The sequence below is a fragment of the Dipteris shenzhenensis genome, chromosome 16, assembly GCF_047967505.1.
Source record: "Dipteris shenzhenensis isolate YYH24624 ecotype China chromosome 16, Dip_SZ_1.0, whole genome shotgun sequence".
NCBI classification, from domain to species: Eukaryota; Viridiplantae; Streptophyta; class Polypodiopsida; order Gleicheniales; family Dipteridaceae; genus Dipteris; species Dipteris shenzhenensis.
In genome coordinates, this window is record NC_141611.1 from 20652578 (window position 1) to 20796756 (window position 144179).

At 42.9% G+C, this 144179-nt stretch overlaps 2 protein-coding genes across 2 annotated transcripts; one reads left to right on the top strand and one right to left on the bottom strand.

The window, feature by feature from the left end:
* Positions 1-25109: 25109 nt before the first annotated feature.
* On the bottom strand, positions 25110-101811 carry LOC147892672 (RING/FYVE/PHD zinc finger superfamily protein). Its single transcript, XM_087387098.1, has 7 exons — positions 101603-101811; positions 57790-57875; positions 57478-57624; positions 43293-43401; positions 42996-43119; positions 26887-27160; positions 25110-25423 (listed from the first exon to the last, which is right to left on the bottom strand). Exons 1-7 carry the CDS (start codon positions 101772-101774, stop codon positions 25316-25318), a joined length of 1020 nt encoding a protein of 339 aa, XP_087243224.1. The 5' UTR covers positions 101775-101811; the 3' UTR covers positions 25110-25315.
* Positions 101812-128384: 26573 nt separating this feature from the next.
* Positions 128385-129499, top strand: EMB1793 (LYR family of Fe/S cluster biogenesis protein). Its single transcript, XM_087387500.1, has one exon. It carries the CDS (start codon positions 128433-128435, stop codon positions 128859-128861), a length of 429 nt encoding a protein of 142 aa, XP_087243626.1. The 5' UTR covers positions 128385-128432; the 3' UTR covers positions 128862-129499.
* Positions 129500-144179: the final 14680 nt, after the last annotated feature.

Here is a 144179-nt window from a genome sequence, read left to right on the forward strand (position 1 = left end):
GTTGAAACGGACTTGCATGCAAAGTGGATCCCCCATCCGATAAGTACTTGTTTGATTAACACACCTAGGACCGTGTTTTTTCATGGTTATGCATGACACTAAGGCAAAAACGGTGTTTTATGCTTGATCGACAATGCAAAGCATATTTGATGGGCACAATACTTTGCACACACCTTCAACTAGGTGGAATTGACTTACATGCAAAGTGGCACGCCCATCCCATAAGCGCTTGATCAGATAACATACCTAGCAGTGTATTCTTTTATGGAGGTGCATGACACTAGAGCAAAAATAGTATTTAATGCTCGATTAACCATGCAAAGGATATCCGATGGGCACAACACTTTTCCTACACCTCAAACTAGGTGGTATTGAAATGTTCTCAAAGAGGCACATGCATCCGATAAGTACTTGGTCGGATGACACACCTAAGGGCATGTTTTTTTGCGGATGTGCATATCACTAGGGAAAAAATGGTGTATAATGTGTAATCGACCATGCAAAGCATATCCGATGGTGACAATACTTTGCACCCACATCAACTTAGTTGAAACGGACTTGCGTGCAAAGTGGAGCCCCATCCGATAAGTACTTGTTTGAATAACACACCTAGGGCCGTGTTTTTATATGGTTGTGCATGACACTAAGGCAAAAATGGTGTTTTATGCTTGATCGACAATGCAAAGCATATTCGATGGGCACAATACTTTGCACACACCTTCAACTAGGTGCAAATTACATACATGCAAAGTGGCATTCCCATCGCATAAGTACTTGATCAGATACCACACCTAGCAGCGTCTTTTTTTATGGATCTGCATGACACTAAGCCAAAAATGGTATTTAATGCTCGATCGACCATGCAAATCACATCCGATGGGCACAATACTTTTCCTATGCCTTAACCTAGGTGGTATTGAAATGTTCGCAAAGAGGCACATCCATCCGATAAGTACTTGGTCAGATAACATAACTAAGGGCATGTTTTTTTGCGGATGTGCATATCACTACGGGAAAAACATTGTATAATGGGTAATCGACCATGCAGAGCATATCCGATGGTGACAATACTTTGCACGCATCTCAACCTTGTTGAAACAAACTTGTGTGCAAACTGGAGCCCCCATCCGATAAGTACTTGTTTGATTAACACATTTAGGACCGTGTGTTTTTCATGGTTGTGCATGACACTAAGGCTAAAACGGTGTTTTATGCTTGATCGACAATGCAAAGCATATCCGATGGGCACAATACTTTGCACACACCTTCAACTAGGTGGAATTGACTTACATGCAAAGTGGCACTCCCATCCCATAAGTGCTTGATCGGATAACATACCTAACAGCGTGTTTTTTTACGGATGTGCATGACACAAGCAAAAATAGTATTTAATGCTCGATCGACCATGCAAAGGATATCCGATGGGCACAACACTTTTCCTATGCCTCAACCTAGGTGGTATTGAAATGTTCTGGAAGAGGCACACCCATCGGATAAGTACTTGGTCAGATAACACACCTAAGGGCATGTTTTTTTACGGATGTGCATATTACTAGGGAAAAAATGGTGTATAATGCATGATCGACCATGCAAAGCATATCCAATGGTGACAGTACTTTGCACGCACCTCATCGTAGTTCAAATGGACTTGTGTGCAAAGTGGAGCCCCCATTCGATAAGTACTTGTTTGGATAACACACCTAGGGCCATGTTTTTATATGGTTAATCATGACACTAAGGCAAAAACGGCGTTTTATGCTTGATCAACAATCCAAAGCATATCCGATGGGCACAATACTTTGCATAAACCTTCAATGTGCAAAGTGGCATTCCCATCGCATAAGTACTTGCTCGGATAACACACCTAGTAGCGTGTTTTTTTACGGATGTGCATGACACTAAGGCAAAAATGGTATTTAATGCTCGATCGACCATGCAAAGCATATCCGATGGGCACAATAGTTTTCCTACATCTTAACCTAGGTGTTTTTGAAATGTTCCAAAGAGACACACCCATCCGATAAGTACTTGGTCTTATAACATACCTAAGGGCGTGATTTTTTTGCGGATGTGCATATCACTATGGGAAAAACGTTGTATAATGCGTAATCGACCATGGAGAGCATATCTGATGGTGACAATACTTTGCACGCATCTCAACCTAGTTGAAACGGACTTGCATGCAAACTGGAGCCCCCATCCCATAAGTACTTGTTTGAGTAACACACCTAGTACCGTGTTTTTTCATGGTTGTACATGACACTAATGCAAAAATGGTGTTTTATGCTTGTTCGACAATGCAAAGCATATCCGATACACACAATACTTTGCACACACCTTCAACTAGGTGGAATTGATGTACATGCAAATTGGCACGCCCATCCCATAAGTGCTTGATCGGATAACATACCTAGCAACGTGTTTTTTTATGGATGTGCATGACACTAGAGCAAAAATAGTATTTAATACTCGATCGACCATGCAAAGTATATCCGATGGGCACAACACTTTTCCTATGCCTCAACCTAGATGGTATTGAAATGTTCTCAAAGAGGCAGACCCAGCCGATAAGTGTGAAGATTGTGGGAGAGAGGGAAGGAGTCTCACTTGAGGCTTTCTCACAATCACAATGGGGGAATACACACAAAGATGGAGGCTGAAAACAGTTTTCCTCTTCTTAGTTGTGAAAGCCAAAAGAACTCTAGTACAAAGAAATAGAAGAACCCTATATGTGGGTCTCAAACCAAACTCAACTAACTAAGGTGGCATACTAACTGAGCCACAAACTAGAGTAGATAAGGATAGCTGTCATCCAGCTATTATTCGTGGGCGGTGTACCAACCGCATCTCCAGCTAACAGTCGGTGACATAAATGCACAACAGTCACCCTGGCATATCGCGAGTGGAGCTCGATATCTCAACACGCCCCCTTGAGCTCAATCCCAATTCCTGCACACCAAGCACGTCTCTGAACTTGCGCAGCTTCTCTGCGCCCAATGCTTTCATGAAGATGTCAGCTACCTGATCCTCTGTGCTGACATAAACTAGATCAATGAGACCTAGTAAAACCTTCTCCCGCACATAGTGATAATGCACCTCAATGTGCTTTGTTCTGGCATGAAAGACTGGGTTCTTTGCCAAATGTATACTACTCATGTTGTCACAATAAATGACAACTGGCCCATCTGTAGACTGATGCATATCATAGAGTAGCTTATGCAACCAAGCTACCTCACATGCAGCCATTGCTGCACCCCTGTACTCAGCCTCTGTGCTCGACAAGGCAACTGTAGGCTGTTTCTTGCTGCTCCAAGTGACTGCAGCACTCCCAAAAGAAAACACATATCCACTGGTAGATCGTCTATCAGAAATGCTACCAGCCCAATCAGCATCAGTGTATCCATGCAACTGTATCTGAACCCCAGCCTCATAAAATAGTCCATACTGCAATGTGGACTTCACATACCTGAGTATGCGTCTAGCCGCATCCAAATGCGGTTTCCTTGGAGCCTGCATAAACTGACTTACCAACCCAACAGCATAGCTCAAATCTGGCCTGGTAATAGTCATGTAAATCAAACTTCCTACTATGCGTCTGTACATAGTAGGGTCTTCCAGAAGCTCACCTGCATCTGTGCTCAGCTTCACATTCTGCTCCAAAGGAACTGAAATAGGCTTACAACCTGTCATCCCATATTTGGACAGCATGTCCAATCCATACTGCCGCTGCAAGAGCTGTATCCCACTTGGTGATCTAATCACCTCAATGCCCAAGAAATAACGCAGCTCTCCCAAATCCTTCATCTTAAACTTCTACCTCAATAGCATTTTCACATGAAGGATATCTTCATCACTATCACCTGTGATGATCAAATCATCAACATAAATGACCAGCAGCATAATCCCTTTCTCTATTTTTCTCACATAGAGTGAGAAATCTGCCTTGGAAATCTGAAAGCCAATAGTGACAAGATACTGTCCTATCTTGTCAGACCATGCTCTAGGTGCTTGCTTCAAGCCATACAAGGCTTTCTTCAACCTGCAAACAAACTCAGGATGAATAGCATGAACATAACCTGCTGGCTGCTCCATAAAGACCTCTTCTTGCAAATCACCATGCAAGAAGGCATTCTTTACATCCATCTGATGTAAAGACCATCCCTTTGATGCAGCCATAGCAATGGCTGCTCTTACGGTTGCCATCCTTGCAACTGGGCTGAAAGTTTCTTCATAATCAATGCCATATGTCTGTGCATACCCCTTGACAAATAATCTTGCCTTGTATCTATTCACAGAACCATCTGCATTGTGCTTGATCTTATAAACCCACTTACAGCCAATTGCATTCTTGCCTTTAGGCAAAGGCACCAATTCCCATGTAGCATTAGCATCCAAGGCATCCATTTCTTCATCCATGGCTTTCTCCCATTTTTCATTTCCCATGGCTTGCTCAAAAGAAGTGGGTTCTGGTTCCTGTATCACTTTGACCATATAGGCATAGTGAATGGCTGTAAATCCATCATATTTCAGCCTATCCACAGGATACCTAACCTAGGTAGACCTGCGCAAAATAGGCTCACTTCCAGGTGCTCTCAAAACATCCCTGGTCTTCCTTACTCCAGGTGTAACAATAGAAGGAATACCCAACTCATCATCAATGCTCTGTTCTGAGCCACTGGATTCACCATCCACATAAGAGTGACCTGCATTCACATCAAACATGGGCTGATCTACCTTCTCTTTTCCTTTTCGTGATACCTGCGTACCACTATCTGCATTGCTTTGAGGGGATTCTCCTGATCTCAATCTGCCTGTCCATGGCGAAGTATGTGAACCACTGGTAGAGGACACTCTAGGTCCACTGATATTTTGTGATTGCTGCTGTGCATTCTGTGCAGCATTACCATTTTGTGCATCTACATCAATCATCACATTTACTGGTTTATACCAGCTGCTCATCTCATCAAAAACAACATCTCTGCTCACTGTGAACTTACGTGTAGAAGGGTTATAGCATCTATACCCTTTCTGCTACAGAGAATAACCAATAAAGACGCACTTCTCAGCTTTTGGATCCAACTTGGACCTCAACTCATCTGGCACATGGACATAAGCAATGCAACCAAAAATCTTCAAATGAGAAATATCTGGTTTCCTACCAGTATACATCTCCTCTGGCGTCATGCCATGTATTGCTGCAGTGGGAGTCCTGTTCATTATATAGACTGCTGTAGCAACTGCTTCAGCCCAATAATAATCTGGTAGATCTTTTTCATTTAGCATAGCCCGAGACACCTCTCCAATATGCCTGTTTTTTCTTTCTGCGATTCCATTTTGCTGTGGGGTATGACTGCATGAATATTGCTGCTTTATACCATGCTCCTGCAAGAACCTTGCAAACTCATTTGAGAGGTACTATCCCCCTCCATCTGACCTTAGGCATTTTATTTGCAGGCCTGTTTCTTTTTCAACCATAGCTTTGAAAGCTTTGAAGTGCCCAAACACTTCACTTTTCTTTTTCATAAAATACACCCACAGTTTTCTACTGAAGTCATCAATAAATGTGACAAAATAGTGACAGCCTCCAATAGATGCAGCTTTTGTAGTCCACACATCAGAGTGGATTAATTCCAATGGTTTTTTACTCTCTTGAACATGCCTAGGAAAAGGTTTCCTTGCCTATTTCCCAAATTGACAGGCTTCACAAATCTTGTGCATTTCTGCAACCTTGAATTTTGGCAATCCTGCAACAATATTTTGGGCTTGCATTGATTTAAGTCGCTGTATATTAACATGACCAATGCATTTGTGCCAGATATCAATATCTGCAACTACACCGGTCCCATGTGCAAACATTGCTGCACTCAATTCAGGCATGTCTGCATTCAACGTAAACATCCTGCCCTTCTTCTTTCCTTTTGCTATCAAGCGACCATCATTTTTCATATCCTCAACAAAGCATCCATGAGGATTAAATCTGACCTGCAAGCCCTGCTCAACCATCTGACCAACAGAAACCAGGTTCTTGGTGATGTTCGGGACATGAAATACATCAGACAAGTATTTCTTTTTCCTATCCTGCATAGACAAAGGAATTTTGCCAATCTGCACAATAGGATGTGCAGTATCATCACCAGTCTCCACAAATCCTGGTTTTTCCATTTTTCTTGCATCCTGCATCCATTCAGCGTGACCTGTCATGTGGTTTGACGCACCCGAGTCAACATACCACACATCATTGCTTTCTTCTGCACTTGTTACAGAATTTGTCATATGCTGCACCATAAACAAATGCTCATTTCTGTCATCACCCTGTCTACTAGAGGATGCATAATTGCCTTGCTGCAATTTTCCATTCATAATGTCATTCTGCTTTTTATAGCAGTCCTTAGCCATATGACCCATTTTGCCACAATAGTAGCATTCAATATTGCTGTTTGCATTTTGGCCTCTCTGCCATCCACCACGGCCTCTTTGGCTCCCCCTGCCTCTAGAGTTCCCATGTCCTCCTGCATAGGACTGGTTTTCTTGCATTTGCTGCATATTCTGATTTCTACCACGGCCTACAGATCGGCCTCCTCTACCTCTGCCTCTACCTCTGCCAGCATTTGAGTAGAAGACAGTTTCTTTTGAAGTTCCTGCTGAAGAAGATGCACCCCCATTTCTCTGCTCTTCAGAAATTAGAAGAGCAATCAACTCCTCAAAATCAGGAAAGTTTTCACGGACGGCAATGGATGTCTGGAACTGTGCATAATCCTTTCCTAGACCATTCAAGGTCACAGAAACCAAATCGTCATCATCCACTGGCAACCCAATGGAAGCAAGTGCATCTGCAATTTTCTTCACTTTCATGTGGTAGTCATTTATGCTCAAATTTTCTCTCTTCACATTGTGCAACTCCTGTTTGAGTTGCATTTTCCTGGCTTGCGTATTTGTGCTATACATTTTTGCCAAAGTATCCCATGCCTCCTTTGGCGTATTTGCATCCTGAATATGCACAATCATGGAGTCCGAAATACTGATAGACAGCCAGTACATAACTTTCCTGGCTCTCTCATGCCATCCTTTGAATGCCTGCATTTCCTGTTGACTAGGAACATTAGGAAGAACATGTTCTTCTTCATTTCCTGTAATGAATTCCCAATACCTTTTCCCATCAAGAAATTCATCATTCTAAACTTCCATGCCTAGAAGTTGTTCTTGTCAAGCTTTTCAGTGACAATCTGTGAAAGAGAATCAGATGCCATTACAGAACACTGCAAAATATTCTGTCACTGCAAAAAACACAGCTTTTTTTGCCTCACACGGGCAGATCTGCAAAACTGACGAAAGTGGTATTTCACCACACAGTCACTTCCTAGTGACGATTTTGCATCAACAGGCAACAGGCATGAATCTGTAACTCCCAATATCTCTGCACACAGGCATACGATGCAATTTCTGCGGCACCTTTCCACCAACTAGCTGCGCAGTGGCCGCACAGCCAAAAACAGGGCCTTTTTCTGAGTGCCTGCGAAGAACTTCCGCCTTCAAAACGGGCCCCAAAGCATATACTGCACTCTCGCCACACCGCGAAGGGCGTCTCAATCTGAAACAATGCACTCCTGCACTTCTGGCTGTGCTACCTACAGAGATTTGCTCCCAAACTCGAAATAGGAAAGCAACACTGGTCCTCTTATCAGGACACCACGAACTTGGCTTGCTTTCTTGAGCTCCTTACCACGAACAAGGCTCTGATACCATGTGAAGATTGTGGGAGAGAGGGAAGGAGTCTCACTTGAGGCTTTCTCACAATCACAATGGGGGAACACACACAAAGGTGGAGGCTGAAAACAGTTTTCCTCTTCTTAGTTGTGAAAGCCAAAAGAACTCTAGTACAAAGAAATAGAAGAACCCTATATGTGGGTCTCAAACCAAACTCAACTAACTAAGGTGGCATACTAACTTAGCCACAAACTAGAGTAGATAAGGATAGCTGTCATCCAGCTATTATTCGTGGGCGGTGTACCAACCGCATCTCCAGCTAACAGGTCGGTGACATAAATGCACAACAGTCACCCTGGCATATCGCGAGTGGAGCTCGATATCTCAACAATAAGGACTTGGTCAGATAACACACCTAAGGGTGTGTTTTTTTGCGGATATGCATATCACTAGGAAAAAAACGGTGTATAATGCGTGATCGGCCATGCAAAGCATATCCGATGGTCACAATACTTTGCACGCACCTCAAACTAGTTGGAACGTCCAAAGTGGAGCCCCATCTGATAAGTACTTGTTTGAATAACACACCTAGGACCATGTTTTTATATGGTTGTGCATTACACTAAGGCAAAAACGGTGTTTTATGCTTGATCCACAATGCAAAACATAATCGATGGGCACAATACTTTGCACACACCTTCAACTAGGTGGAATTGAATTACATGCAAAGTGGCATTCCCATCGCACAAGTACTGGATTGGATAACACACCTAGAACCGTGTTTTTTTACGGATGTGTATGACACTAAGGCAAAAATGGTATTTAATGCTCGATCGACCATGCAAAGCATATCTGATGGGCACAATACTTTTCCTATGCCTTAACCTAGGTGGTATTGAAATGTTCTCAAAGAGACACACCCATTCGATAAGTAATTGGTCAAATAACATACTAAGGGCGTGTTTTTTTGCGGATGTCCATATCACTACCGGAAAAACGTTGTATAATGTGTAATCAACCAGGCAGAGCATATCCGATGGTGACAATACTTTGCATGCATCTCAACCTAGTTGAAATGGACTTGCGTGCAAAGTGGAGCCCCCATCCAATAAGTACTTGTTTGATTAACACACAGAGGACCATGTTTTTTTATGGTTGTGCATGACACTAAGGCAAAAACGGTGTTTTATGCTTGATCGACAATGCAAAGCATATCCTATGGGAACAATACATACATGCAAAGTGGCACGCCCATCCCATAAGTGCTTGGTCAGATAACAAACCTAGGATTTAATGCTCGATCGAACATGCAAAGCATATCCAATGGGCACAATACTTTTCCTATGCTTTAATCTAGGTGGTATTGAAGTGTTCTCAAAGAGGCACACCCATCCGATAAGTACTTGGTCAAATAACATGCCGAAGGGTGTGTTTTTTAATCGATGTGCATATCACTACCGGAAAAACATTGTATAATGTGTAATCGACCATGCAGAGCATATCCAATGGTGACAATACTTTGTATGCATCTCAATCTAATTGAAACGGACTTGCATGCAACGTGGAGCCCCCATCCGATAAGTACTTATTTGATTGACACACCTAGGACCGTGTTTTTTCATGGTTGTGCATGACACAAAGGCAAAAACGGTGTTTTATGCTTGATCGACAATGCAAAGCATATCCGATGGGCACAATACTTTGCACACACCTTCAAATAGGTGGAATTGACTTACATGCAATGTGGCACTCCCATCCCATAAGTGCTTGATCAGATTACATACCTAGCAACGTGTTTTTTCATGGATGTGCATGACACTAGAGCAAAAATAGTATTTAATGTTCGATCGACCATGCAAAGTATATCCGATGGACACAACACTTTTACTACACCTCAACCTAGGTGGTATTGAAATGTTCTCAAATATGCACACCCATCGGATAAGTACTTAGTTAGATAACACACCTAAGGGCATGTTTTTTTTACGGATGTGCATATCACTAGGGAAAAAACAGTGTATCATGTGTAATCGACCATGCAAAGCATATCCGATGGTGACAATACTTTGCACGCACCTCACTATAGTTGAAACGGACTTGTGTGCAAAGTGGAGCCCCCATCTGATAAGTACTTGTTTGAATAACACACCTAGGGCCGTGTTTTTATATGGTTGTGCATGATACTAAGGCAAAAACAGTGTCTTTTACTTGATTGACAATGCAAACCGATGGGCACAATACTTTGCACACACCTTCAACTAGGTAGAATTGACTTACATGCAAAGTGGCATTCCCATCGCATAAGTACTTGATCGGATAACACACCTAGCAGCGTGTTTTTTTACGAATGTGCATGACACTAAGGCAAAAATGGTATTTAATGCTCGATCGACCAAGCAAAGCATATCCAATGGGCACAATACTTTTCCTATACCTTAACCTAGGTGGTATTGAAATGTTCTCAAAGAGGCACACCCATCTGATAAGTACTTGGTCAGATAACATACCTAAGGGCGTGTTTTTTGCGGATGTCCATATCACTACAGGAAAAACGTTGTATAATGCATAATCGACCATGCAGAGCATATCTGATGGTGACAATACTTTGCACGCATCTCAACCTAGTTGAAACAGACTTGCGTGCAAAGTGGCGCCCCCGTGTCCGATAAGTACTTGTTTGATTAACACACCTAGGACCGTGTTTTTTCATGGTTGTGCATGACACTAAGGCAAAAACGGTGTTTTATGCTTGATCGACAATGCAAAGCATATCCGATGGGCACAATACTTTGCACACACCTTTAACTAGGTGGAATCGACTTACATGCAAAGTGGCACACCCATACCATATGTGCTTGATTGGATAACATACCTAGCAGAGTGTTTTTTTATGGATGTGCATGACACTAGAGCAAAAATAGTATTTAATGCTCAATGGACCAGGAAAAGGATATCCGATGGGCACAACACTTTTCCTACGCCTCAACCTAGGTGGTATTGAAATGTTCTCAAAGAGGCACACCCATCCGATAAGTTCTTGGTCAGATAACACACCTAACGGCGTGTTTTTTTGCGGATGTGCATATCACTAGGGGAACAACGGTGTATAATGCGTAATCAGCCATGCAAAGCATATCCGATGGTGACAATACTTTGCACGCACCTCAACCTAGTTGAAACGTAGTTGTGTGCAAAGTGGAGCCCCCATCTGATAAGTACTTGTTTGAATAACACACCTAGGACCGTGTTTTTATATGGTTGTGCATGACACTAAGGTAAAAACGGAGTTTTATGCTATATCCACAATGTAAAGCATATCCGATGGGCACAATACTTTGCACACACCTTCAACTAGGTGGAATTGACTTACATGCAAAGTGGCATTCCCATCGCATAAGTACTTGATTAGATAACACACCTAGCAGCGTGTTTTTTTACGAATGTGCATGACACTAAGGCAAAAATGGTATTTAATGCTCAATCGACCATGCAAAGCATATCCGATGGTGACAATACTTTGCACGCATCTCAACCTAGGTTAAAGGGACTTGTGTGCAAAGTGGAGCCCCTATCGGATAAGTACTTGTTTGAATAACACACCTAGGACCGTGTTCTTTTATGATTGTGCATGACACTAAGGCAAAAACGGTGTTTTATGCTTGATCGACAATGCAAAGCATATCCGATGGGCACAATACTTTGCACTCACCTTTAACTAGGTGGAATGGACTTACATGCAAAGTGGCATTCCCATCGCATAAGTATTTGATCAGATAACACTCCTAGCAGCATGTTTTTTTACGGATGTGCATGACACTAAGGCAAAAATGGTATTTAATGCTCGATTGACCATGCAAAGCACCTTCATCTAGGTGGAATTGACTTACATGCAAAGTGGCATGCTCATCCCATAAGTACTTGATCGGATAACATACCTAGCATCGTGTTTTTTTATGGATGTGCATGACACTAGAGCAAAAATAGTATGTAATGCTTGATCGACCATGCAAAGGAGAACTTGGTGTGTCCATATGATGAGTACTTGATCGGATAACTTCTCCCACCAATAAATTAAGTACTAATTAAAAATTATAATAAATGAGTAGATTATCAAAAAGAGACTAATATTTATGTAATTGTTGCTACTACAGCTTGCTTGCAAAGGACTCTCACAAAGGAGATGGATATAGATTTTGTTCCAGGGATGGATGTGATTTTATGTAGCAAAAGAGTAGTTGCATTTGCTACAATCCATGATAGTGATCCCAATTCAGTTTGCGACTTTTGAAGACTTGGCAAAGATAAGGTGGCAGTTACTGTATCAAAGATTCTTAGTGCACATGTTGAGCTAAAGTATAAATGTGGAGATATGGAAACACTTGGAGATGTTATGCCCTACAATACATCCAACAAATCATTTATAGCATGGGACAAAGATGAGACTTATGCAACAGACATTATCAAGAATACAAAGTGCACCACCTTGGATTTTACTATAGGGGACATTTTACAAATGAGATCATTTGCAAATAAGACTGTAGCAGAAGGTGAAGTATTGGGATTTGAACAAGTGGAGCAATGGTCATTTGCACAGATGAGGATTCTAAAATTCACTGATGATGGTATGGTTGATAACATAACATGCTTATGTGATCCCTATTATGAGGTAGGCAAGAATATGAGATGGAGCATGCAATTTTTAAACATGAGAAAGAGGCACTTGGTTTTCAATGATAAAGACAAGGTATACTACAATATCAAAGGACCTAAAAAGCGTGCCCATGTGCCAGGCTCTATCATTTCAAATGTGGATGATTTCAATGTACTCAATTATAGAAGTGACATCTTATCTAGAGTGGATGAGTTCATTGGTTCCGAGAAACAAAATGATTTTAGAAGCAAAGCCTTATCTGGGGTGGATGAATTCTTGCACAGTGAGAAGGGCAAAGGTTTCAATAGCAATGTCTTGTCAAGTGTGGATGAGTTCATGCATATTAACAAACCTGGTGTCAATCAAGCTTGTGGATTTGTGAAAGCCATGCAAGATGTGATGTTCTCTCAAGAGTGGAAGAGTTTCAAGGTTCTCAATACTCTCGTAGAATATTGAATTCATTGAATGGTCCTAAGAGTATGTTAAAAACGAGGATGAGATCAATAGAGGATTATTCAATATTTAACTTTGATTGTGATATGGCCAAGGATGCAACGACCAATCATGGATGCTTGGTTACAAACAAATGTGAGGAGAAGAAGTGCATAAATACAGATAACAACATGCACGAGGAATGAAAACGGTCATACATATGCATGAAGAGAAAGCGAATCCAAGCAGATCCACAAAAGCAACCAAAGAGGAAGAGAGTAATGAAGGAGGAGAACATGTTAAATGCATTGGGATATCTATGTTGCAAGCGAAGATGTATGCGCTTCATTGATCTTGCAGACATCAGGGAATGTAGTGGACATGTGTCGCAAAGAAGAGGAAGTGAAAGAATTGAATACCTTCTCACAAATCTCTCTTGCTTTCTTCAGAATGGCAATAAAAGGCTAAGTTCAAGACAAAAGGTAAAACCTCTCGTAAATGGAAAAAAGATTTGCAATAAGGCATATCGCAATATTACTGGATTATCCCATGGTACATATTGGGATTTAGTCACCAAGGTAAAGGGCGGCAACAAATTTAGCATTCACGGTAATAGAGGAAGGTCCAAATTAAGAATCTCAATTGTCAGGGCAGCAGCAATTTTGCAAGACTTCATACATGAAAATGCTTTACCTCAACCCCATATATCTACCAAACTCCCTAACGGTGACGCGATCACTGAAGTGCACCTTCCAATGGGCTTGACAAAGCTCGAAGTATTTGATTCTATTGCAAAAAAGCAAAGGCAAAGAGGGGATGCCGTAGCTTCTTCTCATACTTTGTATACTCTTTGGAAGAAGAACTTTGGATATGTTAAAATCCCAAGGAGGAAAAAAATGTCAAAGTGCAATGTCTGTGATGATTTAAAGCGAGCGATTGAGAGTGCAACATGTCCAAATCAAAGGGAATTATACAAAAAAAACCAAAAATCTCATCATGACCTTATTCAACATTCCAGACAAAAATATGCATTTTGGAAGGAGCAAGCTATTTCGCATCCCGATGACTACATGTGCCTTATTATAGATGGCATGGATCAGAATACAACAACATTGCCGCGTTTTGTTGCCACTGCACCTAAATTACAAGGAAAGCACTTTCTAAAGACACATCTATGTGGAGTATTAGTGCATGGAATTAAGTTCTTTGCAGATATATGGATTGATTCCTTGCATCTACATGATAGCAATCAAGTTGTAACATCTATTATGAAGGCAATTCGCAATGTACATGCAGAAAAAGGTCACCTACCATTGACTTTGAGAATACAAGCTGATAATTAATGGCAAGAAAATAAGAATGTACTCATGTTTGCATTATGTTCCATGCTGGTTGCTCATTGAATCTTCTATGAGGTCGAATGTGGATTTTTGTATGTTGGGCATACACATGAGGATATCGATCAGGTTTTTAGCACAGTCTCAAGGGAGCTTAAATGCAAGGATGTGGAGACAATAGATGACTTGGTAAGAAGATGTGGCAGGCAAGTTAGTGGTCGTAAGGAAAGTACAGTATGTGAGAGGCTCGAAAGAATGTATGATTGGAAGAGCTTCATTCTAGCTTTCATACATTAACAGGTCATACCAATCCACACTACTTTCATTTTTTTTTTAAAGATGAAAAACCCGTGATGCAATGGCAACAATATTCTCATGATACAAAATGGGAACCTGAAGAACCTTACAGTCTCTTAACTTCAATTCCTAGCAAGGAAAGGTATCCGACATGGGCTCCTATACAAGAATTCAATGAGAGGTCTAACTGTGAAATAGAAGGATTAAAAGCATTTATTACATACAAAGAGGAAATGCTCCGGAGATATCCTGATTCGAAGCCTACTTGGAGAGAACACACTACCACTATAATTAGCAAGACACGAAATTTAATAAAGGACCTTGAGAGAATGCGAGGCTCAAAGGATGTCAAGGAAGAATGCAATATGTTTTGGCGAAATGTTCATAACGATTTGCGCCCAGCTCCAGTCTTTGAAAATGAATTTGTATCATTACTCCCACATCCATATTGTGGACCGAAGAAGAGAGAGTTTATGCTACAAGTAGATATAAAGGTCGATTGTTTTGTTGTGGTTCGGCCATCGGATGATGAATATGATAATGTGAAGTTTTGGGTTGTAAAAGTAGTTGATGTGCAAAGAGATGACCAAGGGAGAGCTACAACATTTACAACAGTATGGTATGAGCCAAAGGGCAAGAAGGAGAATATAGATAACAACACATTGTATACTAATTGTATAATGAAGGAGTGGGTCCCAAATGATGAAGCGGTCTCTCAAGTTTCGACAGAGACAATCATAGTGTCTTGGCATTCAAGGGCAAAGAAATCAAAGAAGTGCATGGGATATGAGGTAGAAGGAAAAATAAAAATACCACAGCAAAGTATTTTGCATATACACGAATTTTTAAGGATGCTCGCCATGGAGGAAGTAGGAGACAGCGCAAATAAAGAATGTCCATGATTAAAGCTTTGTATTGAAGTCCATGAAGAATTTTATTTGGGTACTAGGCAAGAAGCCAATTCAAGACAATTATAATCAGAGTCATCACCTCCTATGTCAAATGAGAGTCAAAATATGCACTGGATGTCACCCAAGGGTCAAGGCTTGGCAAGACAATAGGGAGTTAATGCAGATGGCACCTGGCAAGGGACTATCACATTGAGCAATAAGACAATGGGGAGTCAATGCACCCAAGGGGCAAGGCTTGGCAAGACGAGTGGGAGTTAATGCAGATGGCACCTGGCAAGGGAGTGTCGTGACATTGAGCAATAAGACAATGGGGAGTCAAATTATGCAGATGGCATGAATTGAGGCTATTTAAGTGCAACAATTTAAATTGTAAACATATGTTCAATCTATATCATTTTGGATATAAAGACTCTAGCTGAGAGCAACATCTCTCAATGTAATCATATAATAATAGCTATAATAGCTATTATAATTCTTTGATTCAATACAAAACTTGGGTCTTATGGCATCATGTCTTTTTTCTATTTATTAAAAGTTTTAAAAATTTTGTGCATATTGCGAGTGACAATGTTATTTTCACGAAATATTTAAGTCTCCTTTCATGGATTTATAAATTTATCACGTCAAGGAAAAATATTAAAAATAATTAAATTAACAAATAACTTAGGTATAGATCGAATTTCTAATATAGGATTATTTCAAATTCTTGCATGTTGGTGCAAAAGTATAGATTGAAAAAACAATATTTTTATGTGAATATGATAGTGCCACAAAGTGAACGTTTGATTTGGGAAGAATATTTTCAAAAAGTAAAATTTTGATTTGGGAAGGATATTTTCACAAAGTAAACTTTTCATTTGGGAAGGATTTTTGGGCTTCGTCCAAAAACAATAGAAAAAGTCCAAAATTAATGAAATAGGTGTCCTTGCCACCTCATCCTACTTTCCCCATTATTTAACTTGCACTCTTGGACTATCTATACCTCCCCCACATGGGCCTATCCTATATGGAGGGAATAATCCAATATAATATCCCTCTCCACCTATTTTATATTACTTCTCCCATGGACTTTGAGCCATATCTCACTAAACGCATCCTAGGTGGAGGGGTGGCACATGGAGGAGCCATGCCACCTTATATTTTATAATATTACTACCATGGATCACACCTTATGGATCCTCTTACATGGAAGGGTGGCACATGGTCATGCCCTGCCACCTCAACCCTGGGCCCTATGCACACCATATTTTATTATACTATTGCCACACATACAAACACACACACATATTAATGCCTTTTTCCTTAGATAAATTTATCCATAACAGTGCACACTCTCTCTCTCTCTCTCTCTATATATATATATATATATATATATTATATTATAATATATATGTAATGCATAATAGATTATATAGTTCCCTCTCGTTGTCTATCCTCCCCCTCGCGCTCTCTCTCACTCTGTTTTCTTTCTTCTTCTTTGTCTTCTTCCTCTCTCTCTCTCTCTCTCTCTCTCTCTATGTGTCTCTGCGTGTGAGATTGTGGGTCAGAATGTACAACAACGTTTAGAGTTCCAAATGGATGTTTTAAATCTTAATATATGCTTATATATTGAAATCTTAATATGTTTGACAATAAAAATCCCTACTTAATACTAAATAAATATATATCAATCTTAATTTATATGAAAGTTTTTTAAAAATTATAATATATATTTTGGATCTTAATATATTAAAATATTAATATATTTTAATTAAATATATTTAAAAATATATGTAAATCCTAACTTAAATACTTTTTAAATATATATATATTAACTAGATATATTATTTTAGTCTTTAGAGTTTAGAATTAGGATTTACATCTTAACCACTTTAATTATTTTAAAAGAAATTATATTATATTTTTTATTTTCATTACTAAATTAAACATTTGATCTTTGTTTCCGATGCAAGATTTCACTCTTGAAGAGGGTTTAGATGTGGTATTGTATAAGAAAAATGAAGTGGTGGCCTTTGGGAAAATACACAGTCTTGATCCCATGAGCTTGTGTCACTTTCAACGTTGTGGTGAGAAAAGGTGTGTGATAATAATCACTAAAGTTATTCGCCCCGAAGTGGATTTGAAGTATCTGCAAGGAGATTATGAAACACTCGGTGATTTATTAGAATTTCAAATTACTGACATACAAGCACAACGAATTCTTTGGAATCGAGATGAGATCATCCCAAAGGCTCTTCTTCATAAACATGATATTACATTTCAAACCTTTCTTGAGGGAGAAAAGGTTGATATTGTCTTGGTAAAGAGAAGTACTAGAAGTTGGCACATTTATGGGCTATGCTTACAATATAATTTGCATGATCAAGACTATTAAGTTGACAAGTGAAGGAATTATTCAAAGTGCAATGAATTATTATGAATCATAGATATAGGTGCTGAATACTATCAATTGGGGTGCAACATTCATATGTGCTTAAAAATGTATCTTTCAATGTGATGGTTGACACAAGTCTAATGTACTACCAAAATAATAGAAGATGACATTTAAAGGGCACCCAATTTGAAAGCAATGCACTAACAGAGAGCAATGATGCTGCTCATGAAAAGATTACTGGAATAGAGGATATTGATGTTGTTTGTGGGACAAGCAATGCAGTAACGGGGGTCAATGATAAAGTTAGTGAAACTAGTCATGAAGTGCTTACTGGAATAGAGGATATTGATGTTTTTTGTGGGACAAGCAATGCAGTAACAAGAGTCAATGATCAATTTAGTGATGGTGGTCATGAAGCACTTACACGAATAGATGATATCAATGCCATTTGTGGGATCGATATAAATCTCATGAATTATCAACAAAATAAAAACTAAGAACTTTTTCTACCATTTGAGTTCATTTAATTGTATCCATGCACTGGCTTCCCTTTGAGAGTTGCATCCCATATTGCATGCTCTTGTCTTGCCAATGACGATTTATAAGTTCTCCTTTGCTTAGCTCTTGAATCTCAAAGCACCAAGGATTCTTTGGATGCTATAGTTCCAACATCCTTTAATTCAATTCACCTATACTACCATTGTACTAACTATACCACCGGATCACTTTTAGTCCTACCATCTCCATCTTGGCTAGCTTAATTATATGACATCATTCTTACCAATGAGATCTCTCCATGCCTTAAAATGGACCAGACTCCAATGCTTCATAGAGTCATGCCATGTACGATGTGTAAGCATATAAAGTGTGTTAGCAATGTACAAACCAGATTAGAACATATGACAACTCACAATAGCAAGAAATGCTCAAAATTCTACATATAAGAGCTTATCATGTATTGTTGAAGCAGCCTTTTCCCTTTGCAATCTCCATACTGATGAAAAATTGATTCAAAATACCGACAAAAGTCTCAAACATAATCTTTCTTAAACAATTTCTTTCCCAATAGAGGTACCAAAGCATCAAGTGCTAATGACACTCGAGCCATTTCCAACCTTCTCTAACCTTTTCCCCCTTGTTTGCAATAGGAATTATGCAACTTTATCCATACATCAAACTCATTGGCAGACAGTTTGTCAATTTTTCTTTGCAAATAGAAATCTCAAAGCTTTTACACCATGAAAACTTGGTTTGCATGAAATATTGCATGATTTTCTTGATATTTTTTCCTCATTTCATCTTTACTTGTCTGAACTACAATCCCGTAATTGAAAGCACTTTCTCCATTCTTTCAATCATCTTTTGACTCTCTTCTTCTAGCTTTAAGTTATATGCATAAAAAATGTACAAATGAACAAGCTTGTCTTTTATCCTCACTTAGCATGAAGTGCACAAATATGCACTCACTCTAATGGACTATCGAAGAGTGGTTTTGAAAACATCCTTTTGTTCAATGTCTCCGAGTCTACCAACCCACGCTCTCTTTGCATCTGTACATTTCTTCCTTTTACTCTTTCTCCAATGCACAATGGACAAGGGTGTTTATATTCTCTCATGTGAATCACCATACATACGTTTAATAACTTCCATATTAGTAGCTAGATGCCATTTTAATTTGTAGGATTCATAGTCTTCAACATCAACTAGCTCACCACTATTATGTCTATTATCATATTAGGAATGTCTATTTTGTTAATAAAGTATTTCATGTGATTCCTTGGGGACATGAAAAAAATACAATAGATTACTTTCCAAGTCATCTCAAAGATATGCAATTACATAGCTACAAAAACAAGATCCATGTTACTTTAAATGTAGCTACCTACCAAATTTGTGTTACCTTAAATGTATCTACTTACCAAATTTGTGTTACCTTAAATGTAGCTACCTACCAAATTTGTGTTACCTTAAATGTATCTACATTTCAAATCTCTTGTTTTGATTGAACATTGAACTCATCAAGGGCCAGCCTCATGTTCAATTCTACTATCTAATTTTGACATTTGAACACCTCACTTTCATCTAGTTTTAGGGCAATCTTCAATTTTCACAAAACTTGACCATGGCTTGCAACCCTCTTTAGACATTCATCACAAAGCTATTGCTCTCTATTAGCTCGAACTTCTCCATCTTTCCATCATGTGGTTTCACACTAATTATATTACAAACATACTGAGAGTCACCAACTAGTTCAAGTACTCCCAAATTGACAGAATGACGAGCCTTATCAACATCTATCAACTTTGGTGGTGGGACCTTTACTTTTGTCCCAATTAAAAGGCATCGTTCTTTTAACTTTTTAATATGAGCCGATATGCCTTCATACTTACACCTGCAGTATCAAACTCTTTTATAGTAGCAACATTGACTACTCTTTTATATGGTAGCTACATTGGCTTATTCCACGACTTTATGCATTGACTCAGAGGTTGCCTTTGATCAGAGTAAATCAAATTTGGGATGATGTATTGTAGAGTCTAGCAGTATTTTGTGAACACTTCTCCCACAACCTTCATCATGGATAGAGATGAGCTATGAAATTGTCCTACAAGCTCTTGAAGCTTTCAATGCCCACTTTTCTTATCCAAGTCATCCATTGGATAGTGTTATTCTTTGTATTTTTGAAATCTCCTCTACATTTTACATCAGAAGTTGAAGAGCTTCTACAAAACTTTCTTCCATGTGAGCATTTAGTATTCCAATGTTGCTTTGTAATTCCCAACAAGCTAAAGTTGACAATGATGATCAAATTATAGAACCTAAAATTTGTGCTACTTGAATGCTAGGGTTACAAAAATCATGTACCAACCCGCATATCAAAGTCCCAAACATGGCAAAGTTGCATTGAATCTGACACGAGTCTCTATATTGAATGATATGCCGCCCTTACTAGTTGGGCTAAAATATCCCATGTAACAAGAAAGTCAATGTAAAAACTCATGTATATTTTAGAAAGGCTAAAGATAAAATTGTGCCCTCTCTGACCCATGAGCCTCCCATAGATATTAATAGATTTCCTTCTTTCTTTCTCTCCCCTCTCTTCTTCTTGAAATGATATTGTTCAGATGGAAATGCTAGAATTAAAAACTTCATGTCCTAACCGACATTAAAACTTGGCAAATTTTAATGCAAACTAAATTCTCTCTCTCTCTCTGGCCCAAGCGACAACAGCATTCTATCATTGATTTTCTCTCTCGACACCAGCATGATGGGATATCTCAAGGTGTATGCCTCAAGCACACCTTGGTTTCTATGTGTGAGTGCTAGAGGCACAGTTAGGTGCCCACAAGCACAGTTAGGTGGTGGAGAGCCACATAGGATGATTGAGAGAATCTAGGAGCAGATTGAGGAGATAATTGAGGAGCTTTGAAGTCATCAGTGATGTCAGTGAGCATGTATGAGGTGCCTACTTAAGGACCTCACTCTTCTTCATTCCATAATGTAAGTATTCTGAGTTTGTGTCCACTCTACTCTTTCTTTTTAGTTTACCAATATGGTATCAGAGCCCTTTGATCCCCCTTGAGCCCATTTCTGCCACATCATCTTCTTCTTCTTCACCATCTCTTCCTCTTCTTCCCAAAGTTTGCTTAAGCTTGTTCTTCTCCGGTTCTCAATCATTTCCCACGCCCTTCCTGCTGGAGATCCACCTCGAAGGGGCGAACCCCTGACTGAAAGGAATCAAAGAAAGACGCCCTCATTTCGTCGCCATTACACGAAGATCGTCGACTTTTGCTTCTGCGTTTTCTCTCAGCATACTTCATCTTCCTCTAATTCCTTTCAGGGGTAGATTCTCCACGCTGGGCTATCTTGTGCTGAAATCTGAGCAGCAATGGCTGCATATTCAAGGAGAAATCAGTGAAAAACCAGTCGACTTTGAAGAGGCAAGCTATGGCGCCCTGACGCGTTTTTGCGCCTTCTCTTCCCAGAGGTAGAGGAGAAAGCATATGGTATCATTGCTCTTGCTTTAGGAGATGATTATATTCACCACATCTCTGACTTAGAGTCTCCTTCAGAAGCTTAGCAGAAGCTTGACATGATTTTTTGTGCTAGCTCTCACATCTCTAAATTATCACTTAAAATCACTTTCTTTGAATTGAAGATGGTTAGTGGCACTACTTTGGCAGCTCATGTCAACTACATGCGGAGTCTTATGACTCAACTAGCTTCTATCAACTCTCCTATTACTCCAGATGATGCTATGGCAGTGTTACTTAAGAGTATGCTTGAAGATTATGATCACATAGTTACCACTTTGAAAAATCTTCCTAATCCTAATCTTGAAGGTATTATCTCTGCTCTCCAAGAAGAAGAAAGACATATGGAGCTCAGGAAAGGCAATGACACTGTTTATGCTGTAAAAATCCAGAAGGGCAAGTTTACACCTTGCAATCACTGTGGAAAGACAAATCACCTTTCAAAGGACTGCTTCAAAATCAATCCATGCAAACACTGTGGCAAAAACAACCATCATGAGAAGTTTTGCAGAACCAAAGCAAAGACAGAAAATGCAAATCTACTTTCAGTTGATGAGCCTCCACAAGATGAGGCATCCTTTGAAGATTATGCATTTTAAATCATCTCTATGTATGCTCCAGATCTCTCTTTTTATGTCAAGGTACTCAGCCTGGATAGTCCTCCAAAATGAATGAAATAAACTATTGTGTTTTGTGTGTTTTAAACACCTCTGGTCACCTTATGATGTAGGCCATGTGTATGTTTTGCTCCCTGGTACCTCCTGCAAACATTGTGTGCATGTACATGCAGGGGAGATAACCATTGGAAGGTCTTTTTGTATCCCTTTTGTTTACCTTACACCCATGGGAACCCTTGTTAGCATGAGAACCTAGCCATAGATTTATCCTTGACCACCATGAGATGGCATGAGAAACTATGAGACTAGATGTATCCTTGACATAGCCTGAGGCATTCCCTTAAGGGGGGGTTTGATGGGATATCTCAAGGTGTATGCCTCAGGCACACCTTGGTTTCTATGTGTGAGTGCTAGAGGCACAGTTAGGTGCCCACAAGCACAGTTAGGTGGTGGAGAGCCACATAGGATGATTGAGAGAATCTAGGAGCAGATTGAGGAGATGATTGAGGAGCTCTGAAGTCATCAGTGATGTCAGTGAGCATGTATGAGGTGCCTACTTAAGGACCTCACTCTTCTTCATTCCATAATGTAAGTATTCTGAGTTTGTGTCCACTCTACTCTTTCTTTTCAGTTTACCAACACAGCCCTTTCCAGATCCAGAGCCACTATTCTTGTCTCTCCTCGGTCGTCCAATCGTGTTGGTCCCACTGACTGCATACGCAGGCCCAACCACCTAGGGACGGTTGACCAATTGATAGATGACGCGGGGATTCTACTTGGTGTTTGTTCCCACTTTGTGGATTTCCCTCACAGTGAGCGCGTGATATACTACGTTTATTTCTCGTCACAAGCATCAGCCTTGGGTAGGGGTACATTAACCTTACGTTTCATTATATCTGGTTTCTTTTCAGTCTCATAGATCCTTTGGTCTTTCGTAGACGTTAATAAACGTTCTTTGTTTCTCTCAACCGCCTAGTTCCCTCCCACGCTCAAGTCCCTCCAACCCTAGGCACAGCTTGCTGCCTAGGCACAAGTCGCGCCCACACAGCAGCAAGCCCCAAACCGACAGGGCAGTTTGAGTTTCACTTTCGCCTCTGCTCTAGGTCGCGTCGCGTCACCACTACAAGCTCTCCCCCTCTCAGTTCAGTTTGCAGCCACCGCCCCTTCTTCAAGTCACACTCCAAGAGCGTAGCCTCAGTCCGGTTGGCAGATCTTCGGTTCGCAAGTCAGCCAATTAGGTTCTGTTGGTCTCTGCTCGCAGCAGCAGGTTCAGTCTTTGAACCCCCACTTCGGATTGGACTAAACCCCCCATCAAATTAGGGGTCAGTTATAGTGGAGGGGGGTTCTTCCAGCTTATACATGCCCATATATGGAGTCCCCCAAGATGCAGTCTTTTGTTCTCTCGACCTCGGCTAGTAGGCTCTCCTATTCGACTGTTGCAGGTTTTGCCGCGACCCCTTCTCTGTACGCAAAGACATTTCGGAAGATGAAACCTATTTTAGATCCACAAGAGCGTGTTTATTATCTAGAGCTCGAAATCCGAGAACTCAAGCTCCGGCTTGCAGCTCTCAAGGAAAGTTCATGACATGGAAGGCAATGGAAGTCATCCGCAAGGTACTACACGACTCGGGTGAAATCAATGAAACAAGAGATGACTGCCGATGTAAATAATAAATTGAACAAAGCTGAATCCAGAAACTAACAAGCTGATCTTCGCATGGGGGGGTTACAAGATGGCTTCCTTATTCAAAAGAACACACAACTATCTCAAGGAGAAGATACCACAACTGGAATGGGATCCAGATATTATCCGTAATATCCAACAAAGGGGCACACAGATACAAATTTCTCTCTTTGGCAAGGCAACAAGGACCAAGATTCTTTGATAAACACACAAGTTGAAGGGCACAAAGATATGGATATCTGAGGAGCTCAGTCCGACTCAGCTCAAGCAAAGACCTATTGAACTTACTAACCTGAAAGAAACCAGGAAAGCAGGAAAATGGGCAGTCTACTATGAAGGACAAGCATTGATTAGAGAATTCAAATCTAAGGCCAAAGACGCTCAATCTTAAACTGATATAATGAAGGTCACACTATGATAGCATTAGAATCTAGGTATCCTCTATAATAATTCTGAATTGCTTTATACACTCTAGGAGTTGCAATGTGCACTCCCCCTCTTCGGAGATGTAGCAGTTTCTGTTTTATGTGTATCTTGTCTCATAGGCCCAAGAGGCCTTCTGTGACACAACTCACTCGACAGAGGGCAGACACACAAATCATGCTTGGGGACATCCCATCCTTGTAGCAGGAACGAAAGGGGTTACCGTGGTCCTTGTCAAACGAAGAGCCATTGCCAGGAGGCCACGACGGACCACATCCGCAGAGAGCTGCCAGCATTCTACCTCTGACATCATGCTAGTGCAGCCCCCACCCACCAGTGGGCCCATCATGATCTCCCCTTTTGGGGCCTCCACTTATGTATCTGATGTATATGACCAGACTTGGAAGTGGATCTGATTTGATATGATGATGATGTTATGACTATGTAGTACTTGTTATTTAGCATACAGCTTATTGTATCAGGTTTCTCAGAGTCTCATAGACCCATCGGTCTTCCAAAGACTCTAATAAACTCTCTCTCTCTCTCTCTCTCTCTCTCTCTCTCTCTCTCTCATATCAGATGCACACAATATGATCATATACGCACTCGCAAGGAAAATTTATTAAAAGCCACATACAACGTGCCTACTTTAAAGAGGGGATTCAACCAGCTGTCTCATTAAGCTGTACAGATGCCTTCTCGACTAATTGTTATCTATGCTTTGCCTCTACAATTTAATGAATTCATGTCCAAAAATGAGTAATGAACACATACTTCAAAGCTCAGCAGTGCAACCCATTTTGAGGACCTCCCTTCACTGTACACTGACCCTAAAGCTTTGAAAGGTACATTCAAAGAAGCCCAAGAGACTTCAGCTGTTGTATGTGTTCAGGAGGAAGCAGCGGAGGTGCCCAGTCTGAGCCAAACATTTCACCATCCAAATCCTCCACAACATACTCCTGCAGAAGCAGAAAAAAACCCTTGCTAAGTACCAATGTACAATCTGAAGATAACTGGGCGGGACATGCAGAAGCTCCTATATCTATATAAAAGCATTGCTGGTGGCTGGCATTATCAATAATGATAGATATAACAATGAGACTCTATTTGCAAAAAGTTGAGAGAAATCACAGCGATCTAATGGTGTCACACTGCAACGAAAACCATTGAGAAAGATAATAACCCAAGTTTCAGCCTCAGGGCTGATTCCTTATATTCTGTTATAACTGGGAATCAGAAATACCAACATATCTAACCAATGCTACCAGACATAATGAGTGGAATACAATTTCTCGGTGATGTTTTCAACAGCATACAAGCATTTATTGAGCATTTCAAGTATGATCATCTCTGCCCGTGGATTAGAAAACGCTTACTTCCAACATCATTTTGACTTTCATGATTGCTAGTAATACAGATTAGTTAAAACGGACAGTCCCTCCCCCCCACATGTACATTCCAATTGTGAGTCCTTTCCTCCATTCCTCAGGGCAGGCTGATAAGCAGCATCTTTCAGTGAATGAATGCAACCCACAATTAGATGACCCTCAATATAAGCAAAGGACACACACCCCTGCAAGGAACACTTCATTTCGGCAGCATAAGAAGTTGCACTTCATTTCAGCAGCTTAAGAAGTTGCCTAACCAATTTGCAACCACAATCATCCTGTTCGTACCTGTAAGGCACCCATAAATCAACCTCCGCAAAACCCACAAGGCAGATACCTCACCAAGACTCTTGCAGAGGGAGGGTGTCGTTTGCAAGCAGAGATTTTGCACAAGGACCTAGCTGGACACAGCAACTTGCCAGAGCTCAACTTCATGGACAGTCTAATACACAAAGAAGGATGTCTCTACATCACAAATAGAAATCATCTACAAGGCAGCGACCCCCGCACCACTCTAGCAGAGGGTGACGACCCTTTTGCAAGCAGAGATCTCACACACGGACCTGGCTGGACACAGCAACCTGCTGAACCTCAAGGACAGTCTCTAATACACAAAAAAGGATATTTCAACATCACTTGGAAACAATCCTATCATATTTGTTTTAGAAGGGGCTCAACCCAGACAGCTTTCAGTTAATCTAGCTCAAGAAATCCACAAACTACCAGCATAGGGCATTGTTACCATCACTTGCCAGACCTGTGCCTTGCCTTGCCAAAGGTGTCTTATTCCTCCCTCCCTCTCCCTCAACTAGCCACATACTTGCCTATCTACTTCTCTATGTATCCACATACATGTAACCAATCATGCATATGTAGATAGATGTGTGCGCATCCGCAATGTGCACACGTCGATTTGTGCATGCGCAGGGTGCGTAGTGCGACTAGATTTCAGAAAATACGTCAGCAAGGTATATCTACATGAACACACACATCAGAGAAACAAGAGATATATAGCAATCAAGCTGCGTGCATACCTTTGTGAGCATCCGCTTGGCGAGTATATGATAATGGCGTTGCCATATCCTCTGCCCAACCATAGTTGCTACAAGAACGCTGTAAAAGATGCCAATTATAGTAAAAAGAGCCAAGGCAATAAGCCCCATTATGAGAATCAGTGGAGCTCCAGCTTCACCTGCGCCTCCGAGACAAGTACTGCATTCACCTGCTGTCCCAGCACAACCTTCAAAGCAAGCTGGACAATCTGTCCACATACAGAATGTTCCTGACAGATGGCAATCAGCGCATACACTGTAACCAGGGAAAAAGTGTTTATTAGATTAAAGCAGACAAGGAATTAGATTTAAGAGAATCATGCAGAATCGTCTGGGTCTTTAGGTAAACGATAGTTGAAATAGAAGGGCACAGCACACAATAAGGAAGTCAGACGACAAATGAGGAAGCACAATGTTGACCTTAGTGCATAGTAGTGTCTTAAATACAGAGCCTGTCTCAATGAATATAGAGTACTTTGTGATATGTCACTGCATAGAAAGTTAAGCGAGCAGTTCTCATCTCTACTTTCAATGTTGATAGCTTAGCAAGCAAGGCAAAAAGGCAGCATACTTCTTCATTCAAACAATTACCTCTATCCCAACAAGACCAGCATCCACACCAGGTGTCCCATAAAACCTCACATGTAGTTGTACCGTATAGAGGCATGCAGTTCATTACAAAGATGGTGGCAATAGGTGTATACAAATGCCCCTGCCTTCCCACACCCAACCCAGCCCCACAATTTTCTTCTCCTAGCCATGAGTTTGGCTAGGCCATAAGAATCTCCAGTATCAGCAAGCATTTACATTGAAATATAAAGTGCACTGTGCATACATAACATTGTGTTACTACTGTTGGCAACACCGCACAATTTGGGGTTTTTCTGAAGTAGGGCACGTCCTTTAAATAATTTTCAGATGTATTGCAGCATAAAATGCATTATGTATTTGACAGATGTGCCATAGGATCTGTACAACCGAGCTTCCATAATTTTCGTTTCTCCTTAAGGTCCAAAAGATGGCACGCCTTCCATGTAGTTCTTTGAAAATCATTAACAAAAGTACAAGGATGCAAACACCATTTAAGAAATGTCTTCTAGCTTAAAATACACCCATATGCTTTTCTCAAAAAGCTTGAAAAGCACACAGTACTACAAGACTACCCTTGATTCACATGGATGAGGACCTCACACCCCTATAGGTAGAGGAGAGGCATACCCTAGCCGGAGACCCCTGCAGGAGATCGCCCACAAGGAGGGGAATTGAGCAGTGGTTTGAGATAGGCATCTCATGATAGACCCTCGACAGGCATCCAAAGGTCCCCCAGCATAGGGGGACCAGCTCTATGAGACTCAGAGCACTGGGACTTGCACTATGGGAACTGCAGTGGTACTTTATGGTCAGATCCAAGGATTTATCCGAGTCATACACAAGACAAGATATAGTTTTCTGCACTGACACCCATCAAAGCCGAGAACACCCTTTGCCCATAGTTTGAGGGTACACATGGGAGTCATTATACCATGACGAGACTCGAGAGAAGGTGAAGTTTGTGCATAGGGAGGAGTGGCGGTACTAAACAGGGATGATATTTGTCAAGAGGTGTGACACACATGCAGGAATTGGCTGGATTTGGATCTGACACAGCTCTCGACAAGACCTCTTCAATGCAGTGTGCTGCCTCCCTTCCAAGACCTCACGTTTTGCTAGAGTCTCCATGAGGAGGCTGAGACCTCACCATACGCAGCCCTACACCTAGACACCATGGATTTCTCGAGCCACACGGAACTTGTTGGGGACTTCAATGCAAGGATGGCTACACGACGGGTTTCACTTAATGATTTTCAAGATGATTCTATTCTATTACTTGATGTTGATTTATATGAGGAATGGATTTCCCAAGTATCCGTAGACAGGTGAACCCCGATCACCTCATACGAGCACTCTTTCTTGGACATGGGCAAGATACATGACCTTATCATTTACAATGGTCTAAACCAATACCCTCCTACAGTGGATTCATATGTTTTCCAAGGGGGGCAGGGGGTCCAACATAGTTGACTACCTCATGGGATCCCCTGCCTTCACTTCATGCATCATTGACTTCTTTGTTTCCCCACCCCCACCAGAGTTGATCATACTTATCTCTTCTTTAGTATATCTATCCCCCACCAGACGACACACACCACACATGATGATATCCACTTCAACTATCGTTTATCTCCCATGTACGCCATGCGCCTTGTTACCCTACTCACAGATCTCTAGGACATTTTGCACAAGGAATATTGAGATGCTCTCATCACCTGTTCACTCCATGAGGCGCCCTCCACACTTTCCTACACACCATACGTTCCACTAACCTGCGACCTATTGGCTCAATCCCTTGCAATAATTGGTATGATGATGAGGGAAAGGCATTTTGCTTGAAGAAAGAGGCGTTACCAAATGTCCTATTTAGGAGAAACTCCAAGAAATTCTGGCAGAAATTTCTCAAGTGACAAGCCCCTTCTCCTCTCACCGACACCAAACTTCGGCAATCCTATGCACACATGCTATATGACATTCCTCACCCGCCGCCACCTCACCTCTCACACTACCCTACCCCAACTCACGTGCATTGTTCACCATCAATGACATTAGACAAGTAACTCTGAAGCTACATAATGGCCAAGCCAAGAAGAGGACTACGCACTCAATAAGTACCCTGGCCCCAATCTTGGCATAGCTTTTTAAGGAAGCAGTCTGTACTAGCTTTTTCCCATACTTAAACCCTTAACAACATCATCCCTACTCACAAGGCAGGGGATCCCATGAGCCTTAAAAACTACAGGACTATCATGATTGTCATGCCCAAGATCAATGTCTCAATGCTCGATACATAAGAAAGCTAATTTGCAGACCGCCAGGGACTTAAAGCTACTAGATAGACTTCTATGTTGATCATGTGACTCTAGATCATATTCTTACACTCAAAGGTGTCATTAGGCAGCAAAAGGATGGAGACATAGGATTTATTACTGCTTTGTGGATTTCTGAAAGGCTTTTGACATAGTGCCAAGGGTCCGGCTCATCAAAGGCCTGCAGGATTTGGGGTACGGTTAGGAGATTATCGGGGCAATCATGGCACTTTACGAGAGGGTCATAGGCAAGGTTCGGATGGCTGTAGGATGGACGAAAGAGATCAGAAGTACGATCAGGGTCAAACAAGGTTGTCCATTGTCATCAACTTTGTTTGGTCTCTACATCGACGAGCTTGATACTTTCATCAAGACACTAGGAGGAGTAGGCTCATCTCGCGCCAACTCCTTGATTCAAATTCTCCTCTACAAACGACGTGGTTCGACATGGTCAACATTGGTGTTTAAATCATTGCCCATTTAAGTCGCGAGAAAGCTAAAGTATGTTGCTCGCCCCAAGTGAAAACACGAATCTTATGCAGGAGTTCGGTCTTACGCAAGAGAAAACATGAGTCTTATGTAGAAGTTTTGTCAACCGACGTGCCTTGTGCGAGAAGTTCTTGACGAACCTACACTAGAAACTACACAAACCTAGAAAAGATCGTAAACCGCGGATATCTTTAGGCTGCAGCCATTTCACTATCGTCTCTACCTTCTTGGATCTACTCGAATGCCTTCAGCTGAAACAATGTAACCAAGATATTTAATTTCGGATTGGAAAAATGAACTTTTCGCCGGGTTGGCATACAATTAGTTCTTGCATAAGAGAGTAAAAACGAGATCCAAGTATTTCTCGTATTTCTCTCGACTCATGCTATAAACCATGATGTCATCGAAGAAAACTACCACGATGTCCTGATGGGGTAGGAAGCACCAAGTACAATGAGATCCTTGAAAAGATGGTTTGACTTTATATGTCGTTTTGATGGATGCAAGCCCTAGTTTTTCAACTAAACGATGCGAAATGAAGTCATGAATGCTTCCATCATCAAACAAGACATTATGTTCTTTTCCATGCAATAGTGCAGTCATGCGTAAGAAAGAGGTACGGAAAAGATATGCAGTCAATGTAGTTGATCCGCAAGGGTTTGTTGCGCTGCCCAATGCCGTTGATATGGCCACTAGTTCGTCCTCCACTGCCTCTATTGTTATTGGTGGCATCCTTTTCTCGAGTACCTGGCTTGCGTGTAGCAAGTGGGTTTTGCGGGCATTCATAAGAGTAGTGCCCCTTCTTGTTGCAATTGTAACATTTGACAACTACATTAGTTCTTTGATTTACATGTGACTTAACATAGACTTTCCATCATAACTACCAACTCTACCACTTGCACCCTCCTTCTTGAAGAATGAAGTACATCTCCTAATGCTAAATCCATAGCATTAGAAGCTGTGGATGGTCGAAGCATGCGCACATCAGCACAAAGAGGAGGGTGTAAACCCTCAATAAAGATACGGCATTGCTCCTCCCGTGGCACGTTTTCAATGGTTTGCAATTGTAGTGCGGAAAGATATTTCTCAGTATATATATCCACACTTTTATTGTCCATCTACCTCATTCTTCGCCATTGCCTGCGAGTATCTCTTCGAATAGTGTAAGGTAGGAAGCGCTTCTTAATTTTGTCTTTGAATGCTTCCCATGTCTTCGAGATGTGCATGCTTTCCACAAGCACACTCCACCGTAATTGCGCACTGCTTGTCATGTGACTCGTAGCAAGTTTCACCTTCTCAATCTCTCGATGTCGTTCCCCCAAAAAGTATTGGTTTTGAAGGATCTTATCCAAGCAAGCAGAGCCTCTCTATTGGAAAAGTGAGAGTTTTGTGGTTAGTCTTACTTGACTTCTTTTTATCATGTGGCTGGAGTGCTTTCAGGATGGCCTTTCCCACATTGTCTTCGTCGTTGGAGTCATGTTTGCAAAAAGAGAGTGGCTTCTTCATTTGCAAGACCGTGAGGTTCCTGTGCTATGGACCGTCATAGTGAATTCTTGCTTACACCGTGCACATATTTAACTATGTCACGAAAGTGTCTTCTATCCAACATAAGTCATCCCTAAAGAGACAAGGATGTGGGAAACTATCACTATCAACCAGCGAGAAGTCCAACGCAAACGACAATTACCAAGGAAGAGTGACGAGCACGCTATTAGCATGAGAGGCAACAACGTAAAGAGACTAAAGATGCATTACGTCAAGTGACGTCAACTTGGAAGCCATCTACATCTATTGAGGAAGAGGACTCTATGCATACATTGAATTCATTGGATGCATGGAAACAACATGCACGCGACCTCAACGAAGAACTTGAGTATATGCAAAAGAGATGGGCAGGCTCTACTTGCTTGGATCATTTCATTCAACCAATACCTTTTTGGGGAACGATACCAAGAGATTGAGAAGGTGAAACTTATTATGAGTCACATGACAAGCAGTGCACAATTATGGTGGAGTGTGCTTGCAAAAAGCACGCACATTCTGAAGACATGGGAGCATTCAATGAAAGTGTGGATGTATACACCGAGAAATATCTTTCCGCACTATTCGATTGCAAACCATTAAAAAAGTGCTACGAAAGGAGCAAAGCCGTACCTTTATGGAGGCTTTACGTCCTACTACTCGCACTGATGTGCGCATGATTCGACCATCCATAGCTTCAGAGTCGGAAAGGAAACAGGGAAGAAGCTTGCTACTCGCACCCCCCTGAGCAACAAATGTACTCCATTCTTCAAGGAGGAGGATACAAGTGGTAAAATTGGTAGTTATGATCGCAAGTCTAATTGGAAACTTGTAAAGTCACGTGAAAAATCTCAGAACTAATGTACTTGTCACTTGTTATACTTGCAAAGAGAAGGAACAATACTCTTATAAATGCCCGAAAAACCCGCTTGCCAGTGGCCGTACCAATATAGACAAGCCTACCGAGAAGCAAGAGATTCAATCCCAAATAGAAGATCTTTTGTCCCAAGGCTTGATTCGACCTAGAAGTTCACTATTTGGGGCACCCAAACTTCTTTTCAAGAAGAAAAATGGGACTTCCGAATGTGCATCGATTATGGTCCTTTGAATAAAATCATGGTGAAGAATCGATACCCCCATTCCAAGAGTCAGTGACCTTCTCGACAAGTTGATGCATGATCAATCCTATGTCAAGGTATCATCAGATGAGAGTGACCGAGTCCGATATTTTCAAGACTACTTTTAGGACTCAAACCGGCAAATACACACTCATCGTTATGCCTTTTGGACTGACCAATACTATCTTTCCACCCTATTAAGGCATAGTGGTAGTTTTTTTTAATGATATCATGGTTTATAGCACGAGTCGAGAGGAACACAAGAAACACTTGGATCTCGTTTTCTCTCTCTTACACGAGAACCAACTGTATGCCAACCCAGAGAAAAGTTCATTTAGTCCGAAATTGAATATCTTTTCTTTTGAGGCGAGCAGCACACTTTAACTTTCGAGTGACATAACAAGGCAATGACCCAAAAACCAGTTTTCACCATGCCGGACCTCACGAGGCCTTTCTTTGTCATGGTCAGTGACACTAGTGAGTCACGTAAGTTACCAACAGAACTTAACTATTCCACATATGACAAAGAATTAGCCTTTAAACTCTGGAAGCACTATCTTATGGGTTCTGAGTTACTCATTAAGACCGATTACCAGAGTCTTAGACATCTCCTTATCTCAACCGGTGATCTCGGATCGACACATTAAATGGGCTACCTTTTTTGACAGCTTTAACAACAGTATCAACCACGCAAAGACAATGTCATTGCCAATGCACTGAGCCGACGACCTAGCATACATAATATCTCAATCATCAAGTGCAACCCTTTCGAGCCTATGAAGAAGGCCCATGCCACTGATCGAGACTTTTCATAAATCTGGCATAAAATTAAGCAAGCCAATAGTATCCATATGGCCTCGTACTCCATTCATGATGACTACCTATTCTACGAAAAACGCTTGTGCGTCACTGCACCGTTTCGTCACTTGGTCCTAGAAGAGGTGCATTAGCCACCCTACATGGGGCATAGCGGTGTTGCTGTGACGTATCAGATTGTAGTTCAAGATTTTTTCTAGCCCAAGCATAAAGTTGATGTTGCATCTTTTGTTGCACAATGCCTTATTTGACTCTTTAACAATCTTGGTACGAAGTTAGACTTCTCCAACGCTTTTCATCCCGAGTCCAATGGTCAAACTGAGGTCACACAAAATACTATTTGTGACATGTTACATGCTTACGTATCTGACCAACACGCAAATAGGACAAATATGTACACATTTTACAATTTGCGTACAACAACACTAAGCACTCTGCTACAAGCAAACCTCCATTTCAAATTGTCTATGGCAAGACCATCCCTACTCCGTTGACCCGTCTTAGGCATCAACTAGAGGCAGCTGACCGCTTCACTGAGGATTTCTATAGCATTTTGACTATTGTCCGTAAGAACATCGAGCACGCTCAGGCTGTCTACATGACACAAGCAAACAAGGATAGAAAAAGAGTTTTATTCGTTGAAGGTGACCTAGTCAGGCTACATATTGAGGAGCGCCTAGTTGAGTATTGAGACCCATCCTGTAATTAAGCTTGCCCCTAAATCCTATGGTCCCTTTAAGATTTAAGAGCGTATTAATGGCAATGCCTATCGGCTAGAATTACCCCACACTGAAGCATTCACAATTCTTTTCATGTGCACCTCTTGAGACCTTTCCATGGAGACCCACCGACTCGACCTATTGTAGAGGATGTACCTTTGCTCCAAGGAGAGACCAAGTTGTTAGAGACCGACCATATCATTGATATACAAATGACTCAGATGAGACATGGCAATTCCTATCCCATTTACCTAGCAACATAAGAATCACCGCGTTGAGGATGCTAAGTGGGTGACCGAAAGAATAATTGATCGGGCCATGGCATTTAGCACACATGATTCAACATATTTTTAGCGCATAGACGCAACTCCAGTGATGTGGGGATGAACAAGGCTAAGCTCATGTACATATTTAAATTTTTGAACATTAGAGGCTTAGCCTAAGCGTATTAACAAAAGTGGGAATAGCAAGCTTTATTTGAAGAAAAAAGCAAGGTATTTTTGTGTGAGATAATGGAGAGTGAGAGAGAGCAAGAGAGTGAGAGCTGGAGAGCTCAAAGCTTGAGAGCTGAGTTGCAAATAGAAGAGTGTAAAGAGTACAACTCAATGAGTGAGAGATAAGGTTTTGTCCTAGTGACAAAACCTTAGTAGTCACTAACCATAGTTAGTGAACTAACTGCGGTTAGAGGGAAAAACCTCTTAAAGAGGGAAAAGTGCCCCTGACTAGCTTATTAAGTTACATTGGTCACTGCTGAATTATATCTATAATTCTAACACCCCTCTGCAGTGCCAATGTCATGTACAAGGCTGATCAATCACCAAACGGATATAAGTTCAGGGCACTGCGAAATGCCTCAAACTTTTCACGTGGTAGTGCTTTGGTGAAAATATCTGCGACGTTGTCATGTGTGGACACAAAGATCATACTGATCTCTCCTGCATGCAACTTCTCTCTGACGTAGTGATAGTGAACCTCAATGTGCTTCGTGCGAGCATGAAACACTGGATTCTTTGCCACTGCAATGGCACTCTGACTGTCAGTGAGAATTGGAGAAGGACCCTCCAAAGACGGATGAAGATCAGCAAATAGACGTCGCAGCCAGACACATTCAACTGTTGCTATGAAAGCTGCCCTGTACTCAGCTTCATATGATGAGGTAGCCACTGTAGATTGTTTCTTGCTCAGCCAAGAAATGCAAGATTTACCCAAAAAGAAACAATTGCCACTAGTGGACTCCCTAGTATCATAATTACCAGCCCAATCTGAATCACTGTAGGCATGCATCTGCAAGTCACCCCCCCTGGGAAATAGCAAGCCAAAAGACTTCGTGCCCTGCAAATAACGGAAGATGCGCTTAACTGCATGCCAATGCATAGTTTTTGGGCTATGCATGTACCTGCTCACCTGAGATACTGCAAATTGAATATCAGGTCTAGTGTTGCAGAGATATATGAGGCATCCAACAGCCTGACTGTAAAGTGTGGCATCAAATAATTCTCCTGCATCATGCATTGTGAGTTTCAGCCCCGGCTCCATGCGAGTGGCTATGGGCTTACAATCATGCATGTTAAATCTGTCCAAGAGTTTCTGAACATACTTGGACTGAGACATAACAGTGCCACGTCTCTCATGAGAGAACTGGATCCCCAAATAAAAGTGAAGCAGCCCCAAACCTGACATGTCAAAGTTGGTCTGCAAATCAGCTTTGAAATCTGCAATTTTATCTTCATTGGACCTTGTGAGCAATAAGTCATCGACATAAAGAAGGATGACTAAAATTTCCCCCCCATCCATCTTGATGTAGAGGGTGCTCTCAGTAGGACTATTGTGCAGCCCCTTGCTAGTCAAAAAGGCATGGATCTTGGCATACCATGCACGAGGGGCCTGTTTCAGCCCATATAAAGCTTTGTTGAGCTTGCATACTTGAAGTGCATTTGCTGTAATTTCAAAGCCCAGAGGTTGTTTGACATACACCTCTTCCAGCAAGTCCCCATTTAAGAAGGCTGTTTTTATGTCCAACTGATGAACATTCCACTCAAAATGTGCAGCCATTGCAATAACTGATCAAATGGTGGTCATCCGGGATGTAGGAGCGAATGTCTCCTCATAATCTATGCCCTTTTTCTGAGCATAGCCTTTAGCAACCAGCCTTGCCTTATATCTGTCAATGGAGCCATCTGGCTTCCGTTTGACCTTGAAAACCCATCGTGTGCCAATGGCATGTTTACCCGGTGGCAAGTCTACAACATCCCAAGTCTGATTTTTTTCAATGGACTGCAACTCATCGTGCATGGCATTCATCCAATGCACATTGTCCTTTGCCTCTTCGAATGTGGCAAGCTCCTCCTCATCAAGAAGAGTACCTGCATATGCTGATTCCACTGAATTAGCACCTTTCATGTGCCTTGCTGCACTGCGAGTCCTACCAGGTAACGGAGCATCAATTTTACTCTCCCTGAGAGTCTGTAACAGCCAATTTGGGACTGTTTTTGCTGCATGTATGTCTGCAATTTCTTGCTGCACCACCTGTTCCACTGCCTGTGGAGGGGGCAAGACATCCTGTGGCAGAACTAAAGCATCTGGAGGTGGCTGTAAATTCTGATTTGTATCAGAAATATCAGCAGGGGAACCCAAGGCAATGGGTAGCAACCCCTCAAAGACATCCTCTGAAGAAGAAGGCATTTGAAATTCAGCCTGAGTGTGAGCTGAATTTTCAGCAAATATCACATCTCTACTGACCATGATCTTGCATGTAGCAGGATTGTAGAGACGGTACCCCTTGCTTTCTGCATTGTACCCAACAAATATGCACTTAATGGCTTTATCTGACAACTTGTGCCTAAATTCAACTGGCACATGAGCATAAGCAAGGCATCCAAGGACTCGGAAGTGATCCACTAAAGGCTTTCTATCATTCCAGACCTCATAAGGAGTTTTTGTTTTTAAAGCCTTAGTGGGAGCCCGATTCAAAATGTAATTGGCACACATCAAGCCCTCAAGCCAGAATTTGTGAGGCATGTGTTTGCTTTTCAGCATACATCTGTCCATCTCCATGAGAGTTCTATTTTTCCTCTCAGCTTTGCCATTTTGCTGAGGGGTCAGCCTGACTGTCAGCTGATGCACAATACCCTTGCCTTTCAGAAAAGCATCAAATTCTGCAGACAAGTATTCCCCATCTCTATCTGTGCACAATGTCTGTATCTTGAGTCCGGTTTCATTTTCAACCATGGCTGAAAAGTGTTTAAACACCGTGAACACTTCTGATTTGCGTTTCAGCCCAAAAACCCAAGTGAAATTGGAGTAATCATCAATAAATGTAACGAAGTAGAGATGACCACCCAACGATGGAGTCCTCATGGGACCACAGACATCACTGTGTATAAGCTGTAATTTGCGGACAGCTTTAACTGAACCATCCTTCCTGAAGGGGAATCTATGCATGTTGCCTAAAATGCACCCTTCACAGGCATGTGGAGGAGGTATCTCAAGAGGTGGCAATGCATCAACCATGGAATACTTCTGAAGTGTCATCAAGCTGTTGTAATGCATGTGGCCATATCGGGCATGCCATAATTCTGCATTCTGCATGGCAGCTGTAGGGGTAGAAACTGCAAGAGCATGGGCTGCTCTTTTCTCAAAAAGATCAAGCTGAAAAAGCCCACGCAGCAGAGTACCAGATAATCTTAAGTCATAGTCATCTTCCCTGTCTCGGACAGCACATTTGTCATCCTCAAAGATGACCTGAAATCTAGCTCTGTTAAGAGTGGACACTGAAAGAAGATTTTTGGTTATACCAGGCACATATAAGACATCTGAAAGTCTGAAAATTGAGCCATCAATGGCAATGAGCTCAACATCTCCTGTGCCACGTACTGAATATGATGAGTTGTTGGCACAAGTGACTTTCTTACCAACGGGAGGTGGATGCAAGGAAGTAAAAAGACACTTCCTAGAAGTGATGTGTTTGGATGCACCACTGTCAAAATACCAAGTGTTCAGTGTTTCATTGACACTGAAAGCAGATGCATCCGTAGAAGAGTCATAACTGCAAGTCAAAAATGCATAAGTATCATCATTACAAGTGGCTGTACTATCCCGAGCATCTGGAACAGCCAACCTAGAATCTGAAATGCATCTAGTCCAACAAAGTTGGCTGCAGCATCCCCACTGTCAGATGCATGAGGAGCTGAATCTGAAACAGCCATACCGGAGCTGTTTTTCTTCTCTTTTGCAAGCCTTTTCCTGCATTCTGCAATGTGATGACCTGGCTTTTTACAGTAGTGACAAAAACCCTTCTTTTTGGGCTTACTTGCATCATTTTTAGCCGTTTGTGAAGGCTGTCTTGACCCACTGGAAGGCTGATTTACTAATGTCTTCCCTGTCCCTTTATTTTTTATTTAAACTTTGAGAGCATGGCTTGTTCACCTGCATGTGAAGCCAAGTTTTTCCTGGTCTGCTCTTCCTGAAGCGGAAGTCCTATCAACTCATGAAAAGTGAGAGGATTTGCACCCCCCCTCAATGATAAGTTCAGCGAGGTATGAAAGCTGAGATAAGACTCAGGAAGAGAATTCAGAGTGGTTGTAATCATCTCTGAATCATGAATAATTTCATCTATGTTTAACAATTGCTCTCTGAGATCCTGTAGCTTTGTGGGGTGGACTGACATGGAGTCACCCTCTTCCATATGTGTATTACTTAACTCTCTTTTCAAAAAGGATACCCTTGCATCATTCCGGGCTGCATACATGCTTTCTAAAATATCCCACGCTGCCTTGGAGGTCTTACACGACCGGTATGTGGAATGATAAATCTTTTCACTGAAAGAGAGATACATGACAAAGCTAAGGCATCTCGTGAATCCCATCTCTTCTGATCTGGAGTAGTGGCTATAGCTACACCAACAACTTGTTCTGCAGCTCCCCCCTGTGCACGACCTCTTCCACCTCCTTGCTGAGAAGGGGTATTAGGTGCCATACCTACTGGTCGGATCTCACCCCCATTCACATAATCCCATAAATTGCGAGAAATCAGAATATTACGTACCATAAAACTCCAGAGGGAGTAGTTGGTACCATCCAACTTGTCTTCCTGTGAAAGACCACCGAACTGGAAGTCATTCTGATTTTGCTGGGCCATATCTGAGAAAGAGATTTAAGCAGATACAAAACTAAATTCCCTTACTGGGAATGAAATGCACAACTCCCAAAAAACACAGCCAAGCACCGGCTGTAAATGCAACTCAGATTTCTGTACTTGCACTGTCAGAAATCTGTCCAAGCATCAAAAACTCTCCAGAATCAGCCAAAACTGCTGCAAAACACTCCAAGAAAGGCAGTATGAACTGAAAACCCCAGAAATTGCTCTCCCAACATAAAAGCCCCAAAATAGGCCTGAAATTGTAACCGGAAAGGGGCAAATTGATCAAAAGCCCCAAATGTTGCAAGAATTGCGCTCTGTCTGCAAAAGCCCCAAATTTCACTGCGAGATTGCAGTGTAATTACAAAATCCCCAAATTTCTTCAAGAAATTGTACTGTAGAACTGAAAGCCCCAAATTTCGAGCTTGAAATTGCAACCAGAAAGGGGCAGAAGTACAGAAAGCCCCAAATTTTGCAATTTCAGCAGAAAGCCCCAAATTTCAGACCAAATCTGCAATGTTTGCTCCAAGTGTAGCTCCGAAACTACAAAATGATTGCAATGTCTGCAACAAACAAAATGCCCCAAATGTACTCCCCAAAAACTGAGCCAAACAATGGCTGTCTGCAAAATGTGCCTGCCAAAGATCACCTGCAAGTTTCTCCTGTACGGAATCAGAGGACAACCTGCTGTACGGAAGCAGGACCTGTACGGAAGTACGGATGACATTACGGAGAAGGTACGTGCTGGTACGGACGATGACAACGAGCTGTACGACTGGTGGCAGCGAGTTGTACGACTGGTAGCAGCGAGCTGTACGTACAGGTACAAAACTATACGGCGAACCATACAGTCTGACGACGAACTGTACAGACGCGATGTACGACGACCACAGCACTTGTACGAACGCGATGTACAACGACTTGTGTGTTGCAGATCTGTACGACGGGTACGGTATGGCAGGTACGGTACGACAGGTAAAGTGCGGATTCCGTACAGTCGTACGAACTGTACGGGCGAGGTGTAGCAGCAGGAGCATGGGTTGTAGCTGGAGCTGAACGGGGAAGAAGTAGGGAGCTGGATCAAATGCTCTGATACCAAATGTGAGATAATGGAGAGTGAGAGAGAGCAAGAGAGTGAGAGCTGGAGAGCTGAAAGCTGGAGAGCTGAGTTGCAAATAGAAGAGTGTAAAGAGTACAACTCAATGAGTGAGAGATAAGGTTTTGTCCTAGTGACAAAACCTTAGTAGTCACTAACCATAGTTAGTGAACTAACTGCGGTTAGGCTTTTTCCCAATTCATGCATGGAGGAGATGTACATGGAGCTTGTATGAAATTTTTGCTCGAAACTATTGAATCAATCAAAAAATCAAATACATAGGAGGTGGAAGGATAGCACCACTTCTATGGGGGGAGATTGCACCTAGCACGCTTGTCGAGTCCCTTCCATTTGTGAGTTTTGAAAGTTTGGGTGTATTTTGCGTATAGTGTTTGCTGTGTTTTCAAGGATTTGCAAGTTCCGGGAGCGTTTCTAATCACACTCCAGGTTTACTAGCACGGATGATCCATAGTAAGCCCTCACTCCCACACCAGACCATCTTGGCTGAGTATGGGGTTCGCCGACTCTAGCTTATTGCAGCATTCGAGTGATTATGTATCTCCAAGTCAAGAATTTTGGCCCCATGACCTCAAGTCGACACAGTTTACCATGGCTCGGCCTATCCACATCCATGACTTTAGCAAATGAGGATTATCAAACATGTCAGTATGCCCATACATGCAGATGGTTTGCGAGCATTAAACTTCACATGAATAGACTGCCTCCTTTTCAGTATAGCCTTGAGGCCCATCTATTCCGCTCAATTATCATGAGGCCAAACACGTCATTCGGGAGGATCTCATATAGCTACACACATACATGACATAGTGAACTTCTTGTGAAGCTCGGATTCTACAAAGAGCACTACCTACAAATGTCCGAGGAGGCTTCAAAGGCGGTTCATCGACCCATTGGGCTACACACCAATCTACCTCCCCCACTCCCAGAGGAGTTCTCTATTGAGCAAACGGAGCAGACGGGCTGAGAGCATGCGCTGTACACAACGTTGAGTTGAAGAAGCACTTTGCTTTCAAATGTCTGCGTACTATGAGATCCCAGGCTGCCACTACTGTCTTTCTAGAGATGGATTCAAACCCCTCTCCATCCTCTTGGTTCATCCAGATTAGAGACAATTAGCGATCTTCATGCACGAGGCTGTATGAGTCATGACACAGAGACCAACTGCTCGGGGCAGAGAGACGAGATCATGAGAACCAGCCAGACTCCACTCAAAGGGTGATTACCAACTCTTCACTCAGATAGCACGGACCAGCAGTCCCCAAGCAGACGACACAGCCAAGACCCAAAGTGAGAGACACGACAGACCCGCTAGTGTGTTGATGCACAAATGAGGCTTGGGGGTCTTCCCTCCTCGTTTGATGGACCAGGGACAGCTGACGAGGGTGACATTGGCACTTGTCCAACAAAGAGTTACTCAAGGAGACCATAGCGGACCACGCAGGTTGATCGACATCAGCGCTTTATCACAGATTTTATCCCACTGCGGAACCTATCTCCATCAGAACCTCTATCTTTGAGACCCTCCTATCCATTTTTAGTCACCCAGAGGATATGGTTTCTCAAATAGCATACAAGAGGACCATCACAACATACCACATTGCAGATCTAACTTTATCCCAATGGGTTCAGATATTTATTGGCTTAAGGGCTGCCTCCTGCTGCTTAAATTTTGAAAATCTTGTCTTTTTCTATTTCTGACAGCAATAAAAATTAAGCAATAAACAGAAATCTTCTAAATACCCCTGTCCTAAAATATGCACAACAACTTGTAAGGCTTTTCTTAGTTTCAAATACCTACTGATCTGAGCCAATGATCTGCTAGATGATGCGACAAAAGTTTGTCGGGCAACAAAAGGAGAAGAATCAGGCGCAGGAAAGGGGATTCATTTAATGCTAGATCTCATTATTCCGTTTTGTCTTGTAATGAAAATTAGCAAAGCAATGATGAGACATCACTTCCTCTAAACGTTTACTTTCACACACTTGGCCTACCAAATCATGACCTCTGATGGTTGTGAATCAGTTCAGACAACAACATATAATCCATCAAACTCTAGTCCACAACTAAAATTGAACAGGTTTCTATGGAAACCAACCAAACAATGTGTTATGAATGCAATACATCCAACGTGTAACCTTAACTCCGAGAGGAAGTTAGCCGCTAGTTTGATTCAGATATAAAATCAAAGAGTGACTCGTTTTAAAACATCATTGTGTGAGTATCAAGTCAACAAAAGACCACCACCACAAAGCACCTAAGGAAAAGGAGACCAACCCTGGATGACAACAGCAGAGGCACAGTTCTCGACAAGGTTGTGCCAAATCATTTCTTACTCGTCGATCATAGCAGGTTATAACGCAGCCAGAAAGACCAAGTAAAGCAAAAAACAGAAGAGCACCTACAGGTTTAAAACATATCAAAAATCAGACCTTTCTGCACTGTACATCTCAAGAGAGTTGAGATATCGCATCAAAATTGGTTAGCACATTGATGTACACTGCTCTTACAGAAGGAAAGTCAAATAGATGGAATCTAGCCCAAAAACAAATTTAAACACAAAGCTATGATTACCACAGATGTAGAAAAATCGAACTGGACTCTCAAAACCCCACATCAAACGCAGCCTATCTTTCTGGTGGTGGTCAATGGAGTAAACAGAGTACGAAAGTGAGATGATTATCTGCAAAAGTCACAGTGAAGTGGTTACAACCTCCCGTAAAGAAGCTGTCTATGAAACTTGCTCTGCAACCATGAAAGATCATCACACACAAAATGATCATAGGTTGTTTATCGTTCTTGTTCTTTTGTACTTTCACTGATAATACATAGTCATGTTATTCCAATAAATAAAGCAAAGAAAATATACTTGGATGACATGGCACAATGATGACACACTTCGATTGTCACCATTTTGGATGCATTACTAGTCATTCATGTGCTCAATTGTTACTCAAATTACCTTCGACTACTGTAAATGCCACCGTTAGCAAAATCCTAATGCTGTATATTACACCTTTCCATTATAGTAATATTACAATGCCCCCTAAATTACAGAGAGGAATCAATGTTTTACTTGACTTGCATCCTTGAAAATTTCCTATCATCTCCCAAGCCCAAAGTTGCTCTGAAAATATCAATATTTTTTTTTAAAGAGGCTTTTAGAACCAGTTATACAGTCTGACAATGTAATAACAGTAATGCATATGTTAGTATTGTTGGAATAAATGGTTCACTGTCCCACCTGTAAGCCCTGAATGAGGAGAGCACAGAGACATGGAAACTGCAAAGGATTGGGGGCACTATGTGGGCATGAGATATGCATGCCACATGGGAAGATCAGGATGGATCAGGCCCCAAGTAAAGGGCTTCCACGTAGACAACATCATGGCTGACACATGGGCAGCAAACAGGGCAAGATGTAGCAGCAAGAAGAGGCAGCATGTAGACTGAAGAACAAGCGAGAGGGAAAGGCTGGAAGACCTGCTGCAGTGATGCAGACCAACAAAGATGGTGGCAGATAGGCCAACACTGCTGCATGTAATGCCCAGCAGAAAGGGCTCAGGGAAAAGATTGACAAGGGCTATGAATATGCCCAGACAGGTCGGGCAGTCCAGGGGGGCACACAGCAGGTCAGACCAGTTGGTCTGGAAGAAGGGCCAAGTTGGCCAGCTTTGAGAGAGGCAGACCAGCCCCTCTATCCTGCAGGGTGATCGGACACCATTGGTGAATATCTGTGCAGCCCCCCCCTTTAGGATCAGGCATATCCAACCTTGTGTGTCTGTCAGATCATTAAGGGAGCCTGCCCCTATGTCATCAAGCTCAGGGTGACCACAGTGGGGATGTGGGCCCATACCTCCTCTCTCACTGCCACTCAAAGAGAGGCATTGCAAAGAAGGAAGCCCCCAAAGCTTGCCCTCCACCAAAACTCCAAGTTGTTGAAGAAATCCAAGAATCCATATCTAGCACACTCTATAAGTTGTCATCAAAAGGTGTTCGTTGTTGACAACATGCCTGTGCGTACACATTCACAATCCCAATATTGGCATCCCCAATCCTCGAACTAGTCAAAAACCTCAGTGCAAGGACCTAGTCAACTGAGATGCAAACTCCGCCATTCCATCCCACAGCTAGGAACCAAATCATCGAGCCTCTCCCAAAAATGAGACAGCTCGGTCAGCAGATGTCCGAGTCTGAGAACATACGTTCATGAAGCATCAAAATGTCCACTGACTGCCCCCACTGACCACCCGACAAAAGGTGTTTTGCAACTCCTTCCATAATAAGTGTTGTGGTTGCTAACGTGTGCAGGTCATGAAAGCCATGCACGTTCCAACTCACTGGTGTCCCACTCATGGAGATGATGGAGGGTTGATGAACAAGGCCTTCCAATGCCTTGCTTCCGATGCCTGAAAGCCTGCACAACCACTTCTGAGCAAGTGGATTTTGTTGGGGGTTTGGACTACTAGTAGTAGTCCGGATTTATGCAACGAGGCATAGTAGTAGTATGGACTAGTTGAGTAGTACTAGTAGTAGTCTGGATTTATGCAATGACACGCTCAGGCATCATTGGCTCCAAACCCACCTTAAGGGCCAGATGCATAAAAAAAGAGGCCGAAACTCCCAAGCTATCTAGCACACTGATGCAGAGGCCAATATGAAACCTGACGAAGCTTTGTAGAAAAATAGAGGGAAGTTGCGTGTAACTCCCATTCAGTGGAACTACCCCAAAATCACAAGATACTCTGAAGCTTCGCAGGAAAGAGCCTAGCACAAGCATGACCAAGTGACTTGTTGTGACCAACTGCAACCAACTACTTCACCTTAGTGAGATGGTCATGGATCTGGTCCCATCCTCCATCCTCATAGTGAACAATTGATTTTGGAGGGAAAGATGTGTGATGTGTTGTTTGTTTTGAAGATCCTTCAAGATTTTCAAGGCCTCCACCCCCATATCCACAAGTTGGATGTGGAGTATGCCCGATCTACAAAATGGTGGCGAGTGCCTCCACATCTCTCTATGTCCAATCTCGCATTGATCCTGCATCTGCCAATGTCACAATTGTTTTGTTGGATCCCCCATGTCTTTGGGCTTCACCTCAGTTCCTTCGGAGATCTCCCAAACCAACCTTGAAACCAAATGACAGCAAATCTTCACCTTCCAGATGGTCTAGTTAGTCCCATCCAATTTCCCACTTTCTCTAAGGTTAGAAATAGGTATGCGAAAAGCCATTTGCAAGCGCTCGAGAATGATCACACAAACTTTCAACTAGCTACAACACTCAAACAGAGAACTGAAATTACAACCCCTCACTGAATTGGAGTCTCCTTGCAGGGATACCATCCTTCAACTCGTTGGAGCGGTGGATCATAAGGGTATCACCTTTGGCTCTGATACCATGTTAGAGTTGAGTGCCTACTGAAGCACTAACCCTACGCAGCAAAATAAAACTCAACCTCTCACCAATGTCTCTCTCTCACTATTGATGTGTACAAACATGCTGCACCACATAGAAATGAAGTAGAAGATAGAGAAGAAACACTCAGATTTTACTCATCCATAGGCATGGGAAAGCTGCTCCCAAAGAGAGCACGAAACATCCAGTAATACACTGGGTAAAATGCAGCCAGAGAAGAGCTGCGCAAAATGTGATGTGTGTGGGCTTGAACGACTGATACTATTCTTCTCCTGTGTGCTTTGGATGAAGGGCTTCTGTCGGATAGACTTGCGCCAACAAAGGCCACCTCATATAGGCAGCAATCACCTGAGAAAGAAAGAAAGAAAGAAAGTTTATTAAAGTCTTCGGAAGACCGATGGGTCTATGAGACTGTGAAAATCCTGATACAACGAGCTGTGGTAGTGGAGCTACTAAACGAGCGTCCATACCAATGCAAAATGCAAAATGCCAAAAATGCAGAATGGCAGTACTAAGTCCTAAGTACAACATAGTGATGTCGGTGGTCGACTATATATCAATCTCAGCATCGTCATCAATATCATCATCATCCCCAGCAACAGCAAGATATCAGGATGGATGAGGCAATGGAGGCATGAAGTCGGCAATAGAGTGCTATCGGCCACTTAGAGGTGCGGTCCTGGCACGTCTCTTGGTCGTAGATCTACGTCTAACCAGGGCTACTGTGACCCCCGTCGGTCGGGCTCCAACTCTAAACAAGGAGGGGATGTCTCCAAGTGTGATCTGTGTGTCAACCCTCTGTCTGAGCTGTCAGGTCACGGGTTCCGGGTCACGGTCATGTCGAGGCCTCGTCTCGTTGGGGTCCATGTGATCTAGCTGAAAGAACTCCGTGATAGAGCTCTGAGAGGGATCAATCGAGGAAGAAGTCTGCTCCTGTCTCCCTGCTCGGAGTATCCTCTCGCGGTGTCTAAGTGCCTCATGAATTAAACCTGTCAAACATCGCTGGTCTGGGTAGGAGAGGAAATGGGCTAAAATCCCATTAAAGAGGCAGTGGAAATGTCCTCGGATCTCATAGTACACAGGACACCTGAAGATGAAAAGCTCCTCTGTCTCAACCTCCTGTATGTCACAAAGTGTGCATATGCGCCGCTCCCTGGGTAGTCGCTCTGCTCTGCCGCTCTCGATGCGAAGTCTGTGTGAAGAGACCCGGAACTGCCCAAGAGAGATCCTCATCGAGTGGGGTAGGTGAATCTGTGTGTATCCTGGTGGGACCCTCCGCTGTGATATGGAAGAAGTGATCTCTGTAGAAGCTAAGCTTCACTGGGAGTTCACTCGGTTCCAACCAGGTCCGAAAAGTGTGTAGCTGTAGTAGATCCTCACGGATAACCTGGTTGACCTCGTGTGATAAGAGGGGAGAGAACGGAGCATCCAAGCTATACTGGAAGGGAGGTAATCTATCCATGTGGAGCCCCAGTTGCTCAAACCATCTCTCTGTACGTGCATACCAGCACCTCTGATCTCCTCCTGCTGCAAGTGCCATAGAAGAAGATAAAGCTATCCATGGTAGCCTGCTACGCCCCGAGGTATGATCCCCATATTCCTAACTCGGTACAGATATGTGATGACCTGAAATGAAGCATCTAACTGTAAAGGGGGTGACCCAAACTCAGCTTGAATGATCTGAGGAACGGATGACTTACCACGAATCATCCGTGATAGCATGAGAACCTGCAGCCGCTCCACACGGGCCCACTCTGTATCCGACAAGTCTGGCTCCCAACAAGGACTGCCGTACATCCCCGCTGGGCAAGCCAAGGAGTCAAAAAGCAACCCCTCGATGCGTGGATCGTGAAAGTGTGAGCGGAAGCACTGCCTCTCTAGCCTGGCCAATGAGGCATACCCTCTACTCAAGCGTGCCTGCATCGCGGGTCTCATAGTGAAGCTCGGTCCAGAGAAGATAACCCCAAGATAAGTGTATGATGAAACTATCTCAACAGATGACCCCGCAAATGTGAACTGCTCCTGACGCATGATGGCTCGAGATGTATTGAAGATCATGACCTTGGTTTTACCCACGTTGACCTTCAAATCATGAGACTCACAAAAGGACTGTAGTGCTACGTCTAGGTGTCTCTGAAGCCCTTTGCTGAGGAAGACAAGAGAGCCACGTCATCTGCATAGAGCAAAATCTGGATCAGCGTGCCTGCAAGAGAGCAACCTACACCCCCCTGTGTCTGCATCACTGTCTCAAGCTCATCAATGTAGAGGCCAAACAAGATAGGCGACAAAGGACACCCTTGTTTGACCCTGATGGTACTCATGATCTCGTCTGTCCACCCGGATCCTACCCGAACTCTGCCAAAAACTCTCTCGTAAAGTGCCATGACAGCCCAAATGATCTCTTGGTCATAACTCAAGTCTTGTAGGCACCGTATGAGGCGGGCTCTCGGGACCGTGTCAAATGCCTTGCGAAAATCCACAAAGCAACTATAAACCCTCTGCTTTCGTGATCTCGCCTCCTCGATGATACATCTGAGCGTCAGAATGTGGTCCATGGTTCCATGATCACGTCGGAATCCGGCCTGTCCTGCTGCTCTGACGCCTCGACACTCTGCAAGTCTGCTAACCTCGGAGTCAAGTACTGATGCATAAATCTTGGACATGACATGTCCAATCATAATGGTCCTATAGTTCTCCAGGCTCATGGGATCCCCTGCCTTGTGGATGGGTGAGATAGTGTTAATGGTCCAAGTGTGTGAAAATCCCAAACAAACCGCTTCATTAAAAAGCTTTGCTAAGATCGGGGCTAGGAGGTTAATCCCATATGCAATGAACTCAGTACATAGTCCCTCATGATCCTTCGCTCGGCCATTATGAAGTTTCATTACAGCATTTTTTACCCCTCCTCTAGTGAAGAGGGTGCAAGATGTGGGACGAGGCATGTGTGAGAGGCTAGGGACTGGCTGATTTGGGATGTCATAAAGTGTGCGTGCATAATCAAACCAGATCTGGGTGTTAGTGAGTGGTGGAGGAGACCGTCCTTCTAGAAATCTCCGCCAGAAGTCCTTAGAGTTGTTACTAAACAAAATGTTCACTAGCTCTTCCTCGTTTCGACGAACAAAGTCTAGTTTCTTCCTTCGTACTAGTCTACGGTATTCACGTAGCGTATCTGGTGCGCTCGGAAGACTGTTTTTGGTTTCGAATCTGAGTTGACGGCGTAAGGCCTGACACTCATCATCGTACCAACTATTACAAGGTACGGTTCCAGGGGGTGGTGGGCGAGTGGAGCGGATGGTGTGGGAAAAGGCGTGAATGGCAGCCTCGTGTAGTGAGCAGGTGACAAGGGCAACACGATCCTCTAAAAGGGGTATGAAGTCAATATAAGCGAGAAGTATGTATAGACGGCCAGAGTAAGAAGGTGAGTGATCCCGATCAAAGCGTATATCGTGGTAGGTGGAGTAAGCCCTGAGTGGGGTGGAAGGTGCTGTGCGAAGGGAGGTGCAGATGCGAAAGAAAAGGTATGTGTGATCAGCCCCTGGGGGAGAGGTGCTACAGTGAAGTCAGTAATGCGAGATGTGAAGACAGTGGATCCCATGATGTAATCAACAACACTGGAGCCCCCCCCATGTGGAAACCATGTGAAACCACCTGAAGCGGGCCATCTGTCAAGACCATTATAGATAATGAGATCATGTATTCTGCCAAGGTCTAATAGGGCCTGCCCATAGGATAAAAGTGGACCTCGCCTGTCAGCCGAAACCCGTAGCATACCTACCTCCTCAAGGTCAACATCTGCCAGTAGAGTGGAATCATCTCTGAAATCAAGAAGTGGTACCTGACGGGTCCTTGTCCTCGCGTTGAAGTCCCCCACTAGAAGGACTTATCCGCGGCTAGAAAAGTCAACGATGGACTGATAAAGGGCAGCAAATGGGGATGTCTCATCATCACCTCGAATATCTCTGGCAAAGTGGGAGGTCTCCAGGGGGAAGTAGCAAATTGCGACAAACAGATCCTGGCTATCCATGTGTCGTATCCGGATCCAAAGAAATCTGGAATGTGTATCTCTCTGCTTTACTGAAATGATCCCCCGAAGTGTGGATCTGAAAAGGACTGGAACTCCACCTGAATCTCGAATTCCTCCTGTATCCCTCGTCTCATCTCTGTAGGCAGACTCCCATGTATATCCGCTGACTATTGGGAGAGGGCACTCTCGACTCTGATGTGTCTCTGTATAGAAGACTATGTCGTGGCCTGTATAGGATTCTGAGAAGTTCCCTGGTTCTGACCATAAGGTACCATTACAGTTCCAAATGGTGCAAGACAGGGTCTCGGATATCTCAGTCTCATAGGCCCCGCTTCCCTATGTAGGGGAGGGGGCAGGTGTCCTACGGGGGCCTGTAAGAAGTCGTCCCTCTCGTACCACTGTCCACTTCCCCTCCTTTCGGGCCTGATCCCGCTGCTACGGCAAAGAGCGCCTCTCCTCAACCTGTAGAGGTGTGAGATCCTCATCCATAGAGATCGCTGGCTGATCTCGAAGGACTGACCTGCGTCATAGAGCTCAAAGTCGTGCCTGAGTGTCATGAAATCGTATGATCAGGGGTTGCTCTCAGTTGGGATCTCTCCCCACCCGCCATGCCCTCTCTATCCTGTGCTCAGCCACACCCAGGGTAGCAGTCACGAACACAGTCGCATCTACCATCGGTATAGCCTCAGTGCGTGGGATCCCACGTACTCTGATGTTGAGAGCCTTACTGGCTCTCTGCTGCTGCTCCATGAGGGTAGCCGAAACGGTGACACTTGCGGGTTCCCGTTTGGCCACGTCAACCCATCTGGAAGTCTCCTCAATAGCAGATTGCATGCTCACAATCTGTGCCTCGACCACCAGGGTACTCCCTGGGACAGTGTGTGGGTCTCACGGGCCTCTAGTGTGTCAGTCCACCCATGTCCATGCTGAAACTGTGGTGACTGTGGCATGAAAGAGTGGGACTGAGTCCGAAAATTGGACGGTGGCTGAGTGAGGAACGGAGATGACAGTGGAGTGGGTGAGGCAGTCCCGACGGGGTGTGGGAGGATGGGCTGACTGAGAGGGAGAGGGGAGAGTGAAGCGTAATGCGGCATAGTGTATGACACCTCGGAAGTAGGTGTCATAAGCTGTGTGAGAGCTGTAACAGGAGAAGAGGGAAAGGGAACAACAACCGGCGCCATGGGCATGAGTATGTCACTAATCGTAGATGTAGATGGAGCTGAGACAGGAACTAGAGCTCGGCCTGAAGCGGGGACTGAAGTCGAAGTAGAGATAGAGATAGAGGGAGCTGAGGTTGGAGCTGAAAACGAAACTGACACTGTAGCAGGAGTTGAGGTTGAGGTTGAGGTAGAGATAGATGCTGAAGTGGGTCCTAACTTTGCCTTGTTGTTTACCCTGAGTCCACTTCGGTTGTAACCTGTTTGCTTTTTTTTGTTGTTGTTATTTTCGTCTTTCTTGGCTTTGTCCCCCATTCTCTTGGGGTGCGGGTGCAGATCGTAGTGTTAATGTTCAACTGGGAGCGGGAGCACCAGTTCCCCCCCCATAATGGGAGGCACGTCCAGTGCAAGGTGGTGGAGAGGTAGTGCGGAAGCCTGAAGTGGAGAGGCAGCCAAGAGGTGGAGAAGGAGGAGAGGCTAGGTGTTTTTTTTTTTTCTTTGGGCCCCCCACAGAAAGGAGACCCCAAAAAAAAAAAAGATGGCTGAGTGAAGGGGAGGGAGGGAGGTGGGTAGTGGCTGAGTGAAGGGGTAGCGGGGAGCGAAAGGGGGGAGGGGGGGGTGCGGATAGCTGCAGCAGGGTGCGGTTAGCTGCAGCAGCGCCCAAGCGGGGGGTAGCAGAGGGCTGAGCGGGGGGGTAGCAGAGGGTAGCGGGGGCTTAGCGGGGGCTTAGCGGAAGGCTAACATGGTCAGTAGAATAAACCGACCTGATCCAGGCCGACCTGGATCTGTTGAACCAGACCAAACTAACAGGTGTGCCGACCTGTTTATGCCAACCTGCTCCCAGGCAACACATGGCCTATAAATATACTTTTCCAGGTACTGCAAAATCTGCTAAAGGAGTGCTGCAGACCTGCACAAAACACCCATGAGCTGCACCTGACACCCACAGATTGCACCTCAAATGCTGCAAGCCTTGAATCAGCCTAATCAGTAGGCAGATGTTGCATCCATGGTATCTAAAGCCTCTGTCCTCATATGGGGCTCATAGATGGGTTAGTGACCTCTTCTAACATGTTGAACCTCCTCCTGCTGAAGTAAGTCAAAACATCGAACGATTGCATTTGAGCGAGCCCAGAGTTCGAGCGATACTTGTGATGAACTTTTTCTGAACCTATAGTAGCAATAGTTTTTTACTAGAAATGGTTGAATCTACATGACCATATTAGAGATTGTTCTTACTTATTTTTCGTATGATTCTTGGCAACATACAAAGATAAAACCTACTATTGGGGATAACTGATAAGTCCATACAAGTCAGCAATGATTCAATGAATACCAAATGAAAACTTATTGGCAACATACAAAGAGAAAACCTATTATTTGATAAATAATAAATCCATGCAAGTTAGAAATCATTCAATAGATACAAAAGGGGAAATGTTGCAATGTCTACACCTTAAGGTAGTCACTCAAAATTATGTAAGGTAGCACGTGAGTTGAACGGGTTTCTTTATTTTGTGGACTTACATACAAACAAAAATAGTCCCATCCATGATATAGAAGCTCCTCCTATAAAAATCCTTCACAAAAAACTATTTGTACTATGTAGCTCATCGATTTTTATGCTACCCATAGATATGATCCATTTTGTACACAAAATGATAACATGAATAAAATGTTTGAACTATGGAGCTAATAAATTATTGATCACCTTATGACCATGATGCTAACAAAATATGGATCACCTTCATATGTCCATGACCATGTATATACTTGTGGGAGGGAGGGAGAGAACCAAGGACCCGAACTCTATACGAGAAAATTTTAAGAAAATATAAGAGTTTGATAAGGTTTAGCTCTGATGAAACAAAGATAAGTACAAACTTTTTAAAGTTGTAGAATTTAGACACTCTTAACATGATAATGGATTCATTCATATCATTTCGATCTTTTTGACTACAAACATGACCATATTTGGAGTTTGATTGACCAAGTTATGGCCCAAATAAAATTGGCAGAAGGAGTCTCCCAAGAGGCCGCGAGACTCCTCCTCCCTTCTTCGACCCCTCCTTCTTCCTTGACCCTTGCAAAAACATTGCAAAACATTTTTCAAAAATTGTTGTTTGTATGTAAGGCAATTGATTCCTCACAATATCATGGGTAGTACAATAACTGTAAAAGTAAGCAATTCATGCTACTTTTTGAACATAAATCATCATACTAGAATGTCAATTTTATGAAAGTCCTCGCTCGAACTGTCACCTCGCTCAAATTCTGGTAATCCTCCTGCTGTAGACTCCTCCTAGAGCACTGCATGCCTCAAACAGGCTTCAGTAGCCGCTCGAGATTGAGCTCTTCTGCACCGCTTCTTGTGCACCACCTACAGCTCTTCTACCTCTATCGATATGCCTCTGGCATAGGCATCTAGAAGGCTCTAATCTGAACGATCTTCTATCCCCCCAAGTGGCCCTCTTATAGGGATCAAAACCCTCCCCTCTGGCTCATCACTGTTTATGCCAACTTGTCCACAGACTGGGCCCGTGCCCGACCCTATTTTAGGACTCCCGAATCTGTCTTGATGCTACCCCAGCCTGTCAGACCCTACAGACTCTATTGCCAACTGGTAATGGTCTATGCTACCACCTGCAGGTGTATATATGCCTGATACCTATGGTGTTGATTGCTTGGCATTGTCTTCCTCTATCGGAGGCTACCGAGGAATCCGTTTCCCAAATACTAAGAGCTTTCCCAGATTTCATCATGAAGGAAGAGGGAAGGAATGTTACATTCCAGTTAGAATACAGCATGACCTCAGATGGGGTCGGTGACATAAAGTCCTTTGAGAGACCATGACAAGTATATAAATATAAATACTTGATCGTTATGTTGTGTTAAAAGGGTTCAAACAGGGATTTAGCTGTCAAGGTCTTTGATGATGGGGTCCAAAGCAACTAGAAGACTCTGGAACCCCCATGCACATCAATAATGGTGGTTACTTTGTTAGCCATGCACCTAGGGGTAAGTGCCTAGGGACAAGATGTGGTTAGTGAATTATGAAATAAGCAAAGGGGCCAAAGATATTCTATGCATGGGGGAGGGATTAGGACTTATCAATTGACTAGGAATACTAAGGGGCCTTCTAGGGAATTTAGGGAGCATTCTAACACATGCTGCAAAGAAGTCCGGAGGTACAATCATGTGAGCTGAACCAATGCTGGATCTGAGCAACAGAGATGTGCATTGCGAATGCTATAGCTGGGAGGTGATTTGAGTCTTGGACACTTGTGAGTCTTATCTGATGCTAGGAAACTTGGTCATGACAATTTGGTATGAGCATTTCTCCAACCCATTGGCCCTGGATTGTTGAGATTTTGTCATCAGGATGATTGGACAACTGTATCTTGAATAGCCTTTGGATAGGATTGTCTGGACTTGGACGCCTATTTAATAGGTGGACCTGTGTAGTGTGTGGAGCACCTAAGAGCCTTCCCATTACAAGGCTGATAATCAAAATGAGATTCATAAATTGATCCGTATCCTTTTGTGGTGTCTCTTCCATCTCCATCTCTCCCTCACATGAGCTTTCTTCCATGGGCACTCTCCTCTCTTTTCTATCATAGCATCAGATCCTTCTGCTCTTCTCCCTTTCTCTTCTTCTTCTCCCCTTCTCTTCTTCTTCTTCCCCTTCTCTTCTTGCCATTTCATAGCTCCCCCTTTTCAGTCCGCTAGTGTTCAGCAGCTCAGTTTGTCATTGAGGGTGGTAGTCTTGTATTGCCTGCTGTTATTGCTTTTATTGGTTAGAGCTGCCTGGTTCAGTTCAGTCACGTATTATGGCCTGGAAGAGATTTAGATGCTACAAACATCTCTACAAACGTCTCCATCAAGTATTGGGCGACACTGGTGCAGATATAGCCCTTTCTTGGCTGCTGCCTGAATGCATTTCTATACTGAACTGAGAAGCGACGCACGGTTTCTGAAGGGATGATTGTTTGAAAGCCACCGGTTGCCAGGGGGTGTTTACATATGCTGTTGTTCATCGCAATTGTTCTCTAAAGGTTTTATGGTTCTATGGCACTATTAGCTGTGCGGTGACCAAAGATGCTGGTTTGCACGCACAGAGAGGTGGTTTGAGCGACTGGGGCTCTACATGGATAGACTTCCTCCCTTCCAATTCATTGCCTATGTATCTCAAAGGAGGGCTTTATTGACTGACCAGGATATACAGATTCACCTACCCCATTCACTAAGGACCTCTGTTGGGCAGTTTCGGATGGGTCTCTTCACATAGACTTCGCATCGAGAGTGGCAAGGTAGAGGGTTTACACAAGGAGAAGGGCATATGCCCCTTGTGTGACCTACAGGAGATTAAGAGGAGCATTTCATTTTCCAATGCCCAGTGTACTATGAGATTCAAGGGCGCTTTTATTGTCTCTTCAAAGACAGCTCCGGGTTGTTATCCGGCTTCCTCTCTTTTCCTGAATAGACATGCTTGGCTGCCGTCATTCACGAGGCTGACAGACACCGCGAGTGCCTACTTAGATCACAGAGACTAGAGCAGTGCACCCTAGTAGACTCTTCTGAGTTTTTCGAGCCGGACCATGCAAACTCCCACCCCACGGGCCTTCGACATGATCGTGACCCAAAGCCAATGACACGACAGCTCGAGGAGGGGGGGTTGACACACAGATTACACATGGGGAAATTCCCTGCTTGTTCCGAGTTGGAGCACAACCGACAGGGATCACTAGCACAGGACCACGCCCACAGGTATCGGCAGCATTCTATCTCTAATTTATGCTCCTGCTCCCTCATCACCCTTCACGGGGGGAGACTGAGGGGACCTTAGCTGTGATACTAGAGCATATTTCACTTTGTATTCTAATGTGACAGATGATCTAATGATGAGGATGATAGTGATGATATAGATGATTGTTCTGATATGACTATTTTGCATTTTGCATGGGTGTTGATGCTCGTTTAGTAGCTCCACCCTTTCAGCTTGCTTATATCAGGTTTCTCACAGTCCCATAGACCCATCGGTCTTCCGAAAGGAAAATGGTATGTTTACAAGGTAGCCATGATCTGCTTACTATTGGGTTGAGAACGTGAGGGAACCTGGGAAGCAATATCCATACCTGCAAGCCCTTCTATTATCTTTGAATCAGAGTCAAAATCAGGGCTGTATGGAGCAGCTAAAACACACCTCCTCTTGCTACCACACTGCCAGTCAGAAGGAGCTTCTAGGCCAGCATTGAGTCAGCCAACGCCCAAGAGAAGCCCCTGCTAAGAAAAGACACTAAGCTCAGTCATACCTTCTACTCTTCGACGAAGAGAAGAAACAAGAGAATAATGAGAGAGAGAGAGAGAGAGAGAGAGAGAGAGGACAAAATGAAAAGACCCCGCCAAAACAAAGTTAAGGGTAGAAAGGAAATTTACTAAGCAAGCTATGATTATGTTCTCATCAGTACCCAAGCATAATCTGCCATCTGGGTGTCTCTTGCAGTAGCCTCATCATCTTTCCCCTACTGGTTGGAGCCTCAGAAGAATTTTGAGCTCATAATCAAAAACTCCCTAGTCTTTAGCATACATAGTTGGCATATGGCATCGTGACTTCAGAAGCCAATCCCAGCAGTGCTTGGATGAAGAAGTGACAACATCAGTCCTGCAAGCTCTTGCTGAAGAAATATTGTAACTTGGCTCAAGTGGACAGAGGGCTGTCATTCATGCCCCTGCACCTTTCCCCACAACCGTGTGCCTTTCCTCCATCTAGCTCATCTTAACTGATAATCCATTATCGGAAAAAGGTCAGATTGGAGTTTACATTGTCACAGAACACACTGCAAATAGAGTAAATTATTACCCTTCCGCCAGATATACCGATACAAGGATGCCCAATTGTACCATGTGCAGAAAATGCATTCGGACCATCTTGAAAATAGTTCCAAGAACTGTCTCAAACCCTAATTCTTTTGAACAAATGGAAAACCAAATCGAATTATCTCAAACCCTGGTCCTTTTGAAGCATGTGGGGAAACCGGTAAACCACTATCTCCATGACTAAAAACGTTTTGTTCTAAAACATGTATCATACAATAAGATTAATACTTTCCACTAACAATACACAAATTATTTGCCACCACATCTTTGGTATTAGAGCATACCAATTGCACAATGAAGAAGATAAGCACGATATCTCTTGTCACAAAGAAACGGAATTTTAAAGTTCGCCATTTTCTATCTGCTGGGACCTGCACCCTTAGGTGATACGGTGCTTTGCATGTTGTACAATGAGCAAATGCAAACCCTTCCTGCAAAAAATATACAGCAAACATGCTAAAATTCAAGAAACAGGAGACCCACAGCTTGATGCAATTAAATGTGTAATTTACACTTAATCCAATACATGGGTTCTAACAGAATTAAACAAGCAGCCCTAAAAAAGATATAGAAAAATTTCCCAGAGGCTGACAAACCTTCACAGATCTCCAATGATCCAAACAGTCCCGATGTACATACTTTCCCGAACCTTTACATTTGCATGGTGCAATAAAATCTCTTCCTAAAAACCAAAAATCCTTTAGCCACAAAACTCTCTCTCTCTCCTCTCTCTCTCTCTCTCTCTCTCATGCATTGAGTAATCTCTGCAAATATTTAAAAATGCAGGTCAACATATCAAAAACCAAAGTAATGGTGATTGAGTCTCGAAATAAACAGATAAACACTCGGAGGAGAGACTTTGGAAACAGTCACTTCATATACAGATATCTAGGTATAGATTTTACAGACAATTACAAATAGAATGCATGTGTGGAACGGACAATTGTGGGAGGTTTAAAAGCATTGAACAGGTTCCAAAATCAGGAAGGCACATTTGTGGAACTGCGAAGTGAGAAAATTTTTATGTACTATGCTTGTGCAATAGTGATTTAACTACGCTTGTGCAAACAGTGGTTCTCTAGGGATGCCAGCCTGGGCACCGGGGCTCCAGAGCATATTGGAAAAGAATAGAAACAATCCACAAACGCTTTATCATAGGTGAGTTCGGGGTAAAAGCACAGACACCATATCCCATCTTACTACCTAAAATACCACTGAAGAGAGAAGCACTATGCCAATATCTGGGATACCTCAACAAGATTAAGAAGATGGATGCACACCAAATACCACACAAAGCATTGAAAGCCACTAAGACCACAGGCTTGTATAGAGAGAGGGAGGAAAGGATGGAGCTATGGGGCATAAAGGTTGCTGATATACCAGCAGACTCAGGTGACATCAGAGATCACTACTGCAAAAGATGCTACAGAAGATATGGCACGATTCAGGAATACAAATGCAGTTTTACAAACAGGAAATCAACCCAATGGACAGCTATATAATGCAGAAGTATCTTGGGGAGAACATTTAAATATTTAAAAGGCATTTAATATGCAAACTAAGGACTAGTTCACATGAGGTAGAAGTAAAGAAAGGCACATGGATGTAGCCCAGGATTCTAAAAGAGAAGGGGTTATGCAAAATCTGCCCTACAGAGGAGATAGAAGATGAGCAGTACGTGCTCTTGAAATGTTATGCATATGCACACATCAGGGAGACGGTAGGAAAAATCTGCAGAATCTTTTGGAAGAGCCAACCCACAAGCTTGGAAGCTACCTAAAAGAAATCCTGGAACACCGCAGTCGAGTTCTCAGACTAGCGCACAAAATAGCTTAGCAAATAGTCACAACATAGAAAGCTTTGTGATAATTTTTCTCACATGATGTTATTGACCACTATTTAGTTTAATAATGGTCAACAGTCCCATAAATCATGTAGGGTTTGAAGAGGACTTTAATACAGTCATATCATATCATCTCTCTCTCTCTCTCTCTCTCTCTCTCTCTCTCTCTCTCTCAAACCGGCCTTCAATAAAATCAAAGGGCGGTAAAACTAACAAGTAACCAGTCAACACTGTTACATCAACAATTCAGCAAATATACAACTAGCAGATTGGGAGCTAGAGTGCCCCTGCACCAAGACAAAGACAGATTGGCCCCAAACCTTGGCACACCTTTCAGTATTTCTTTAATTAAGTGAGAGGCCCTGAAATCCAGGCTACATAAAGGATACATTCCTTCTTACTACTGGGGCATTCCACATCCCAGTGGGCATCCACATACCCTGCAAAGCCTTTACTGTTCTCTGCTCTCACTACTCCAAGCAGTAGGTCTCCATCCCTAATCCAGGAAGGTTGCACCCACCGGAACTGTCACTAGTAACCACCCTTGGCCACACAGTTCCCCATAGCTGTCACTAGTGCCCAATCAGCCAACTATCTGCTCAAAGCAGAAAAGGAAAGCACACATAAGCTTTCCCCACTGTCTAGGACTCTCATGGCCAATAGTCTCTCACCATATTGACAGCATACATCCTGAGACATCAACTTGATTTCCATAAGAGAACTGGCATCACAACACAGCAAACACTATGGCAGTCACACCTGTACCATCCCTCTCGGGGTTCCACGGATACTTCCCATTCCAAGCATGGATTCCCGACCCCTGCCTACTCAGCAACAAGGCTGTACTCAAGATGTGCCATCTGCCTAGCAACCACTGCTTGCATGTTACCCATCTCCTACAGAAACCAAAAACATATTCCCACACGGAACATGTTACTTGCCAAAGCCAACAAATAGGATACACAATGAGTACAATCACACTCGCATTCAGTGTTCTTCCCACTCTCAGTAGGCATCAGTATCACAAACATTAGCCATGCAGGGCTCTGCTCTCACACCCATGTGACCATAGGCATCCATTCTCAGTGCAAACACCTACATTAGAACTCAGATGATACTAGCAGCCCTTGCAGGACCACACACTCTCCAGCCAACCACAAGTGTCCTTTGACTCACTGGAATACCCAAATAATGGGTAACTAAACTGCCCACAATGCTCAGAAGCACAAACAACCACCGCAAGCATTCATTGTGAACCATTATGCCAAGCAAGTCTCTCCAAAAACACAGCCCAATGCTCACGGGCAATCACTAGAAAGCATAAGTGAACCCTTTACCAGCTTGGAGCACAACCCAAGCTCATCCACGAGCTAATGCATACCCATTTGGAAGCACGCTTTCCATCTTGCCTCACAAATAGCCGTCCGAACAGCCAAGAATCACCACTGAGAATGGCTTCTCGTGACAAGAGCTCCAATGAGACCAGCCAACCCTTCCTTGTCAAATCGCACTTGGAGAGGATAGAGAATCCTTGTATGCTCAGCCAAGCCCTCAGCCCTGCGTCAGCCTACCTTCAGCCGTACGTCCGCTGAAAGTATCCCTAGACCGTACTTAGGCCATGCCTCTGCAAACCGTACACACAGCCCATTGCAACAGTCCGTACGTACAGCCCCATTCACAGTTGTTGTACTTGCAATCCATACGTTGGTGTCCATACCAATCGTATGTACCTTCCGTACCAATACCCATACTAGGCCGTACCACCAGGGACTCCAAGGCTCCGTACAGCCGTACGTCAACAATCATGAACACTCTATATAGCCGTACAGTGGCATGTATCTATCGTTGCAGGCTCCAAAACTCTCCGTGAGATCCCGTCGCCCGTCGTGATTATCCCGTGCCATTTTTCCTTCATGAGGCCTTCCAAAGCCTTCCTTTCCAAAGCCAAATGCATGGGCTTGCCACATGGCAGCCCACATCTAGGCTTGCCCCCCTCTAGTGGGGCCTTTTTAAAACCCCACCAATGAACAACTTCAAAACTAAGGGTATTTTGCCCCCTTTTTGGTCCAAACCACAATTTTGACCCCCAAGGCACAATTTGCTAGGATTTAGCACATCAAGCAACCCATGACCTCGCTCTTTGTTTTCCCAAGGTACTGCCCACATGCAAGCCAACGTGCATGCGCCAGAAATCATGCCCCCCCCCCTCTCTCTCTCTCTCTCTCTCTCTCTCTCTCTCTCTCTCTCTCACGTGCATGCGCCAAAAAACCCGCCCTCGTGACACTCTCTCTCTCTCTCTCTCTCTCCCCCCCTCCACTCCTGCTCGCTGGCCTTTGCTCTCTGTTCCACCCGTTGCCCGCCCGTACCTCCCTACTCGCTACCCTCTGCTCGCCCACCCGCTGCCTCTACTCGCTCCGCCCACGGCCTCTACCCGTTGCTCTGCCCACCTGCAGCTCCGCCCAGCCTCGCCATGTACAGCTCCCCACTGCTCCACCCTCCTGCAGCCCTGTCCTACCCCCCCCGCTCCCGTCTACTCCACCCTCCTAGCTGCTCCGCCTCTGGCATTGTCTTGGTGCTGCCCCTACCTATAGCTCCTCCACCTGCACCCCCACCCGTCTGCAACTGCGTCCCCCCCCCCCCCACTTGCAGCTTTGCTCCCACCCCCCCGCCGGCTCTCTTCCCCCCTGCAGCACTTTCCTTCCGGGTGACTCTACCTCCTCCGATTTCTCTAGCTCCCCTGCTCTTGCTCCTCCATACCTACCTATCGCAATGTGTGCCTCCCACAATGGGGGGGGACTTCGTACTCCCGCTCCCACCCATCTCCCGCACTAGGGCCTGTGCAAAAGGAACCGAAGTCAATCCACGAACATGGGAAAAGGCAATAAAGAGACGGACAAATCCAAGAAACATGACAACAACAAAAAACAGCCATGCAACTGAAACTCGAGGATGTGAACACAAGCTACAACCGTAGTGGACTTGGGGTTGACAGCAAGGCAAAGGCAGGATCCACCTTAGCCTCAGCTTCAACATCAGTCTCCACTTCCACTTCAGCCCCTACTTCAGCTTCAATTTCACACCTGCATCATCCTCCTCCATTCCAAGTAAACTCACAAGCTTTCCTTTGCCCTTTTCTTCAGCAGTGAATTTACCATTACCACTTGATTGACCTGCTTCCTTCACCTCCACACTATGATCATCAATCCTGTTATTCAGCCCTGGTGGCAGTGGATAAATATCTCCCCCCTCTCGAGGTGGGTTATCACATTGTGAACTATAATGACCCATATATGACTCCACACTTAAAACATTGAACGTTGGGAGCATAAACCCCTCGTCCTCTTCCCACTTGCCACGGAGCTGAACCACCAGGTAAAGGCAATCCACCTATACCCCTCCCTGCTGGAGCCCTACCTCTTCCCCTACCACTCATCAGATTCAGAGATAAGTTCTGACATTTCATGAATCTCTTCCTTCATGGATTCTTCCTTTTTGGGTTCTGACTTGAATGGCTCATCCGGCAAAGGAAATGTAGCAGTAGGATTAGCCTGCACCATAGGAAGCTCACTACTAAGCTGTATCAATCTCCTTTGTTTCCTTTCCTTTTCCCTAGCTACTCTCAGAGCATCCTCAAAAGTGGGTAATTCCTTACATTCCACCTTAATTCAAATTTCAGATTTCAGTCCAGTTATGAACCTATCCTTCTTTATCACCCAAAGAGGCACCTCTAGCAGCAAAGCAGTCTGCCATCTATTCCACAAGATGGTAAACCTTCCCGAGTATTCATCCAATGACTAGTGCGAGTTCTGCTGCAAAGTTCACAGCTCTCTCCACAACCCATCAGCATCACGAACACATGCGAACCATGCCAAAAAGGCAGCCCTCACCTCAGCATAACTCGGATTTCTATGAACCCTTTGCTCATCTTGGCAACCAGCTTGGAACTCTTGCAACCAATTTCGAGCCTCTCCCATCAAGCAAAAGGAAAGAAACTGCAAAAGCACTTCAGTAGCATTTCTGTCTTTGATTAAAGCAATAAACTCCATACTCTCAATGAACCTCTCAGGATCTTCATTGAGCAACCCATAAAATCTGGGAAATTCATGAGCCATCTTGTACACAGGAAAAAAAACTCAACCAATCACCCCAAAACAAATAACTGTATTCCTCAGTAGTGCTCTGACTTGCAACCTGACTTGCAACTAACTCAGATCTATGTTTCTTCAAGGCAATCTTCTTGAGAACTTTCTTAATTATTGCTTGGAGACAAATCACTCGAAGCTTGTGATCAATGCAATTCTGCCTTTTATGCCCACATCCACAACATAACTCACAATGTATCACCCACATGCAAGGCGTTGTCTTCGTAGCTCATCAAATTACACCAAAGATTCAAAAGAGAATCTTCAACCAACCCACAAAAAACATATTAAATCTCACCCAACCCTTCCAGGCTGTCTTGTTTGGAGTGCACACTATCTCAATCCAAGACCCACAGTGTTTTTGTGTGTCCCCAGCAGGATCACCAAAAAAGATGATAAAAGAAAAGGGGGAAAACCGGACAGCCCCTAAGCAATCTAGAATAGCTCAATGACCTTACCCACTCCTCCCAAACCAAAGGAAATGCTCCCTCACTCACAAGACTTTCCATGAGTGAAACATTTAAGGGGAAAAAATAAGTGACAGGTTTCCAGATAAAAGACACTTGATTTATTCAAGAGAGGTTCTCTTCATTACAAGATTGAAACACTCCAAAGAACACTTCATGTACTTTAGGACCTAACTCAAGGAATAAATATATCACACCACATCCAAAGTACACCTTGGAATAAATGAACTGAGGCCAGGAACCAAGTATGTCCTTGGAGCAAAAAAGCCATGTCATCTGCTAGCTAAGTGTACCTATGTGCCTACCCCTTATTATGTACAGTGCACAAGAGCTTAATACATTTTTTGACCTATCAACGCTTTGCACAAGAGCATGTCCGCTTCAACCGCGTCATACAGGAACAGGCTCGTGCCATTTGGGAGCAGGCTGGTCTCATTTAAGGACTCAGACACGATATCTCGCAGCTTCGACAAGAGGGTCACAACCATACACAGTCCCAGGGAGCACCCCAGTTGTCGAGGCACAGATTGCAAGCATGCAATCTGTAATTGAGGAGACTTCCAGATGGGTTGACATGGCCAAACGGGAACCTGCAAGGGTCACCATTTCGGCTACCCTCATGGAGCAGCAGCAGAAAGCGAGCAAGGCTCTCAACATCAGAGTCCGTTGGATCCCACGCACTGAGGCTACACCGATGACAGATGTGATGGCCTTCGTGGTAGAGTTACGGGAAACAGGGAAACGGAAACGAAAACGGAAACATTTCGGGATTTTTGAGAGGGGGTGAAACAGGAAAACGCCACGTCATCAAGGGGGTTTAGAGTAATGCATACACACATTTAGAAGTTTCGGGTCTGAAACGGCGTTGTCTGAGTGGCATTTCAGAATGCCAAATGTATCTCAATCTTTTGCGCCACCACTTTGCCGTGCGAGTCATTCGCCAAAGCTGATTGAGCTTGTGAGAAACTCATGGCGGAGATAAAAGGACTTTGTATAATGAAGAAACAATAATACGTGACAGCCGTAAAGGTTTCAAGAACGACCCTGGAAAGGTAATAATCCAATCATCAAGACGTTCTTGAAGCTCCAATGGTGGAATGGGCTGAAAAGGTTGAAGCATAGCTGTAATCTTTTGCCCAATGGATTTGTAATGCATACCAAGGTCAAATTTTGCAGCAGCCAATGGAAAAGAAAGAGGAAACCCATCATCTTGGATGACATCTGCCACTGAGTGGATGCCTTTTAAACTGAGGTCTAAAACGTTTCAGACCCCTAGAAACGGCACGTGTCGGGTTTGAAACGGCATTTTAGATGCCGTTTTGGCATTTCGGATCGCCGTTTTAGCCTGCGTTTCGGGTTTCGGGGCCATTTCGCGTTTCGGGGGTCTGGCACGAGGGAAACGCCGTTTCGGGCCTTCGTTGCGCCGTTTCGGCGTTTCAGTGTAACTATGCGTCGTGGCCACTACTCTAGGTGTGGCTGAGCACAGGATCGAGAGGGCATGGCGGGTGGGGAGAGACCCCAACCGAGAGCAGCCCCTGATCATACAGTTTCATGACACTCTGGCACGACTCTCAGCTTTACGATGCAGGTCAGTCCTAGCAGAGATCTAGATTCTCCATCGATGAGGATCTCACCCCCTACAGTTTGAGAAGAGGCACTCCTTGTTGCAGCAGCGAGATCAAGCCCGGAAGGAGAGAAAGTGGACAATGGTACGAGAGGGACGACTTCTGATAGGCCCCCGTAGGGCACTAGCCCCCTCCCCACATAGGGAAGTGGGGTCTATGAGACTTAGATATCTGAGGCCCTATCCTGCACCATTTGGAACGGTAATGGTACCTTATGGTTAGAACCAGGGAACTTCTCAAAATCCTACACAAGTCACGACATAGTCTTTTACACAGAGACACATCAGAGTCCAGAACGCCCACTAGCAGTAGTCAGCGGGTACACATGGGAGTCTGCCTACAGAGATGAGATGAGGGATACAAGGAAAGTACGAGGATCAGGTGGAGTAGCAGTCCTTTACAGATCCACACCGTTGGGAACCATTTCAGTAGAGTTGAGAGATGCACATTCTAGGTTTCTCCGACACTTCGACCGCCAGGATCTGTTTGTTGCAGTATGCTACTTTCCTCCTGAGACCTCCCACTTTGCTAGAGATACTTGAGATGAGGATGAGACATCTCGATTTGCAGCTCTTTAACAGTCCATTGTTGACTTTTCTAGCCGTGGAAAAGTCCTCCTAGTTGGGGACTTCAACGCAAGGATAACAGGCGCCCATCAGGTACCACTCCTCGACTTCAAGGATGATTTCATTCTACTGCCAGACATTGATCTTGAGGATGCAAGTATGCTTCAGGTTTCGGCTAACAGACAAGGTCCGGTCACATCTAATGGGTAGGCCCTTTTAGACCTCGGCAGGATGCATGATCTCATTATTTATAATGGTCTTGACAGATGGCCTGCATCAGGTGGTTTCACATGTTTTCCACAAGGGGGAGGTTCTAGCGTTGTTGATTATATCATGGGATCCCCTGCCTTCACATCTCACATCACTGACTTTACTGTAGCACCTCTCCCTCCAAGGGCTGATCATACCTACCTCTTCTTTAGCATTTCTACTCCTCGTCGCATTGCACCCTCCACCCCACAGAGTTCTTACTCCACCTATCATGATACATGCTTTGACCGCAACCACTCACCTACTTACTCTGGCCGTCTGTTCATATTGCTCGCCTATATTGACTTCATACCCCTATTAGAGGACCGTGCTGCCCTGGTCTCTCGCTCACTACACGAGGCTGCCCTTCACGCTTTCCCTCACACCACCCGCCCACCACCACCTGGGACTGTACCCTATAATAGCTGGTACGATGATGAGCGTAAGGCTTTATGCCGTTAGCTCAAATTCAAAACCAAAAACAGTCTTCTGAGCGAACCAGAGACGCTACGCAAGTATCGTCGACTAGTACGTAGAAAGAAACTAGATTTTGTTCGCCGGAACGAAGAGGAACTACTGAACATTTTGTTTAGTAACAACTCTAAGGACTTTTGGCGGAGATTTCTAGAGGGACGGTCCCCCTCACCACTCACTGACACTCAGGTCTGGTATGATTATGCACGCACACTTTATGACATCCCAAATCAGCCCATTCCTAACCTCTCACATATGCCACGCCCCATATCTTGCACCCTCTTCACTATGGGGGGGGTAAAGGATGCCACAATGAAACTTCATAATGGCCGAGCGGGACTATGCATTGAGTTCATTTCATATGGGATTTCCTAGTCCCGATCTTAGCAAAGCTCTTTAATGAAGCTGTTTGTTTGGGGTTTCCATGCATCTGGACCATTAACACTATCTCACCCATTCACAAGGCACGGGATCCCATGAGCCCGGAGAATTATAAGACCATTATGATTGGACATATCATGTCCAAGATTTATGCATCAATGCTTGATTTCGAGGTCAGCAGAGTTGCGGAGTGCCGAGGACTTAGGGCAGCAGGACATGCTGGATTCCGACGTGATCATGGAACCAGCATTTGACACGGTTCCGTGAGCCCGCCTCATACGACGCCTACAGGATTTGGGTTATGACCAGGAGATCATCTGGGCTATCATGGCACTTTACAAGAGAGTTTCAGGCAGAGTTTGGGCAGGATCTGGGTGACAGATGAGATCATGAGCACCATTGGGGTCAAACAAGGGTGTCCATTATCACCTACCCTCTTTGGCCTCTACATTGACAAGCTTGAGAGAGTGATGCAAACACAGGGGGGGTTGGTTGCTCTCTTGTAGGCATGCTAATCCGGATATTGCTTTATGCAGATGATGTGGCTCTTTTGTCCTCTTCAATAGAGGGGCTTCAAAGACACCTTGACACACTACAGTCCTTTTGTGAGTCTCATGATTTGAAGGTCAACCTGGGTAAAACCCAGGTTATGATCTTCAATACATCTCGAGCCGTCATGCGCCAGGAGCAGTTCACATTTGATGGGTAACTTGTTGAGATAGTTTCACCTTACACGTATCTTGGGGTTGTCTTCTCCCGACCCATCTTCACCATGAGACCCACGATGCAGGCACGCTTAGGTAGAGGATATGCTTCATTGGCCAGACTAGAGAGACAATGCTTCCGCTCACACTTTCAGGATCCATGGACCAAGGGATCCATGGACCAAGGGACTGCTTTTTGACTCCTTGGTTCGCCTAGTGGGGATGTATGGCAGCCTCTGTTGGGGGCCAGACTTGTCAGATACAGAGTGGGCTCGTGTGGAGTGGCTACAGGTTCTCATGTTATCATGGATGATTCGTGGTAAGCCATCCGTTCCTCACCAAATCATTCAGGCTGAGTTTGGGTCATCCCCATTACAACTGGTCATCACGTATCTGTACCAAGTCAGGGAGTATGAGGATTACACTTATGGGCACAGCAGGCTACCATGGCAAAGCCTTTCAACTACGAGGACTATATCAACTTAAGAGTTACCAACCGCGCAGACCTCGACGCCCTCAGCCTCTATGTAAGAATCTTTGTAGTCTGCAGCTACTACACGGAGCAAGGACGACAAGTAGAGAGTAGTTAAGGGCTGATGCCTTCATCGTGAACGTGGGCATTACAATTTGATTTGTTCTTGATCGCGCATGGACTGGGAGAAGCTTGTGTCTTGTGATCGAATTACATAACGTCTCTCTAGTGTACGTCTGGAAAGAAGATCCGGGTGTTAGGCGAGAAGAAAGCGATTGAGGCACGATCTAAATTGGAACATGCCAAGCGAGTCCAGCGTGCGAGCAGGAGTTCAAGTTCGTGAAGACCGCCATAGCATTGGCTTGTGAGCGGCTGATTTTCATCGGTATCAATCAATCGCAACGACCAATTGCTCAGTAACAAATTGACCACGAGGATTTCATAGTTGAGGTTAAAGGAAACTTTTTTCCAAGGTACAGGAACTCGTGCCACCACATTAGCCTTCGATTGCAGTTCACTACGTTTGCAAGAACCTGTAACATGAGATTCAAAAGAGCAAATTCACAATAGTACCTGTTTATATGCCGAGTTGTGGGGGCTCAAGGGTCTCAAGCTACAAACAGTGCTGGAGTGACCAGGGGGTTCTCTATGCCTTTCAAGTTTTGTTGTGGTATATGCTAGTTTATTTGCCCTCGATGTTCGAATTATTTGAGATTGCAGATATTTCCCTAGTATAGGGAAAAGATATTTATCTTGGTTCTCAGCTATTTTCAGTTGATGGTTACGCCTGTTTAGACACCTTTTGTGGTTATGAGATTTCTTTTTAAAAACAGTTTGTAAATACAGTTTGAGGCGGTGTTTTATTTTATTTTATCTTTTTTTAAAACACCCATCGATCTAAATGAAAGTAGAAGAAGAAGCTTCTAGGATGCATCCCGTAGAGTTGGGAGTCCGGCCGACCCCACAGGTGTCGCGCCCAGCAGGTCATACACTATCTGGTAGAATTGCAATGTTAGAGGTTGCCTTGCAATAGATTTTAGCGCAGCAGTTACAAGCAAATGTAGGGCAATCTGAGCTCAGGAAAATGGTACATAGTATGTCTGCTAGACCATCCCGTGAAGAGAAAGGTAAATCTCCAATGAAACCAGAGTCCAGTGTTCATACGGTCGAGCCTAGGAGGACTAAGGTGCCTAATATTGCCAATTATAGGCCAGAAAAGTATTCTGGTCGGATGTCTTTGACCGTAGTTTTGATATCATTGAGACCTGGTTACACAAATGGGACGAGGCATTCGCCATTTGTGAAATCAGGAATGATATGAAGAAAATCCGCGAGGCCACCGATATGTTTGATGAGGCAGCGGATAGATGGTGGATAAAACAACAGAAAGATGGAGTAGCATCCACTACTTGGGAGGGGTTTAAAAAGAAATTTAGGAAACACTTCTTCCCTCCTGACAAAGCATCCCGATCTTGGGATCCGTATCGAAACCTTCGTCAGAGAAATTTATCAGTGGCGGAATACACTGATAAGTTCAGAGAAAGTGTAATGAAGGTTGATGAACCCCTATCTCAATCAATCCAAGTAAAAGATTTTATCTTTGGATTGAATGATCGAATAAAGATAGAAGTTCGAGCTAAGTATGCGAACACACTAGATGAAGCAATTGCCATAGCCCTGAACTACGAGGATGCAAAAGGAAATAGACCATGTGGGTTTGTGCAGGTTGGGACTCAGTATGGGTACCCGAAGAAAACTGGGTTTAAGAAGAAGTGGATTAGTAAAGGGAGTGCCTCACAGCCTAGTGGTCAAGCCAAGCAGGTGAAACCAGTTCAGAAAATAAAGTACCACCATTGGAATGAAAAGAAAGTAACACCAATGGCAGCCCGGGCTTGGTCGAAGTCTTCTTTGAACCCAGAGCAAAGAGAAAAAGCGAGGAGAGAAGGCTTGTGTTTTGGATGCCTTCAACCTCATCAATGGAAAGATTGTCCACGAAACAAGGATCGTCGGATGGCTGAGATGGTGATCTTAGAATGCGACGTGGAAATGGAGGGAAGTCCCAGAGCAGAACAGATGCAGATTCAGCTAGCGGGATCTTGTCAAAGGTCAGTACCTGTTTTGTTATGTGTGTCTGTTGCTAAGCTAGTAACTAGTGCACCTGATAGTGTCCTGTCAAAGTCCGCAGCAACGGGGTATACAGCCTTTAATGATACGGAGTTAATTAAGATGAAAGGACAAGTAGCTAATCATGATGTCATTGTGTTGTTTGACTCAGCGTCAACGCACAATGTAATTAACTCCAAGCTTGTAAAGAGGCTGAAACTAAAGACTAGCCCATCTGACTATGCATATACAGTCAGAATGGCGGATGGAAGTTCAACTGAAGTATGGGACCAAAGGGTTACCCAGTTGGAGCTTCGAATTCAGGACTATGCTGAGAAGCTTGATTTTCAAATGACTAAGCTCGCTCATGCAGACATAGCCCAGACATAGCCCTGGGTAAGGCTTGGCATTCTAGGAAGAATCCAGCCATAGATTAGAAAAAACACATTTATCAATTCAAGATGAATGATGTGCTGTATGTCTTACGAGGTGAAAAAGATATACCTCAAGGACCGTTGGTTTCCGTAATGGAAATTCGAAAAGCTCAAGAAGAGTTTTTGTTTCTTTGTACAGCATCGGTAGAGCCGATTGATGATTCTTCGGCTAGCACTGATGTTGCTCAAAATGGAGAGATGGCCAAGCTGGCTGATCAAATAGCAAAGGAGTTCTCTGATTGTTTTAGGCATGAACTACCTTATGGGTTACCTCTAGAGCGGAATGTTCAGCATAAGATTGAACTAATCCCAGGGGCAGAACCTGTAAATAGACCTCCCTATAGGTTGAGTTTGACCGAGAAGCGGAGGTACAAAGACAACTGGAAGAATACCTCAAGTTGGGACAGATTCAACCAAGTTTCTCACCTTTTGCTTCGCCAGTGATATTAAAGAAGAAGAAAGATGATACTTTTCGCCTCTGTATAGATTACAGAGCATTGAATAATATCACTATTAAGCACAGGTATCCGATGGCTCGGATCGATGATTTGCTAGATGCATTACATGGGGCCGTAATTTTCAGTAAGATAGATCTTAAATGTGGCTACCATCAGATCCGTATTAGAGCCGAGGATGTGCATAAAACCGCTTTTAGAAGCAGGTTTGGACATTATGAGTTTTTGGTAATGCCCTTTGGACTTACCAATGCTCTAGCTACATTCGTCATGCTTATGAACTATTTACTACGTCCGTATATCGGAAAGTTTGTAGTACACTTTATTGATGATATTCTAGTATTCAGTAAAAGTATTACTGACCATCATGAACACTTAAGAATAGTGTTCAGTACTTTGAGGAAAGCCAGTCTTTATGTAAATAAAAAGAAACTATACTGTGTATGGTAAGACTTGAATATTTAGGATTCATAATTACTCTTGAGGGGATAGAAATGGATCCAAAGAAAGTGGCTGCGATACTGACTTGGCCAATCCCTCAGAGTTTGACCGCTTTGTGATCATTCTTGGGATTTGTCCAATTTTATCGAAGGCATATCAAAGGATATTCCGAAATAGTATCGCCATTGACTAATCTGACCTCAGATAAAGTACCTTTTATATGGGGACAGAATCAACAAGAAAGTTTTAACACCATAAAACAAGCTGTGGTCTTAGGACTGGTGTTAAAAATAGTTGATTCCCAAAAACCGTTTTTCCTTGAAATTGATGCAAGTGGCATTGCGGTAGGAGCAGTTCTCCTCCAAGAGGGAAGGCCAGGAGCCTTTGAAAGCAAGAAGCTTTCTCCCTCTCAACGAAATTGGCCAACTCATGAATTAGAGTTGTATGCTGTTGTCCATGCTCTGAAAACATGGAGACATTATTTGTATGGGTCAGAGTTTTATGTTGATGTTGATCACGATACTCTGAAACATTTTTGTAAACAACCTGACTTGAGAGGCCGCCAAGCTAGGTGGGCGGAACTCATGCAGGAGTTTAATTTGACGATTCGGTACCGAAGAGGGAAGGATAATAAAGTTGTTGATGCGTTGTCACGCATTATACATAATATGAGTTTCACGGTATTAAAGAGTGCTCTAATGACCAAGATTAGAGAAACTCAAACGGGTGGACGAGTTCTGGTCCAGAGCCTTTGGCCTAAGGCTCATGTATTCAAACCCGTGGCATCCAGAAAAGGCCAAACTCATGCAAGATATGCCATAAGGGATGGTATGCTGAAAAGAAATGGCAAGATAGATGATCTCAGGTAGAGAGTCATTCAACAATGCCATGATAGCCCATGTGCGGGACATCCAGGAGTCGAGAAGACATATGATCTAGTGAGACGAGAATTCTTTTGGCCAAAGATGAAAAAATCATATTCATGAATATGTGACACGCTGTTTTTCGTGTCAGGTAAGTAAGGCAGAGCGGGTGAAGCCACCCGGACTTTTACAGCCCTTGGAGATACCACTAGGTAGGTGGGAGAGCATTTCCATGGACTTTATTGTAGGTCTGCCTACGACACAAGGTGGATATGATTCTATCCTTGTGGTGGTTGATCGTCTTACCAAGATGCTCACTTCATTCCAACTAGAGAGTTAGTTAGTGCCCCGCAAGTGGCGGATTTGTTTATTAGACATATACTTCGTTTGCATGGATTACCCAAATCCATAGTATCTGACAGAGATGTCAAATTTACCGGTCATTTTTGGACTACGGTATTTAAGACACTAAGGACTGAGTTGGGAATGAGTAGTGGGAATCATCAAGAAACGGATGGTCAGACGGAAAGAATCAACCAAATCTTAGAGGATATGCTTAGAGCATATGTGTCATTGAGGCAACATACATGGAAGAAGTGGTTGCCATTGTTAAAGTTTGCCTACAATGACCGAAAACATTCCTCTACTGGGTTCAGTCCTTTTGAGCTGAACTATGGTTACAGACCAGCGAATCCAACTATAGTTGGAGTACCTCAGAAAGTGCCTAGTGCCGCGAACTTTGTGGTTCAGATGCGGGAGATGCTAGCACTTGCGAGAGCTAACATCCGCCAAGCTATGGATAGAGCTAAGGCGTATGCGGATGAAAACCGATCCGCTAGAGAATTTAAGAAAGGAGAAAAAGTTTTTCTCAGAGTTCCTTTGCACTCTAAGTCTTTGACTGTAGGAGAGTGTGCTAAGTTATCACCTCAATATTGTGAGCCGTGGTTAATTCTAAAAAGAATAGGCAAGGTAGCCTATAAATTAGAATTGCCATAGGGTTGTAAGGTGCACCTAGTGTTGTTATTGATATCCCAAGAGAGGGGTAAATGATGCATTAAGGAGGGACCCTAAAATGAAGACATGTGGCATACTAGATCCATCTAAGGAATTTTGGGGCTTGGTGGAAGTGTGTAAGCAGGAGCCTTCATGTAACGATTAAAATGAAGAGAAAAAGCTTACTACTACTACCAAGGTTGACTGGGAGGACAATCCTTGTGCCTGTGCCCATGATTCGACGTAAAGATAGGAGTAAACAGGTTTTCATGTTAGACCCTCCCTTCTAGTACAGCATGGACACTCCGTTTTCTCCCCTCCTATCACAAGAGGTTAACCAAGTTATTCGTGAGGATCTCTTGCAACTACACTCATTTTGGACCTAGTTGAGACCAAGTGAACTCCCAGTGAAGCTTAGCTTCTACAAAGATCACTACTTACATATCACAGAGGAGGGTTTCATTGACCCACCAGGATACACACAGATCTACTTACCCCACTCACTGAGGATCTCTCTCGGGCAGACAGTTCCGGGTCTCTTCACATAGACTTCGTATCGAGAGCAACAGAGCAGAGCGCCTACCCAGGGAAAGGCGCATATGCACATTATGTGACATGCAGGAGGTTGAGACAGAGGAGCGCTTCATCTTCAGGTATCCTATTTACTATGAGATCCAAGGGCGTTTCTACTGCCTCTTCAGAGATAGCTATGGGGTTTTTGCCCGATTCCTCTCTTACCCAGACCAGAGGTGTTTGGCAAGCTTCATTCATAAGGTACTCAGACACTGCGAGAGGATACTTCTAGCACGGAGACAGGAGCAGACTTCTTCCTTGGCTGATCCCTGTCAGAGCTCGATCATGGAGTTTTTTCATCACATGGACCCCCACGAGACGAGACCTCGATATGACTGGGACCCAAAGCCAGTGACCCGATAGCTCAAATAGAGGATTGATACGCAAATCACACTTGGGGATATCCGCTCCTTGTTTAGAGTCGGAGCCCGACCGACAGGGGTTACTGTAGCCCTTGTTAGGCGCAAAGCTATGACCAGGAGACGTGCCAGGGCTGCACTCGTGAGTGGCCGATAGCATTCATTGCCGATTTCATGCCTCCATTGCCTCATCCACCCTGATGTCCTACACTGATGTCATTAACACCAAACAGTGGGTGTAGATCATAGTATAAACATACGCTCTCACACATACAAATCCGCATACCCACACATACTTGAGCATCCATTTATATAAAGGTCTTTGTACTGATGCCCACTTAGCGGCTCCATCCCTCATATCATTGTATCAAGTTTCTTTTAGTCTCATACACCCTTTGGTCTTTCGACGACTTTTAAACTCTCTCTCTCTCTCTCATTCCAAGGACCAACAGCCCAGTCAACCAGTACATGTGCATGCACCAACACACATATCACTAAATGTTGCCAAGATGTCTTCCATTCTCACTAGTTAAACTATAATGATCCACATCGATGCATTGAGGAGACTAGCAAAGTTGCAACCTTTGTCTATGGCAACTTTGTGGGCATTCAGCTACTGGTAGATCACGGATATCCTCAGGAGACAAAGGCCACACCTTGCCCATCTAACTCAGCAGCTATTACTTCGATACCACATAGGGAGATGCATCCAAAGTGGACACACCTATCTCCAACTTATCAACTTAGGAGGGTTGCCATTGTATTGCATGGTAGCTCAAGTTGGGGGTTAACCCCTAGTTACCTTTCTTTTATATGACTAAGCCCATGGTTCTCACCAATAGATAGGCAATCATGTGCAAATTGAAGACAAAATGACATAAAGAAATACTAATTAACGCACACGGGTAGGGGTGGTCGAGGAGACTAACAAGTAGAGGGATCAGACTCGACCTTGTTAGAGAACCAAACAGGGGTATGCACAGCTGGAGACTAACCCTAGAGTGAAGGTTATGGAGCACATGACTCACACAGTGGTGTATTTCAATCTCAAAGTTTTGTGCTTAATGTGTACTTAGCATAAATGTGTAGCAAGTAAATGGACAATGCACAATAGAGGGATGAAGAACGAGCAATATATAGATCCCGTCCAAAGTGGACACAATACGAAAAGGTATGTTCAGTGTGCCGCCCTCTATCAACAGAGTGCTGACTAGATGCAGACCCCTCAATACACAAAACATTGTTCTCCTATCTCTGTGACACTTCCAAAACACTTGGCCCTCGTGCTCTCCTAGAGCTTGAGTTGGCCTCGTAAGTGTGCCCTACAAACACACCTTCCGACTGATCCTCCTAGAGAGCCCTTCGTAAGGCAGTGCCTATGGAATCTTGACCTCCTTGCTGCTCCGAAATGCAGCCAATGGTGAGGCACAAGCTCCCCCTTGATCCTATCTTCCTTGCTACTGTGAGGGCAGCCAATTGGCGAAGACCCTTGACCTCCTTGATCCTTACAATCAAACAGTTCCCTTGTTGCCTTTGTACCCTGCTGGGAGACTCCTTGAACCAGGACGAAATGCACCACAAGTTGCAAGCACCTGCTCCAAATCCATCCATACACAGGTGCCTTTTCATCCATACAGTTCTTGGATCGTCCTAGGTTTGCTAATGTCTTGCTCAGCCAGTCAAACCTACACAGATCGATTCTTGCAGGCGACCCTTAGCTAGAAAAGGCTCTTCCTTGATGAGGAGTTTGATGAAGTTCTTGCAACACTAATCAACGAGCATGTTATGACCCCAAGGTCATAGCACGACTTGGCAAGCACGGGACCTTTTAAAACGAATCCAATGGGACCAAGAGTTGGTACTCAATGTATAGGCACCCTTAGGTTAGGGACACCCTAGGTATCTCTATATGTAGAGCTATGGACTCATTTACAAGGATCCCCCAAGCTGGACTCCTAGGGATACCGAGACCTAGAGCAAGCTTATGCCATGTCTCGCTTGACACCTGGACTGGTGGACTCGTGGTATGGGACACAAGAATTGTACCCATGGACATGGCCCAGTGCTCGACTAACCGCTCTTATGGGCAAATGTAGCCCATGGCCACGCTGGCTATGCAACTGGCAGCTTGCCGGCTATCACAACAGCCACATAACAATTGGCTGCCAACCAATCGATGGCATCCTGGTCAAGAAGACCCAACTCATGGGTTGGCTAGTCGGCTGGCCTGGTCAGGACAGTCCCAAGTCCTAGGGGCCTATAAAAGGCTGCCGCCATGGGCTCATTCTTCATCCACATTTAGAGGCTAGAGTTGGGCAGTTCTCCCCTCTGCCAGCAGCAGCACATCCTCGTAGGATCAGGCCAGGGTAAGCAGCCACAGAGCAGCTTCTCTCGTGGCACCTGTCACCACAATGTAAATATCCTAAGTCAAAGTACAGTTGACCATTTATTTGATCATAATTAAAGAGTTTTATATGTGTTAAATATGGTCAAAGAGTTATTTTTAATGGTCAAAGGATTGACTATGGTCAAAGATACTTGACTCTAGTCAAGTAAACCTGACTTCGGTCAAGGAGACTTGGTTTATTACCAAGAGGGTTAACTGCGGTTAACCAGAGAACCATAGAGCTGACTACGGTCAGAGAGTGTTGACTTCGGTCAACAAGACTTGGCATGCGCCAAGAGGGTTAACCCCGGTTAACCAAGATGTGCCAACTTCGGTTGGAGAGACTTGGCTATAATTAAGGCGCCTTGACCCTTGGTCAAAGCTCTTTAATTATAATCAAGAGTGTTGACTCCGGTCAACCAGAGAATATATATATTTATATATATTTGTTTAGATGTGCACATATGTTCAGTGGGGACGCCCACCGTGACTAGGATTAGTCCACAGTGTGTTATTTGCATGCAAAGCGCTAACAATTAATGGGTGCCATGGTGGTGCGCTTTAATTAATTGTTGCAGGTACTAGGAAGGATTATTTTTCCTAAGCGTAATGGGAGCCTGACAAGCATCTAGGAGGCGGTTCGTGTGACCGAGAGCTTTGAAGACTCCAGAATGGCCCTTAGTGGCATGTAATAGGATTTAGTCTAGATTTTAGACAAGTGGCATGTTGCCAATTTGAATTGAGCTTGAAGCTCTTGTAATAAAGTGGATTTTTCACGTTTTGTATGTAGAGAGAGGTTTCCAGACAGCGTGCTGAATTTCTGTAACAGATTTTCTCTCATGAATAAAGACCTTCGGGGGGGTCCAGCCCGACGATTTGTCCTGAGCCCTAGTGCATCTTCAGAGAGAGGGAGTGAGGGAGAGCTTTTGAAAGCATAAATTCCGTCGTTTATGAGTGGTAATAGATGTCTTACACCCACGATCCGGTTTCATTGGTATCAGAGCCTGGGATTCGCCATCTTTTCAGGTGGTGACGATCCAAGAAAGGCTGGAGGGTGTTTGGTTGGGTGATCAGCAGAAGATGATCGGACCTTTCAATGTTCTATTTTTCCTGCTGCACATTCCGCCCAAACAGTGGACTACGAGATTCTGGCTCTCAAGCTCTAGTTTTCAAAACGACTGGTGACCACCTACCCTTGGATGCACCGACGAAGGCTATACGCAGAACGGTGACCAGGCAAAGTGCGAAGGTTCATAGGGTCCTGCAGTTAGTAAGCTAAACGAGGAGTCGGGGGCATGGGCTTAAGTCATTCCTTGGAGAGATCTTTGAGCAAACAATTGCGTGACGCATCGGGTAGGACAGCGACGCCTTCACACACGGGTTCGCTGGTTCGCTGGCTGACGGAAGACAATCGCCTCTCCAGAGATGTAAAAGCCCGCGACGCGCGACGACGACCCAGTGCATAGCCAAGGTTTGGAACCTTAGGCTCTTGCTGACGTGGCAGGCTTAGCCGACAGATGACGTGGCAGCCAGCAGGTCTAGCTGATGTGGCAACCACACGTGCGAGGTGACGTGGCAGCAAGGTGGCATGCACGTGCTGACGATGACGTGGCAGTCCATGCTGGCAGACAGCTCAATAGATGACGTGGCAATGACACGTGGCAGACAGCGCAGTTGCTGACGTGGCTTTGACACGTGGTAGGTGCTGATGTGGCAGGGCTGGCAGATGCTGATGTGGCACTGACATGTGGCAAACCAGTGGTTAAATTAATTCTGGTTAGTTAACTCTGGTCAGAGGTCTAGTTAACTTGACCCAACCAGACCAGTCTGGTTACTGCAACCAGACTGTGACCAGTCTAGCTAGTCCAGTTGCAGACTGACCAGACCAGAACCAGTCAGTCTGGTTAGAGTAACTAGCCAGTTACTCCATCTGGTTACTGTTCTTTTCAACCAAAAAAAAAAAAAAAAGAACAGTTGCAGAGACTGTTTCTGCTAGAAATTTTCACTTATCTGTCAGACTTTTACTGTCAGAAAAGCAGCAGAAAAACAGAGAAAACAGAGAAAACAGAGAAAGTAGATTTCTACTGTCAGAAAACAGCAGAAAAGCAGAGAAATCAGAGATTTGCAGAAAAAGAGTATGCATGCCTTTGAGCAGTAAAAAGAGGGAAAAACAGATGCCCTGTTGAAGCCATCTGCAGCAGCCAGAAAAGGGCAATATAGTTGTTGATGCTTTGGCAACTGTGTGGGTATATGCCTTGAACTGACAGCCAGTACTGGCATAGATTGTGAATGCAAAACACCTCTTGTTGAGGTACTTTTTCTGTTGGAAAAGCAAAGGTAGTGTGCATTAGTTACCTACACGGTGTGAGAAATCTGCAGATCTCAGAATATGGATCAATCACCTATCCAGTGGGATTCACAAGATAGGGATGTATATCCAAGACAGAGAAGTGTGCCGCAAACTCAACAAGAATTTGAACAAATGGTACGCACTCGTATACAAGAGCTGGAAAATCTCAAAAGGGATCCAAGGGCTTAGCATTTGTTTCAAGCAGAAGCTATGCCTAATCCAGTATATGACGTGCCAATGCCAGAGGCACACTCTCGTGTACAGCCTGAGAGAGAGAGATCTCATAGATCTCATAGGAGACGGTCCCATAGTAAAAAGAGATTGAGGCATCATCACCGATCTCCTAGTCCATCACCGTCTACCTCGAGTTCGACTTCTATGTCTTCTTCTTCCTTATCAGATAAACCATCCAGGAAAAGAAGGAAACACAAGAAGTCTAGGAAGAGAAAGTCTTCCAAAGCGACCAAGGAATTTAAAGAGGGAGGAAAATCTGTCAAGTTTATGACCTACAATGGACAGTATGGTCATACAGACAAAGCATTGCAGTTTATCAGACAGTTTGATGCTGCATTCGGTACAGAAAAATTTTCAGAATCCTCCAAGTTAAGAATGGTCAGTTTACACTTGACAACAACGGGTAGTGCATGGTGGAGTGCATAGACCACAGATGGGTCAGCCCCAAGGAAGTGGAAGGGCTTCAAGAAAGCCTTCTACCAGCAGTTTATGCCTAAACAGTTTAGAGACCATGTTCTTCAAGACTGAGACAGCTTGCACATGGATGCAGGAGATACAGTGGATGGGTACAACCAAAAGTTTTGGGATGCTTATTTGCAGGTTGCACCTTTCAAAAAGATCTCCAAAGGCACCCAAATGAGGAAGTACAGAGCAGGTCTCACTCCAAGAATTCAGGCAGTAGTGAATGCTTTGGGGGCAAAGAATATTCAAGATCTTATGCATTCAGCTTCAGTAGCGAGTCTTGTGCCGCTACAAGATCCATCTACAGTGCCATCCTTGCATGCAGGACGTGCTGATAAAAAGAAAACTGATTTTCCAAAATCAAAAAAGAAAGAGTATCCCAAGGCTGAAAAGAAAGGATTTCAGCCTCAGAAGCCGAGGGGTACTCAGTTTTCAAAGACTTATAAGGGCAAATCTCTATTTACCCCTGAACAGATAGCGGAATTCCGTAGAGATGGGAAATGCTTCAGGTGCGGTAAAGAGGGGCATGTGGCTGCCCAGTGCCTAGAAAAGCCTTCAACTTCGAAGGGAAAAGAGGCAGAGAAGCCACGAGGACCGCAAAAGCCAATGGCGGAGGGAATTCCTGATATACTGGGTCATGCTTTGAACCCAGAAGAACGAGAATTGCTACTATCATGGGGCAAAGTTAGAGACCAGCAAGCGCTAATTTTATTTGATCCCGGGGCTACTGATAATTTTATATCAGAGGATCTAGCCCTGAGGCTGGGAATAAAGACGGAAGAGTTAGGCAGGGCTTTGGATGCCGATCAAATGTTTTGTGGGAATCCTGTGCCAGTTACTCCCTTGATAGGGAAGCTCCGTCTTCATGTTCAGAGTTATGTGGATCAGGAAGACTTCTTCATTTCTCCACTGAAACATTATGATGTAGTTTTGGGGATGCCTTGGTTTCACCGCAAGGCAGTGAAGTTGACTCTTCCTGAAAGAGTGCTGGAGTTTGTGCATAGGGGGAAAAATCAGCGTTTAATTGCCAGGAATAAAGGGGACACTATCCCCATTGTATCTGATGTTTCATACGGTAAAGCAATAAAGTCTGCAATTTCTGCGTACATGGTTTTTGTAAAAGAAAAAGAGAATGATATGCATGCTGAAATGAATGATGCAGACAAAGATAAGTTTCAGTTTCTTGTAAACTTTAAAGATTGCTTTTCTGATGTTTTGCCAGAGGAGTTACCCCCAGAGAGACCAGAAGATCATCAGATAGAGTTAATGCCAGGTAGTGAGCCACCAAACAGACCCCCTTATAGAGTCAGTGCGACTCAGAGAGAGGAGATTATGGCTCAGGTACAGGACTTGCTGTCCAAAGGGTTGATTCAGCCCAGCTCGTCTCCTTTTTGTTCCCCTGTACTATTAGTACAGAAGAAAGATGGTTCATTCCGTATGTGCGTCGATTATCGCGCACTGAACAAAATGACCATCAAGAATAGATTCCCTATTCCGCGCATTGATGATGTCCTGGATCAGTTAAATGGAGCTTCAGTTTTCAGCAGGATAGACTTAAAGAGTGGCTACCACCAAGTGAGGATATAGCCTCAGGATGTGCACAAGACAGCATTCCGCACTACATTCGGGTTGTATGAATACTTAGTGATGCCTTTTGGGTTGACAAATGCTCCAGCCACATTCAATAGAATGATGGATCGCATCTTCCGGAAGTACAGACATTTTACGGGTACTTTCTTCGATGATATCCTAGTTTTTTCTAAGACAGAAGAAGAGCACAGAGAACATCTTGCTATAGTGTTTCAAGAGCTGAGAAATCATCAGCTCTACGCAAACAGCAAGAAAAGTGAATTCTTTTGGAAAAAATCCACTATCTGGGACATATAATATCCAAGAATGGGATACAAATGGATCCAGCGAAGATCCGTGCCATTCAGGAATGGCCAGAGCTGAAAACTGTGCATGAAGTTCGAAGCTTCTTAGGCCTGTGTTCTTACTACATAAGGTTTATCAGACATTTTGCTGATATCGCAGCTCCATTACATGACCTTACTAAGAAAAATGCAGCCTTCACATGGGGATTATCACAGAAGAAAGCATTCAATACACTCAAGGAGAAGTTGACTACAGAGCCTATTCTGGTAGTCCCGGATCTTTATCAGTCTTTTGATGTTGATTGCGATGCTTGTGGAGAATGTGTTGGGGCTGCATTGCATCAGAATGGTCATGTAGTAGCCTATGAAAGCAGGCGACTTCGGGATGCAGAAAGATATCTAGGAATCTATGAGAAAGAGTTATTGGCTGTAATTCATGCCATTCATACATGGAAGCACTATCTTTTGGGTGCAGATTTTACGGTCAAGACAGATCACCAAAGTCTGAGATACTTTTTGACTCAGACCAAGCTTTCCGAGAAGCATATGAAATGGGCAAACATACTGTCAATGTATCATTTTCAGATTGTCCATACTCTAGGAATTCGGAACAGAGTGGCAGATGCCTTGTCCCGAAGACCCCAGGTCAATAATGTAACTATTGCTTATCATCAGGACCTGGAAGGCATGAGGGAGCAATATGCTCATGATTCTGATTTTGGTGAAATTTTACAGCAAATGCAAGAGGGGCAATCCACCAGTCACTATTCCCTGAAAGATGGGTATTTAATGAAAGATGATTGCCTATGCATCACCCAGGAGATGAGGAAAAAGATTTTGGGGGAATGCCATGCACCTCCCTATGCTGGACATAGAGGAATTACAGCAACAACTCTAGTACTAGAGAGGTATTTCTTTTGGCCAGGAATGCGGAAAGATATACATCAATTTGTTACTGAATGCCTTACGTGTCAGAAAATGAAGTATGATAGACGGAAGGCACCTGGCCTACTTATGCCTCTTCCCGTGCCTCAGGCACCATGGGAAAGTATTACAATGGACTTTATTTTTGATTTGCCGAGATCAAAGTCAGGGAATGATGGGATTTGGACTATCATTGATAGATTCAGCAAGCAAGCTCATTTCATTCCGGTTCGCAAAACCATAAAGGCAGATCATATGGCTAAGCTTTTCATGGCACAAATTTTTAAACATCACGGTATGCCTAAGTCCATTGTTAGTGATCGAGATCCCAGAATGACCAGTCTATTCTGGAGAGCTTTATTTGATAACATGGGGACGAATCTGAATTTTTCTTCTTCTTTCCATCCCCAGACAGATGGTCAAAGTGAAGTAGCAAATTCTACAATTTTGGATATGCTGAAATGCTACGTGGGTGACCAAAGTTCAGACTGGGAAAAGTACCTACCGTTAGTAGAGTTTGCTTACAATAATACAGTACATAGCTCTACAGGGAAAGCCCCTTTTGAAGTCATATATGGGAAGGTGATTTTGCCCCCTATATTGAGGACCAAAGATGAAATATTTGCAGCTGATCAGTTTGTGAGAGACCTCCAGATAGCTTACAGCCAAGTCCGGACAGCAATTGAAAGGTCTCAAGAGAAACATAAAAGAGCTGCACATAAGCATAGGAGACAATTAGATCTCAAGGAAGGGGATTGGGTACTTTTGAGGTTTGAAAAAGCTAGGCTCCGCAAGTTTAAAGGCAAACAGAAAGTGTATGCAAAGTTATCTCCCAGATACTATGGCCCTTTCAGGGTTACAGAAAGAATAAATGAGGTTGCATACAGATTAGCATTGCCAGAGCATTGGAGGATTCACAATGCATTCCATGTGAGTCTTCTAAAGAAATTTCAGGGACCAGAGCCTACAGAACCAGTATCAGAAGATCCACCAGAAGTGGATGAGCTGGAGGAAGTCCTTCAGCTAGAGCAAATTGTGTACCATATTATACGTAAAGGCCCTCAGGGTACGGAGTTTTACAGGTATCTTGTAAAATTCAAGAATTATACAGCAATAGATGCCAAGTGGATGGACAAAGACATGTTATCCGATCATCCACAGCTTTTGGATGTTTACAAGGAAGCTTTTCAGTTGAGGTCAACTGAATAGAAGCCGAGGGGATGTCACCACAATGTAAATATCCTAAGTCAAAGTACAGTTGACCATTTATTTGATCACAATTAAAGAGTTTTATATGTGTTAAATATGGTCAAAGAGTTATTTTTAATGGTCAAAGGATTGACTATGGTCAAAGATACTTGACTCTAGTCAAGTAAACCTGACTTCGGTCAAGGAGACTTGGTTTATTACCAAGAGGGTTAACTGCGGTTAACCAGAGAACCATAGAGCTGACTACGGTCAGAGAGTGTTGACTTCGGTCAACAAGACTTGGCATGCGCCAAGAGGGTTAACCCCGGCGGTTAACCAAGATGTGCCAACTTCGGTTGGAGAGACTTGGCTATAATTAAGGCGCCTTGACCCTTGGTCAAAGCTCTTTAATTATAATCAAGAGTGTTGACTCCGGTCAACCAGAGAATATATATATTTATATATATTTGTTTAGATGTGCACATATGTTCAGTGGGGACGCCCACCGTGACTAGGATTAGTCCACAGTGTGTTATTTGCATGCAAAGCGCTAACAATTAATGGGTGCCATGGTGGTGCGCTTTAATTAATTGTTGCAGGTACTAGGAAGGATTATTTTTCCTAAGCGTAATGGGAGCCTGACAAGCATCTAGGAGGCGGTTCGTGTGACCGAGAGCTTTGAAGACTCCAGAATGGCCCTTAGTGGCATGTAATAGGATTTAGTCTAGATTTTAGACAAGTGGCATGTTGCCAATTTGAATTGAGCTTGAAGCTCTTGTAATAAAGTGGATTTTTCACGTTTTGTATGTAGAGAGAGGTTTCCAGACAGCGTGCTGAATTTCTGTAACAGATTTTCTCTCATGAATAAAGACCTTCGGGGGGGTCCAGCCCGACGATTTGTCCTGGGCCCTAGTGCATCTTCAGAGAGAGGGAGTGAGGGAGAGCTTTTGAAAGCATAAATTCCGTCGTTTATGAGTGGTAATAGATGTCTTACACCCACGATCCAGTTTCACACCTACGGGCCTATAGATTGATCGTGGCACCTACATGCCTATAGACTGATCTAGCCCATCATTACGGGAAGACAGAGTTCATGAAGGCTTCAAGACACGGTTCCTACCACCATAGTATCTCGACAGATTGAGTCAACTCTTCAAGATTCTCCATTGGCTTACCGAGTCAGTAAGCCACTATGCCAATAGGTTTACTCAGGTGTCCATTCAATTGCAGCAGGAGGAACAAGAAAAGATGGGCAAGTTTCTCCATGGTTGGCCTTCAGATATAGTGCTATGTATGCAATCTCAAGCCACAGGATTATGAAAGTGCTTATGAGCTTGCCCAGAATTTTGAGCTCATGAACAAGGGTCAGGGACCCAAGGCAGCCCTTAGCAAGAAGTACCAGGACCCCACCACGCCAGTTTCTTGGATTCAACAACCCAAGCGACCTATGCCAAAGAGAAACCGGTGTTTCTATTGTCATGTGCAAGACCACAAGAAGCAGGATTGCCCTCAATTCAACAAGCTAGAGGCAAGAAGAGCCCAGTCAAGTGGTTCATCAACAGCCTCAATTCCCACAAAGACAACATCCGTGGTCATCAAGGAGATTGAAGATCATAAGATAGGGGAAGCCTCACACATTACCCACAATGTTCCAATTTTATGGCCAGATTGGTTGGTAGAAGGTCCTCATCCTTGAAAATTCAAGAAGTTTAGCTGCCAAGCGACACTCCAACTGACACCATTGCCTCGAATGGCACATTCTTGGGACAGCAGATGGAGATCAACATGGAGGTCACTTCAGCCACTCTAGAGATCACAAGGTGGGTAGACAGTTGGCCACTCAACATCGCACCAACATAGACAATGGATATCATTTAGGGACCACGATGGTCGCACCATTTGAGGTTCGGCGTGACTACCAGAACAAGGGCTTGGATTCAAAATCCCATGCCATAGGGGAAAGTTACATTCGTTGGCTCCGCAATACTCTTCCTCGACCATTGATTTCAGCAATATAGATGTCTTGAGAGATTCACCGAGGTGGCAAAGTGTATGTGGTCTATGTCAACTCAACCGCATCCACTCCAATCACGACCTCCCAGCAGGAAGCATTACTACAGTAGTACTAGGATATATTCCCACATTACTCTCCATCCAGCCTTACCACCAGTTCAGCCAGAGAATCGTCGGATTGAGCTCATTTCAGGCTCATCAACCCCAAGCAAGCATCCTTACTGTCTTAGCAAGAAGATGGAGGAGCCTGAGATATAGTTAGAGAAGTTGTTGCAGAGTGGTTTCATCACACCTAGTACTTCTCTGTATGCAGCCCCAATCCTCTTTGTCAACAAGAAGGACAGCACTGCCAAGATGTGTGTGGATTACCGCGCACTCAACAAGCTAACAATGAAGAGCCAATTTCCCATGCCGCAGATTGATGGAACACCTAAATGGGGCCAAGATGTTTTCCGAAATTGATTTGGAAGTGGATATCACCAGAACCGAATTCATGAGCCGGATATTGTTGGGGTAAAGGCACTATGGCCACCCAAGTATAGTTAGTACACTTAAGTACAGTTAGTACTTTTATTTGTTAAGTACACTAAGTACGGTGTACTTAGTCTTGTAACCTTATCCTTTCATATAAAAGGTTGACTGTGTGCTAGGGGAGGTACACACATACTTTCAATTATCCCCACACTCCCTGTGTTGTGTGTGTGTCAATGTGCTCTACTCTACGTCTCAGCTCACTCTCTCTCTCTCTCAACTGGTATCAGAGCTTGGAGCAGCACACTCTCCCTATCCTCGCCTATTCTGCAGCTGCCTGGTTTCGTCTTTCTTGTGGGTGCCCAAACGTGGGTCTTAGCAGCAGCTTCCTTAGCAGCAGCAGTAACAAAAAAAGGCTGCTGCACCAGCATTGTCGGCGCCAGCAGCCAGCAGCCAGGCAGCGGCGCCAGCAGCCAGCGCCGTCAGCAGCTGCTAGCGCTGCCAGCGCTATCAGCCGTCGAGGCTATCCGTCGCCAGCAGCCAAGGCCACCAGCGACGCCAGCAGCCAAGCACCACCAGCGCCAGTAGGCAACGCCGCCAACAGGCAACGGTGCCAACACCAACGCTAGCAACGCCATCAACAGCAACGCCGGCTAGGCTCAGATCCGCCTTTTTTTTTTTTCCTTTTTCTTCATCTTTTCGGTCGAAATCTATCGCACAAGTGTACTTGCAGGTACATGTGCATATCTTGAGCTCATACCTGAGCATTGTGGGTCAGATGTATTGTCAGTGAGGTAGATCTGCAGATCTATGCCTCCTATGTGAGAGGAATTCTCACTTTTTGAATTGCAGAATCAAGGGGCTTTTGTAGCCATAGCCAATCATTGGCTTATACACGCACTTGTTTGCGTATATCCTCCTGATTGGAGTTGATTTGTGCAAGGATTTGATGCATTTTATGACTTACGGGACAGTGGCAGATGCATATGATACAGTGTGTACCACATTGTTACATTGAGCATTGAATGTGCAATTAAAATTGGGGCTTTTGACATTGTTATGCATATCAGTGTTGGGGGAAACACCTAGATGCTTTATGTGATCAGTGGAGCTTTGGGAAAGCGGTGTATGCACTAAAATCTTCAAAAATTGGCTTCCAGTCAAGGGGCTTTTGCCTCATTCAAGTTCTAAACTGTGTAACACAGTTATAGAGGCAAGAGAAAGTGTAATTTTGACAGTTTTGGACAGTTATACAGTCAATTTCTGTTGCTGTACTAGAAAGTACAGTCAGGTACTGTTCGGAGTCAACTTTTGGACTGTAAACAGTCACTTTACTGAAGTTTAAAGTGCATAAAATAGTGCTGTTTTCACTGTTACAGCAGGGACATACATTGTGTCAAATAAAGGTACTGCTGTACTGTACTACAGAGCATCAATTAATGCATTAAGTATTGCTGTTCTGGATCTGCAGCAGGCAGGAAACAGACAGTATTTACTATTAAGTGGGAGAAAGTTGCAGGTCCTGTGTTCCATTGCAGGAATTAACTTTTGAGCACAACTACAAGTGCATCTGTGCACTTAGTTTGCAGGGAGTCAGGCACCCAAGTGTGGGTTATATTTCTTGCTGATTGTAATGGCTTCATCCTCGGAATCTTCTCTTCTCAATATTAAAAAGTTGCAGGGTGCTGCTAACTACCCAATGTGGAAAAAGATGGTCCTGAATGTGCTAATTCTCAGGCAGTTTCATGCTTCTATTATACACAAAGGTGTGAAGCCCACTGGCACAACTGATGATGCTTGGGCACTAGCTGATCTGTCAGCAAAGTCCATAATTGAATTGTCACTCCATGAGAGTGTTGTTTGGAATGTGGATGGTGAAAAAACAGCCTGGGGTGTGTGGAAAAAGCTACAGGACACATATGAGCAGCAAAGTGTAGCCACAAAGATATATTGGTTGCGCAAGTTCTTCAATCTGAAGATGAAGGAAGGGACCTCCATGGATGCACATCTCAATGAGTTTAATTCAATTGTCACTCAACTTGCAAATCAAAAATATGTGGTGGATGAGGAAACCAAGGGTATGGCACTCTTGATCTCTCTTCCTGAAAGTTGGGATACATTCACCACAGCTGTAACAAATGCAAACACTTTCATAAGTTTTTCAGATATCACAGGGCTGATTTTGCAAGAAGAGCAGAAGCTGAAAGCTCAAGATGCAGTAAAGCCTAACAATGCCTTAAATGCAAGGGGGAGAAGTCAGCAAAGAGGCAAATCTCAGGAAAGGGGAAAAGGGAGGAGCAAGTCCCGCTCCAACAAAGATGTTGAGTGCTACTACTGTGGCAAAAAGGGACATACCAAAAAGCAGTGCTTTAAACTGAAAAATGATAAGAGAGACAAAGCCAAAAACACTGATGCGTCAAATGCAAAAGCAATTGTACCAGTAAGCAATGGCAAGAGCAGTGTGAAGATTGAAGAGCTTCATTCTACACACGGTTATGACAGTGAGGGAGAGGTTCTATTTTTCTCTACTTTGGATGCTCATTCTCTCCATGCAGGAGATTTTGCAGACATGCACTCTTGGATCATTGACTCAGGTGCCTCATTCCATGTTACACCTTACAAAGAATTGTTTGTAAGGTATGCAGCAGGCAGTAATGGAGTCGTTTTTCTAGGGGATAATCATGCATGCAGTATTGTCGGTGTTGGAGATGGTACTCAGCTTATGCTTCACAATGTCAGGCATGTACCCGAAGTCAAGAAAAGTCTGATTTCTACTGGCATGTTGGATGACGAAGGTTTTGTGACCAGCTTTGGTCATGGTTTCTGGAAGGTCACCAAAGGTGCCCTGGTTGTTGCCAGAGGCTCTAAGGTTGACACAATGTATACTCTCCATGCTAAAGTATGTAATCATGCTGATATTCATGCCACCGAGCTACCGAATATTTCTATGTGGCATAGCCGGATGGGACATATGAGCATAAGTGGAATGGAGCAATTGGGTCGCCTTGGCTACTTACCGTCTCTTAAATTTTCTGATTTAAAGTTTTGTGAGCACTGCATATATGGTAGACAGTTACAGTATCCTCATAAAAGGAGATTAGGACATAAAGATGCTCAACTTGAGCTTGTGCATACAGACATGTGTGAGATGCCTAGTCCTTCACTTGGAGGTGCACGGTACTTTGTCACATTTATAGATGATTCCACAAGGAAGGTGTGGGTGTATCCTCTTCGATTGAAGAGTGATGTCTTTCCAGTGTTCCAGAAATGGCTTGCTACGGTTGAGAACCAAACAGGCAGAACACTGAAGGCTTTGCGGTCAGATAACGGTGGGGAGTATATGTATAATGCATTCAATGCATTTTGTGATGCTAGAGGTATTAAAAGAGAACTCACTGCTCCTTACAGTCCAGCACAAAATGGCACTGCAGAGCGTATGAATAGAACCATACAGGAAAAGTCCCGCTCTATGATGTCACATGCTGCTTTACCTCATGGATTTTGGGCTGAGGCTGTAAAAACAGCAGTACACCTCATCAATAGGTCACCAAATAAAAGACTAGATGGCAGAGTGCCAGAGGAGCTTTGGACAGGAAAACCTCCTTCCTATAAGCACTTGAGGGTCTTTGGCTGCACTGCGTACGTGCATATACGCAGAGAAGATCACAGCAAGCTTGATCCTAAGTCTCTTAAATGCATTTTTCTTGGATATGGTGATAGTGGTGAGATGGGTTACCACCTATGGGATCCTGTGAATAAGAAGCTAATACGCAGCAATGATGTCTTATTTGATGAGTCATGTATGTTTAAGGCAGCAGATAAGCCTTCTGATGCTTCAGAGGTTGACATTGATGACTCGGGACATCCTGTACAATTCAGGCAGGCTGTGAATCAGCCACAACAGCAGCGTAATCAGCCAATGCATGATGCTGCAGCAGGTCCAAATGGACAGCCCGCAGTGGCGGAAGATGTACTACGGGACATGCCACCTTTGGAAGACCTCCCAGGCATAATTCTGCAGCCTGATCTACTGGAACAGCCACCTGTTTTAGGTGAGCAGCAAGTTGGACAGCAAGACCAATGGGTCCGAAGGTCCACTCAACAAATGAAACCGCCAGACGGATTTATTCCAGGAGCAGATTTTATTATGCTTACAGACTGTGGAGAACCTTCCTGTTACAAGGAAGCCGTGCAAATGCATGATAAAAGGCTATGGGAACTAGCCATGAAGTCTGAAATGGACAGTCTCCATAAAAATGGTACTTGGGAATTGGTGCAGTTGCCTAAGGGCATGAAAGTACTGCCATGCAAGTGGGTGTATAGATTGAAAGTCACACTTGGAGCTAAGCCAAGGTATAAAGCCAGGTTGGTTGCCAAGGGCTTTAAGCAGGAGTATGGTGTCGATTTTGATGAGATCTTTTCTCCAGTGGTTAAGATGACCACACTCAGGATTGTACTTGCTTTGGTTGCATGTGAGAATTTGGAATTATGCCAAATGGATGTGAAGACAGCCTTTCTTCACGGTGATCTTCATGAGGAGATCTACATGCAGCAGCCAAAAGGATTTGCAGTCAAGGGCAAGGAGTCACTTGTATGCAAGCCTAAAAAGAGCCTTTACGGGCTGAAACAGGCACCAAGGGAATGGTATAAGAAATTTGATACCTTCATGAAGTCCCAAGGTTTCAGGAGAAGTGACGACGATCACTGCTTATATACCAAAAGGGCTATAAATGGCAGCTTAATCATTCTCATTTTATATGTGGACGACATGCTTATTGCTGGTAAAGCTCGTAAGGAGCTTGATGACCTTAAGAAAAGATTGCATGAGGCCTTTGATATGAAGGACCTTGGTGATGCAAATCACATACTGGGAATGCGGATACGGAGAGACAGAGGACAGCGTTTGTTGTATTTGTCTCAGACCGAATATATTGGCAAAGTATTGCACAGGTTTCATATGGAGGGGGGGAAGACCCTTAGTTCTCCATTGCCTCCATATGTGAAACTCAGTGCAATGGACAGCCCACACTCAGATGCTGATAGGGCTGAAATGGCCGAGATTCCGTATGCTTCAGCTTGTGGCAGTCTCATGTATGCCATGGTTGCTACCAGACCTGATATTGCGTTTGCAGTGGGAGTGGTTAGCAGATATATGGCAAATCCAGGCAAGAAGCATTGGAATGCAGTGAAAGGTATCATGAGATACCTGAAGGGCACACAGGAGTTGTGTATATGCTTTGGCAAGCGAGATGCAAAGGTGCATGGTTATGTGGATTCAGATTTTGCTGGTCATCCAGATAACCGGAAGTCTACTACCGGTTATGTTTATACATTCACTGGAGGTGCAGTGTCATGGATGTCAAGGATGCAGCAGTGCATAGCCGTCGGAAGCTGAATATATTGCAGCCACAGAGGCATGCAAAGAGGCCTTATGGTTATCTCGGCTAGTGGGAGACTTGGGCATTACAAGTGATATTCCATTGTTGCATTGTGACAGTCAGAGTGCTATTCAGTTGGCACACAATCCTGTCTTTCATGCAAAGACAAAGCACATTGATGTGAAGTATCACTTCATCAGGGAGGTAATAGATGATAAGCTGATTCAGCTTGTCAAGATTCACACAGATGATAATCCAGCAGATCTGTTGACAAAAGGCTTGCCTGCAAAGCGGTTTGCACATTGCCGACAATTGATGGGTATAGGTTGAGCCTCATTTATTTTTACTTAAGGGCATATTGCCTTTAAGTGGGAGGTTGTTGGGGTAAAGGCACTATGGCCACCCAAGTACAGTTAGTACACTTAAGTACAGTTAGTACACTTAAGTACAGTTAGTACTTTTATTTGTTAAGTACACTAAGTACGGTGTACTTAGTGTTGTAACCTTATCCTTTCATATAAAAGGTTGACTGTGTGCTAGGGGAGGTACACACATACTTTCAATTATCCCCACACTCCCTGTGTTGTGTGTGTGTCAATGTGCTCTACTCTACTTCTCAGCTCACTCTCTCTCTCAGAGATTCCAAAGTCAGCTTTTCGCACAAAGAAGGCACAGTACAAGTTTGTTGTTATGCCTTTCCTTTAACGAGGGCGCCAACGACGTTCAGCCGCATGATGTTGCAGATCTTCAAGCCTCTCATCAGCAAAAGTGTTTCGGTGATCCATGCCTTAAAAACATGGAAGCATTTTTTGTATGGATAATTTTATTGTTCGGACAAATCATCGAACGTTGAAGGGGCTTCAAACTAGGCCAGCTGCCCGGTGGTCTCAACGCCACGTGCCAAAATTTTCAGTTGTTTGGACGAAGGATTGAGTACTAGCCCGGTTGATGCTCTCAGTCGATATGGGCCATGGTAACATCCATCTCTGTAGTACATAAATCTTCTCTTTCAGCCATGCGCAAAACTAATACCACACCGACTCAAATTTACAAGTTCATTGGTAGAAGGTTATGCTTGATAAACCACTCCAGTGATTATGCCATACATGATGGGTGGTAATTTTTTTGAGGACACCTTTGTGTGTTGTCCCAGTTCTATGCTACTATACTCCATGGTATAAACAATTCCACAGTTGGCAGACACCGAGGTGTTCAAGCACTCTTGAGAAAATTGAGCGCAAGTTGTTCTGGCCTCATTACACAAACAGCGGCATCCACGAGTATGTCTCGAACTGCCAGACGTGCCAGAAAGTGGAAGTATCTCATGGGAAGTTGCCAAGTCTTCTTCAGCCCCTTGAGATTCCGGACCAACCATTTGAACAGATCAGCATGGATTTTGTCGCCAGTTCCAGGAACACCATGTGTCTGACCATTGTGGACAGGTTCAGCAAGTTTGTCATGCTCATTCCATGCAAGGGTACCATTGATGCACAAGATATATCTTGATTCTTCATCCAATGGTAGTATCCGATGTGTGGTATGCCACGTATCATTGTGTCTAATAGGGATTCCAAGTTCACCCATCAATTTTGGAGAGCCCTTATTTACAACTTTGGCACAAAGCTCCGTTTTCCTAACAGCTTCCATCCTCTGTCCGATGGCCAAAACCTACAACCTGTTGGCCTTCAACGTTCTGAAATGTTATGTTGCAAATGCATAGTCCCGATGGGAGCAGTTTCTGCCATTGGTCTAAGGGATCCTAAATGACACCCATACCACCAATGTGGGTAGGACTCCCTACGAAGCAGCATTCAGCATAAAGTTTTCTATAAGGTGTACAAGGCCAATCACATACCAGAATCATATGAACAGATCATGGAGTCCATCAAAGAACGCATTGCCAAAACACAGGAAGCCTATTAGACACAAGTCAACAAGCACAGGCACAATATGCGCTACAAAGAAGGGCAATGGTTTATGTTCGGATCATGAAGAACCATCTTACGCAAGTTGGGAGGAAGTGCCCGAAACTCTCACGTCAAAGCTTCGGTCCCTTTCCAATCATCAAGGTTATCAATGATGCGTCCATGAAGTTACAGTTACCTACAACATGGACCATACATCCAGTATTCCATGTGTCGTGGCTCAAGCCATATGTGTGAAACACTCAATACTACTCTCTCGTCCTTTCTTCGAATCACGGGCAATCACAGGCGATGGCATCCGATTTTCCTCTCAGCCTATCTCATGGATTGCATGCACACAAGATACGTAATTCATTTTCTTCATGCCTATCCACAAGCCCACAAATCCCTAGATGGTTCCCTCCTGCCACATGTCATCATTTTAGACCTTTTGCTTGGTACACCATTTACCCCTCTCTTGGGGCACAATTAAAACATTTGCCCCTTGGCATTCTTACACATTTAGGTGCACCTAGGCCTGAGCACTCAGAACCACCTAGTCGATGCCAATACACTCTCACCTAGGACCTTGGCAGTTACTTCCCTTTACCATTTTATTTACGCACATAAAATATTACAAAAGTCGGTCATCTAAGGGAAAATGCCCACCGATCTTTCCAAGGTCATGCTATCTCGGCTAGAGCATAACAATGTGGGCCCGGCACAAACAGTGGTTCCACATGTGGAGAAGCCCAATGGCGATACTATTTCAGAATATCCTTTGATATGCCTTCTATAAAATTGGACAAATCCCAAGAATGATCGCAAAGCAGTCAGACTCTGAGAGATTGGCCAAGTCAGTATCGCAGCCACTTTCTTTGGGTCCATTTCTACCCGCTCTGGAGTAATTATGAATCCCAAATATTCAAGTCTAACCATACACAGTATAGTTTTCTTTTTATTTACATAAAGATTGGCTTTCCTCAAAGTACTGAACACTATTCTTAAGTGTTCACGAAGCTCAGTAATACTTTTACTGAATACCAGAATATCGTCAATAAAATGTACTACAAACTTTCCGATATACGGACGTAGTAAATCATTCATAAGCATGACGAATGTAGCTCGAGCATTGGTAAGTCGGAAGGGCATTACCAAAAACTCATAATGACCAAACCTGCTTCTGAAAGCGGTTTTATACACATCCTCGGCTCTAATCCGGATCTGATGGTAGCCACACTTAAGATCTATCTTGCTGAAAATCACGGCTCCATGTAATGCATCTAGCAAATCATCAATCCGAGCCATCAAATACCTGTGCTTAGCAGTGATATTATTCCATGCTCTGTAATCTATACAGAGGCAAAACGTATCATCTTTTTTCTTCTTTAATATCACTGGCGAAGCAAAAGGTGAGAAACTTGGTTGAATCTGCTCCAACTTGAGGTATTCTTCTAGTTGTCTACGCACCTCCGCTTCTTCAGTAAAACTCATTCTATAGGGAGGTCTATTTACAGGTTCTGCCCCCGGGATCAGTTCAATCTTATGCTGAACATTCCGCTCTGGAGGTAACCCATAAGGTAACTCATCCCTAAAACATTCAGAGAACTTCTCTACTATTAGATTAGCCCGCTTGGCCATCTCACCACTTTGAACAACATCAGTGCTAGCCGAAGAATCATCACCCGGCTCTACTGATGCCATACAAAGGAATAAAAACTCTTCTTGAGCTTTTCGGATTTCCATCACGGAAACCAACGGTCCCTGAGGTCCATCTTTCTCACCTCGTAAGACATACAGCACATCATTCATCTTGAATTGATATACGTGCTTTTTCCAATCAATGGCTGGATTCTTCCTAGAATGCCACGCCATACCCAGGGCTATATTTGCATGAGCGAGCTTAGTTATTTCAAAATCAAGCTTCTCAGCATAGTCCTGGATACGAAGCTCCAACTGGGTAACCCTTTGGTCCCATACTTCAGTTGAACTTCCATCTGCCATCCTGACTGTATACGCATATCAGATGGGCTAGTCTTTAACTTCAGATGGGCTAGTCTTTAACTTCAGCCTCTTCACGAGCTTGGAGTTAATTAGATTGTGAGTTGACGCCGAGTCAAACAACACAATGACATCATGATTGGCCACTTGTCCTTTCATCTTAATTAACTCCGTATCATTAAAGGCTGTATACCCCGTTGCTGCGAGCTTAGATAAGATGTTATCAGGTGCACTCATTACTAGCTTAGCAACAAACACATATAACAAACAAGGTACTAACCTCTGAGAAGATCCCGCTAGCTGAATCTGCAACTGTTCCGCTCTGGGACTTCCCTCCATTTCCACGTCGCATTCTGAGACTACCATCTCAGCCATCCGACGATCCTTATTTCGTGGACAATCCTTCCACTGATGAGGTTGAAGGCAACCAAAGCACAAGCCTTCTCTCCTCGCTTTTTCTCTTTGCTCTGGGTTTAAGGGAGACTTTGACCAAGCCCGGCTGCCATTGGTGTTACTTTCCTCTTCACTCCAATGGTGGTACTTGATCTAGGAGTTTCAGCTCGTTTCGCCTGCTTGGCTTGACCACTCGGCTGAGAACCACTCCCTTTACTAATCCACTTCTTCTTAAACCCAGATTTCTTCTGATACCCATACTGGGTTCCAACCTGCGCAAACCCACTTGGCCTGCTGCCCTTGGCATCTTCATAGTTTAGGGCTATGGCTATTGCATCATCCAACGTGTTCGCATACTTAGCCCGTACTTCCATTTTAATCCGATCATTCAATCCAAATATGAAATCTTTCACTTGGATTGATTGAGGTAGGGGTTCATCAACCTTCATTACGCTCTCTCGAAACTTATCAGTGTATTCTGCCACTGACAAATTTCTCTCACGAAGGTTTCTATACTGATCCCAAGCTCAGGATGCTTCGTCAGGAGGTAAGAAGTGTTTTCTGAATTCCCTTTTAAACCCCTCCCAGGTAGTGGATGCAATACCATCTTTTTGTTGTTTAATCCACCACCGATCCGTTGCCTCACTAAACATGTGGGTGGCCTCGCGGATCTTCTTGATATCATTTCTGATTTCACAAATGGCGAACGCCTCGTCCCATTTGTGTAACCAAGTCTCAATGACATCAGAACTACGGTCATTCATCCGACCAGAATAATTTTCCGGCCTATAATTGGCAATAATAGGTACTTTAGCCTTTCTAGGCTCGACCGTATGGATACTAGACTCCGGTTCCATTGGAGCCTTTCCCTTCTCATCTCGAGAAGGTCTGGCAGACATACTATGTATCACTCTTCTAAGTTCAGACTGCCCTGCATTTGCCTGTAACTGTTGCGCTAATAACTGCTGCAAGGCATCCTCAAGTAATGCAATCCTACCAGATAAGGTGTGAGCTACTGGGCGCAACACCTGCTGGGTCGGCCGGACTCCTGACTCACCAGGGTCCCTCCTGGAAGCTCCTTCTTCTGCTTCCATTCAGGTCAATGGGTGTTTTTTTTTTCTTTTTTTAAACACCGCTAGAACACTGTATTTACAAACCGACAAAATTCTGACACAATTCCCTATACTAGGGAATACCTACAATCTGACAACTATATTGACTAGGTAATTGACACAGGCATATATCCAAATATCGCTTTTCCCTATACTAGGGAAATTCCTGCAAATCAACTGTGACTGAAGCACACACGCATAGTCTCCTGTCCATCCCAAGTCTGCTACAACCACAAAAGCCTAATCTGTTTCTAACAAAACAGAAATGACAAAAACAAAGGGGAAATTGGGTAAAGTGCTCCCTGGTCTTGCTCCTGCCACCCGATTTAATACCCCTGGAGTCTTCACGTAGCGCAAATGTCCTGAAGCCTTCTTCTGCCAAAGCCTTTGCAAGTCTCTAGGTTTCTGCAAAACTCCTAACTGGACCAACTGGCTCTGGTTTGGTGAACAGATTGGTACCACCAATTGATACGCTCCTCAACTAGAGTTTGCTGCGCTGACGACTCCTCCCGTCACCTGTCTTCCTTCGTCGGTGGAGTTTCGCTGATGAAACAAATTCGAAACTCCCACTATTGTCACGAACCCCGTGCGTCGCCCATCGCCACGTATAGCCTCAATTTCATAGGTCTTTTAATTCAAGGCTGTTTGCGTAGGCCAGCGCCGATCAAACCTCTCCGTCAAGCCCACGAACAGTCCCGCACCCCTTGCCTGCACTCTGATCTTTCGATGGCCGTTCGTGCCACCTTGCACTCCAAGTCTGATGTCCGCTACCAAAGAGCAACCGATACGTTCTTCAAAGTCTTCCTTCACCAGGGATACATAGCAGTCCTGATAGCCAGTGCGGGAGGACCACCAATATCGATTCGTCACCCTTGTACCCGACCGCTTCAGATTACGCTGCCATCACTAGTAGCGTGCACTCAACATACGCAATTCTCCGCCCTCCACGAACCATTCGTGCTCTAGCTCTCACGCTCACGATGCGCTTCACGTCCGTCCAATCACACAGATCCCCTCTCTCACCTAGCCTGGGCTCTGATACCAAATATTACGTACATTTCCTAAACTACTACTACAGATTACGGGAGTAGCACCAACTTAGTTCCCCCCAGCCAATTCCTGTTGAAGCGTGAGAGCTCACAGAGAAATCAAAATCGAATCACATCGAAGTTTCTTCTCCTTCTCTCACTAACTCCAACAAGCCCCATCTCCCTAGATGGATCTAGATGCCACATGTCATCATCATAGGGCCTTCCTAATGCATCTTTTCACCCCTCTCTTGGGATACTTTAATTCCAATTGCCCCTAGGCACATTGCTTGCATTAGGCCCTTAGCCTTAGACCCACCTAGTCTGGTGCTATCAGCCCTCACCTAGGACCTTGACATTAATTCCCTCACGATCATTTACATGAAGCGCAAACAGATATATTACAAACATAGATCCTTTAAGGGAAATGTCAACTAATTCTTCCGAGGTCATGCCACCTCAGCTAGAGCGTAACAGTGACCACCTAAAAGCACACGTCGCTCGCCGTCACACGCCCAATACGCCCTGCGCTCCCTTCATACGCAACTCGTATGAATCCCCTCGTCCAGCCTGAGCGCTCTGATACCAAATGAAACACTCAATACTACTCTCTCGTCCTTTCTTCGAATCACGGGCAATCACAGGCGATGGCATCCGATTTTCCTCCCAGCCTATCTCATGGATTGCATGCACACAAGATACGTAATTCATTTTCTTCATGCCTATCCACAAGCCCACAAATCCCTAGATGGTTCCCTCCTGCCACATGTCATCATTTTAGACCTTTAGCTTGGTACACCATTTACCCCTCTCTTGGGGCACAATTAAAACATTTGCCCCTTGGCATTCTTACACATTTAGGTGCACCTAGGCCTGAGCACTCAGAACCACCTAGTCGATGCCAATACACCCTCACCTAGGACCTTGGCAGTTACTTCCCTTTACCATTTTATTTACGCACATAAAATATTACAAAAGTCGGTCATCTAAGGGAAAATGCCCACCGATCTTTCCAAGGTCATGCTATCTCGGCTAGAGCATAACAATGTGGGCCCGGCACAAACAGTGGTTCCACATGTGGAGAAGCCCAAGATCGTAGATGAAATAGAGGCAGTCAAGCCCGAACAGATTTTGCTTCATCGCTTCAAAAGGATACAGACAACCGTCAGCACTTGTACGCAGTCAAGTTCAAGCACAGGGGCTCCCACAAGGCACCATGGTCGACAAGGACTTCTTTACAGATTATCCCCAGCTCCATTCAGTATATAAGTAGGCTTCTCACCCACACTAGTTCTTATCTCAGCAGAAGGGGATGTCATGGGCAGATGCAGCCCACGGCCATGCTGGTTGCACAGCCGGCAGCCTGTCAGCTGTCCCAACGGTTGCGATGTGGCAATTGGCTGCCAGGTTGGCTGCCAACCAGTCGGTGGCAGCCTGGTCAGCCAGTCAGCTGGCCTGGTCAGGACAGTTCCAGGCTTTGGGGACATATAAAAGGCAGCCCCTATGGGCTCATTCTTCGTCCACATTTAGATGCTGGAGTTGGGTAGTTCTCCCCTCCGCCCACAGCAGGACATCCTTGCAGGATCAGGCCAGGGCAGGCAGAGCAGAGCAGCTCTTCTCCCACGGCACCTACAGGTGTACAGACAGATCCAGCTCAGCAGCAGCAGGGAAGCATCAGAGCCACCCTCTTTCTCCATCAGTTCACAGTCTTCTACAGTAAAGGATCCGCTCCTCCCATACAGTACTTTTTCATGTGCAGTGAAGGATTAGCTCCTTCCATACATTCTTATTTCTCTATTTTATTACAGTTGTACTCAGTCCTTTGGGCAACCATAATACAGATCTATTCCTCTTCAGAGGGGCCCCCTAATTCCCCCTCAGTTAATGCACTCACCCCATTGCTTCCACTTGAGTTTATGAGTGCATCTGCTCTCAGTTCTATCTCTATTTCAGTCAGCAATTAGTAGGAGGAGAGTGAGTTAGACTTCTTCCCTGCTACACCTCAGGCTCATGAGGATTGGTCTCTATGCATGTTTGGAGCTAATCTGGTTGTGTATTGCCTTCCCAGATGTTGAGCTTTGAAGTGTGTCATAGAATATATGAATTCAATGCATGTGTGCAAGAATCCCTCCACCATTTCATGGATTCAACAGACTGAAGGAAGCATATTGGCTTCATCCAAGCTATGCCTGCTTGTGAAGGCTGCATGCTTTTGATTTATTGTGTGCTGAGAACATGCATTGGGACCCAAGACTGTATGTATCGACTAGAGTTGTTGTTTGTCACATGCATAAGTACCTTGTGGTGCATGACAAGTTTGCATGCTCGTGCATGGGGTACCCCAAGTTAGAGCCTCGTGTACACCATTTTGTCATGCTGTATTCAAGTGCTTCTTTGGACAGTTTTGTTGTTTCTTCAGTGGATTCTGAAGAGTCACAACTCCTCCAAAGTTTGTTGGCTGAATTTTCAGATGTGTTCCCATCTGTTGCCCGGTGGTCTACCACCTTAGAGGAGTGTGGACTATAAGATAGAGCTTCTTCGTAGAGCTTGGCCTATTTTTAAACAACCATATAGGCTAAGTCTCAAGAAAGTACGAGATTGCTTCAAAATATGTTTGTATGGGACATATTCACCCAAGTAAATTCCCATGGGGACACCATGACACCTGTAGGAACTATGGGTATGAAAGAGGCTGCAATGTGGGCACATCATATACGTGCCACATGGCAAGATCTAGTTGGAAAGAAGACACTACTAGGGCTGCAATATGAGCAGATGCCTCTGCATTGAATGAGCCTTTTGCTTTTTCAAGTGTCTCTTATGGTCAAAACGTAATTGACCACAGCCAAGCTTTCTTTCTATCCTAAGTTTTAAAGAATCATTTTACATTACGTCTCAGTACTCTAGCAAGGACGGTATCTTCAATATCTGACTGTTTGAATTCTGCGGTTCGTTTTCAAGGAAGGGGATGCTCACAACACGGTTGAATGCCTGGTCCAACGTGGAAGAAATGATACTGGTTTATGAGAAAGGCACCAAAACTACATCGAGGAAGACAGAGAACAATTGCAGCCATGGATCAGCTGGGCGTGATTCAACTTAAAACCTTCCCTCCCCCAGGGCCGTGTAGGCTGAAAGGAAGCGGGGAAATTTGTAGAAGTAAAACAAATTCTGGCACCCGCGCTAAAGTTATCAGCAAAGAGATATCGGCAAACTCAAACTTAGAGGACGAGCGCGGACACACACGCAGAGCACCATGGTTGGAAAAAAAAGGATCGTTTTAAAGCCCAACTGGCTCTAAGCTGAGTACTACAAGTAAGAAAATCCATAGGATGCCCGCACATTACGCTGCTACGGAATTGGATGATGGGATCTTCGATAATTGAGTAAAATTTGGCTCAAAATGCGACTCGAGTCGTTGAGAAGGAGTGCAATTTTATCATGAAAATTTGGTTCCGCTATGCCGGAGGAGTCGCGATCCGTGCAAAATTGCAGGGGAAGTTGCTGGAGTAAGCAAAGAAAACACAAAAGAAATTGGTATCCTCACCATCGGATTCAAGGCAAATCCGGCATTGAGGTTGTTCACCAGGTCCAGCTTCGAGGTCAATTTGATCACGGGAGGGAAGGGCGAGAGGATCAAGGTGCAAAGGCGATGAGAGGAGGGATTGACGAGCAGGAGGGACGAGGGGCGAAGAGCTCGATGCTTCGTCTACCTCCATAGCCAAGAGCTCCCGTGCTGGAAACAAGCAAGCGATTTCATAGACACAAAAAATGAACTCTGCAAACGTGTTTCTTCGTCTTGCTTTTCACGGGTCAAAAACTTATCTTAATCTTAAGTATTTATGTGGGAAATGGGAGCTTAATCTTCGGGATTACCCCTCTTAAGGCCTTATGACATGGTCTGAGTTTTGTGGGAAATGGGTCCTGGTAACTTAAATGCCAAGATGGCATGTGCTCTATAGAGCGTTGGAATAGAACTTTGGAGACTTTGTAATTTTCTCTCTTTCTTGTTTTTAATATTAATTTCTATCTTTTCACTCAAAAAAATAAATAAATAAAGTTGGCCTGTGGTCTCCCACATTTTTTCCCCACAAAACCCCGGAGCTCTTGAGCTCACCGGATTTGTGCGAAAAGGGAATTAGTGAAGCTTTTAAAGGTTTGAAAATGACAACTACTCCACCTTTCCACCAAATAATATTATATTCATCATTTGGAATTAATTGACTTTTCCCACTAAAACCTTTTTCCCACCATGTCATAAGGGCTTTACACTTTTGCACTTGTGGGTCACGTTTCACATGAGTGCTTCCTATAGGCTGGTTAGAGACCCACTCCGCTCACTCCACTGACTCTCAAAGTTGGGATGGTAGATTGCCTTTAGTTTCGAAGAATAAGAGTTAAGATTTCATCTAAAAATCTCAAACTTCGAGGAATTTTAAGGAATTTTGGAAAATACATACATAGAGCACAATGCAATCCTTCTCGGCAAATCACCTCCCCATTGCACACATCACTGCCGCCGCAGTAGCCTAGTGATAGGATGCCTGCCTCCTAGGACGATGACCCATGTTCCAATCCTGGTGCTTTGAGTGGACACCCAAGGCGGGTGCCCTTGGATAGGGCCAAAAAGGGTGGGTGAGTAGGTGAGTGAGTTCCAAAAAAAACGCTTCCCCATGATGTAACTACTAACATTGTTTGGCCACGAGAGATTTCTTCTGTGAATTGTGTGGTAGAGATGCCACCAGTGGCATTCCACATTTGGAGTGACAAAATCGGAATCTGCCAATGAAATCTTATTTTGCACCCGTATTTTGTGAAAAGGGAAGGTTATAAATGTTCAACGATGCTTCTTGGCCAACGCCCCTCCTCTAGAGAAGGGGCGACACCTAGATGGTGCAAGGGAAGCACTTCGTGGGTCTGTTATGTTTACTGCCATCATTAAAGCCTTGCTAGGTCATTGATTTGACAATCAGACTCCTAATGTGACTGTCCTCTTACAAATCTTAAACCATGCTTAGAGATCTAGCCTTTCGACTCTTTTCCATTAGAGCCCATATTATAATGATAAAGGTCTTTGAAAATGTTGAGTTGCCATATATCCACTCTTTATCCCATTTACACTTTGGCCAACCCCTTCAAAAGCAAAATTGAACCAATTAGTATGATGTGATCTCCCTCGAGATTGGGACGTCATGGTACACACTATGAGCGGAGGGGTATTATTGTTACCTTTTTAAATTGGAGTTGCTCTTGCTTTGTATTAAGGGTTATTAAAATGATGTTCCCAACACATCTCTCCCCCCCCCCCCCCCCCTCTCTCTCTCTCTCTCAAACATAAATTAAAGAGCTTGCTCCTTAACAAAAGCTGGATTCTTCTTTCAAAGCATGTGATTTTGTAACACAACATGCTAAACCACTACTTCATTTAGTGTTTGATATAATCTTTAATGTTCACAAACCCATTAGCTTGTTCATGTGGGTGGAGTGAAAGACCAATAAATGAATGGCTTTCATTTTGCTTTCCTAGTATGGCCTTTTCATCAAAACTACATTGGAATTTGGCTTGCTTTTTATACTATTTCAAGCATAGATTTTCATTTAACAACTTGTAAAATTGAAATGTTCCATGTGCTATGTGTAGGTATGGTTAAGCTACTCTTCTCTTAACGTGCGTGTGTGTGTGTGTGTGTGTGTGTGTGTGTGTGTGTGTGTGTGTGAGAGAGAGTGAGAGAGAGAGAGAGAGAGAGAGAGAGAGAGAGAGACGTGTTCTCAATCAATGGTTGCCAAACTCAATTCAACTAAGTCCCTCTAATGCATTAAACATCCCCAATGAAATTATTTTTTCCATAGAGTCAACAATTTTTAGCTAGCATCTTGTCCCACATCATTTTGACACTTAAGCATATAGACAATAAGCTTTGAGTCAAAAAGATATTTTCTATGTTAGGAGTAGCTTATTTCACATTTCAATGCATCACATGTATCATAAATTTGGATATAAGCTTGAATGGTATTATGGCCAAAGGCCATTAAAAATCTACCTTAAACCCTACAATCTTATCATTTGTGAGGTTGAGTATGCAGAAAACTATTGTTGACATCTTCTTATGTTGAATGCCATTTCTAAAGACAAGCCTCCCAATCTCATCATGGTCATGAAGTGTTCCTTAGGTTGAATGTCATTTCTAAATGTATTCCTCCCAAGTTCATCACAGTTATGAAATTTTGAGTGTTTCTTGTGTGGTTTGGTCATAACACAATCATATGGCATGACTATTGCATTTCTTAATGAAAAAGTGGTTTAAAATCAACATTGTCTTAAGGTAGTAAGGTACTATTCTTTATGCCCACTTTATCATTCAATGAAACCCACTCTAACATGGATATTTAGAAGGAATGTCCCTAGCTTTCCCTTTATGGCTAAATGGTTAAATTCCTCTACCATCAATATGGTAAATGAGACCTAGAGAGAGGAAGCCCTCTTGGGTGATGTTTATAAGGTCATTCATCACTTCATTAGGACACAAGATGGGAAAGATTAGGACACAAGACTAGTGCCCAATCAATTGATGACCGAGGCTGTGGTTGAGAGGCCCAAGAATTGATCCAACAACTTAGATGCACAAAATTCTTTGTTATTTATTGTTGTCATGCAACTAGGCTTATGCATTTGAGTATTTTAAGCAAGGGGTTGATGCTCCATAATAATAAGAAACTTATATTTTTGCTATCGATGGTAGTGCACTTATATCCTCAAAGGACTAGTATGAAATAGCAAGGTTGTGGAGGTCTTTATGTTTGCAGAGCTTTTGTTATTTTAAAGAAATTTGTATTTCCAAAAGGAGGAGGTCACACTTTTTGCAACAAAAAAGCTCACTTTGTATCTAGTTATCCCCTTAAGGGTAAGTGAGTCCATTGAGCACAAATCTAGCTAGCTTATGCATAGGTTTTGGGAAATAGTTAAAAGGTGAAGCTCCACTTAGGTTTTCTCAAAATTTTCCAACATGTATCCTTTGTCTTGGCTTTTAGCAATTCCCACCAATAGTCAATAGAAAGGGTTTAAGGAGCTTTCTTTAACCTACAAAAGATGGGAGAAGAAAGATGCTTACTACACCTAGCGAGGAAATCTAAGCACATGAGAATCAAGGGAGTTTCATTATCTTAAATCTTAAATTCAAGTATCTGGAACCAGACTAGTTGCATATTAGATTTAGCGTTTTTTGAATGATAAAGGTTTGAAAGGATTGGGAGGGACGATCCTTGTGTCTTCCTACTAGTGACAACTTTATCCCATCCAATTAAGGGCATGCCCTTAGTCAAGAGCCTCTATATAAACAAATCTTAAGTGGCTTGAATGTGGCAGTTAGCATGCCCCTTAGTCATGAGACTATTGATGCAATATTTTTAAGTACCTTGAGTGTGTTAGTTCGCATGCCCTTAGTAAAGAGGCTATTGATGCAATAATTTAAGGGGCTTAAGTGTGTTAAGTTAATGCCCTTAGTCAAGAGCACTTTTAAGTGGCTTGAGTTAGTTAGTTAGTTAGATTTATCCTTTTTTAGTTACAAAGGTTTGGAAGGATTTAGAAGGATGGTCCTTATGTCCTCCTACTAGGGACAACTCTATCCATCCATAGGCATGCCCTTCCTCTCAAGAGTGTACAACATTAAGGGGCTCGAATGTGCTAGTTAGCTACCCATGGAAGAATCATGTCAACTAAACAATCTTGACCTATTATGAGCATGCAAGCTTTTTGAATGTGAGTTTTATGCCTTCCTAATAGGGGGGACTTTCTCCATCCATTAATGGGCATGCCCCTAGCTAAGAACCTAGGTATGGTATTTCTATCCAACTCAGTTGTGAACATACAATTGAAACCATGCTAGAATAATGTCATCATAAGAGTATAAGACATATGTCTCAATGTATGAGCGGAGATGATCCTTCTCTACGTGGTCGATGAGGAACATTGCAGCTCTTGCAAAACAAAGGGTTGGCTAGATCCGATTTGAATACTTGTTTCATTTGTGAAGGGAAGAATGCTGAGATCTTGTTTCAATTTTGAAGACATGGCTATTCTAATTTAAATGCACCCCTTCACTTGTATATCCCTTTCATTTTTAGGGTGATTTCCCCTTACTAAGTAATAAAGTTCATTATGGTTCCTCTTTATAGAATGATAAATCTCGATACATTAAATGGTTCTGCTCAAGAAATATTTAGCCATTTTGGCACCATTTGAGCTCACACACATGCGCATGCATGCATGCAAGCGTGCACGTGCATGCACACATGCGCACGTGCACACACACACACATGCACTTGCACACACACACGCATGCATGCATGCACACACATGCACATGTTCACGTGCACACACACACACATGCATGCATCTACACATGCATGTGCAATGTGCATGTGGGCATGTGTGTGTGTATGCACACACACATGTGTGTGTGTGTGTGTGCACACTCGTGTATATATGTATGTAGGTACATATATCTCCTCAAAAAAATGAAATAGCTATGTATTGCCTTTCTCTCCCCTGCACTGATAAACCTTTGATTTTTCTCATTTATACTACTTATGACTAGAATGAACCTTGACATGGGAGGGAAAGTCTTATAAATAATTCTTTGAAACAAGTCATCCTTGAAAAAAATTAGTATTATAATACTTCTCTCAATAAAATGAAATGTAATCCTAGCACATAGGGACCATAATCTAGCATAGAATCATGAACGTGGTGCTTTGATACCACATGTCGGAAAAGTACAAATGAAGATGGAAACTCAATAGTACACACATGAATAAACGATCCCATAAATAATATTCACAAGATGTCTTTAGATAGATGGACAAACCTTTAAGAAATTATGAATGATTTCAACTCTTCTGTAGGCCCCAAGATGAGCTCAAGGGTGATTACCTTTTCCACAAAGTATGGGCCATTACTCAAAGTAGAGGATACAAGGTCTCATTTTTGTTTTCACCATGTACACTATGTTTTCAACTTTAACAATGTACCATATTCTTTGCATATCTTGGTTGTCACTCATATTTACTTGGTGTATTCTCCAAGCTACTTCTTTCTTTTGCACATCTCCTCTTTGTTCTATAATAGGTCTTTTTCCATTTTGTCACTTTATTACATGTTTGCCTCAATACATGGTTGTTGATTACTTTATGCCCTTTTTATACACTCAATTACATTTGCACTATATTACAATGTCACTCAAATCCAAAAATATGAGCATGTAGTTTTGTCTTACTTCTAAAATCAATGGTGCATTATACTATGTAAGTTATGAAATTTATTGATAACTATGTTCAAAGGAAAGGATTAGAGTGGTTACACTTGGTCTAGCTTTACGAATCAAATTTTATTCAACTTATATTTAGCAATAATTATTTTAATTATCTTAAATAATACAAAATTGCTAATCAACTACGTCAATAAAGCTTTAAAAATGGAACTCATTTACATGACAGTAATTTTGTGCATGCAAGGTTTTTCAATGGAAGCACCTATCATACATATTCGTATAGCACAAAAGGATTCACAAGAATAATTAGCAAGGAAACCAAATCAAACTTTGCTCATTTGAATGCAAAAAAATAACTTTAGTTCAATTTGGTTGGAAACATTGGATAAATCATGAGAAAACATGCATGAAGTTGTTAACATACAAAAGCAAAAGTTGTGAATTTCAAGCAAGCTCCATTGAACAAAATAGATATAATGGAGCACATTTTCTTGCTAAACCAATTTGGAGAGTCCCAAACTCATGATATTTTAACAATTTTGCACTCTGGGGTGGCAGCTTGTTGAAACCTCTCTTGTTCCTTTGTCTCTCTGTTTCTCTTTGCCTCTTTGAGACTCTTGCATGGCAAGTAAAAGAAGAAAAAGAAGGAAAGGAAGAACACACAGAGCTGAAGAAGATAATAATTTTGACATGATCTAAAGGACCAAAAGATTCCAAATCCTCCACCAAATCTAAAAAGGTGTGTAAAGGGCCAAAACAATTAGACAAAAAGAGAGCCAAAGATAGACATCCTAGGTTTTAATGCATCATAGTTGTGTGCAACACTAGTGTTGTCTTATCTTTCACTTTGCTCCCTAGGAGAAATTAGACAAAAAGATAGCCAAAGACAGGTTTCATATTATTGATGAGTCATATGTGTGCGTGTGTAATACTATTATATGTCCTACGTTTTCTACCAAGGAACCTTGAGCCCTTTGTGAGTCAAATACTTTTGCATTTTTAATGTGCACTTATTGGCATTAGGGTTAGGCTTTTGTGTTGAGAAGAATGTGTCATCTAGCAAAAGAGAGAGGAAAGCAGAGACAAAGTGCGAGAGTCTATTATTATGAACTTGAATTGAAAATAGAGTGGACCTGTATATTGTAGAGGAAGACACGTGACATAGCACCATGTTAGCTATAAAGCATATCTATGAACATGTATATTCATTCACTTAGACGTGCATTTTGGCTCCCTATGAAAGATAGGTCTCACATTATTAACAAGTTGTATTTATATGTATGCATTGGCTGCCTATGAAAGATAGGTCTCACATTATTGACAAGTCCTTTTTGTATGTATGCACTACTATTAGAGTCCTACATGGCTACATTTTCACCAAGGAGTATTGAGTCTTTGTGAGTGAAATAAATTTTCATTTTTGATTTGCACATATTGGCATTGATACTAGGCTTGCATGTTGTGAAAAATGTGTCTTTGATTAGCAAAAGAGAGAGGAAAGCAGAGCCAAAGTGCAAGAGACTATTATTGTGAACTTGAATTAAAAATAGAGTGGGCCTTTATATCTTAGAGGAAGACATGTGACATAGCACCATGTGAGCTACAAAGTATGATCTATGAGTGAGCATATGCATTCAATTAGATGTGCATTTTTATCGCCTATACGCATTTGGATTGTCTATGCTTTGGGTTCTACAAAGGTAGTATGCCTATTTCTAGTGCGCCTAAGGAAGCTCTCACTATTTTAATGATTGATTTGGAATGCATCACAACCATTAAGTAGAATGCTCAATGATAAGTGGAAGTACAAATGAATGTGAATTTATAATAATGGAAAGTTCATCAATTGCTTAAAGGATTCCCCAGTGTTTGGACAAAAGAGATGTAACATTCATTATTTTATCAACTACGCAAGGTAGTTACAAATAGCATGGTTGTACTCAACATAATCGCATCCCTATCTATCATTGCATCCTCACAACTAGTCTTGACATTTAGTAGCTATGCTGAAATTGTAAATCATGCCCCTGATAAATATCCAAAGGTGAAGATGATGCACTCAGTGAGAGGTAGCCAAAATTCATGCCAACAATTTTGTTAGAAAGAATTCTTCTCATGATGGGTGGGATTCATGAATGGTGAAACTCTTTGCATGGAGTACATGGAGTACATGCCAAGCATTTCAAGTAAAGAGGACAAAAAGGAGGAGTGGCCATTACAAAGGGTGTTGAATTTTAGGTATTGTCGTTTCACTACTATTTTTGACTATCTTGCTAGCATATTAATTCTATGGTTTTTGATGATTCGGATAGGGCTCATAGTTGAGTGAAGTGATGCAATGATAGATAAGGATGTAACTATGTTGAGTACAACCATTCTATTTTGTAATTGCTATTGGGAGACTATTGATAGTCAAGAAATGCCAAGGGCAAAGATTTCATAGACTACAGGTCAAGCATACCCTTTGATAAAAGTGTGGAAAAGTACAATTTTAGGTTAGCTAGAAGGGTTTGCACACAGAAAGAGAGCATATACTCATGGCCTTTTGCACTGGTACCTAGAACCATCCACCTTGTCCTCTCTCTTGCTTCTAGTATGGGTTTACACTTGCATTAGATTGATGTCAAGTCTTCTTCCTTGAATGGCACTTCAAGGGGTACTTTACAAGAAGCATCCAAAAGGGTTCATTAAGAAAGGATATGAACGTATGGTATGCAAACTAAAGAAGCTAGTATACAATCTCTAACATGCTTAAGGGTGTGATGAACCAATATTGACAACCATTTTAGCTAGCAAGACATCAAAATAATTGAACTTATCTAATGTAAATGTAGCAGACGAATGCGTATGCTCTCATAGTGATTGCATTTTGTGTAGATGACTTCATCATAGTAGCAGATTCAACCAAGTCAAAGACCTAGCTAGTTGCACCCTTCTCCCTCACATCAATGCCAAGGACTCATTTTGGAAGGGGTGGATAGGAATAATATTGAGTAAAGAGAGCCAACAACTATCATAATCCTATAAAATTAAATACACACAAGCATTACCTATGTAAGAAGGAAATAAGTAAGGTTGAAATCTTGACAGCAAGCAAATAAGCAAGGTTTATCCTCAAGCACATAAGAGAACAAAAAATGGAAAACTAGTTAGATTCAAAAGGAAAAAATGTGTGTGTGTGTGTGCGCACGTGCGCGTGCACATGCATGCATGTGTGTGTGTGTGTGTGAGAGAGAGAGAGAGAGAGAGAGAGAGAGAGAGAGAGATTAACGTCTACGGAAGGCCTCGCAGGCCTATGGGACAAAGTGCAAAAAACATCCAAAGGGAAAAAACTCATACAAGCCACAAAGGGCTGGAGCATAGGGCGCGCTAAGGCCCTTCCTAAGTACTATGCTGAAATAAAGAGTTGAATAACTCTAGCAAAATCAAATACAAAAACATGTCATATCATATCATATCATGTCATGTCATATCATGTACTATTTGAAGTAGGATGAGAGCAGGAACTGGGATTAGAACTCAGAATCCAAAACTTGGCACTGTGTGGCTCATATATGAGCGATGAAAATGGATCAGCTCTCTATCTAGCTGTCTCATGAAAATGGTTTCCCCTCCAATAGAAACCCCCATCCAGTGGTTGGGTCTTGTCATCTGACAATCTCGTCCATCCTATGCGTGAGGAAGATCCACCTCCTATGATGTGTCAATCATCAAAAAATCCTCTATATCTCAAGTGGTGTCAGATGACCCAAAGCCCGCTCGTGTCAGGTGGGCTCTCGCTTCTTTGCACTCATCGTTAAACCAAGGGTTTTGGGGCATCTTCTAGTTTGGGACCCGCACGGGTCGGATCATGGGAAATGATATGGTAGCGGCATCCTATACCACAGAGACGAGAGTGTCGAAGGCGCTAGTGAGGCCTTCATCATCTACAAGTAGAGCCAAGAGCTCTCTGCCTAAGTGACTCATGTACACTGGGTCAAGGGGCACAATCAAAGTGGATTTGGATGTGTTCAGGTGCCGGGGGGCCTGTCCCTATGATTGGCATAGTGGCTCAGATATGGAAGGCCAAGTGTGAGTGGTGGGGGGGAGGGGGGTATGACAAAGTCATGTATTTGTGAGACAAAGTCTAATGGGCCTAGTAGATAGTCCATTGTACTAGACCCACCACTGTACTAGACCCACCACCATGTGCGAAGCAAGTGAGTCCCCCGAGATGATGGCCATCTCTAAAGACCATTATAAATGATCAGGTCGTGGACTGCCCTTAGCTCAAGCAAATGTCGTCCATGTCCTCTCACCTATGGGGGGGCATTTGCAGAGTGCCCCAATTTCTCGAGCTCAACTCATCTAGCTCTGTGATTATATATGCATCTTTGTCATCGGTGAAGTCAAGCAAGCCTACCTGCCTATTTCCTATCTGTGCATTGAAATCCCCCAGTAGGAGGGTGTCTCCATGTCTGGAGAACTCCGTGATGTCATCGTAGGTCGTCTCATATGGGCTGTGTCCATCTATAGTAATGACCTCTCGTGCATAAGATGATGTGTTTGGAGGGAAGTAGCACACCACAATGAAGATGGGTTGAGCATCTCAAAGCTGAACTCGTATCCACATGTGTCATGCATGCTCCTCTCTCCAAACCATAGATATGACTGGTCTCAAGTGTGACTTGAAAAGGATAACCCCCCCCAGGACTCGCACTTTGCTATCTCTCTTCAACTCCCTCCTGTGACTCCCATGTGTATCTTGTTATTGTCAGCAGCCCTCTCTTTGGGCTCTCATGTGTCTCAGTGTAGAAGATCATACCTCTATTATTGTATGTCTTTGAGAGACCTCTCGGGTCAGACCATAGTGTGCCATTACTACTATTTTTAGTCTGGTGTGTGCACACATCCCATGAGCTCGACACCATCATAATTATCCGTCTTCCTTCTCTTCCTTCTCTTCCTTGTCTCCTCTTTCTCGAATGATCACCCTGCAATCCCTATATATGGCACATTTCCTACCTTCTCTTGCTGCCATTACTCATCCCATACCTTCCCATCGGTGTTCTTATTGTACGAGTGTGAATATCATCATCCAGGTAGATCCTGGTTCCCTTCAAAGTTGCTCTCGCACTCATGAGGCTCTTCCTGTCCATGGTTGTATGGAACTTCAACACTAGTGGCTTAGTAAGTGCCTCAGGTTTACCTACCCTCTAGGCTATCTCACAAGTGAGATTAAACCCCATTTTGGTGAACAGCATCTTGGCATTCCCCAATTGGAGTGTCTCCTATTGGTAGGCCCCTCACCAAGACATTTGGTGCTTTGGTTGTCCTTCTCTTTTCCTCCTTAGGTGCCTCTGAGATGAATTCTTTCTTTGGGGTTGGTTTGCCCTTTTTGACCACATCTTTCCATTTCATCATCTTGGCTTCCCCGTTGCTGATTTCTTGTTTAATCTCAGCATGTGTGCCTTGCATTGTTTCCTGCATGGCTGCAATCTCCTTCCTGAGAGTGGCATTTTTTGTTTTCAACTCTTCCATTGCTTTGCAATTCCCTCTGGAAACACTATAATGTCCTTTATTTGCTGCACTTCAATTTCCAGAGGATGCATCTTGTCCTGGAGCTTGTTTGTTCCACATATCCATTCAGACTTTTCTTTCTCCCATTCCTCCTTTTTGCCTTTTCCTTTTCTCCATTCCTCTTGCATTTTACCTTCGTGTTTTTTCACTTCAGCAAGTGTCATGTCTTCATGTGCTTTCTTTGCAAGGAGGGCCACATTTGTAGATTCGAAAATGTCAATTTTTTCTATCAATGAAAGACATATCTTTTGAAGGCTATTGAGAACATTAGATGTAGTATTTGGAGTTGTCCCTACTGTGTAGGCTATCATGGCATTGTCAAGTGCTTGTTTCCCCCAAATATCGTCTACACATGCTTGTGTAGGCATTGTGCAAGCTCACTATTTGCCACTGTTTTGCCATTGTTTTACAAAAATGTAAAAGTGCACAAATAAATGGATTCCTCACATTTTTATTGTCCTGATTGATCTTCAGGTATGCTTGTTGCTATTTCTTATCGTTTCGTATCTTTTTCAGGGCTACATTGCATGAGTTTGATGTTGAGGTCTTCCTTCTGTACTTTCTTGATTCTAAAACTATCTTTCTTGATTTTCTTGGCCTTTGCAGGTTTGGGGCTTGCTGGAGTCGAGCTGGAATGGAGTTAGAGCTTGTCGGGGTGTGGTGAGCAACCCATGTGGATTGAGGGTTGGTGTGCAAGGGGACCTAAGGCCCATTTGTTAGCAACTGGCAGGCATCATGGTGGCCCCAGCAGCCCACGCAAGGGGGGGTTGTGGAGGGTGAATGGTAGTAGAGAGCTCCAAATAAGGGGCTAGAGGAGCCCCACATAAAGTCTGAAGGTGCGTGGGGAATAGGCTTGTTGCAAGTGCCACAAGAGAGGGGTTGGTAGGGTGGGAGGGGGCTAGTAGGGGAGGGAGGGAGGGGGCTAGTGCAGAGGGAGGGGGGGGGCTAGCGGGGAGAGAGGGAGGGGGCTGGCAAGGGGGGGGGGGAGAGAGAGAGAGACAGAGACAGAGACAGAGAGAGAGAGAGAGAGAGAGAGATTGGCCAAACTAACTATCTTATTCCTTGTTGGCAAAATGTTATATAGAAGGGTTAAAGGTTTAATAGGGTTTGCACACTTAAAACTATCTAAGAGGACCGAGATCATCATTAGCCTACCATACAACCAAGATTTGATGAAGTATCCAAAATTTAAAGTCTAAGATTTACAAAATCTTCTCATGGAAAAACTCAAGGGTCCACGATCAGCTCCAAAGATTATTACTCGTAATGTTGTTGACTTGATAGTATCCCCTTGTAAAGTTGTTACCATGCTTCCAATGCTCTCTACATAGTTTGGGTTCTAGTTCCTTGGATCCTACTAATTCTATCCATTCTAGAGTGCACATTGTTCTAGTTGGACATTCGTGGCAAGAATTCAACCATGTCGTGCTACTTGGATGTTCATGATCAAGAATTTGGTTTCCATTATCTCTTCAAACTACCAAAGTGATAAATAAGGTGCATGCCATCAAGGTTGCTTGCAATGCAAAATGGTATTTTGATTACTACAAGTAGTAGCTTGCAATGTTGCATCTTCAATCCTACATTGACTCATACACTATTGATCCAAAGATTCTTATGGATTTAGAAATGCTCATTTGAGAGAGAATAATTCAAGGACCAATGGTATGCTAATGATTCTCTAATTGAAAGTCTACTCACTCCGTTTAAAGCAACATAGTGTATATCATTGTGGTAATTGGGGTCAACCTAGGGCCAACAAGTTGTAGCATAGTATTAAATCCTTCAAAATCTGTATCCTCCAACTTGATTGAATTTTCATTGTCGTCATAGTTACTCTTTATGATTAGATATGGGTCTTTCATAGTCATTTCCTTACTTTTGCAAGGTTGGATGTGGATTCTCATAACCTTCTCTTCATTTTGGCGAAGCGTTTCTAACAAAGTCTTGTATCTTCCATTGGAGGAATTGATATGTCACAATAGCTGTATTATTTTGTCAAAACATAGTCCATTTGATTGTAGTTGAGGATGTGATGGTATGTGACACCTCCCCTAACTCTTATTCATTTCCATCCACTAAAAGTTTGATTTCTCAGTCTCCAAAAGAGGATGAAGAGAAGAGTCATTAGATCTTATAAAATGATCACACCTTCCCTTCTCCTAAATCCTCTTCAATATCTCAAAGTTTGGTTGCTCAAGCTTCAAATATATTTGAGAATTTTTTATGGGTGAGCTTGAGGAGACTAAGATATTGAAGCTTGCAAATCACGAACTTGTTGGCTCAATTAGATTGAGAATAAATTGGTGGAGGATTTTAAGTCTTCTTGATGCAATAAAGGATATCACTACTTGGAGGAAAAGATGGAGGTAGAGACCATCTACTTGTGTGCAGGCAACTAATCATTTGCAGGAGGTGGATGATTGTCAACAAGAGGAGGATGACCATCTAAAGGAGATGATTGATCATCTAAACATGGATGAGGATGAAAAGGTTGGTAACACATAGGTAATTTAAGTTATCATCCTCTTCTTTATCATCTTCATGCTCTCTTTCCTTACTATATCCAAATAGGATGAGAACTTTAATTAGCTTGTCAACATACATTGTTTGGCTAGTGGACCATCTTTGTGGTAAGCATCATATGCTTTGCAAATGATTTACCACATTTGTTACTCTACTAAGCATGCTCAAGATTATGATTGGAGGATAGAAATATTGATGATCATCATAAGAAAGATTTTAAATTTTTCCCTAATGTCTTTTTACACCCTCTTTATGAGGAGTAGGCAAAATCTAAAATTTCATGTTTTGTAGTTAGCTATTTTTAAAACCTAAGATGACAAAATGGATTCAAATCCTCCTAGTTTGTTAAATCAATAATATCTCAATAATTAAAGCTCCCACCTCAAGGTCTACAAGGTGAACCTATATTTGTAAGAAGTGAAGAAAGTGGGTGGGCTATTCTATAGAGAAGTCTGCAACAAGAACTACAGAACCAAACACACAAACTTATTCTCACCCCATCTTCTTGCTAGCAAGGACTGGCACATCTAATTTTGTGACTCCTTGCATTGTGAGGTAAGCCTCAATTTCATAATAAAGCATTGAACATGTCTATTAGTTTGTTGTTTCTTGCATAGAGTTTTCAAGACTCACATCAACTTTATCTATTAAGCCATGTAGTGTATCTTCTCACTTATTGGAATTTGCTTGGATTTCATAACTAAGGTTTTGGACTTGTCATTGGAAGGTATGAACTTGCTTATGTGACTCTTCCTTCTTTTCTCCTAAGTATATAGCTAAGAAGTTAAATCTATATTGGATGGTAAGAGCTCTTATGTGCTCCATTAAGGTGGTCCTAGAGCTCGTTCTTTAGGGCCTCCATAGTTCACTTTAATTCCTTCACTAACTTTTGGGTAGACAATTGAGGAGACTATAGCATCATTTGCAATTCCCTTACATCTATCCACTTTGTTTTGAGATGGAATAAGCTATAACTTTAAGGAATGTCCCTTCTTTGCTTACTACTTTTTCAAGATTCACTTTCATTGTGTGGATTTTAAAGTCTCGGTATAATACATCTTGCTTTTCTTCTTCATGGACCTCATGGATTTCCATGTGCATGGCAGGGGCATTCCTCTTACTTGAGATGGATTTGTAAAGCTCTATACACAACTTATTGAGTATCAATAGTGTCGAAGCCTGAACCTTCTTCAAAATGTGGAGCTATCTCTTTAATCTTCTAAAGGAAATCTTGAGCTGAGTTGGGATGCTAACACTCCAAGGTTTTAAAATGCACTTCCACTTTAAAAATATTACAGTAATCTAGGAGAAGCTACATCAGAGGCAAAATTGAGGGTAGAGACTAGGTAGCTTATCTAATGGGCCAAACCAAGTCTATAGTGGTAAGAATGTTAAGAATGGATAAGGAGAAGGGGCTAAGGCCAAAGCATCTTGTCGAATCACCAAGTAGCTACAAGATCATAAGTTAGTGAGGTGTAGTACTAAAAATTCTTTTGAGTCCCATTACTATTGGTTGGCATGTCTTGCTACCTCTTGTTTACTCCTTTCAAAGAGGATAGAAACTCCTCTTATATGGCTTTAGAATAAGCCCCCAAACGTCCTTCTTCAATTTATGGAAAACTGTTATTGTATGGGGTATAGATTATTTTGATGAGAACCCAATGAGAAGTACTTTCTTGTCAATACAATCACGTGGGCTTAAAAGAAATTTTAGAAGCTTACCATGAACACTTCCATAATGCCATTTCATGCCAATGGTTCCATTACTTTCATGCCATGTATGGTGCATGAGAATATAAAATGTGTTTCTAATTTAATATGCACATCTCTATATTCAAATTAGAGATTACGATTTACTATGTGAAATGATTATTTCCCTCTATACTGCTGCAAAAGTCATTGATAGCATTGATGAAATGATCCAAAACACCATCATTGGACCTTTTATTTTGTAGTAGAGGTACCAATCCATCAAGACCTAACCAAATTTGAGTCTTTTGCAATCTTTTTCCCTCCTTCCCCCTCATTCACAATAGGCAATTCATAACTTTTCCATACATAAAATTCATCAAACACACTTGAGCTTGTCGTTATTTTTCTATTTTATATCTTTCTCATCTTTGGTAATCTTACTTGGCTAGATTGTAGTCCATATTTGAAGGAACCTTTTCAATTCTGGCTATCATCCTCTTGCTCTCTTCTTGGGGATTTAAGTTATATACATCACTTAAGTAAACATGCACCAATTTTCAATTATTTTAACAATATCATGAAGGGAACAAATGTATACTCTCACAAGAGGAATTTAAAGAATTAGGCCCCAAGATGGATCTTTCCCTAGAATGTCATGATTCAGAGCATTTGTTTGACCGATCTCTGCAAGTTCACAAGTCCATTTCTTTTATTTTCTTTTTACATGTCCCTTGTGGCACTCTCTTTTGCATGCTCAATTGACAATGATAGATTGCATTTCTCCATGTGATATTTTATACATACATTTCATAGTCTTTATATTAGTAACTAGATGCCATTTTATGGGGTAGGGTTTGTAGCCCTTAGCTTCCATTAGATCACGATTGTTATGACCTTGATCACACTTAGGATATCAATTTGGTCAAAGAATCACTTGAAATTGAATGTGACTCTTTCAACACTTGCAAAACGAACTCACATTTAATTTCAAAATACTATAAGCATTTTTCTATTTACTAAATCCAAATTCAAATATCCATGTTACCTCAAATACTGCTAACCACCACCAATTCTCATGTTCTTATTGCACATTAAACTACCTTGCATCATTAAGGTGAACTCCAAGGTCAAGTATTTGATTCGTTAATGTCAATCTGACTCTTTCACTAGGTTGACTCTTCCTAATTTTCTACCTTTGACCACATAACTCTCATCAAGATTCAGGACCATCTTTAGTTGACCATTGCATTCTGCCATAAGTATATTGTAAAACTTAACCATGTCCTGAACAACTCTTCAAAAATCCATCATAAATTTGTTGTTGACTGTGAGTTCCACTTCTTGACCTCTTCAACCTTCCCTTTAATAGTTAGTTTGCTACTTACATGCTGAGGCTCACTACTACATCAAGGGGGATGAGCATTTTTCGAGCGAAATCTTCCGAGCGTCCGAGCGAAGGAAAAAAAAGCTTCCAACTATGCAAAAATATGACAAAAATGGATCAGAAGAAAACATAGTTTCACCTAGAAATATGAAAAGTATTATAGGAATGCCTATTTTATACACAAATATTTATGTGAATCTTTGGGAATGGTGAGAACATAATGGGATGGCTTTTGAAGAAACCCACATGTAGAGTAGACTTCTCTATGAAAATTCCCTTATGATCCTTCTTACAACTTTTTACTTAATAGGGGGTGACATTGAAAAACCTCTCTCACCCTATCTTCATGAAAGGGTTTCTCCAAAGAAAACTCATTGAAGCAAGCCATCAAGGTAGTTTCGCCAGCATAACCCCTTTGAACAAGGTCTTTCAAGGTAGTTTCGCTGGCGAAACTACCTTGGACAACACTTTTAAAAGTGACATAACTTTCACATCCAATGTCCAAATATAGTCATTCAGCCACTCAAATTGATCGGAAAACCCCATTTGAGCACAACTATGGGGTTAAATTTTGGAAAACCTTGCATATATAGTATTAAATATTACATGTATTTTATGAGAGTGATATATAAGCCCAAGTTAATACTTATTTACAGTAATTTAAACTTCTGTAGAAACATGTCCATAAATATATTGTTATTAATACTATAAAAACACTTGAAAGATATTGCCATATGATATAAATGTGTTTAATAAGTAATTATTTATGTATAATATTATTATGTTGAGAGTGATTATGAGGGACATTTCTTAAATGAATTATTTTTCAATACTTTTTTAAGGTAATAACAAGGGTACAAAGGGATGTCTATGAATAAGAAGATTTATGTTATGTAAAAATGAATGAGTGACTAGTTTATATATTTTTATGATAAAGGGATCTAGTTCTAATGAAAATAAAAGTGTAAAAACCATGTTTCCTAAAGAAATACTATTTTTAAAATCTCTTGAAAAACACGCTCGTATAAACTTGCTCATATGTTTTTGCTCGTAAAATTGACGCATCCTACATCAAGTACACCCAAATTGAGAGCATGCTAAGCCTTATCGACATTGGTTGGTTTTGGAAGTGGGGCTTTAACTTTTGAGGCATGTCTTTTTAATGATCTTAAACATGACATGCTATGCCCTTGTACCTATTCCTACATACACTTTTTTCATTCGTTGCATTGAATTGTTTCACAACTTTCTTCATTGACTCGAATGTTATCTTTGGGTTTTAGACTTTTTGAACTTAGGATTTTGTATAGTATATTCTAACATCTTTAAATATTTCCCCCAAAGCACCAGAGTGTTCATTATGGATTGACATGAGTTCTAAAATAGTCCTACAAGCTCCCATGCAGCTCCGAGTGAACTCTTTTCTTGGATATTTCATCTATTAGATGCAAATTCCTCTTATAAATTCTTGGAGCCATAGGATTCTGTTTCATGATTGACAATGTTTTTGAAATTTCCCAATCTCATCATTCAGAGATGTGTTTTGCATCTATAGTTGAACTGTATTTATAATACTCTCTCCGCATTGAGCACCTAGTATATGAATTTTTACATGTAATTGTTGATTTTCCTTCTCTATACTACCTCAACTTATTTCTTTCTCATTCATCTGAACACTTGTAGCTTGTATACATGATACCAAATGTTGATTCCGGCCTCTAACATTGCAATCCTATTGTGTCTTTCACTAAGCAAAGATTGATATTGAGTATGAAGGCTACTTGCTCATGACGTTGAACATTTGACAATATCCTAACATACTATTTTCACCCTTACACAAAAACCTTACAAAGCTGGTGAGCTTGTGGAATTGTGCAACCTAATAAGAATGTGGATCTACTGGATATATTTTTCCATCTAGCGACAAATCTGTATGTGCTTTTCCTTTATTTCAAAGACTTGCTAAATCAATTTCAAATATTGCTAAAGAGGATTAATTAATCCTTAGAAATTGTGCATTCTCTGTATCAAATTGAAAATGGATGTCCACATTTTTCTTACTCCTAGGTACCTCCATGGTTTCATACACTTTCCACCTAACATAACATAACATTTACATCAACAAATAACATAAAGTTCAAACAACATATAGTTCTGACATGTTTCCTAATAGTAACTGATTAAGCAAAATTAAAATCCCAATTTCAAACAAAATCTGTTGATTTAGAAAGGCATATATTTATTAACAAGTAATGGAAAGATTCAATAGAAATAAGAATTCAAAGAGACAAGAAAAGATCTCAGAAGGATAGAGTGGGTTTGAAAGATGTTACAAGCTTAGAAGTGAGAGAGAAAAGAAGGCTTTCAAGGGGTTTTGTTATGTCACCTACACAAAATCTAGTATCATTAAAGAGAGGAGGAATAAAAATATCTAAGCCCATGGTAGACAAGAATCAAGATACTTTTCATTTTAAAGTTTGAATTTTCATATGGCTTAACAAATAGCTTAAAGCCATTGCTTTTAGATACATGGCTAGAGAGGATGGATATTACAATAGACATTTTAGAATTCACAGAAAAGTTGAGATGGCAACTTTAATAGTTTGAAAAAATTAAGAAATGCTTCTTGACTCCACATAAGGACGGAAAAGTGAGAATAGTGATTGGAATGGCATCAAAATTTGAGAAGTGCATTGGTCATAGCACCCCAACCTTAGGAGTGTGAAAGTTTTGTATGTAAAAATGGTTCCATACATGCACCAACTCTATGACAGATAGGACCCTTTTGTGTGACTCTCATCCCTTTAGGGATTCAACAAGTACCATGTGCCATAATTGGAGTTGTCTAGCTTAGTAGATGCCTCCAAATTGAGGTTGCTAGTCGTAGACATGGTGCAAGAAATGAACTCAAACTGTCTATGAAATGACTGTCTATAGCCATCCACATAATCCTTGAAGTTTGGAACCCGTGTAAGAAGAAATGGTGCTGGCGAAGATGATGCACATATGTCATCATTAGGGAATAATAGTTGTTATTTTAGTTGAAATATTTCTTCTTCTCGAACTATGTAATATCCTTCTAACACATTTCATTAATTTTGGACTTGTCAATGTACAAATTCATTTTTATAGATACTTTTGGACTAGTTTATGGATACAATTTAAGGAAAAGCTTACTCTTCAAAACACAAATAAAACATAAAAACAAGCAATTTTTTAGAATGTTTTTTTCCTTTTGGTTCAACCATTTGGCCATAGCTTTGACTTCAAAACCAACTCTCTCACTCCTCTCTCTCTCTCTCTCTCTCTCTCAAAATGTTTTACACCTCCCATGCACTCCAAAGCTTCATTCCCTCCACTTTCTAGTAGCTTGTTTCAAACTTTCATTGCACTCTTGATTAATCATTTTCCCTCTTCTCTATTCAATTTTTTCTTCCATCTACAAAATCTCTGAGAGAAAACTTCTATCCAAGATTTCTTTGTCCTCCTTCTCACTTACTCAGTTTTTTCTTCCATTCATTCTCCCCTTGCTCCTCACTCTCTCTTAGAAATCAAATATTTGACCTGAATTTTCTTCGAGGAGGAAGAAAAATGAGTGTTTTATCATTCACTATGGAGAGAAGTGCCAAGTCAAGTTACTCCCTTGTTGTATCTTATTGAAACATAAATATCAAGTTCGGATGACTGATTACATATTTTCAAGATTACGAAGTGATTTCGCTTTGAAAAATGTCTCTTTATTAAGTACATAAGTTTTTATTGACAATCTATCTATATGTTTGTTGTATAAGGTAGGGAGGAGGGAGATATAGAGTTAGATTAGATGATATGCTAAGCCATAAGACTTTTTAAAGTTGTTTCTTCTTTAGTATAGGAGAAATAGCGAGATGGAGAGATAGGGAGGGGGAGAGAGAGCAAGAGAGATTGTATTTTGAACTATTATGTGTTCTTTTGTTTGAGGAGTATAAGAGGAGGGGGGAGAGAGAGAGAGAGAGAGAGAGAGAGAGAGATACATTTTACATTGAACTACTATGTTTTTGTGTTGTTTGAGGGGGATAAGGAAAATGAAGGTCATTTCCCCAGATAGGAATCTATTTCCTATGTTTCCGATGACTCCACATGCTAGGAGGTCATCAGTATCCACCTCCCTAAACCCTAGGGGTGTGAGCTGGGCTTGAAAGCGATCTAAATGCTTCACAAACCTAGGTTCTTGATTGAACAAGTACTTCAAATAATCAATTGGGACCTATCTTTTTGTAGACTCATCAAGTTGATATGCAAAACTCGCAATGTAGTCTTGCATGTACTTGATGAGGTCTTCAAAATTGTCTCGGGCTCCCAAGTAGGTGCCTAGGACATCTATGCTCTTATCAAAGACTGGAAATAACTCCTCCTCTCTATCAATTAATGGAGTATGGGAGATGAAATCGTGGAAGGCAGACCTAGCAGAATCCATGGTAGTTTAGTAGCTAGGAAGACTATGGCTATGATAGTGAAACTTTGAAACTAAAGTAACTTTATAACCTATGTATACCCAAATGTTCTAAATATAAAAAATAAAAAGAATTATAAATTTTTGGGGAAAAACTTGACATTGACATGAAACAAAACCATTCAAAACATCAAAATTAATTGCACCACTATTAATTGGAAAATGTCAAAATCCAATCTTTAACATTGCAGGAGGGATAAAAGTGGCACTATGCATGAGCTTCTCTGCACGCTTTCTTACCTTTTCACCATTTAAGGTAAAGTGAAAGGACTCAGACATGCCATCCTCCATGACCAATAATCTAGATTTTACATCACCTATAAGTTCATATAGTATGCATTTCTTTCCTAGTGGCAAGTCACATAACTCCCATGCATTGATTTTATACACTATGCAACCATTCCTTAATTCTTGCCATTATGGCTTTTGGACTACATCTCCAAAATATATAGTTCTTCTATTTGCACATAGTTGTCAAAAATGCATAATTACTTGTTTTCTCTATTTCTAACCTTTTGGTTTCTTGTGATTTTACAAGGTCCTTATTCTTCTTTTTGTTGCTTCTCAAGATCTATCTCAAATTATTTTGGCCTTGATCCAATCATGTCTTATGAAGTTGATGTCTGCTTTGAATATTTCTCAAACATAATTTCTTGAGATAATTGCTTTCTTATTGATTTATGTGCATATCCTAATAAGCATTTGAGACACACAATTTTTAAATTATATCCTATGGACAATTCATAAGGTGTGACACCTTAACTAGCTCTATTGGTAGCATGTTTAGTAAGTAGTTTGTGGTGTTGATTGCTTCTATCCAAAATTGGTTTCCATTCAAGATGGCTCTTGCACTCTTTTCCTATGCTCTATTTTTCCTTTCTTCTACTAGTGTATTTTGATGAGATGTATTTGTGAATCATTTTTTGACTTTATGACAAGTTGAACAAATTTGAACTTAAATACATAATCAAATGATATCTGTTGTTCCCACAAGCCATTCTCTATAGGTCAATCTCTAGAAGTAGTTTATTTTTCACTTCTTCTAGCTAATGATCAAACCCTACCCATAAAAGGAAGGATGAAGAGTTATTGACCATTTGTATCAAAAAGAGAACTCAAGGAAATAAATGAATGGAACATCATAAATAAGATTATTAGAAATTACCAGTATTTAGGATTATTATTTATAGGCTAGCTATGCATGCTTTTGCTAACATTCTAGTGCTATACAAATGAAGGCAACCCAACTTTTGGTGATATAGACAAGGTTGCATATCAATCAAAGAATTCAACCACCTTTAACAACTCTCATTGAGAAACATACAAAGGAGTTATCTTTGTGAGCTATTTTTTGAAGGGATGATCAATTTGTGCGAGCATTTTAATACGACATTGCCTATACTCTTGAGATTCTGCTGATTGTTCTTTGTCTAACTTACAAGAATCTCCACTTTCATTTTTGTGGTGGAAAGTCCCCAAATTCCTTGAATTAGATGTACCACATATTGGTTGTGGAGAAGATTTATCCAAGACCTCATTGATGTACTTGGCTAGTGAACTCTTCTCACTTCAAAGTTACATATTCAAAATACCTATAGAGACAAAAATTGACATATATTGGCTCCTTGCCATTATGGTCATTCTAACAATACAAGGAAAAAATGGGCCTACAGAATATCAATTTTAAAACGGACCTTAGTAGCTCAAGCATGGTTGCTCTTGTGTAAGGGGATTGTCTTCTCAAGAAAAAGCCCTTGAGTTTGACCATGACATGAGCTAGAGGAACCCAAGATCACTTTTAAAATTTATTATGGAGACTCCTCTCACTTTGAAGGAGAGGGGCACATGCAAGGTGGAGGATGCCAAGATCAATTTAAAAACCTATCTTGTTATCTCATTCTTGAAAGAGAGAGAACTTGGTCATGGAGGAAAACAATCTAGATTGGTTTTGAAACCAATCTTTGTGAATTTGATCTTTTGGAAGGTGAGGACCTCAAGAAAAGCTAAATAATACCCAAGTTTGGTTTTAAAACCAATCTACTCAAGGTCAAGTTTAAAACTGATCTTGATAGCTCCTACATGCTAGCATCTTCTCAAGAGTAAGGCCTTAAAATTGACCACGAGACCCAAGCTTGGTTTGAAAATTACTCTTGCTAGATCCTCTATTTTGGAAGGTGAAGTTCAACGCAAGTTAAAGGATGTGTAAGATTAGTTTTAGGACCATTCTTGGTAGACCCAATCTCCTTGCAATGGAGAGCCTTGGTCATAGAGGAGGGACCTTAAGTTTGGTTTTAAAATCAATCTTGGTGAATCCTCTCTTTTGGAAGGTGAGGCCTCACATAAGCTGGATGATTCCCAACATCCATTTTAAACCGATCTTGGTAGCTCCTCTCCCTAGTATCCATCTGGCCTTATGCAAGGTGGAGGATACCTAAGATCAATTTCAAAACTGATCTACCCAAAATTCGTTTGAGAGTCGGCCTTGGTGGCCCCTATCTATTGGAAGGGAAGAGCCTAATTAAGAAAATCCTTCTCAATATCCACTAAAGCAAGAGGTTTTAGGTGGTATTTGATTCCCTTGGAGTCATAGCTATGGTGCTTCAACCTAGCCCATGGCTTGTAGTTGATCTTTCCTCTCACCTTTCTCATTGGGGTTTGGCCTAATGGATTAGGACAAATGGGCTACTTTTTGTTCATTAGATTCACCAACCTTCCTTAGTATTTTACCACTGACTCTTATCCATGATTGGATCCTCCTTCAGTTTCGTCACAATGGTCCCCCCTCCTCTCCTTAGATTTCCTTCCCTTATAGTAGATTCGAACATTTAATGCCCATCAACAAGTAGTTCTAATAGTGCCAATGGCCCTCCTTTAATGATGGGAAGAGTAGTTGAGGTAGTACTTGAAAAAGATAGCCTTTAATGCCCATAAAAACTTACAACAAGTTAGGGCTAGGGATTGACACAACACTTAACAACTTATAATAGGTTAGGACTAGGGACTACTAACACAATACTTAATACTAACCTCAATTTCAGAATAGTCATGTTGACTAAATACAAAGGAAAAATGAGGGATGGCCCTAATTAACAAAAAAAAATGCCATCTTTTCATAGACCCTTGCAAGCCAACAAGAGACATGATAGAGAAGAAAATGATTAGGATGAATGCTCAAGCGTGCTTGTGCTTCATCTTTAATCAGTGAGAGGTCAAAATAGTTACGATGGATTATCTGTTTGCATGAATGGCGAGTCCCAGTTAGACTTGATCTAAATGCTCTTTAGCTTAAAGAAAAGAGACCAGTTGCCACTTCACACAATGGCACCTATTCAAACTATTTATAAACTACCAGAAGTTGCCCTGCCTAAAATAATGGGATGGGTGGGTTGTCATGGGAAGATCCTTTACACATACACTGCCCACCTAAATTTAGTGCAAGTAAAAATGGAGCGTTGTGTGAAGATGGCAGGAACCTTGAAGCTAGCATGAAAGTTGCACAACCTTGAAGAAATAATTGATTTGGTAGATTGGATCTTCATTGCCGACTAGCTAGGTATGGTTGCCCACAAAAGGGCTCATAGTAAGAACTATGTGGAATCTACGTCGGATGGTAGGAAAATGGTAGGTTACTATATGTGAACTAGGTTGCATGCCTACCATGTATTTCGAGGGATTTGATTGGTTCAAATGGCCATTCAGCCCTTTTTTTCTGTGTGTTGTATTGAAATAAAAGTGCCAAGAGTGCCTCCATATGGGCTAATTAAGATAGAATCCTACACATTTTAGACACTTGGCCTAAATGTTGTCGATAATGGTCACCCAACCTTGGGTGTAGTTGGTCTAGAATAATCTTATGTATTTCATTACTTCTAACCATGAGCCATGACTATATGTATCTGCTACGTTGAGATCTTACTTCACAAATTATTTCCATGCACAGCCATTGTTCGGTCATCTATGAGTGTATTTTAGAACCCCTTAGAACCAGATATTACTGGCCGAAAATGCGATCATTCATTGCCCTAGCATGCCAAGCCACAAAATCTTAGACATCAAAGCCCTCGGGTTTCCTTTAGCATTAAAGAGAAGTACCCATTTGAGCTTGTGCCTTGGGATATCATAGGTCCTTTTCCGGAGTCCTTGCAAGGAACATGTAATCTCAAGGCATTCTTGTCCAATTTCCATATTGTCGGATCAAGGAGTAATGACAATTTTAGCCGAGTGTTTGGGGGTGAACCTCTCCTTTTCCAACCCATATCATCCAGACGATCAGTTTGACAGAAAGGTTGAATAAAACAATGAAATAGATGATGAAGGTGTATGTTAACTCGTCACACGACAACTGGGATCAAATATTGCCCTACATGTTACATGTATATCGATGGACAACAGTGCAAGCATCAACTCCTTCAGAGCATTGTATGGTCGAGACCTTCAGTTCCCACTTGGTTACCAGACGTACAAGTTCCAGGTAAGTTCAAGGATGTAGTGGACTGGTATCAGCATTTGCAATAGGTCCAACCTATGTTACGTGCGGCGATCATCAACCACCTCCGGATTGCGAAATCTATAGGAAGCCATGCAGAGGCTGCCACATGTCGAAAGGAGCGCCGAGCACGGGGGGTCCCACTCCCTTGCCTCCTAGCTACACATGCCTCCCCAAGCCCAAAAAGAGCCGGCTGGGATATAGGGAGGGTCTCTCAAAGTCCTTCTTATATCCCAAGATTCCCATGATCATCCCATGCTTATGGGATTTCTATGAAGCCCAATTATCCACGTGTCATCTGTGTGTCCCAAGGACCATTAGCCCTCATTAATCCATTAGTCCAAGGTAACATGAGGGGGTTAGGACCACACCACGGCCCATATTGCCAACCTAATCAAGACGACCACACCACTACAATGAGGGCCGCGAAGACATCAAATACCATGAAGGAGAAGAGTGACTGTTGCTCACATCTATCGCATTAAACCATTTGTATCAAACTACAGGGGGAGATGTGGCACGATCAGCATGTTAGTGCATCACGTGCTAACGTGGCACCATGCCACAGTTGTAACTGATGAAGATGTGGAGCCTTAGACGTGATCTGAATGATGATAGATGAGTTCCATCTCGAGACTTGATTTTGAATGCTTCTTTGAGTGTTGTTGTTTTTTGTAGTGTGTGAGGCACTAACATCCACCAAGAGCTTGATGGACGCAGGCCTGTGGGACTTGTCTCCTGGGACACGTAGCTCACCACGCAAAAACCCCGCAGGTGGGTGCTCGGCGGTGCAGTGGAAGTGGCACATCGAGTGATGTCACCCTTCCCATGATCACAGGTGCCATGCCAAATGGAAAGATGCCACGTATGCAAAGGAGAGGAGATGTGGCACTTTTGATAACCCCCTAGTAGAAGAGAAGAAGATTGAAGAAGAAGAAGAAGAAGAAGAGGAATTGTGTGTGATATGATTGAATGAAGAAGAAGAAGAAGAAGATGTGGAGGAGCTTATTGCCTCGTCTTCTTCGTCGCTTGCACAGCGGCCCCGATAACCTCGAAGAGCTTCTCGACAAGCACCTCAATCTCTCTTCCAAGAAACCTTCTTCCCCCCATGATGCCTCTCGCCTTCTCATTAGTACCCGCCGTGAATCTCTCTCCTTGTATCGCGAGATCTTGCGCGCTTCTCGTCACTTCACCTGGAGAAATGAGCACGGTATTCCGTGGCGCGATGTGCTTCGCGCCAGCGCTCGGAAGGAATTCGAGGAGGCCCGATTCGAGTCCGATCCCGAGATCATTGCCAAATTGCTCGTCGGAGGGAGGGATGCATTGCAACAGGTCGTTGATAAAGCTGTGAACAAGCAGAAGGAGGCCTTAGATAAGGCATCGAGTGAAAGAGATCGCTAGCCCGGACCACCTATGCTTGACGGTTTCAGAATCTCCGTCTCAGTGAACATGACATACTCTGTGTTTGTTCCCTTTCGTTGTTTCTGATTTGAGAAAACAAAAACTTTTGACGCAACCTCCGTTTTCTTTTCATGAGGCTCCTTAAGACTGCCGAAACTTTCTTTTGGCTATAGTTTATAGCCACCGTTTAACAAACCGAAGCAAACAGAGGACATGCTCTATGAAAATGCAGACAATCTTGTTTCCACCATGGAGCTCCTCTTCTAGTCCAATACAGAACAAGATTCCTTAGTCATAATTGTCTTCCGTAGGGTGTTCTTATGTTCATAAAGACGAGCAATTTTCTTCAAGGAAATCAGCACATTATTCCGTTATTAACGATGCACGATCTTGTTCATCATTTAGTTAGAAAAAAATACCAGGGCCATAGTGAATTTTTACTGCCCTCTTTTAATGCACCAATTGAATTATCGTGAGTTGCGTGATCCATGTTTGGTCAGCATTGCCGTGTAAAATGAATGTCTTCATGAGTACGAGGGGAACTCGTAAGTAAGACATGCTCGTTGACAGTTCAAATTCCCTCTTGGATTGGGATAACCTTTGTGGAATATATATACAGCCATGTAAGGATTGCTTTGTACAGTCTTCTAAAGAGAATGCCTAAAGTCCAGGAAGAACATGCGAAGATGACATTCATCTTTTGTAGTCATGAGGTGAATGAGTCTGTTGAGCTGCGGCCTGGCGTACTAATATTTGTTAAACAATGACTAAGGTTATTCTTTCCTTACAAAAATATCTATGTTGGGGAACATTATGTAGATAGCTAGCTTTGAGAGAGACGAATCTCAACAGGCAGAATATAAATGCTCAGTTGAAATTCTGAAATGGTGTCAGGTTTACTGAGCTTGTTAACATTATCTGTACTTTGCTTGTCACTCGTGCTACACAAGGGATAAAAAAGCATGATCAAAATACATTCAGCTTACAAGGCAAATCTAGGTAAAAAGACCAACCCCTTGCATCCTGTCGAAGTGTATATCCACTTCCACTTTAATTAAATTGTGAATGATGTCATATTCTGTCTATGCTATGCAAGGCCAACAAATCCATTGCATTAAGGAGAGAGCTAGGGGAATGATTTATCTAAGGTGATGTCCGTCTACCAGGGTGCATTTACAAATTCTTCAAGTAGTATGGCTGTACCATGGCTAGAGTCGGGCTCTACAGCCTTCTATGAGCCCCTATTCATGGTGAAAGTAGTGTAAGAAAACCCTCTGAAGAATGGAAGGGGGAACAATTTGAGAGGATCTTCTTCTAGGGCTGACCTAGGGGCAGAAGAGCAAGGGCAGCCTCAACGATTAGGCTGCAATGCCCAGCCAAATCTGGAGCTAAGGTAACAGCAGCAGAAAAATTGCTGCCATGTGGAGCCTAAACATTCCAGGTGAGCAGCCCAACAGGATAGCAGCCAGGGAAGGCATAGCAGGGAGAAAGATTAACACACACACTCTCTCTCCTACTAATTGCTGACTGAACTGAAGAAAAATGTACTCACAAACACAAGTGGAAGCTGTGAGAATCTGAGGAGGAATATAAGGGGCCTCTAAAGAGGGAAATGAACTCTGAATAAATGTCTGCCCAATAGGGCTGAACGCAACTAAAAGAGTAAGTACTATATGACTTCACTGCAAAGGAATGGAACAAGTACTGTAGGGAGGGAACTTTCACTTAGAGCTGTGGACTGAGGGCTGCTCTGATGCAGACCCTTGGCTGCTGCTGTTCAGGCTGAACCGGGCCTATAGGTAACCCTGTAGGAATTGCGGCTGAAGGACAGATCTTCTGATGTCTGGCCCGGCCTGATCTGCTGCAGATTCGGTGCTGTTGGCTGAGGACTGCTGCACCAACTCAAGCTTGAAGATGGATAAGAATGAGGCCCATGGGGGCTGCCTTATGTAGGCCCCCAAGGCCCTAGTACTGGCCGACCAGGGGATGGATCTCACCGACTAGACCCCTGGCCTATCCCAACCGCGGTTGGGTCTGCTGCAAGCATCGATGTCACGTGGCAGTCCGCCACATGGCTACTGACATGGCATAGATGTGGCATTGGCTCTGGTGCTGACATGGCACGTGTGTGCTGCTTGCATGGCTGTTGAGATGGTTGCTGATGCAACTGTTGACGTGGCCGCTGATGCAGCCTGTACAGTTGCTGATGTGGCTGAAACTGCTCGCTCATAAATTACTGCAAAAACACTCTCATAAGCTCTCTCTCTCTCTCTACAGACAGCTAGGGCCCAGGACAACATGTCGGGCTGGACCCCCCAAGGTATTTTATGAGAGAAAGTGGGTAGAAGAGTGCGTGAAGCTGCTCATACAAATCCAAAACGTGAATGAATAATTACATGAGCTCTTAGGCTCTCTTTCTTGGTAACAAGCCACTTGTTAAATTCTACATTACTTTCCTAATTACGTGCCACTAAGGGCAACTCTGGAGTCTTCGAAGCACTTGGTCATGCGAACCGTCTCCTAGATGCTTGTCAGGCTCCATAGCGCTTGGGAAAAATAACCTTTCCTAGTACGTGCAACAATTAATTAAAGCGCACCACCATGGCACCCATTAATTGTTAGCGCTTTGCATGCAAATAATACACTGTGGACTAATTCTAGTCACGGTGGGCGTCCCCACTGAACACATGTGCACACATAACAAATATATATAAATATATTTATTCTCTGGTTGACCGGAGTCAATGCTCTTGATCATAATTAAGGGGCTTTGACCAAGGGTCGAGGCGTCTTAATTATAGTCAAGTCTCTCCAACTGAAGTTGGCACATCTTGGTTAGCGGAAAACTCTTTAATGATGATCAAATAAATGGTCAACTGTACTTTGACTTAGGATATTTGCATTGTGGTGACATCCCCTCGGCTTCTATTCAGTTGACCTCAACTGAAAAGCTTCCTTGTAAACATTCAAAAGCTTGAATAATATGTCTTCATCCATCCACATGGCATCCAATGCCGTATAATTCTTGAATTTTACAAGGTACCTGTAAAAATCCTTGCCCTGAGGGCCTTTGCGTACAGTATGGTACACGATCTGCTCCGGCTGAAGAACCTCCTCCAGCTCATCCACTTCTGGTGGATCCTCTGATATTGCCTCTGTAGGCTCTGGCCCCTGAAATTTCTTTAGAAGACTCACATGGAATGCATTGTGAATCCTTCAATGCTGTGGCAATGCTAACTTGTATGCAACCTCATTTATCCTTTCTGTAACCCGGAAAGGGCCATAGTATTTGGGAGATAACTTTGCATACACTTTCTGTTTGCCTTTAAACTTGCGGAGCCTAGCTTTCTTGAACTTTAAAAGTATCCAATCCCTTTCTTTGAGATCTAACTGTCTCCTATGCTTATGTGCAACTCTTTTATGCTTCTCTTGAGACCTTCCAATTGCTATCTGGACTTGGCTGTTAGCTGTCTGGAGGTCTCTCACAAACTGACAAACTTTCTATTTGCCTTTAAACTTGCGGAGCCTAGCTTTCTTGAACTTTAAAAGTTCCCAATCCCTTTCTTTGAGATCTAACTGTCTCCTATGCTTATTTGCAACTCTTTTATGCTTCTCTTGAGACCTTTCAATTGCTGTTCGGACTTGTCTGGAGGTCTCTCACAAACTGACCAGCTGAAAATATTTCGTCCTTGGTCCTCAAGATAGGTGGTAGAATCACCTTCCCATAGATGACCTCAAAGGGGGCTTTCCCTGTAGAGCTGTGTACTGTATTGTTGTAAGCAAACTCTACCAATGGTAGGTACTTTTCCCACTCTGAACCTTGGTCACCCACATAGCATTTCAGCATATCAAATGCTGTAGAATTTGCTACTTCACTTTGACCATCTGTCTGGGGATGGAAAGAAGACGAAAAATTCAGATTCGTCCCCATATTATCAAATAAAGCTCTCTGGTCATTCTGGGATCTTGATCACTGACAATGGACTTAGGCATACCATGGTGCTTAAAGATCGATGCCATGAAATCTTAGCCATATGATCTACCTTTATGGTTTTGCGAACCGGAATGAAATGAGCTTGCTTGCTGAATCTATCAATGATAGTCCAAATCCCATCATTCCCTGACTTTGATCTTAGCAAATCAAAAATGAAGTCCATTGTAATACTTTCCCACGGTGCCTGAGGCACGGGAAGAGGTATAAGTAGGCCAGGTGCCTTCCGTCTATCATACTTCACTATCTGACACGTAAGGCATTCAGTAACAAACTGATGTATATCTTTCTGCATCCCTGGCCAAAAGAAATACCTCTCTAGTGCTAGAGTTGTTGCCGTAATTCCTCTATGTCCAGCATAGGGAGGTGCATGGCATTCTTCCAAAATCTTTTTCCTCATCTCCTAGGTGATGCATAGGCAGCCATCTTTCATTGAATACCCATCTTCGAGGGAAAAGTGACTGGTGGACTGCCCCTCTTGCATTTGCTATAATATCTCACCAAAATCTGCAGCATTAGCATATTGCTCCCTCATACCTTCCAGGTCTTGATGATAAGCAATAGTCACATTGTTGACCTGGGGTCTTTGGGACAAGGCATTTGCCACTCTGTTCCGAACTGGAGTATGGACAATCTGAAAATGATACATTGACAGCATATTTGCCCATTTCATATGCTTCTCGGAGAGTTTTGTTTGAGTTAGAAAATATCTTAGACTTTGGTGATCTGTTTTAACAGTTAAATTTGCACCCAAAAGGTAATGCTTCCATGTTTTCACAGCGTGAACTACAACCAACAATTCTTTTTCATAGATTCCCATATATCTTTCAGCATCATGCAATCTTCGGCTTTCGTATGCTCCTACATGTCCATTCTGATATAATGCAGCCCCAACACTCTCCACAGGCATCGCAATCAACATCAAAAGGTTGATAAAGATCCGGGACTACAAGAATAGGCTCTGTGGTCAACTTCTCCTTGAATGTATTGAATGCTTTCTTCTGTGACATTCCCCATGTGAAGGCTGCATTTTTCTTGGTAAGGTCATGTAGTGGAGCTGCAATATCAGCAAAATGCTTGATGAATCTCCTGTAATAGGAGTCCCAAAAAACTACGGACTTCATGCACAATTTTCAGCTCAGGCCATTCTTGGATGGCTCGGATCTTTGCAAGATCCATCTGTATCCCATTCTTGGATATTATGTGCCTCAGATAATGGATATCTTCTAAAAAGAAATCACTTTTCTTGCTATTGGCAAAAAGCTGATGATTTCGAAGTTCTTGAAACACCAAAGCAAGATGTTCCCGGTGCTCTTTGAAAAGACTAGGATATCATCACAGAAAGTACCCGTGAAGTGCTTGTACTTTCGAGAGATGCGATCCATCATTCTATTGAATGTGGTTGGAGCATTTGTCAACCCAAAAGGCATCACTAAGTATTCATACAACCCAAATGTAGTGCGAAAAGCTGTCTTATGCACATCTTGTGGTTGTATTCTGACTTGATGATACCCACTCTTCAAGTCTATCCTACTGAAAACTGTTGCTCCTCTGATTTGAGCTGGTCAAGCATATCATCTATGCGTGGTATCGGAAATCTATTTTTGATGGTCATCTTATTTAATGCACGGTAATCAATGCACATTCGAAAAGAACCATCTTTCTTCTGTACTAAAAGTACTGGGGAGCAAAAAGGAGACGCACTGGACTGAATCAACACTTTGGACAGCAAGTCCTGCACCTGAGCCATAATCTCCTCTCTCTGAGTCGCACTGACTCTATAAGGTGGTCTATTTGGTGGCTCACTACCAGGCATTAACTCTATCTGATGATCCTCTGGTCTCTCTGGGGGTAACTCCCCTGGCAAAGCATCCGAAAAACAATCTTTAAAGTTTACAAGAAACTGAAATTTATCTTTGTCTGCATCATTCATTTCAGCATGCATATCATTCTCTTTTTCTTTTACAAAAACCATGTACGCAGAAATTGCATACTTTATTGTTCTACCACATGTAACATCAGATACAATGGGAAAAGTTTCCCCTTTATTCCTAGCAACTAAACGCTGGTTTTCCCCCCTATGGATAAAACTTAGCACCCTCTCAGGGTATTCTATCTTTACTTCCTTTCGATGGAACCACGGTGTTCCAAGTACAACATCATGCTGCTTGAGTGGAGAAATTAAGAAGTCCTCCTGATCTACATAACTCTGCACATGGACACGAAGCTTTCCAATCAAAGGAGTAACTTGCACTGGATTCCTCTGGAACATTTGATCAGCATCAAGAGCTTCGCCTAGCTCTTCAGTTTTAATCTTTAATCTTAGGGCTAAATCTTCGGATATAAAATTGTCTGTAGACCCTGGATCAAATAGGATTAATGCTTGCTAATCTCTTACCTTTCCCCATGATAGCAAAAGCTCTTTTTCCTTTGGGTCTAAGGTACTACCCAAAATATCTGGGACTGCTCCCACCGTTGGCCTCGGTGGTACTTGTGGCTTTTTCTACTCCTTAGAACTCGAAGGCTTCTGAAGGCACTGGGCAGCCATATGCCCCTCTTTCCCAAAGCGCTCTGTTAGCATTTGACTCTCGTGAGGAAAATCTGGTCAGGTATCGTCCCATAGATCAAGCTTTGTGTAATTGATGTCAATACGCCGATTAAACCTTGCAAGCCCCTTTTGGACATTGAGCGCTTACATATCACCCTCCTGTAATGCATGCGAAGGTAGTTGGCGCCACAACGATTGGCATAGGCTCACGAGCCTCCACGTCAAAGGGTCTTCTACAGAACCCATCGCCAGGCCCGTGCGTTAGGTGCTCATCACCGTTCGACCGGAAAAGAAATCCCAAAGGATTTTGTTACTCGAGAATCCTTTCCCCAAGCCAAATCCCTCCGGCTCATAGAGCATCTGTGTCAGGACAATTTCCCATATCCTTCGATCGTCGCTGCTACTAGAAGATAGTGAACCAATGCGCTGATACCAATGAAATCACTCGCTCATAAATTACTGCAAAAACACTCTCATAAGCCCTCTCTCTCTCTATAAACAGCTAGGGCCCAGGACAACATGTCTGGCTGGACCCCCCCAAAGATAATAGAGAAAGTGAATACAAGAGTTCAGCGTGAAGCTGCTCATACAAATCCAAAACGTGAATGAATAATTACATGGGCTCTTAGGCTCTCTCTCTTGGCAACAAGCCACTTGTCAAATTCTACATTACTTTCCTAATTACATGCCACTAAGGGAAACTCTGGAGTCTTCGAAGCACTTGGTCACGCGAACCGCCTCCTATATGCTTGTTAGGCTCCATAGCGCTTGGAAAAAATAACCCTTCCTAGTACTTGCAACAATTAGTTGAAGCGCACCACCATGGCATCCATTAATTGTTAGCACTTTGCATGCAAATAATACACTGTGGACTAATTCTAGTCACGGTGGGCGTCCCCACTGAACACATGTGCACACATAACAAATATATATAAATATATTTATTCTCTGGTTGATCGGAGTTAACGCTCTTGATCATAATTAAGGGGCTTCGACCAAGGGTTGAGGCGCCTTAATTATAGTCAAGTCTGTCCAACTGAAGTTGGCACATCTTGGTTAACTGCAGTTAACCTTCTTGGTATAAACCAAGTCTTCTTGACCGAAGTTAAGTATCTTTGACCGTAGTCAATTCTTTGACCAATAGAAAAACTCTTTTGACTATAATTAACCCAGATGGAAAACTCTTTAGTGATGATCAAATAAATGGTCAATTGTACTTTGACTTAGGATATTTACATTGTGGTGACATTGGCAGCCTAGCATGCCATGGGTTGTGGACATCTCCTTTTGCCGAGATTAGAACAAAAAAGCCTCCTTATATGCTGAAAGGAGGTGGGGATAATGTGTGACAAAATCCTCTTCAACCCATGGTGCCTCATGCGAGCCCTTGTGCTTGAACTTAACTATGTACGGGCGTTGACGATTGCTCTTGAACCGATGAAGCAAAATGTGCTTCTTATGGAGTCCTACCCACATTGGTGAAATGGGTGCCATTCAGGATCCCCCGAACTAATGTAAATAGTGTTCCCATCAGGACTGTGCATCTGCAGCATACTTTTCAGAATATTGGACTCTCCAAAACTAAGTGGTGATTTGGAATTCCTATCAAACACGAGGATACCCGGCATACGCACATCGGATACCACTATCTGAGTAAAAGTCGAGTGCATCAACATTGGTACCCTTGCTTGGCATAAGCATGACAAATTTGCTGACCCTATCCACAATGGTTAGACACATGGTATTCCTGGAAGATCTGTGACAAAATCCATGCTGATTTGTTCAAAAGGCTAGGCCGGAATCTCAAGGAGCTGAAGTAGATTTGGCAACATCCCATGGGATACCTTCACCTACTAGCATGTGTGGCAATGAGACACATTGGTGGATGTCACTTCGTAAATGAGGCCGGAAAAATTTGCTCTCTATCTTGTCTAGAGTGCTTGCAATCCCTTGGTGTCTGGCAACTGGAGTATGGTAGCACGGAATTGGGGCAGCACACTAAGGCGTCCTCTAGAAAACCACCACCCATCATGTATGGCATAATTCCCGGGCTGGGTTATCAAACAGAACCTTGTGCCAATGTGACACGGCGGCAGCACTCCTGAAACCTCTGATCTGCAAGCAAACACAAGAACGCACCAAACGTGAGAAAACTGAGCAGGCTGCTCACAACCCAACCACGACATCTACGGGATACGATCCCGAATTAGGAGATGTCCCCCCCAAGCCATGAGCTGAGCTACTAGCACGAACTCCCAACTAGATCCTAACCAACCTGGTGTCCCATACCACCAGGTGGCACTGTGAAGCCTGGGATCTGCTGGGGCTACGCTATGATGCAGGCGCACGTTCGTGACTCAATCCAGGATCAGACCTAGCACCTAGGAACGAGACTTGCTCCCATTGGCTCCCTGAGAACTGAATCTCTGTGCCCCTTATATAGACTCGGGCCCCATGCGCCAAAAATAGCGAAGACCTCTAACTGGTTCGTACCCTTGCTACTCAACCCGAGAATCAAGCCTGCCTAGCCCTAAGCCTCCCTAGGCTACCTGAGCTAGTCTTGTGTACCCAGTACATGTCAGATACCAATCCGTGCACATGACATACTTCCAAGAACTCACTCTTGAGTTCGCTAAAAAACCCGGGAATGTCCTCTGGAGGTTTTGTAATGTCTCCCATGTTACATCCTCCTCAACACGATCCTTCCACTTGATTTGTATTCCATGATAAGTCTATTACGAATGTGTCTTTCACAAAATTCAAGAATACTCTTGGTTCGTGTGGAATAAAAGTCAAATCTATAACTTCTATTATTTCTTGAGGAGAAACAAGTTGATCATCCACACCCAGTAGCTCTTTCAGTCTGCAACACTGGATGTACTTTAACATTAGGATGCAACACTGGATGTACTTTAACATTAGGAGGCAATTCAAGTTTATATGCAACTGGTTCAATTCTTTTAATAATCTTGAAAGGACCACAATATTTGGGGGATAACTTCGGAACCAAACCAGTACTTAGGCTCTTGGACTCCTTGGGAATACGCAAATATACCATCATTCCTTCATAGAACTCTCTAGGTGAACGATGTCTATTAGCATAAAATGTGTCCCGATCTTGGGCACTTCTAATAGACTCCTTGGCAAACTGCAACATTTCTTGCATGTCTTGCAAGAATGTCTTTGTAGCATCATTTTGGATTCCCTTCAACCCAACAATAACTGGTGACTTAGGTTAAAACCCGTACATAAGCATAACAAGAATGTAACTAGTACTTGATTGCTTTGCACCAGTATAAGCAAATTCTATCATAGATAATCTTCCCATGAAGAGTGTCTGTTAGAAACATATGCCCGAAGCATATCTTCAACCAATTGGTTGACCTTCTCTATACTCCCATCAAATTGTGCATGATGTGAGGAACTCATACTTAGAGTAGTTTCCAACTTCTCAAAAACAAGTGTTTAGAAGTTACTTGTAAACTTCGAGTCCCTGTCGCTGACTATGTCAGATAGCAAATCATACAGCTTAAACAAGTGGTCCACAAACTCGTGAGTCAGTTGAATAGCTGAGATGGTTGTTCTAGTAGGTAAGAATCTAGCCATTTTTGTTAGACGGTCCACTATGACCCAAATGGAGTCATGACCCTTGCGTGTTCTAGGCAAACCGGTAATAAAATCCATGGAAATACTTTCCCATTTATTACCCGGGATTTGCAATGGCTGTAATAAACCTGCGCTTTCAAGGCGTTCTGCCTTAGGAACCTGACAACCCGGCAACCTACCACATAGTTTTCAATAAATGCACGCATCTTAGATAATACCAGCCTTCTAGTAGTAAGGTAGATTTCCCCCATGTGTCACAGCCAAATGTGTTTTTCGGTGTGCAAACGAACCCGTGGATGCTAAAAATCCCTAGGATTTGATGTTGCTGCACGCCCCTCGAGGTTGATATGTTGGCTGTACGGATCACTTGTGCTTGATAACCGAGGCATTTGTTGGCTGTATGAATTGCTGCACGAATCCTCAGGCAGTCTTGGCTGATTGTATGGGCTGTGGACACACATTCCTATGCTAGTTGTTGGCTGTACGGCTCATTTGCACGCTTCTCAACGTTAAGTGCTGGCTGTACATTCACACTCTCCTACTTGTGATCATTCTTCACTTTCCTTCTCCTACCGTGGGCTGTGATCATTCGCCACTCTCTCTCTCTCTCTCTCTCTCTCTCTGCCCGTGATTCTCCACTCTGATTCTAGAGCATCCTTCATCTCTCTCTCTCTCTCTCTCTCCAAGATGCAAAATTCTCTTGCTAGCCCTTGCTTGGTGGATCTGCTGCCTGTAGGGGCTTAGACAGAGGATAGGTGTGAGTGCAAAGCTCCGTCCCTCTTCCAAGGATAGCGGGTACGGTCGTTTTGACCTTCATTTGGTTTCCATTTGTCATTTTTGAAGCTTGTTGTTGCTCTTTGTTGTTCAAAGTTCTCTCTTGGCCATTCAGGTTGTGGACAATCACTCAGATACAGAGGGTGTGCCTAGATTGGAGCCAGAGGGACAATGTTGTGGATTTCTTCCTGTCTTGAGGTCACTTGTTCAGCTTGAGATCTGTGTTATTGCAATGTTGCCTTGAGAGGCTGGACACTTGATTGTGGGACTGCAAACCCTCTAGAGCAAGCTGGATGCCTTGTGGAATGCATTGACAGCTTTCAATTGGACACTAACAGTGGGAACTGCCTTAGCCTTGCCTTGGCAGTTGGGTTCTAGTGTGTGCTGGGGATTGGATGCCTTTTGAGGCGAAGAATTGGCTTGGACAGTGGATTTGCCAGTGAAGCAGAGTGCAAGGGGTGAGCCCTTGTTGTAACAGCATTTTGCATTGCCAGAAGAATTATAAATACTGAAGGGGGCACCAAAGCATTTGGGGCCAATCTACATTGCTTATGTTTGGTTTCTAAGTAGGGGCACTCCAGCCTCCCTTTCAGTGTGTTTAAAGTTGTTTTTCTCAGTGATACTTAACTAATGGAAGTGGCTGGATATGATACATTGTGGCTGTGAATGGTGTGGATGTCAAGTTAGGTATGGTTTACTTCCTTTTAGCTTGCTAGAGGCCGGTTTCAGTGGTTCTGTTGCCGGGACCATCACCATTTTCTCACAGAGGTGAGCCCTGGTAGTGCTGGGACAAGGAAGCCTTTGCTGCATTTTCATGACAGCCACAAAGTTCAGCCACAATGGTGAACACACCCAGTGATCGGGCAGAGGACGTAGAGTCCTTTGAATATAAGGCATGGTATGAAGAAAGCAAAGAAGAAGAGCAGAATGCTGGGGTGGAGGATAATGAGGAACATCATGTTTCCTCAGAGCATGCCACTGAGGCATCTTAGGATGAGACAGATGAGTCTGAAGAGATGAGTGGTTCAATGAATATGCCTCAGATGCAGGGAATGGGACCTGGAATGGTCAACCCAGCCATGGGAAGTGGTAGTAATGCATAGAGCATGGGACAGATGATGGCACCACATTTTTGCAGCCACCTACATATGACAATGTTGCACCCAAGGGCAAGTTGAAAGACTTGAAAGAAGGTGGGGCTGCAGTAAAGTTTGAAACTTTCAATGGAATGCAGGATAGGCTGAAGCCCTTGACCTTTGTACAGCAGTTTGATGTAACATATGCTGGTGGGAATTTAACAGTGTCATCAAAGATTAGAAAGGCAGCCACCTTTCTCAAAGGCAATGTACTTTAGTGGTGGGCCAATTTGCTTATACAATCCTACCACATGGGTGGAGTTCAAGCAAGTGTTTTCAGCTGCTTGGCTCACCACCACCTTTGAGGTAGCATAGCTTTTCCTTAAGCTCTACAAAGGCTGCAATTTCCTTGGTACATCACTTAAAAGGCACTCCTTTTCTTCTGTAGAGCATGAAGGGGTGATGCTATCTTTGCAAAATAGCGGAGGAAGCGCCTGTAGTACAAGCATAAACCAAGAAAGCTGCATACTTCATGGATATTCTTCAATGATGGCCAATTCCTTATGGCGTCCACTTTGGCAGTGTCCATCCTAACTCCATCTTTGGATACCATGTGTCCCAAAAAGTGGATCTCGTGCATGTATAACTCACTCTTCTTGGCATTGATAAGCAAATTGTACTTCATGAGCTCTGCAAAGACAACTGCCAAGTGCTCTTTATGCTCAGCTTCGCTCTTGAGAACACTATAATGTCGTCAAAGAAGGTACCCATAAAGGCTCTGTGCTCTCTGAAGATTTTGTCCATCATTCTATTGAAGGTGGCAGGTGCATTGTCAACCCAAATGGCATCACAAGGAATTCATACAAACCAAATGTCATTTTGAAAATTGTCTTATGCACATCTTCAATCTTGATTTGGTGGTAGCTGCTCTTCAAATCTAGCCAGCTGAACATAGTAGACCCCTCTAACCTATCCAAGATATCATCAATCATCGGTATAGGGAAACTTTTCTTAATTGTTATCTTATTCAGAGCTCTCTGATCGATGCACATCCTCCAGGATCCATCTTTCTTTTGCACAAGCAACACAAGTAAACAATAGGGAGAAAAGCTTGGCTGAATCAGTCCTATTTCCTAGAGATCTTTTACTTGGTTCATGATCTCCTCCTGCTGGGCAGCGCTAACTCTGTAGGGAGGCTTGTTTGGCAAGCGGCCTCCTGGGATTACACCTATGGCATGATTTTGGAGGTAATTCATGTGGTAGAGAGTCAGAAAAGCAACCTTAAACTGAAAAAGAAATTCTGTCCTCTCTTTTTCCAGCTTAGAAAAGTTAGAATTTTCTTCAGCAGACTGTTTTTCTTGTGCAAAAACCAAGTACCTTGAAAGATGCTTTTTCATTACATTAGAAATAGCTGAAGCAGACACATCTGGGATAGACTCCCCTTTTAGTTTTGCATCCAAGATATGGGTTTTGCCCCTATGAGACAAGGTCAACGTCCTGTTTTTGGTGTCCAAAAGTGCCCCCACCCTGTGGAGCCATGGTATGCCCAGCAAAACATCTCATCCATTCAAAGGCATGATATAGAACTGCTCGATGTCCACATAGCTTTGAATGTGCATGCGTAACTTTCCAATTATTGGAGTGATTGACTCACTGTGCCCAGGACAAGCCATGTCTGCATCACAAAGAGGTCCCATCTCTTCTGCTTTGATGTCCAATTTTCCAGCCAGCTCTGGAAAAATGAAATTGGCACGGGTCCCTGGAACAAAGAAAAACATAGCTGTCTGATCACGGATCTTTCCCCACGCTCTGCATAACTCCCTAGCATCTTCATTCTGCTTGCCATAAGACCAGCCGTGGGATTTGGCCTCTTACCTTCTGGTCATTCTGTCTTTCCTCCCTTTGCTCACCTTGCTCCCTTGAGAGGTACTTCCTCTTTCAGTTCGAGCATTCAAATGCTATGTGGCCCTCTTCCTTGCATATGTAGCAGTTGTTGGCATCATAAGGTGCTTTCTTTTCCTCTTGTGTCATCTTCTACCGAGGCGGTACTCGCCTCTAATCTGCAATAAACCGTGCCTTGGAGGGCTGTCCAAACTTCCTGAACTTTTAGGAGCTTCCTAGTTGCTACACTTGAAGCCCAAAGTCTTTCCTTGCAAGAAAGCATAAGCTTTAGTGGCATTCTCTATAATGATGTAGCTTACATGCTGAAGCTAGCACAGCACTAGACAATTCACAATACCTTTCTCATGAGAGTTTGCTAAAACCTTTCCATGGGGATGTGCCTAATGAGGAACAGCCTGAAGTGGAAGAGTAGGATGAGCTCTTGATTCCTAAACAGATTTTGGCACATAAGGAAAGAAAGATCAGATGTAGAGTTTTTTGTCGTTATTTGGTCAAATTTAGAAATTATACAGCAGTGGATGCGAACTGGATGGAGAAAGGTGAACTGGTAGATTCACTTAGGGTATTGCAGCTCTACTTGGGTTCATTTCAGCTTGAGCCCACTATGGTGGAGGCTCGTTCAGGCTCAACAGAGCAACGGTATGGAGCATTGCTTGATGCTCAAGAGGGGGTAGCACTTCCACTCCCTCACGATAGACATGCTCGTGTATCTTGAGGTCGCTTGGTGACATTGTCGGTCTCACCCAAGGTACTGATTGTTGAGAGTATTTTGCCACGAGACCTCTATGATGAGTGTACTAGTCACTCCACATAGGTGATGCATTGATGTAGTGATGGACTCTTGCACTCTCCTAGACCATATCATCATTGCTGGTTGTATATTACAGATGATACCTTTTCTGGTATGAGCTATTCATGCCTATTTCGTCATTGTTTAATTGCTGTAATTTTCAGCAGCAAACTGGATAGTTTGCTGTTTCAAGAGGGGGTTATGTCACGGGGACGTGATTTTTGGGATTCGATGTTAGAAGTGGGTACAAACCCTAGGTGCACCCACTAGGCCCAAAAGGAGTAGAGGGGTCAAAAAGTTGACCCCAAGGAGGGACATAAGCGTGTTATTGGTAAGATGGTCAGGGGCTTTAATGAGCCATGTGGCAGTCCCCTGTGTGCATGTGCTTGCAAGTGGTGACCTTTTTTTCTCTAACTTGGATATCCTCTCTCTAGCCTTGGACCTTGGAAGGTTTACGTGACGTACGGATCATTTCCTCCCTCACCCATGATCAATTGCACGCATTCCAAGGTGCCGTATGGATCATACGGACTCCTCACATTAATCGAGGTGCTTTTTTGCTAATCGTACGGAGATGTTGCTGGTTGTACAGTGTGCTGGCTGTACGGATCACTTTTGCATGATAATCGAG

Bases quoted from the DNA above. Each gene is read 5' to 3' on its own strand.
- LOC147892672 (XM_087387098.1), bottom strand. From the start codon at position 101,774: ATGGAGGTAGACGAAGCATCGAGCTCTTCGCCCCTCGTCCCTCCTGCT. The intron at 57,876-101,602 runs GTGAGGATACCA...TTTGGTTTTTAG, and splicing joins GATTTGCCTTGAATCCGATG to GAAGAGATTTTATTGCACCA. The intron at 25,424-26,886 runs GTATGCACGCAG...CTGCTTCTGCAG, and splicing joins CCAAGCGGATGCTCACAAAG to GAGTATGTTGTGGAGGATTT.
- EMB1793 (XM_087387500.1), top strand. From the start codon at position 128,433: ATGAAGAAGAAGAAGAAGAAGATGTGGAGGAGCTTATTGCCTCGTCTT.